The sequence below is a fragment of the Oryx dammah genome, unplaced genomic scaffold (assembly GCF_014754425.2).
Source record: "Oryx dammah isolate SB20612 unplaced genomic scaffold, SCBI_Odam_1.1 HiC_scaffold_25, whole genome shotgun sequence".
Classification (NCBI taxonomy): Eukaryota; Metazoa; Chordata; class Mammalia; order Artiodactyla; family Bovidae; genus Oryx; species Oryx dammah.
In genome coordinates, this window is record NW_024070209.1 from 28,914,890 (window position 1) to 29,059,068 (window position 144,179).

The 144,179-nt window shown below is 43.7% G+C and overlaps 3 protein-coding genes and 2 non-coding genes across 7 annotated transcripts in view; 2 read left to right on the forward strand and 3 right to left on the reverse strand.

The window, feature by feature from the left end:
* TTC7A (tetratricopeptide repeat domain 7A) overlaps nt 1-2,027 on the forward strand; it is a 116,330-nt gene extending 114,303 nt beyond the window's left edge. For all 3 annotated transcript variants that reach the window (XM_040224739.1, XM_040224742.1, XM_040224741.1), the window contains one exon: nt 1-2,027. This exon is cut by the window's left edge and continues 205 nt beyond it. In XM_040224739.1, the coding sequence (XP_040080673.1) occupies nt 1-17 (17 nt within the window). In that variant the 3' untranslated portion in view covers nt 18-2,027.
* A 5,641-nt stretch (nt 2,028-7,668) lies between these two features.
* Nucleotides 7,669-7,741, reverse strand: TRNAE-UUC. Its single transcript has one exon. It is a non-coding gene; the product is annotated as a tRNA-Glu (tRNA).
* An 8,128-nt stretch (nt 7,742-15,869) lies between these two features.
* On the reverse strand, nt 15,870-52,007 carry STPG4 (sperm-tail PG-rich repeat containing 4). Its single transcript, XM_040224909.1, is given in 8 exon segments — nt 15,870-15,889; nt 15,892-15,991; nt 19,799-19,903; nt 35,379-35,433; nt 35,647-35,711; nt 47,752-48,009; nt 49,102-49,161; nt 51,975-52,007. Coding segments are annotated over 8 exon segments (696 nt in total).
* A 3,720-nt stretch (nt 52,008-55,727) lies between these two features.
* On the reverse strand, nt 55,728-68,990 carry CALM2 (calmodulin 2). Its single transcript, XM_040224754.1, has 6 exons — nt 68,853-68,990; nt 63,218-63,248; nt 57,617-57,760; nt 57,395-57,501; nt 56,853-56,988; nt 55,728-56,379 (listed from the first exon to the last, which is right to left on the reverse strand). Exons 1-6 carry the CDS (start codon nt 68,853-68,855, stop codon nt 56,351-56,353), a joined length of 450 nt encoding a protein of 149 aa, XP_040080688.1. The 5' UTR covers nt 68,856-68,990; the 3' UTR covers nt 55,728-56,350.
* A 47,942-nt stretch (nt 68,991-116,932) lies between these two features.
* TRNAY-GUA lies at nt 116,933-117,004 on the forward strand. Its single transcript has one exon. It is a non-coding gene; the product is annotated as a tRNA-Tyr (tRNA).
* The last annotated feature ends 27,175 nt before the right edge of the window (nt 117,005-144,179 follow it).

The following is a 144,179-nucleotide window of genomic DNA, read 5'->3' on the forward strand; positions in this document are numbered from 1 at the left end:
TCCCCAGAGAGCTCTGACACTGCCCACAGCCACGGGGATGGAGGGAGCGGCCTGGTGGGTGGCAGGCAGGCGAAGGCGAGAAGTAGGGAGCATGGTCAGGGGAGGTCCAGGGCCTCAAGGAAATACATCTCTAGGGAACACGTCTGCCGGCTGCAACCCTGGTTCTCCTTGCCTCTCCCGCCTGACCCTGCTCTCCCTCCAGGGCCAGTGAGGACTGAGAGCTGCTTCTCTGGAGCAGGGTGGACCAGATTTGCATCAGAAACAAATCCCTTGTTTGTTGGGACTCGGACATCGTGGTGTCTGTGAGCAAGGAAGTAGCTGGCAGGCACATCAACGGGGCTGCTCCCCAGGGTACCTGTGTATTGTTTAGGCATACAGTCAGGATCTGAGGCTTGCATACCCCCTGTACCTGTCTGGAAGCCGCTGTACTGTACCTGCCTTCAACATCCCTAACCCTGGGTTTCCCAGCTTTGCACAAGCTCTAGTCTCAAACCTCAGCTCCCAAACACCAAAGATGAGCCCCACAAGTTGCCCTTTGGCTGGCCCAAGAGAGTTCTGGGGTCCTTCCTCAGCCCCTTGGGAGACCGTCTGCTTGAACCTAAGTGACAGAGGCGTGGTGACTGGGCCGGTTCCCTGAGAGCTAGTGGGGGAGCCTCCCAGCTGCACATCACCGCCCTGCAGGCCTCGGTGCCTGAGGGAGCTCCCCGGCCCTGGTCTCACACCCCACTCCCAGGTCACCTCCAGAGTGGTCGTGGCTGGAGGGTTTGCTGGCAAGTGGGAAGAGGATAGGCCTCTGGGGCCTTTCCCAGGTTTAAGTTAGTGGGCGCTGCCTGGCCTGGCCCTTTGATGAGGCTGTCGGGCCCTATTATGCTCGTCCCTCTCTGTTGCCAAGTGCCTTTAAGGCCTCTGGTGTCTGGCCAGGGGAACTGGCCCTAACTAACCTTCCATTTCTGCCCATCCCATCTCTCTGGAAGCATGCCTCGGCTGCCTCCTTAGGCCCTGGGCTGTAGCCCCAAAGATACACACATGGCTGCTGGACTCAGCCCTTCCTGAATACCTTGCATCAGCACCTCATTCCTTCATGCCTTACCTTTCTGGGCAGTGGGTACAACATAGATGCCTCTGGGGGTTATGATGTGGAGACTGGCCTTAACACCTTTCACTAATCACGGCCCATTCTTGGCTGACTCAAGCTTTGCCCTGGCCGTTTGGTTTCCCCTGCCTGGGGCCAAACAAGGAAGGTGACTAGAGACCCCAGGAGGAGCCAGCCCCTCCTCTCTAGTCGGACTGGCCTCTGTGTACTTGACACCCTTGTCCACAGGGGTCCTAGGGGTGGTGGTGGTGGGGGGTCTTCCCTGCTGGCTTCCCTAGCCCTGCTGCACAGTGCTCTTGGAATTCTCCCCAGGAAGTCAGCCTCCACAGGCCCATCAGGGAATTCCCTATGTGCACCTTGAGTTCAGTTTTTAAAGCTCCATCTGGTACGTTCCTCACTTGAAGGTGTGTGGAAAGGTTGGGCAAGGGCTGCCTGAGTTTGTCAGAGCCAGGGCTGTTAATTGGAGGGGAGGGGCTGTTGGAGGACACCCCCCTCCCCAACCTCCCGGCCTGGGCTCAGCATTGCACACCACCCCCAGGTGCTACCAGGGCCAGCCTGTACCTCCTTGCCTTCCCGTGCCGGGCCAGGGGACACTGTAACACCACCAGATCCTTCTCCCACCTGGGTGAAGGAGTTCTGTGTGTGTAAGTATGTGTATAAATATATATATATATGTATGAGATAGAGATCTATTTTTATTCTGAAATTCTGTTGGGAAAAAATTCAACAAGAAAAAGCAGATGCTATTGGTTCACATCGGGATGCCCAGAGAGGTGGGTAGTGAGTCCGTGGTAATGTGAAAGGCAAAGCAACACCTGCATTTTGACCTGAAGCATTCATTCCTGATGGGAGGCCTCGGAGGGCCAGGCAAGTTGCTGACAGCTCAAAGGTCTTAAATAAAGAGATCCATGAAGGGAAGGCTGGTTTGTGTGAAGCAGTGTGTTCATGTGCGTTTATCTACCAGTTACCCCCGGCCTTGAGTGAGCCCTGGAGAGGCGGCCAGGGCGGGGCTGCACAGGTGGGGAGGGGGGTAGAGGGAGGGGCCCACTGAGGAGGTGGTGGTGGGGGCCTGGGGGAGGCGCTAAGGACTGCGGTGGGCATGGGAAGGCAGAGGGGTCCTGGCAGGGCTGGCTGGAGTGGGCCTTGTTCTGGCCTGCCACCTGCCCCTCTGGTGGGCTGGGAGAAGCCAGGGCTGGACTTGCCACCTGAACAGGAGAGACTGCCCTGAGGGCACAGCCAGGAGCATCTTTAGCACCAGGGGGAGAACACAGGGGAGGCAGGGGTGTGTGGTTAGAGTCCAAGCCACACCCAGATCAGCCACCTGCTCTGAGAAGTCCAGACAGGTTCTCTAACATGTTATGCCACATGTGATACCTGATGCCTGTTATAAAATGGGCATCAAAGGATGACGACAGTTTACACAGAAGCCCTGCTTCCTTAGTGCGCCCCAAGGCATTATCTGATAAGACACCCAAGGCTGCACCCATCCACTCTCAGGCTTCCCCCTGGCTCTCGGGGCTGGCCTAGACAGAGCTGCCCACTCCGCACCCTGGCCTCCTCCACCCTGCCCCTCAGCCCTGTGGTCAGGTCATGGTTTTGCTATTCTGGTGAGGAAGGGCCCTTCCAGGAGCTGCTGGGTGCCCAGCTTCGATTTCCCTCTGGTACATTTTAGAAAACACCTTTAGTCTTTAGTGGTTTAACAATTAGTATCAAATTGCTAGTCTCACAGCCTCACCCCCAGCTCAGGCCCCCTGGGTGAGAACTACAAGCCTGCTACAGGCCACAGAGGGGGCTTCCCTGGTGGCTCAGACCGTAAAGAATCCACCGGCAATGTGGGCGACCCAGGTTCAATCCCTGGGTCGGGAAGATCTGGAGAAGGGAATGGCTGTCTACTCCACTATTCTTGCCCAGAGAATTCTATGGACAGAAGAGCCTAGTGGGCTACAGTCCATGGAGTCACAAAGAGTTGGACACGACTAAGCAACTAACACTTTCCCTTTTCATCTAGGCTATAGATGGTATCACTTGCCTGCCTGGCAGAAAGATCTAGAAAAGCTAGTCCTACCAGGAAGAGAATGGTAGGAATCTGGAGAGGGGTGGGGAGGGGAGGCTTTCCTGGCTCTGAGGAAGGCTTTGTTGGTCAGATGTTGGAAAGTCAGGCAGTGGTGGAAAGCCAGGCATTCCCTGACCTCCAGTTACAGGTCCACAGACCCTCATTCACACTTGAGCCATCCTTGTGTCCAACCCATCACGCCAGAACAATGGCTGGAGTTCTGGGACAAGACTCAAGGTCTCACCGTCACAGGCATGAACCTCTAGCCCACAGCCGTGTAGTGTTAACACTGTTTATCTGCAGGCACAAGTATGAATGGAATTTCAGCCACCACCACCCAGACTTCTTTCTGGTACCAAAGTGCTCATTGTTGTAGACACACCCCCTACCCTACTGGAGCTCTCAGATGTCACTGTGCAAATATTTCTTGCCCTTGCTTGGGAAGCATCCAGCTAGACAAATCTCCCCCAGCCCATGCTGCCAGCTTTTGATGACAACCCACAGTCAGAGAGTCTCAAGCATCAGTGATGTGTCAGACCAACCCACATGGTGCTGACTTGGGTTCTGGAAGTTAGGGAGGTCCTACTGGGAAAGTATCCCATGCCAGAAATTCCTTGGAGTTTTCATCAAGCTTTCAGTTGCAAAAAAAAAGCAGAGACGCACTGAAAGTAGCTCTAGGAAAAGAGGCAAGGGGGGTTTCCTGCAGCCCTAAAGCAGGGACTGCAGGGCACAGATCTGGGGCCAGAGCAGCTACGTATCTGTCTTTGGTGATGGAGTCAGTACCCAGAGTGAGCTTGAAGGCCCAGGGTACCCCTGGCTGGCCCCTTGCCCTTGAGAAGTTACCAACCCTTTTCTTTCTCTGTAAAGAATAATCCTGGAATAGTGTCTGTTTTGTGGACTGTCCTGGTGATTAAGTGAGAAAAACACAGAAAGAGCCTAGAACAGTGCCATGATAACCACTGGATACCATATGATGACTTTCCCTGCCCCCGCCTGCTCTCTCCTTCTCTCCCTGCTGGCTGCCTTTGCTCACTCAGAGATGCTCCCAAAGGACTGCATTCAATCCACATACCCTGGCTGCAGCCCCTCTGCACAGCTTAGCTTAGATTCTTGGGTGTGAGGATCCTGTTGGTCCCACTCATTTTTCCATGGGTTTCTAATGACAATCAGCTGTGACCAGAGGACATGGGCCTCCGGACAGGAAATCTGGCTGCTTGCACAGCTGGAGCTCTGGGTGAGCAGTAATGGGCCCCTTCTGAGACCCTGCATTAGCCCATTAACTCCCTCAAGCCCTCCTGGGCCCTGGGTGAGATGGCCCTGGGACCTGGGAGGTCCCGCTGGAGAAGACAGACAACAGAATTGGCACCCACCCTTGCCCGTCCCTATCATTGCCACTTTATGGTACACTCTGAGGCTCCTGTCCTGGCTCTTGATGACAATGACAATCCTAGCATTCTCCCTGCACTATACTGGTATAAGGCACTTTACTTATCTGTGAACTCTGACATTGCTCCTCTGGTAGTCAACAACCTAGGGAAGTAGGTTTTGTCCCCGTGAAAGGTGATGCGATTATGGTGCCTCCGCTCACAGCTTGGAACACAGCCAAGCAGAGCGTAATGTCCCTGCCCATGGAGCCCGCCCCAGCTCACCGGATGGGAGAGAGGCAGGCAGCGCCTGTCACCGAGGCAGCAGAATGACTCCTTCGGGATCCATGGAAACATGTATCACCAGGAATCCTCTGCTGAAGTGTCACAGGGGCAGATATACTGGTCCAGAACCCCACCCCCCACCCACCCCATTTCACCAGCAGCTGCAGCCCATGGCCCAAGACCCATACTTCTAGAGGAGAACAACCCATGCTGCCTGCCGCTCTCGCCCTTTCTGCAGCCAGGGAGGTGGTTTCTGAAATAGAGATCACTCAAGAAGCTGGAAAGTCACCCAAAAAGCAAGAGTATTCTCAAAACATCAGGCAAACCAGAAACAAGCAAAGGTCACCACAGGAGCTGTGCAGCAGGTGATGTGATCCCCCTGGCCTGCCCACCAGCTGATTGGGCCATGGGTGGTTTCCAACACCAAAGTTCCTCCTCCGTGCACCAGCCCAAGAGGTGGCAGGGGCCCCCGGTGGAGAGGCCCCCAGCCTGCCGTGACTCCCCCTCCTCCCTCACACTCTCACTGTCTTCCCCTCTTAACCGTCTCTTTGGAATTTGGCAAGAAGTCGGCCACTGTGGGCCTCTTTTAAAAACGTTTCTCCCCCCACCGTCCCAACCCGAACCGTTTGAGAATAGGCTGCATAAATCATGCCCCTTTACCCCTTAATAATTCAGTGTGTTTTTGTGAAGAACAAAGGCTCTTGTCTTATGTAACCACAGCACAGTTAACAAAGGCATTTACCCTGACCCAGTATTTTCTCTCCTCTCCCATTCATATGCCAGTTTGTCACCACTGTTCTTTGAAGCACTGTCTTCCCCCAACCCAAGATCCCATACTCCACTTAGCTGTCATGTCTCTAGTTTCCTTTCATCTGGAACAGCTCCTCTCCCTCTCTTGGCCCTTCTTGACATTGACAGTGCTGAAGGCTGCAGAGGGTCTGGCCTCTGAGGTGTCAATGTGGTCGGAGAAAGAAGCAGTTTGGGGGCTTCCCTGGCAGTCCAGTGGTTAAGATTCTGTGCTTCCATTACAGGGGGCATGGGTTTGATCCCTGGTTAAGGAACTAAGATTCCCACATGCTGCATGGTGTGGCAAAATAATAATAATAAATTATATTTTTTTAAATGATACAAAAACAAAGTTAATTTTAAAAGAAAAGGCAGTTCGTGGTTGGAGCAGAGGTTGAAAAGCAGTAGAAGCTGCAGGTCAGAAAGAAAGGCGAGGAGCTGGTTGGAGGCTTCCCAGGTGGCACTAGTGGTAAACAACCTGCCTGCCAATGCAGGAGGCATAAGAGACACGGATTCGATCCCTGGGTCGGAAGATCCCCTGGAGGAGAGCATGGCAACCCACTCCAGTATTCTGGCCTGGAGGATCCTAGTAGGCCAAAATCCATGGGTCACAAAGAGTCGGACACAACTGAAGTGACTTAGCACACACACACATGAGCCGGCTGGAAGAGTCAGGAAGATTAAAAAATGCAGAGCAGGTGAATCTCTGTAAAGACAGAGAGCTCCAAAGAGAAATGGATGCCCATTTTCAAGGGGGCAGAAAATGACGGAAGCCCAAGAGCTTCACTGACTCTGTCCCAGACAACCTTTCCAGCTCCTGCAGCCTGAGGTCAAGATTCCTATCTGAATCCTTTCCCTGGTCCTTGCAATGACCCCTCATGACTTAAGGGACCCTGGGTGTGTCTCTTCCTGGTGGTTCTGCCCATTCCCAGAGAGGCACACTCTCCTCTCAGTGTGCACCTGGAGACCAGCCTTTGGGGGGCACGTGCCAGGGTGCCCACCTTTAGGGGGAGGAGCTCTGACCAGAGCCAAAGGGGCACAGGTGGGTGCGGCAAAAACCCATCTTGCAGAAAGTCAGTGCAAGGTGAGGTGACTTGCCCAAAGACCCCCATGCTCCAGGGCAGTGGTCGACATGCAGGCAGTCTGCATGTGAGAACCTCATCTACTGCATTCTCCCTGGGACACCTGCCAACCAGAGGAGGAGCACATGTATGCTGAAACAGGGACCACAGCAGGCGTGGGGACACCACGACAAAGACCAGCTGGCCTCAGGTGTCGGCTCTGATGCCTGAGATGGATCCCTTCGCTGTGTACAGGTCACAGCATAGGTGTATTCCCCAGCTCCCTGTCCCCAGGTCCCAACAGCCCTCCTGAGTATATCATGGCTGTTCAAGGGCCTACAGTTCTTAATTCATTGTATTCTCTTAATAAAACTGTATGTATGCTTAATCTCATTTTATAAATTATTTTAGAGGGACTTCCCTGGTGGCCAGTGGTTAAGAATCTGCCTGCCAATGCAGGTGACTGGGGTTCGATGCCTGGTTGGGGAATTAGGATCCCACATGCCGTGGGGCAACCAAGCCCACATGTTGCAACTGTTGAGTCCTTGCAACACAACTACCAAAGCCTACACGCCTAGAGCCCATGCTCCACAATGAGAGATGCCATCACAATAAGAAGCCCACACAGCACAACAAGAAAGTAGACCCCACTCGCTGCAACTGGAGAAAGTCCATGTGCAGCAATGAAAAGCTCATGCACCATGATGAAGACCCAGCACAGCCAAAAACAAATACTCATATATCTTCACCAGTAGGATCTTCATCCACACTATAGATACATGTATCATTAAACACAACTTTCCAGAAGCTTCATTTTCATTTCCATATAAGATGGGGCATACTTAAATTTTTGGAATAATGTGGCCCCTGGAGCCACATATTAGAAGCCACATATTATTTACTTCTAAAAATATTAGGAACATTGTCGACCCACCCAACCCTATTCCCCATAATGTAACTTTTAAGGTGACTTTTTTTTACTTTTAAAAAATTTTTAGCCAGGCCTCACAGCTTGTGGGATCTTAGTTCCCCAACCAGGGATTGAACCTGGGCCCACGGCAGTGAAAGTGCCAAGTCCTAACCACTGGACTGCCAAGGAACTTCCAACATGACTGCTTTTTAAGTGATCTTACAGAGCTTGTTTATAACATCTAACATCTGCAGTCTTAAGGTCAACCTTCCAGGAATGATTTCTAAAATCAGTAATAAATTTTTTTACCTTCTTTTTCAAAAAACTTAATTCATTTCAGATGACTTTTGTCAGTACCAAACACCAAAAATGGCTGAGGTTATTTAGGCTAACCGTCCTTCCCCAGACAATTCTTTGCGGTTCAAAATAAAAAGAACTTCCATAATATAAAAGACGTTATGAAACAGGAAAGACGCCTAATAGCCAAAACAATCTTGAGAAAGAAGGACAAAACTGGAGGTATCATACTCCCTGACTTCAGACTATGCTGCTGCTGCTGCTGCTGCTGCTGCTAAGTCGCTTCAGTCGTGTCTGACTCTGTGCGACCCCATAGACGGCAGCCCACCAGGCTCCCCCGTCCCTGGGATTCTCCAGGCAAGAACACTGGAGTGGGTTGCCATTTTCTTCTCCAATGCATGAACTATGCTACAAAGTTTCAATAATCAAGATAGTATGCTAGCACAAAAATCAGACACACAGATCAGTGGAACAAAAAGAGAGCCCAGGGACTCCCCTAGTTGTCCAGTGGCTAACACTCCCAATGCAGGGGGCTGGGATCCAATCCCTAGTCAGGGAATTAGACTCCACATGCCATAGCTAAGAGTTCACATGCCATGCAACTAAGATCTGGCACAACCAAATAAATAAATAAAAATTAATATTTTAAAAAATAGCCCAGAAATAAATCCACAAACTTACGGGCAATTAATCTAAGACAAAGAAGAATATACAATGAGGGAAAGAGCATCTCTTCAGTAAGTGGTGCTGTGAAAACTAGACAGCTGCATGTAAAATAATAAAATCAGAACATTTTCCCCATATTATTTATAAAAATAAATTCAATATGAATTAAAGACCTAAATGTAATACCAGAAATCATAAAACTCCCAGAAGAAAATGTAGGCAGAACACTCTGACATAAATTGTACCAATATATTTTGGGTCTGTCTCCTAAGACAAAAGAATTAAAAGCATTCACCTGAAGCTACCACAACATCGTTAATCAACTATACCCCAATACAAAATGCTTTTGGTGTTAAAAAAGTTAAAATTAAAAAAATTAAAAACAGGACCTTAAGTAAAAGCTTTCATACAGCAAAGGAAACCATTGACAAAATGAAAAGATAGCCTACTGAACGAGAGAAAATATTTGCAAATGACATGACCAATAAGGGGTTAATATACAAAATATATAAACGGCTCATATAACTCAACATAAAAAAATAACCTGATTAAAAAATGGGCACAAACCTGAATAGACATTTCTCCAAAGAAGATACACAGATGGCCAATATGCACATGAAAAGATTCTCAATATCGTTAATCAGAGAAATGCAAATTAAAACTGAAATGAGATATCACCTCACACCTTTTAGAATGACTGCTATCAAGAATAACACACACACACAAAAAAAAGAATAACACAAATAACAAATGTTGGCAAGGATGTGGACAAAAGAGAACCCTCCTACACTGTTCGTGGCAATGTAAATCGGTGGAGCCACTGGAAAACAGTATGGGGACCTCTCAAAAAGCTAAAAATAGAACTACCACATGACCCAGCAATTCTCCTCTGCATATATATCCAAACTGAAATAAAAATTAATTCAAAAGGATACATGCACTCCAACAGCCAATTGTAAATAGCATTATTTACAATTGCTAAGATATGGTACTTCCCTGATGGTCTAGTGACTAAGATTCTGAGCTCCCATTGCAGAGGGCCCAGGTTCAGTCCCTGGTCAGGGAACTAGATCCCACATGCTGCAACCAAATAAATAAAATAAATAAATATATATATATATTTTTTTTTTTTTAATTGCTAAGATATGGAAGCAACCTAACTGTCCATAAACAAAAGAAAATGTTTACACAATAGAATACTATTCAGCCATAAAAAAGAGTGAAAATTTGGCATTTACAAAAACACAGATGGACCTGGAAGGTATTATGCTCAGTGAAATATGTCAGACAGAGAAAGACAAATACTGTATGACATCACTTATATGTGGAATCCAAAAACTAACACAAACTTGTGACTATAGCAAAAAAGAAACAGACTTACAGATATGGAGAGGCAACTAGTGGTTACCAGTGAGGAGAGGGAAGGGGTAGAGGATTAAGAGGCACAAACAATGATGTATAAAATAAATAAGCTATAAGGATATACAATATGACACAGGAACTTTAGCCAATATTTCATAATAATTATAAATGGAGCATAACCTTTAAAAATGGTAAATTATGATGGTGTACACCGGAAAACATCATATTGTATCAACTATACCTCAATAAAGTACAGTATTCAGTAAGCATCTGTGTGTTAACACTATAGTAGGCATTGGGAAATTCACCCATTTTTCAGTAGATCCCAGCTCTTACAATCCCAGAGCCCACAATCCAACACTGGCCTCAGGCAAGGATATGCAGATGACACCACCCTTATGGCAGAAAGCAAAGAGGAACTAAAGAGCCTCTTGATGAAGGGCAAAGAGGAGTGAAAAACTTGGCCTAAACCTCAACATTCAAAAAATGAAGATCGTGGCATCCTGTCCCATCACTTGATGGCAAATACATGGGGAAACAATGGAAACAGTGACAGACTTTTATTTTCTTGGGCTCCAAAATCACTGCAGATGGTGACTGCAGCCACAAAATTAAAAGACGCTTGCTCCTTGGAAGAAAATTTATGACAAACCTAGACAGTGTATTAAAAAGCAGAGACATTACTTTGCCAACAAAGGTCTGTATAGTCAAAGCTATGGTTTTTCCAGTAGTTGTGTATGGATGTGAGAGTTGGACCATAAAGAAGGCTGAGCGCCGAAAAATTGATGCTTTTGAACTATGGTGCTGAAGACTCTTGGGAGTCCTTTGGACTGCAAAGAAATCAAACCAGTCAATCCTGAAAGAAATCGATCCTGAATAGTTGTTGGAAGGACTGATGCTGTAGTTCCAATACTTTGGCCACCTGATGCGAAGAGCCGACTCATTAGAAAAGACCCTGATGCTGGGAAAGACTAAAGGCAGGAGAAGGGGATGACAGAGGATGAGATGGTTAGATGGCATCACTGACTCAATGGACATGAGCTTGAGCAAGCTCCAGGAGATGCTGATGGACAAGGAAGCCTGGCGTGCTGCAGTCCATGAGGTCGCAAAGAGTTGGACACGACTGAGTGTCTGAACAATAACACCACCCTGACTTTAGCCCAGTGAGACTGATTTGGGGACCCCTGACCTCCTGAACAGTAAGAGAATAAATGTGTTGATTTAAGCACCAACGTCTATGGCAATCGTAACAGCAGCCACTGGAAACTAACACACATGATTTCGTTAGCGAGCTCCCTGGGCATGGGAGTCCAGCACTCTGCAGTCCAGCTCCCATGCCCAGCCCAGGAGGGGCTGGTGATCAGAAGCCTGAATAGCTGTGACCGTGCCCCCTCCCAGGCTGCTCAGTTAAGTGGGGGGCACAGGTCCCTGCCTCCTTGCCTCCCACCAAGCCTGGAGATGTAATGTCACTGGGCCTGAGCCCTCCTTGCTGCCTACAGTTCTCAGGGACTAAGCTACACTCTGACCCAAAGCAGCCACACTGCCACCTCCCTCCGCTGCTGGATGGGCCTCTCTGAGCCCCTCTCTCTCCTCAGAAGGGTGATGTCCTGTTCTGCTGGGCTCTGATACGGCCAAGGGTGTCATCATTAAGGCAACGCGAAGACCTGCCAAGAGACATCCTTCACGTGTCCACCCCATGGGCCTCCCCTTCCTCTGGCTCCTCCTCTTTCTGTCCCTGACCCCTGTCGCTTACTTGCCACCCTCAACATCCAGACCTCTGTCAGCCTTGGCTCATCCTACCATCCAGTCACATCTTCACCAGGGAGATTGCAGACAAGCCGGGCCAGGATCTGGGTCTCTGGCAGTGGCCCCCACAAGCCTACCCAGCCCCTGTGGTTGTCAGTCCAGCACTCAAACCCCTCCGTTTGGGCCTGGCAGGTTCTGCATGCCTGCAGCCCTGCCCTTGGGCCAAAACCAAAGATCTGTAAGGGGCCCAGCCTAGAATCAGGCTGGCAAGAGTGACTGGGTTCAGGCCCTGCTCACCTCTCTATGCAGAATAGCCTCCACTAGAATGCTCCAGCAACCTGCTTCACTCAGTCCAGTCCAGCCCTGCCCTCTCCCCTCAGGACTCAGCCAGACACCACCATGGACCAATCTCTTCTTCTGAGCCGGAGTGTGACTTCTCAGGGCAACGGTGGCCCTGTCTTAAACCTTTGCAGGTTGGAGGACTACCTGCGGCCCCACCTAGCTGCTGCTGCTGCTAAGTAACTTCAGTCGTGTCCAAATCTGTGCAACCCCATAGACGGCAGCCCACTAGGCTCCTCTGTCCCTGGGGTTCTACTGGAGTGGGTTGCCATTTCTTTCTCCAATGCATGAAAGTGAAAAGTGAAAGTGAAATCGCTCAGTCATGCCCGACTCTTAGCGACCACATGGACTGCAGCCTACCAGGCTCCTCCGTCCATGGGATTTTCCAGGCAAGAGTACTGGAATGGGTTGCCTTCTCCGGCCCCACCTAGAGTTACTGGTGATTGGTGTTTTCACACTGTCCCAGCAGATATTCTCAATCTTGGCCAATCACTGCAGTCACCTGGGTGTGGGAATGGGACAGGGGAAAGATATACCGGGTCTGAATCCTACCAATGAGTTTGATGATGGCTGGCAATTGCCAGGCTGTGAGATTTTTAAAGTCTCCCCAGGGTATTCTAAAATGCAGCTTAGAACAACTGATATGGAACTTGTGGAATGTGTTTTCAAGATAACAGGGCTTCCAAAGTGATTCTAGGCTTGGGGACTGGAGCCCAGGCAGCTCGTGCTGTTTTGAGGCGGGTGGCACCGAGCAAGTGAGAGGTGGTGCTGGAGGCAGGGCCGGTCACCTGAGCAACCTGTGGCCCTTGGTCTCTGGGTCTGGAAGGTGTCCTCTGTGGGCCTAGAAAGCAGTGAGGGTGGGGGGGTTCACAGTGGGGATGAGGAGGAGGGAAAGAGGAGAAGAGAATGGAGGAGACAAGCTGTCCCCATCAGTGTGGTGACTTCTGACATGCTCTGACTCAGGGCGGAGGGAATTTCACAGGGCAACAGCAGATGATATTTGCAGCGAAGACGAGCCATTCCCTTCAATTAGGTTGAAGCCAAATTCCCAGGGCAACTGGGGCATGTGAGTGGGAGGGGAGAGACCAAGGGATGCTCAGGGAAGCCAGGGCAGGGACCTCGAGAAGCAAGCATCACAGTGGTCCATGCAGGAGGGCAGAGGGACCCTGGAGAGAAGGCCACTCGGGGATGTGGGATAAACACCACATTCCCTTCCATCTCTGGGCTTTTCTAACTCAGTTTGGACCTGTCACTGGATGCGCACAATGGCTGTAGCTGCTAGATGTTAATATCCCGTCTCGGAGCTCCAGCTCAAAGTCAACCCAGGTCTGTCCAGTCTCTCCATGTTGGAAAAGACAGGAAGAGGCCCTGCTTCTCAAACACTGTCCCGGTTTTAGGCTCGAGGTAGGAAAAAGCCAGAATCCCTCCGGGCTATTTGGGAAAGCCTCCCGCTACCTGTATGAAGTGCTATTTAAAAGGCCAGAAGATGTCAAAGAGGGGAAGCAAACCCTGCTCTCCTCACTGCCGGGTGCAGCCAGCCCTGCTGCTAGTACCTAGGGCACAGCTTCTGTCATATCACCCGAGTCACAGAGGAGGCAGAGAGCTGTGTTACGGACAGGGGGCAAGGCTGCTAGGGAGGACAGTGCTGGGATCCCCCCGGCTCCAGACAGACGATGGAAGCCACAGGAGCCGAGGGCGACGTTAGTGCAGACTCAAGACTCAAGGGTGTCCAGGTGGCCCTGCAGAATGTTCTCTCGCCGTTCCACCTCCAGCTGACGTCCGGGCAGGCCTCCCAAACCCCCTTCTTGCAGACCAGGCGAGACATGCCCCGCTTCTTATGCTGAAAGGGTCTTCATTCTCTTCTAGAACATAGGAGAGCTGCCCTCCCCCCCAACTACACACCTGATATGGCTGGGCCCTTGCAGCTGTGTCTGTCTGCCCCAGAGGCCGAGGCCCTCCTGGCCAGATCTGGAGGGGCCCGGGCGGACCCCTGACCCAAGCTGGCCAACTAGATTCTCTCTCCTGGGAACCCGGCAGGGGAATCAGGAGGGGCTGGTGACATTCTATAGGGGGTGACATGAACAGAAAGCTGTGTTAGACCCAAGGCAGCCAGCCTGAGGGAGAAACAGTGGGAAGCTGAGGAAGGGAGAGGACCCACTCCCGCTCACACCCCTGGCTCACACTGCTGTCTGGAGATACCCCCACAGACGTGCAGCACAGCCTCCCTCCTGCCCCTGCTAGCGTGAGGGCTCCCCTGACCTTCCACCTGCAAGCCCCCAAACAGATGTGATCACCGCTCACCTTGCTCCTTCTAGAGCCCTGACCACTGCCCTGAGCACCAGGCACAACCTGGCCACTGCTCCTGGAGAAAACGCCCTCCATCAGAACCACCAGCGCTACCTTCTGAGCCTGCATGGGCCTCTGACCCACTTGGAGAATAAAACTGCCCTGTGGCCATCTGCTGATCAAAGTGGGGCAAGAGCAGCCACCCGAGGTGTCCGCCTCATCCTCCAAGGGGCCATTTTCTGCTCTGAAGGAACTCAGTGCAGGGAGTTTCTTCCATAAAAGCAAAACGTGGATAAACCCAGATGGGAGATGCAGGCCTCCCCTCCCTTGTCGCCAACGCCTACTTTACAATGGTATTTATAAGACTAGAGAAGTGGGTTTTTCTCAATATAATAAAATATAAGGATTTATATTAGATTTTCTTTTTCTTTTAGTTTAAAAGATTCCTTCCTATTACTGATGAATGACTCTGTAGTCTCCCCATCCTTCCTTTCTCCTGACATCATTTCCCAAGCCCATGCCCTGGCTGGAGTCCCTGAGCGGGACTGACTGCTGGGCCTGTGATCTGCGCCTTGCCCAACCCCCTCCTGCTCCGCCTGCACCCTCCACTCTAGCGGGGCCTGTCTCCCTCTGTTCCCCTCCAGCAAATATCTCTTCCTACGTTTCACTCAAAAAAGGGTTCCTTGCCCTCCACCTTCTTCCTTCTCCTCTCTGCCTGTCTCAGGCTCCTGGTCCCAGGGGTGCCAGCCAAGCTGCCGGCTGCACGCAGCCACCCTTCTCCACTGGGGCGGTGCTGCCCTGTCTCTGCTCCGAGCGCCTGGGGCCTCAGTGTCAGGATCGCTGCTCCATGCACTGGCCGCAGTGATCTCGCAGTTTCCTGAGCCTAGGGTGTGTCTTCCCAGTGTGACTGCCGTCCACATGGCAGCCACCCCTGAGCCGTACACACAAGGTAACCAGGAAGAGGTTCTGGGCATGGTTCTCAAAGCCTTCCTTGAGCCAGAAACTATTCCAAACTACTTTTCTGGCCTTGTCTCCCCTTTAACCCACCCTAAATTCAGTCACATGCTTCATTCATCTTTGTCTTCACCCCCACTCCCCACCTCCAGCACAGCGCTTTGCCTGGAGCATATCATCAAAATATTTTTGTTAACTTGAAACCACAAATGCTCATCAGGCTGAAGCAATATTGTTCTTTTCAGGGAGATGAGGTAGAGAAAAAACTATTGGGTTCCTGTCAAGTTCAGGATGGCCCTTGTTGAAGCGTCCAGGAGTCCATGAGGAATGACAACCTCAGTGCAGGGGAGACTCAGCTAGAGAGCCCAAGGCGGCACAGAGCCCAGCGGACATCTCAGGGCCCGTCCAGGTGCTGTGAGAGCAGTCCAGGGACCCAGCCTCTGGGGACACAACCTCTGACAATACACAGAGGGAACATATAATTTACTGTTCAAACCGGGAGACTTCTGAGAGGGAACTGGACGTTATGCTGGAACTATTCCAGATAAGTGGGCTGGGCAGTCAGGCCAGGCAATCGAATATGGTCTGTGGTCAAACTCTCCTAAAGAGGAGACAAAATAGAACTTACTAAAACTCAAGAGTTGCTTAGGGCCAAGATGGGGTTTATTTATTTTAAAAGCCAATTGTGTTATTGAAGAAAAGGCTGTGTTCTCGGCCCATTTTGGCTATGGTGCGGGGCTGCTTGGGGAATTGCGCTGAAGCTGTATATGCTCCTGGGCCCGGGGTTTTCTGAAAACACAGCAGAGAACAGGAAGTGATGATATAGTGACACCAGAACCTAGAGCCTCCTGAGCTTGGCTGTGGACTCAGGCATGGCTGGCAAACTCCCACAGAGGGAGACGAGGGCTGCAGTGGTCTGGGCTGAGGCCTGTGCACCTGAGAACTGGAGCCTGTCCTCAGCTCCTGTCCCAGGAGGCCTGCTCCTGTCCTCGGCTCTCCCCAAGGCTGCAGAGGTGCTGAGAGAAGGGCAGACAAGCAAGCGACAGCCCAGGGAAGGTGGGCTCACTCTCCCCCCACACCTCAGGACATACTCTCTTTGGGGCACCCCGTCCCTGCGAATGCCAGCGCCCCCAGTGACTTCACGCTAGTGGTCATGGGTCGGAGAGGATGGATTCTGAACCTGAACAGTTGACCTCAGAAGCCCAGACTCCTGCGTTCCCATCATCTTCCCCAGCACAGTGACATGCAGCGCCACCAAGGCCCATGGACCTCAGGCTCAAGGGATGGATGAGTTCTGATTTTGAAAAGCCCTGTTTTCATTTTGATGAAATGCTTGAAAAATTCAGTTCAGTTATGTCTGATTCTTTGCGACCCCATGGACTGTAGCACACCAGGCTTCCCTGTCCATCACCAACACCCAGAGTTTGCTCAAACTCATGTCCATCAAGTCGGTGATGCCATCCAACCATCTCATCCCCTGTCATCCCCTTCTCCTCCTGCCTTCAGTCTTTCCCAGCATCAGGGTATTTTCCAGTGAGTCAGTTTTTCATATCAGGTGGCCAAAGTATTAGAATTTCAGCTTCAGCATCAGCCCTTCCAATGAATATTCAGGATTGATTTCCTGTAGGATTGACTGGTTTGATCTCCTTGCTGTCCAAGGGACTCACAAGAGTCTTCTCCAACACGACCGTTCAAAAGCATCAACTCTTCAGCACTCAGCTCTCTTTACAGTCCAACTCTCACACCCATACATGACTCTTGAAAAATTATTCAACAAATTATTTAAACAAAGCTCCTCTTGTATCGTGGTAAGATGCCAATGAATGTCATTCTCATTGATCTCTTAGGTCACTGTTGTCTATGCTGAGGTGCACGCAATATTCTTGAATACCCCCCAAATTTTATCTTAGAGAGAGAACGGTACCTCTATGTATGGTTAAGGAAAGGGTCTTAATGTCAGACAGGCCTGGATTCAAGTCCTAGTCCTATCATGAATGGCTTGATATGACACATGCTTCTTACTCCTCACCCATCAAATGAGGTTTTGAGGTTCACGGGGACCCCCAGGGACAGAGAGCACCTGCCAGGCTGGCAGCAAGTACCGCTCCACATACCGGTTACTACCACTATTATGAGTCCCTATTATCACCAGCTTGTCACTGCCATCCTTCCCTGCAGTTTGCTATCTCTGCAGGAAGCAGTGAGAGTACAAACAAGATTACCAGAGCGGTCAGCCCAGGGTGCACGAGATCAGCTGCCTGCAGAAGCTGCTTTAAATGACAGGATGTTTCCCTGGCCAAATGCAAAGGAGCAGCTTGGGAATCTAATCAAGTCCTGGCCAGACGTCAAAGGAAGCTGAAGCCCTTATTAGTGCTCTTAATGAGGAAGCTGCCTGTGTGTGGAGTCCAGGAAGGCCAGTGCCTGAACAGGAGGTTCGGGGGCCTGGACCCCGAAAGGCCATCCTTCAGGAAGCTGCTGGCCGCAGTCCTCAGACCTTGAGAACATCCGGCTCTGTCCCCCAGCCCTGATGTCACTGCTACCAAGCATACTCCGCTGTTTTTTGGCCTCCTTCTGAGTTTCCTACAAGGGGAGACGCTCCACGGAGCAGTGGCTCCAGACACCAGCCCCCTCCCTGGACACTTGTAAAGGAATACCACCACCTTCCGGCTTCTCCATCAGTCTCTTGGGATTTTGGTTAGCATGACTCCAACTTCCTGAAGAAGCTCAGCCGCGTGAGCCTGGATAAAAATCTGTTTGGATCATGATCATGCCACTAGGGTGTGAGGAGCTGCTGGAGGGAACCACTAGCCTCCAGCTGTCTGTCTGTTTTTAGTCTTTCTGGTGAAAAGTGAAGTCGCTCAGTCGTGTCCGACTCTTTGTGACCCCATGGACACCAGGCTCCTCCACCCATGGGATTTTCTAGGCAAGAGTACTGGAGTGTGTTGCCATTTCCTTCTCCAGGGAACTTCCCAACCCAGGGATTGAACCCAGGTCTCCGACATTGTAGACAGACGCTTTACCGTCTGAGCTACCAGGAAGTCTTTCCAGTGGGGCCTCCCCAATCTTCCTCCAGCTGCTGCTAAGTCGCTTCAGTCGTGTCCGACTCTGTGCGACCCTACAGATGGCAGCCCACCAGGTTCTGCTGTCCCTGGGATTCTCCAGGCAAGAACACTGGAGTGGGTTGCCATTTCGTTCTCCAATGCATGAAACTGAAAAGTGAAAGTGAAGTCGCTCAGTAGAGTACGACTCTTCGTGACCCCGTGGACTGCAGCCTACCAGGCTCCTCTGTCCGTGGGATTTTCCAGGCAACAGTACTGGAGTGGGGTGCCATTGCCTTCTCCTATCTTCCTCCAGAGAAAGACCCAATTAACATCCCAAATCAGGCTACAAACCAGTGAGTCTGGGGGACTTTCAGACTGAGGAACAACAAGGCCACAGGAATGAAAACTTTAAATAATTAAACAAACAATCCAAGCCACTTTCATAAGCTCCATGTTGTGCTTCCGCCATCTTTCTTGGTCTCCTCTAGGCCTCTGACGGAGAAGGCAATGGCACCCCACTCCAGCACTCTTGCCTGGAAAATCCCATGGACGGAAGGGCCTGGCAGGCTACAGTCCATGGGGTCACGAAGAGTCGGACTCTACTGAGCGACCGACTTCACTTTCACTTTCACTTTCATGCTTTGGACAAAGAAATGGCAACCCACTCCAGTGTTCTTGCCTGGAGAATCCCAGGGACAGGGGAGCCTGGTGGGCTGCCGTCTATGGGGTTGCACAGAGTTGGACACGATTGAAGTGACTTAGCAGCAGCAGCAGCAGACCTCCGAGGCTCTCACACCCTCCCAGAATCTACCTCCGTGTATATCTCCATGGACTCGAGCCTCTTCCCTGTCTGTCCTGAGTCCTTGGGGGCAGGATGATGGGTCAGGACTCAATGGTCTCCTTTGGTTCAAAGATAATGTTTCTGCTGTGACTTTCTGTTCCCAGAAGGCACACACACAGAGCAGGGCAGTTCTGTACAGGCCCACTGCTGGCCTCTATTCGTTAGAGGGGTTTCCCCACAAAGCAGCCAGGACATAACGTTGATGGCTAATCACCGTGCTGGCTGTTCTCAACTGGACTCATAATTCAGCCACGGTCTTTGGGCCTGGAGTCACTTTGAGTCTGAAGCTGGCTGAGGGCTTATCTAGTGAGCTCGATACTCTGCTGCCTTATCAAGGAATCTTAATGTATATACAATAGAATTGTGGGGCTTCCCAGGTGGTACCAGTGGTAAAGAACCTGCCTGCCAATGCAGGAGACATAAGAGACGCAGGTTCGATCCCTGGTTTGAGAAGATCCCCTGGAGGAGGGCATGGCAACCCACTCTAGTATTCACGCCTGGAGAATCCCATGGACAGACGAGCCTGGTGGACTATAGTCCATAGGGTCACAATGAGTAGGACACAACTAAGGCGACGTAGCACACCCACTGCACACTAGAATTGTATATAACTCTACTGCCCCCATCCCATTCCCAATGCTCACTCCACCTCCCACCCCACCCTCCACATCAGCCACAAAACCTACAACTGTGTCTGTTTTTTAGGACTCTTACTGAACAGGCAGGCAAGAATCGAGGTACTCTGGATTGAAAACAAGAAGTTACAGAACTTGCTGCAGGTATTTTCAAGTCATAATGACCTGGTCCTGGGCCTTCACGCTGTAGGAAAAAAAATGTTTTTGTTTCATAAATAGTGATAGCTGATATATTTTGATGCTTTACTTGTCTTTTATGAATAAACATATGAATCAGTGTGATATGGCAGAAAAATCCCTGGATTGGGACATGGAAGATCTTGTTAAGGTCTGCCCTGGCACTAGGCACGGTGGGAATAATACCTGCTTTTCCTGCTTTACCTGCCTTGTGGATGACTGTGAAGACTGCAGAGGAAATGACATGTGAAAGTCTCCCCTGTCCCTGCCTGGATACCCTCCCCTCTCCCAGGCCCCCTGCCCACACCAGCAGCTCTCACTCCATTCTTGTCCCTCTGCTGATGGTGACTTACTGCTCTGAGCTGTTAGTTTTATAAAACACACTTATTCCCTCACACAAATGCAGCATATGTTTTCTTAGTCCCCCAAAAAAGTATTCATAGCAATTCACTGCCCTACGTACAATGCCATGAGATTAACATAAGTAGATGGACACAATTTTAAAAAGACAAACAGCTCAGTAGAAAAGTTAGCAAAAGGCAATTCACAGAGAGGAAATACAGTGAGGAAACCGCAAGTGAGGGGGGCAGAGCTCTAAGGTCATTAATAAGAAACTCACTGGAAAAGACCCTGATGCTGGAAAAGACTGAGGGCAGGAGGAGAAGGGGACGACAGAGGATGAGATGGTTAGATGGCATCATCGACTCAATGGACATGGGTTTCGGTGGACTCCGGGAGTTGGTGATGGACAGGGAGGCCTGGCGTGCTGCAATTCAGGGGGTTGCAGAGTCAGACACGACTGAGCGACTGAACTGAACTGAAGTTCTAATTAAAAGAACAATGAGATATACTTTTGTGGGGGTCAGGAAAGAAAGAAAGAGATAAAGGAAGGAAAAAGGAAGAAGGGAGGGAGAAGCCAAAACCTTTTGCGGGGGTGAGGGGGAAGGGGGGTGGGGCTGGAGCCCAGGGCACGCACAGCTTAGCTTGCAGGATCTTGGTTCCCAGAGAAGGGACTGAACCTGCGCCACCGCACTGAAAGCCCTAAATCCTAACCTCCAGTTAATCCCCGATAAACTAAAACTTTATCCACAGTGCGGATACTCCTACATGACTCTGGCAGAACTGGTAATTTGATTAGCCTTTCTGAAGCATAATTTGGCAAGCTTGAAACAGCTTAAAAACACATATACCTATCCAAAGGGAGAGAAAGAAGAAAGGAGTCTGGTTACTCCTGATTGTTGCAGGAATCCAGAAGACAATGAGTCCTGAGCCCAGATATGGCAGGAAAATGAATACAGCCCAAACACCACAGTAGATAATGTAGACAAAATATTAACCTTTTTTTCCTTTCTAGCAATTCACTTCTTTTCCTCTCCCATTGTCAAATACCAGTGCTATTTGACAGGAAAAAAAAAAAAATCTTTCTGGCATGATGTTTTAGGTCTGACTCTGAATGACGCAGGAACTAGGGGAAGTAGGTGGGGGTGTAGACTGGCCAAAAGCTGGGCATTTTTGAATGGGTGATTAGATGCGAGTTCTGTCTATATGGTATATATATTTAAAGTTTTCACAATACAAAGTTAAAGACAATATATATTTGTTATTTTGACCCAGCAATTCCATTTTTGGGAATTCTTCCTAAGAAAACAATTGAGAATGTGTACAAATATTTGGTCACAAAGACATTCCCTACAACACTGTTTCTAAGAGCTGAAAAATCAGAAATGAAAGAAATGACTAATGACGTGTGCCTGGTTAAATAAACTGTGATTCTTCCATCTAGCCATACAAGCTGATGAATGTCTATGGACATAAAGTCTACTCCCAAATATTGTTAAGTGAATACTCCCAAATATTATTACGTGAACAATAGAAGCTTTAAAAAATGTGCATTAAAAAACTGGGAATGGAATGTTCACCGACAGCGGTTTTCTCCAGGTAGTGAGACGTTGAGTAAAAAGATTTTTTTTTTTTTTTTGCTTATTGGCTGCTTCTAATTTTTCTATGATGGACTTGAAAGTGTTCTCAAAATAAGAAAAAAAGTTATACTTAATGCATAGACAAATGAATATGGGAATTGGGTAAGTGAAAAAGGGGGTAGAGAAAAAAGATAAAATGAGCAGAGAGATTAGAATAGAAATGTATCCCGTAAGTTCCTTGTAACACATGAGACTGAGCCACAGGTTAGCCCAATGGATTTGGCTGAATAAGCACCCAAATGTGGCCCCTCTGCAGGATTTAAGAGCAAGGCTTTCAAAACCCTGTTTTCCTTCTGTGGCACAGCAGCACAATTAGGGGTGCCATTCTCAATTATCCACCACGAATGAAGTCTGTTATTATCAGCCAAGTACAAGTCTGATAATCAAGGGATGTGTCTCATCATTTTACAACTCATGGCAGAGAGATGAAACAGCAATGTCTTCAACCTGATGCATCTGTGGGACAGAGACCACTGTCAGGGCAAGGCTTCTTCACTAGAGAAGTCTGAGCCACCATAAGCATACACGATAGAAAGTCAGGGGAGTCTGGACAGGAATGGTTTGCCCAGAGTCCCCTTGGTTTGGCCATAATAAATGCAAGTTCTCAAGCTGGAGTGGCAGCTGGGGCAAAAGATACTGCTGAGGGTGTCACCACTGACTCCATGCCTTTGACAGCCCATCCATCCATCTGTGGGATGGCAAAGAAACGCTGTGAACACGACCCTTTCCCCACAAGCCTCACGTGGCCTTCACTTCCAAGCTTCTAAGTCGTGAGCTGCTTGAGAGTCCAGGTGCCAGGCCTGGCGAAGCCCTGATATGTGCCCATGCCATCCATCGGCCTTCCTGCATGTGCGTGGCCATCTGAATCAAAGGGCCTAAGACTCAGGACAGAAATTACTGAATGCCATTTGCCCCCATGTGTCACATGGGACCTCTTAAGTGAGGAACATTAAGGAAGTTGATGCAGGCCCAAGTTCTAATTCCAGAAGCCACAGGAATCCTGTTCTAAGTGAGAAGTAATGATCAGGCCAGGGTCATGCAATGGATGGGAAGCAGCTTCAACAGAGTTCCTGCTTCTGCCCCATCCGAGGATGGTGGGCAGAGTGGGAAGAGCTGGAAGGAGAGAAGAGAGCTTGGTCCAGGATGGCTCTGAATGTGAGGAGAAATGGACTCAAATCAACAGTGGGGTGGGGGTGGGTGGCTGGGGTGGGTCCAAAACAAAGAGGACAGGGAGAAGACACATGGTATGAAGACATACTATGGCCTTGATCTGGAACTTCTTGACTTATTTGGTTCCAATTGCATGCACCATAATGCTCAGTACCATTGTAGGCATCTGCTAAAGCCTTGCCACCACTACCTCCAGCCCTCCAGGGCTGAGAGGATGGGACTGGCTTATGTATACAACACTGCTCAGGAACCGAAAGGTGCCAGGTACCTCTGAAAGGTAGATATGTGAGGGTAGATGAAGTTATCCCAAGATGTGTACTGAATTAAGTTCTCCAAAAATCTATAAATCCTCTGAGTTTTAGGTGTGTTTCATTATGCTGAATGCTGAATGATGTTCCCTCAAAATTCTTAAGACCTGCAGATTTGGAGTTCACAGTATCTCACAGTGTGACCTTGTCTGGAAATAGGGTAACTCCTGACTGTAGCCACAAAATTACAAGACGCTTGCTCCTTAGAAGGAAAGTGATGACAAACCTATTCAGCTTATTAAAAAGCAGAGACATCACTTTGCTGACAAAGGTCCATATAGTCAAAGCTATAGTTTTTCCAGTAGTCATGTACTGATGTGAGAGTTGGACCATAAATAAGGTGAGTGCAGAAGAATTGATGCTTTTGAACTGGGGTGCTGAAGACTCTTGAGAGTCCCTTGGGCAGCAAGGAGATCAAACCAGTCAATCCTAAAGGAAATCAATCCTGAATATTCATTGGAAGGGACTGATGCTGAAGGTGAAGCTCCAATACTTGGGCCACCTGATTCAAAGAGCCGACTCACTGGAAAAGACCCTGATGCTGAGACAGATTGAAGGCAGGAGGAGAAGGGGGTGACAGAGGATGAAATGGTGGGACGTATCACTGATGCAATGGACATGAGTTTGAACAAACTCAGGGAGGTAGTGAAGGACAGGGAAGCCTGGTGTGCTGTAATCCATGGGGACGCAGAGTTGGACACAATTTAGTGACTGAACAACAACACCCAGATATAATAAGTTAAGATACGGTCATTACAATGGACCCTAATCCAATGCTTCTTGGTGCTGGGAGGTGTCAGTACTTAGTTTTAAGCTATTTTCCTTTTAAAATCATAAAGCTAAAGGGAACCTAGAAAGAGCACATGGTCTGTCTCTAGTGATCCTAGGCACAAACAATTTTCAATGAATCATACTTGAAAAGAGAAAAAGTCAGAGATAAAATAAAATGTATAGCCCCAAATGTCTCTATATATATATATATATATATACACACACACACATGCAAAACACAAGAAATACACAACATAAACTGAAATTACTAGACATGGTGGTAAAAATGATCTCACCCAAATTTGGTGGGGTGGATGGTGTGATAACTGGACCACACTGCCCAGAAGAAAAGAGGTGCCCCAGCAAGGAGGGGAGAGGGCACACAGAGGAGCTGGACAGGCCTCTGTGGGAATTCGGGAGGAGGCATGTGGCAGGAGACTCAGGAAACTCTAGAATTCTGTAAGAATACGTCTAAAGGTTCAGAGGAGAAAGGAGACAAGTATGCTGGTGGATAGGGTAGAAGTAAACTTGGCAGGGGCCAAAAGTTGTCCACATTTGTGAAATTAAGAACTGACAGTGCTGGGACTTCCCTGGTGGTCCAGTGGCCAGGACTCTGTACTCCCAAGGTAGAGGGCCCAGGTGCAAACCCCGATCTCACGTGCTGCAACTAAGACCCAGCACAGTCAAATAGACAAATAAAAGTAAATTTGAAGAATTGATGGTACCTCTGAAGCTCCATACTACTTAAAAAGCCCTAATACATCCGTAGTTATATTTGAAAGGTTATATTTTTCTGTATTCAGAAAGCAACAGTCAGGACTGGACATGGAACACAGACTGGTTCCAAATAGGAAAAGGAGTACGTCAAGGCTGTATATCGTCACCCTGCTGATCCTCTGGATAAGGAAGTGGCAACCCACTCCAGGACTCTTGCCTAGAAAATTCCATGGATGGAGGAGCCTGGTGGGCTACAGTCCATGGAGTCGCAAAGAGTCAGACACAACTGAGCAACTTCATTTTCACTTTATTTAACTTATATGCAGAATAGATCATGAGAAACGCTGGGCTGGATGAAGCACAAGCTGGAATCAAGATTGCCGGGAGAAATCTCAATAACCTCAGATATGCAGATGACACCACCCTTATGGCAAAAAGTGAAGAACTAAAGAACCTCTTGATGAAAGTGAAAGAGGAGAGTGAAAAAGTTGGATTAAAACTCAACATTCAGAAAACTAAGATCATGGCATCTGGCCCCATCACTTCATGGCAAGTAAATAGGGAAACAGAGGAAACAGTGGCTGACTTTATTTTGGGGGCTCCAAAATCACTGCAGATGGTGACTGCAGCCATGAAATTAAAAGATGCTTACTCCTTGGAAGGAAAGTTATGACCAATCTAGACAGCATATTAAAAAGCAGAGACATTACTCTGCCAACAAAGGTCTGTGTAGTCAAAGTTATGGTTTTTCCAGTAGTTGTGTATGGATGTGAGAGTTGGACCATAAAGAAGTCTGAGCGCTGAAGAATTGATGCTTTTGAACTGTGGTGTTGGAGAAGACTCTTGAGAGTCCCTTGGACTGCAAGGAGATCCAACCTAAAGGAGATCTCCATCCTAAAGGAGATTAATCCTGAGTGTTCACTGGAAGGACTGATGTTGAAGCTGAAACTCCAATACTTTGGCCACCCGATGCGAAGAGCTGACTCATTTGAAAAGACCCTGATTCTGGGAAAGACTGAAGCCAGGAGAAGAAGGGGACAACAGAGGATGAGATGGTTGGATGGCATCACCGACTCAATGGACATGAGTTTGGGTAAACTCCAGGAGTTGGTGATGCACAGGGTGGCCTGGCGTGTTGCGGTCCATGGGCCCGCAAAGAGTCGGACACAACTGAGCGACTGAACTGAACTGAACTGAACTAATTTTTCCAAAAATGTTACCTACAAGTGAACTCTTTGAGAAGATGGACACTGGGGCCTGTTTTAATCATCTTAACTTTCAGATTCCATTCAAACAGACATCTATTTGGCTTTTTTTCAATGTGACCATGTTTACTAATTATTTTTCTGTTCCTCATGGGGTTTTAAGCTGAGTTTTTAGTCAAATTAATTCCTTAATTGCAGAAATAACTGAAATGGTTCAGCATTCTTTCATAATGCTAGTATTTTTTAAAAAAGATTTCTTGATGGGGACCATTTTTAAGTCTTTATTGAGTCTGTAACAGTACTGTTTGTTTTATGTTTTAGTTTTTTGGCTGTGAAGCATGTGGGACTTTAGCTCCCCAACAAGGGATCAAACCCCCACCCCCTGTATTGGAAGGCGAAGTGCTAACCACTGGGCCACAAGGGAAGTCCCCATAATGTTAGTTTTAATGCAGAGAGTATGCCATGAATCTGCTCTCCCCTCTTCAAACTTCTGTCAAATGCGACTAAGGCAGATAAATCACATAACACTCATTTGTGTCTGGACAGACTCTTTCCTGTTTATCTGATCTTTTCCTATTCTTTATAGGCTTGTCAGGTTTTAAGAAATACAGAAACATCTTGAATACTTCTGACATCAAATAAAAGAAACCTACTTTTTTTCATTTGACATTGTAAGATTTTATTTCTACTGCCAGGAAAGATGCGTATCCCTCTCATTTTTCATTTTATATGCAACTGTGAGAAATAATTGAAAAGAATCTGCTCAGCAAATCACTGTTGGAAGTCCCAAATCATATGAATGACTGAGTCCTAATTAAGTAGTACTAATGGCATTATCTTTATTAAAGTAACAAAATATATTTATGTTGACCATTTCCATGGCTCCTTTCTTCAAACTGTTTTTCTGACTTTTAAAAATTGTATTTTGAAAGATTATAATAGCAATGCAAAAGAGAGAAAGGAAGCAAACACCCACCCTTAATCACATCTCAGCATAGCCACTAAAAGCATTTTGCTGCATTTCCTGTTTTTAATAACATAATTTTTCTTACATGACTTTCATCATGATAGATATACCAAACTGCAACCTGCATTTTTTCACTATGCATCAGATCAGGGATCTCCCCTGCTCGCCACCCATTCCTTGGAAAAACTGCCTTCCATGAAACTGGTCCCTGGTGCCAAAAAGGCTGGGGATTGCTAAGTTAGTGCATAAACATTTCTGGTGCTATTTCATAATTTTAACAGTAATTATTTTAATGGCTGTAAAATATTCCTCTGTGTAGATATGTAATATTCTTTTAAAATTATTTTCTTCTCCTAGATATGAAATTATTGCTATCTCATCATCTTACTATTATAAACAATCCCTTGATGATATTCTTTGCATAGATGAATATTATTGTAAATAAATTATTACTTTAGGAGAGTTTTCGAACAATGAAATTAATTGGCTGAAAGATATAAACAGTTTTGGTGGCTCAATACTTTGGTGGCTTTGCAAGGGGTTGTATTCTGTATACTTCCACCAGCAAGAGACTAGAAAAGCACTGATGCTATGGTTCATAGATACTGGGGAAAACAGACTTAGAAAAACAAAATCTTCCTTACTCCTCCTTACCTTAATGGGAGTATTAAATAAAGTCATCAGTATTCCCTATATGTTCAAAGAAGTTGTGCAGGATATCTGCCATCCTTAACGCCCAAACTGTGAAATGCATTCAGGAAGGAACAAAGTTCATGCAATTTTTCTGCAGGTCAAGAATTAAAGGGAAGGATGAGGGGAGAAGAAACTGCAAATGGCAAGTTCTACTTTGTCTGCTTTGCTTGGATAAGAATGACTATGATTTGTTGCAGTTTGTTTTCTACTCTTGGAAAAAATCCTGGGGACTTCTCTGGTAGTCCAATGGTTAAGACTTCATGCTTCCAATGCAAGGGGTGCAGATTCAGTCACTGGTTGGGGAAATAAAGATCTCACATGCCTGCCATGCAGCCAAGAAAAAAAAAAAAAACTTGCTATGAGGGAACTGTGTGTTTGCATTGGATCTCAGGATCTGCAGGACTTGGTCATTATTATTGTGGTGCTAAAAGGAAACAGTGACTGGTACAAGTTTCCAAATACAATTTTTTTCTGCGAGTACAAAAGGGCCCTTTTTACTTTTGGTAGAACATATCTTCTGGTGTCTATTGCAAAATGCTCACACAAACATTCCCCTCAGTCTTTCCTACACACAAAGCCATTCTACTGATCCAGGTGGCAAAGAGTCAGACATGACTGAGCATGCATGCATCCGCCCCAACCATAATCAATTATTATTTCATCAATAACTGAAGTATCCAATAAGTATACAACCTTATATTGGTAATCTAAAGATTAGAAACCATCTTCCAACAAAACAAATCCCTTTACAACCGCCTCTCCTCTGAGAGGCACCTACACCTTAGGGACAGCGTGTAAATTCATCTACGGACTTCCTGACGTAAACAAGAAGGCTGTGTGTTTCAACAAGTGATAATGGCTTGTCCACATGGAGGGGCTTTCAGGCACATAAGATCCTAAAGTATTTTAAAATTCAAAGTAACTGTACTTTTTACAGCTAAAAAATGGCGTAGTGATCTGCCACATTTTCACATGCTTCTTCATTCTTTTGAAAAGCTGCCCCTGGGGATTCTAGGTATAAATGATTGACACGTCTCAATGAGCTGGTTTTCACAGATGATGGAATGAAAGGAGGAGGAGATATACTTGTAAGTATCCACCTTTTATAATTTGCCTTATTCTCTAAAGGGTTTAAAGTGACTCAGTAAATGTCTGTATGTCGTCATGCTGTTTTGCACCTGATCTGCAGGTCAGATTTCTGGTGACTATAGGTTTCATGTGTACCAATGGTGAGGCAACCTGTCCTAAGTCAAGAGGGCTCAAGTGACACTGTGATCTTACACATAATACATTTTAAAAGAGTGATACATTTGTTTAAAAAAAAATGCCCCCCAAAACTGAAGAGAATTACAAGTGACATTATATCTCTGGAGGGCATTTTTTAAAGTTTTAAGGGAGAAACGGAAAAGGAAAGGATACAAAGATTTCATTCGTTGGTTCAGCACATTTTTGAAGCACTGTACTAGGGGCTGGAGGCATCAGGGAATAAGACAGCCCCTTCTTTCATGGAACTTACATTCCAGAAGGTAATTACAAACTCTCTGATCTGACGATATAAACATTCTACATTTTAAACTTGTGTAAATATGAAAACACAAAAGTAAAAGCTAAAATTCCTGAAAAACTTCAGCAAATGCAGGCATTACTATTTCTTCACTATAGAGTATATGCAAAGCAACAAAAAAAGAATGTTAGGAACTTCCCTGGTGGTCCAGTGATTAGGAATCCTCCTGCCAATTCAGGAGACACAGGTTCGGTCCCTGGTACAGGAAGATTCCACGTGCCACAAGGCAACTAATCCCTTTCACACAACTCCTGAGCCTATACTCTAGAGCCTATACACTCCAACAAGAGAAGCCACAGTGATGAGAAGCTCACATACACAACTAGAGAGTAGCTCCTGTTCCCCGCAACTAGAGAAAGCCCACGCACAGCAATGAAGATCCAGCACAGCCAAAAATAAATCAATAAAATTTTTTAAAAAGCCTTCCAGTGCAAGGGGTGCGATTCTGGGTCATGGATCCCACATGCCAAAAAAAAAAGGAGACATAAAACAGAAGCAATACTGTAACAAATTCAATAAAGACTTCAAAAATGGTCCACACCAAAAAAACCTTAAAAAAAAGTTATGACTCCACCCAGTAGATAACTAGGTGAAAATGTGACCAGAAAGTGTGCAAGAAAAGCCACAAGGAACTAGCTAACAGATAATTAGAATGTGTAGCCTCAGATCCTATGGATTAAAATAATGAGATATCATTCTTTTACTATCAAATTAACAATGCTAAACAAGATTTATACAGATTTCTTCAAATGGATACTCTTTTAACTGCTGGTAGAGATGTAAATTAATGTAATACTAAGGATCAAGGCATTGATTTCCAGAACGTCTGGGATGATATTCTCCTAGCAAGCATCATTTCTTGACACCGAGTGTGACAATCTCCCACCACTGGGATCAAAGCAGTTTGCTCTCCGCCGTTTACAAGTTTGTGGATCTAAACTAAACCCACAAGTCTGCTCTGGGAGTGCATGTTTAGGACAGACATGAATCACGGCCCTGGGCTAATTCTATATCTTGGAACCTTTTCCATGAAAGTATTCTTTTCACTTTGGTGAAGGACAGGATGTTCCAAGCTGTGAATCACTTTTATTTATAAAATGGGATGGATGAGGTGACATCAATGAAAATGGCAGAATAAGGATCTCCAAAAACCTTCTCTTCCATAGAAAGCAATGAGAACAAAGGCAAAAGCTGTCAAAATCAACAGCTTTGTGCTATTTCACATACCAGGCTGCTTACCCTTCAGGATGCCTAACTTGGACTAAAACTCATTTAATTTTAACTGTTTACTAATAGTAAACAAATCATTATTCAACTCATGGCATTCATTGAAAGCATGCATTGCAAAGGAAATAAAATATCACCCAGTGTGTGAGGGTAAGGGAACTGTCTTGACCGCTTACTGCCAAAGCCAATGCATTTATTATCACACGCATTTATTATCACTCCTCCCTTGTCAAACAAAAAGGCATAACTACCTCTTCCACCCAGACACACACACCTCTATACACACATATATACACACACATACAATCAAGAGAAGAGATAGCAGTCAACAGAGATCATGTATATTGAGAGAATGTTAAGCAGTCTGGAGGAATGGTGCTTGACATGGCAGGGTGGAGAAAGCTGAAGCCTGGTGCATGGAGAGGGCCTGCTGATGAGAAGTGGGCTGCTTTCCTCCACAGAATCCAATAAAAGCTCAGGAATTTCAGGCCTTAGGCATCAGTGACTTGCAGGAGGGTTGACTGAGCTCTTTTCTCTAGGTCCCTACCTACCTACTTTCAGCAGTCAGGCAGCTGCCCTTTCCTCATCCCTGTAGGAGATGAAAGGTTTCATTTCTAAAGAGATTGAGCCATAGATCTGGATCCAGGATCCCAGGTGATGGGAAGACAGGGACCATTACTGAAAACAGGAATTGAGAGAACCTCCAGACATACAGCCGGCCAACAGGCACATGAAAAGATGCTCGGCATCTCTAATTATTAGAGAAATCCAAATCAAAAGCACAAGGTATCACCTCACACTGGTCAGAAAGACCATCACCAAAAAGTCTACAAATAATAAATGCTAGAGAGGGTGTGGAGAAGAGAAGCCTCCTACAGTGCTGGGGGAATGTAAATTGGTACAGGCACTATGGAGAACAGTCTGGAGGTGCCTTCGGAAACTAAAAATACTCCACAGAAGACAGACAGATGTCTAATAAACACATGAAAAGATGTTCAACATCACTCATTACTCAGTGCAGTTCAGTCGCTCAGCCGTGCCCGACTCTTGACGACCCCGTAGACTGCAGCACGCCAGGCTTCCCTGTCCATCACCAACTCCTGGAGCTTGCTCAAACTCAAGTCCATTGACATGATGATGTCATCCCACATCACACGGATGACGTGGTGATGCCATCCAACCACCTCATTATTAGAGAAATGTAAATCGAAACCATAATGAGGTATCACCTCACACCAGTCAGAATGGCCATCATCAAAAAATCTATAAACAATTAAGACTGGAGAGGATATGGAGAAAAGGAAACACTCTTGCATTGTTGGTGGGAAAATAAATTGATACATTATGGAGAGTTCTTAAAAAACTAGGACTACAGCTACCGTATGACCCAACAATCCCACTACGAGGCATATACCCTCAAGAAACATAATTGAAAAAGACACACGTGTGCCAGTGCTCATCGCAGCACTGTTTACAATAACCAGGACATGGAAGCAACCTAGATGTCCACCGACAGATGAATGGATAAGGAAGCTGTGGTACGTATACACAATTACTCAGCCCTAAAAAGGAACACATTTGAGTCAGTTCTAACAAGGGAGATGAACCTAGAGGCTATTATACAGAGTGAAACACATACATATGGAATCTAGAAAGATGGTACCGCTGAACTCATCTGCAGGGCAGCAGTGGAGACGCAGACACAGAGAACAGACTTGTGGGCACAGCCTGGGAAGGAGAGGGGGGACGAATGGAGAGAGCAGCAATGAGGCACACATATTACCATGCGCAAACAGATGGCCAGCTGGGAGTTACCGCCCGGCGCAGGGAGCTCAAACCTGGCGCTCTGTGACCACCTAGAGCGGTGGGACAGCGTGGGAGGTGGGCGAGTGGCTCAAGAGGGAGAGGACATACACAACACCTATGGCTGACTCATGCTGATGTGCGGCAGAAACCCACACAGTATGGTAGAGCAACTATCCTCCAATTTAAAATAGAGAAATTTTTTTAAAAATGCCTAGCAGAATGCTTGGCAAACAGTAAATCAGCAAAGTTTTAGGATATATATTTTGAAAAAGGCATTTTCAATATTTAAGTAGACTCATGGGAAAACATGGGACAATGACTCTAATGTATACTTTGATAACAATTTGCAAATTCATTATATCTCATTCTTTAGTACTCTGTAGATAATCACTGAGCAATTATTTAGCAATAAAGTCACATCTTACTTAAAGGAAAAAAAACCTAAAACAGTGTTACCATATGATCTAGCAACCCCATTCCTTGGCATTTACCTGGAAAAGAGGAAAACTCTAATTTGAAAGGATACAGACACCCCAATTTTCATAGCAGGAGTATTGACAAGAGCCAAACATGGAACAACTCAAGTGCCCATCAACAGAAACTGGATAAAGTAGATGTGGTAGAGACACAGTGGGGTATTATTTAGTCATAAAAATGAAACCCTGCCATTTGCAGCAACATGGATGGACCTAGAGATCATCATACGAAGTGAAGTAAGTTAGAAAGAGAAAGACAAATACATACGATATGTATGTAGATTCTTACATGTAGAATCAAAAAAATAATACAAGTGAATCTGTATACAAAACAAAAACACAGGAAACAAACAGACGGTTATCAAAAGGGGAGAGAGGGAGGGTAAATTAAGACATACAGGATTACTAGATACACACTACTAATGCTACACATAAAACATATAAGCAACAGGATTTACTGTATAGCCAGGGACTATATTCAATATCTTATCATAACCCATAATGGAAAATAATCTGAAAAAATACATATATAAAATGCAATCACTTTGCTGTACACCTGAAACTAACACAATATTGTAAATCAAATAAAGTGAGAGTTGCATCTGACTCGTAGCAACTCCATGGACTGTGTAGCCTGCCAGGCTCCTTGTCCATGGAATTCTCCAGGCCAGAATACTGGAGTGGGTACCCGTTCCCTCCTCCAGGGGATCTTCTCAACCCAGGGATTAAACCCAGCTCTCCTACACTGCAGGCGGATTCTTTACCAGCTGAGCCACAAGGGAAGCCCAAGAATACTGGAGTGGGTACCCATTCCCTTCTCCAGGGGATCTTCCCAACCCAGGGATCGAACTGGGGTCTCCTGCATTACAGGCAGATTCTTCCCTGGTAGCTGAGCCACCAGGGAAGCCTGTAAATCAGCTATACTTCAATTTTAAAAGATTCTTTAACCACTAGACCACCAGGGAAGTCCCTCAGTCAGCTTTTCAGTTTCCCACACTTAAGTATTAGTGAAACCAAAATTTTTTCATCTTTATTGGATATCTGAATTTCTTATTTACAAATGGTCTATTCACTGTCTTTATCTGTTTTACTTTTCTATTTCCTATAAATTATTAACAGAATTTAAGATAAGCCATTAACTATTCATCTGCCGTGTATGTTGAAAATACTTTTCCTAATTTGCGTTTGCTTACTAACTTTGTTTACAGTTTGTTTCCTGGTGTACAAAAAATTCAAAATTTTATGTAACAAACCTGAGGCTTCTTTTCCTCTGCAATCCACCCATTTCTGTTGTCTCAGAAAATCTGCCTTATCCTAAAATTAAATATGTCTGTGTGTGTGTGTGTTAAGTCATTTTAGCCATGTCCAACTCTGTGACCCTGTGGACTGTAGCCCACCAGGCTCCTCTGTCCATAGGATTCTCCAGGCAAGAATACTGGAGTGGGTTGCCATGCCCTCCTCCGGAGGATCTTCCCGATCCAGGGATCAAACCCACATCTCTTATGCCTCCTGTATTGGCAAGCAGGTTCTTTACCACTAGCACCACCTGGAAGCCCAAAATTAAATATATGCTAATATATGTTCTTCTAGTTTTATAGTTCAAAAGTATTTAATTCTTTAATCAATATGGAATTTACTGTATGTGGTAGGAAGAGTCTAATATTTACAAATTAATTAATCATCTAGCATAAAATATCTCTCTTTCCTACTGACTTGTCATACCTTCTTTATCAAATATAGAGTTCTTATGTATTCTGGAGCCTGTTTTTGAGTTCAGTTCAGTTATCTCAGCTCCTCTTTCAGATGTTCACTGTATGTTTCTCCCCTCACACTGCTAAGTTTCTAGTTACAAATAAATAACTAAAGTCCATCAAAACACCCTGAAATAACTTCATAGTTTCTCATTCTTCCCTTTTTATTTTTTGGCATCCTACTGATTACTTATCTAAAATAGTTAATTTTTATCAAACACATGTACATGTATTTGAAAACTTTTAGAAACAGGAAAGAATTTTTACATTTTTGAAAAGAAAGAAACTAGGTATACTTTTCTTTCTTATTAATAATACAGTGATCTATTGAATATCTCTGATGGTTTTAATAATTAATTCAACAAATACTATGCACTCTGTGTGAGCCATTTTCCTAGATGCTCAGTATACAAGGCAAGAACAGACAAAAATCCCCTCCTTTGTGACGTTTGCGTTCTGTGGGGAGACAGATGAAAACATGGTAAGTAAACTTTTAGATGCAGTGTATCAGATGGCGATGAGCACTATGAAGAAAGATAAACCAAGAAAGGGGGATAGGGAATTCTGAACAAGTGACTAGGGATGACCTCAATAAGAAGTCATGTGGATCAAGAGCTAAAGAAAGTAAAAGAGCCTTTACTTTTCTTCTATAACTTTACAAATGTGTTGCATTGCCACCCCCGGTGTATCTTCAGATATATTTTAAGTATATCTTGAATCAACACATTAATCATTCATTGCCTTTCTACTATGATGAGTGAAATGTTAATCTTGACATCTCAAAAGGAATCACTGCCTATTTTAAATATCAAATTCATCATGAGTTTATGGTCTATCAATATACTTACAGGAGTGAAGCCGCCCGTTGGAAACCTTTGAACCGTAGAACGAAATACGAAGCTCCTATATTTAAAAAAAAAAAAAAAAGATACGATTTTCCAAACATATTTTTAAATGTAAGGATCTTTAATATATTCTTATTAAATATTTTAAAATGCTAATCTGAATATAATGGGCATAAATGAGGTTTAAAAGTCATTAGTGTTGGCTGTTAAGTATGTAAATAGAAAGGCATGAGTGAAATTAGTAAAAGCAACTTAATCAGTACTTAGTTACCTGGAAGCTTGCTTGGGAACTGGTGGAGGAAGCAGCTCGTACTGCCCTGGCGAAAGCTTAACTGACTACACAGAACAGACAAGGACACCAATAAAAGATTAACAGAGGTCCCAAACTCACTTTGTTATCTATCGTTCATATAATTTATTTTATTACCATAACAACATATATCATTTATTTTCTATTTCAAGAATGGAAAAGGTATATTTTCAAAGGCAGAGCTTCAAAACACTCAACAGATACTCGCTTTTCATGGTGAATTTTATGACAGTACATCTGCAGTGGTATGTAGAAAAATGTTGTACAATTAATCACATTTTAAGTATACTTGATTCAACAAATCCAATTGACCACAAAATAGTGAGCCTGCTCTGCTGGTAAAGAACTACAAGGAGTGGGGAAATACAGGCCATGTTCTCATAATACATAAACAATTCTAACATAAAACACTATAACCAATACTAAAAGTTAAAGACTGGACATCTGGGGGTAGAGAGAGATTAACCCAACTGGGTGACACACAGCTAACATCACATACTAGTGGTGAAAAGCTAAAAAGCTGTTTCTCTGAGTCCAGGAACAGAATAGGGGTGAAGTCTCCATTCCTATTCAACATAGTACTGGAAGTCCTAGGGAGTAATTCTGCAAGAAAAAGAAATAAAAGGTATCCAAATTGTAAAGGAAGTAGTAAAATTGTCCCTGTTTGCAGATGACATGATCTTACATATAAAATACCCTAAAGAACTCTGGGCTTCCCAGGTGACTCAGTGGTAAAGAATCTGCCTGCCAATACAGACATACAGGTTTGATCCCTGGGTTGGGAAGATCCCTTGGAGAAGGAAATGGCAACCCACTCCAGTATTCTTGCTCAGGAAATCACATGGACAGAGGAGACTGGTGAGCCACAGTCCATGGGTTCACAAAAGAGTCCATGGGTTCACAACTTAGCAACTAAACAACAAAGAACTCCACCAAAAAACTGTTTGAACTAATGACAAAATCAGTAAAGCTGCAGGATACAAAAACAACACAAAAATCAGTTGAGTTTATACACTAATAATGAACTATCTAAAAAAATTTAAGAAAACAAGCTCATTTACAATAGCATCAAAAATGTAATGTAGTTAGGAATAAATCTGACTAAGGAGATGTAAGATCTGTATACTGAAAAGTATAAGACACTGATGAAAGAAGTTGAAGACACAAATAAATGGAAAGATATACCATGGTTATGGATTCAAAGAATTAATACTGTTAAAATATCCAAATTATCCAAAGCAATCTACAGATTCAGTGCAATCCCTAGCATAAAACAGCATTTTTTCAAAGATATAGAAGAAACAACTCTAAAATCAATATAGAACCACAAAGGGCCCCAGATAATCAAAGCAATCTTGAGACAGAACAAAGCTGAAGATATCACACATTCTGATTTCAAACTATACTGCAGAGCTACAGTAATCAAAACAGTATGATACTAGCATAAAAACAGACACATAGACTAATGGAACAAAATATAGAGCCCAGAAATAAATCCAGACAGAAATGGCCAACTAATCTTTGACAAGGGCACCAAGAATACACAATAAGGAAGCTATAGTCTCTTCAATAAATGGTATCTGGGAGACTGGAGATCCATGTGCAAAAAACAAAATTAGACCCTTCAAAATTATTGAATGCTTAAGTGTAACATGCTGCTGCTGCTGCTGCTGCTGCTGCTAAGTCACTTCAGTCATGTCCGACTCTGTGCGACCCCAGAGACGGCAGCCCACCAGGCTCCCCTGTCCCTGGGATTCTCCAGGCAAGAACATTGGAGTGGGTTGCCATTTCCCTCTCCAATGCATGAAAGTGAAGTCGCCCCCTCAGTTCAGTTCAGTTCAGTTGCTCAGTCGTGTCCAACTCTTTGCGACCCCATGAATAGCAGCACGCCAGGCCTCCCTGTCCATCACCATCTCCCGGAGTTCACTCAGACTCACGTCCATCGAGTCAGTGATGCCATCCAGCCATCTCATCCCCTGTTGTCCCCTTCTCCTCCTGCCCCCAATCCCTCCCATCATCAGAGTCTTTTCCAATGAGTCAACTCTTCACATGAGGTGGCCAAAGTATTGGAGTTTCAGCTTTAGCATCATTCCTTCCAAAGAAATCCCAGGGCTGATCTCCTTCAGAATGGACTGGTTGGATCTCCTTGCAGTCCAAGGGACTCTCAAGAGTCTTCTCCAACACCACAGTTCAAAAGCATCAATTCTTTGGCGCTCAGCTTTCTTCACAGTCCAACTCTCACATCCATACATGACCACTAGACAGCATATTAAAAAGCAGAGACATTACTTTGCCAACAAAGGTCCATCTAGTCAATGCTATGGTTTTTCCAGTAGTCATGTATAGATGTGAGAGTTGGACTATAAAGAAAGCTGAGTGTCAAAGAATTGATGCTTTTGAACTATGGTGTTGGAGAAGACTCTTGAGAGTTCGTTGGACTGCAAGGATATCCAACCACTCCATCCTAAAGGAGATCAGTCCTGAGTATTCATTGGAAGGACTGATGCTGAAGCTGAAACTCCAATACTTTGGCCACCTGATGTGAAGAGCTGACTCATTTGAAAAGACCCTGATGCTTTTCAAGATTGAGAGTAAGAGGAGATGGGGATGACAGAGGATGAGATGGTTGGATGGCATCACCGACTCAATGGACATGAGTTTGGGTAGACTCTGGGAGTTGGTGATGGACAGGGAGGCCTGGCGTGCTGCAGTTCATGGGGTCGCAAAGAGTCGGACACGACTGAGTGACTGAACTGAACTGCACACTTTGGTGGAAACATAAAATGGTATGGCCATTATGGAAAACAGTATGGAGATTCCTCAAAAATCAAAAACAAAACTACCGTATCATCCAGCAGTCCCACTTCTGGGTATATATCCAAAGGAAACAAAATCAGTATTTGGAAGAGATATCTTCAGTTGGACATTCACTGCAGCATTATTCACAGCAACCGAGCTATGGAGACAAACTAGGTGTCCATCCATGGTTGAATGGATAATGCAAATGTGATATATAGTCCCTTACTGTATATATTATATTGTTCAGCCATTTAAAAAAAAAGGAAATCCTAGCATTTGCAACAACATGGATGAACCTGGAGAGCATTATTCTAAGTCGAATAAGCCAAACAGAGGAAGACGAATACCATTTTGTAACACTTACGTGTGGAATATGAAAGGGTTGTACTCATAGAAACAGAGGGTAAAATGGTGGTTCCAGGAGCTGACAGGTGGGGGAAATGGAGAAATGTTGGTCAAAATACAAACTTTATTATAAGATAAATAAGTTCTGGAGATATAATGCACAGCATAGTGACTATAGTTAATAATACTGTATTGTACACTTGAGAATTGCTAGGAGAGTAGATCTTATGTGTTTTTATCACACACACACACACACAATGGTAACTGTGTGAGGTGATCGATGTGTTAATTAACTTGACTGTGGTAATCATTTCACGATTTATACATATATCAAATCATGTTGTACACCTTAAATATGTTCAATTTTATTTGTCAGTTATACCTCAGTAAAGCTGGGTTGTGGGGAGAAATGAATAAATCTAACTGGGTGATATAAAGATGGTAAAGACAGCAAGATTGGAGTATGCTTTAAAGAAAGGTAAGACTTCCTTGAGCGGGGCAAGGGGGAGATTCTAAGAAGGAAGAACATTGTAGAACAGACTGTCTCTCTGCCCATTGTGAAACTTGTTACAAACTACCTGGATAGCTCCATTATTCCTGGGTCTGTGGATGTCAGCCCAGAGTAAGAGAAGTAAGGGAGAGTTAGGAACTGGTAAGCATAGAACTGGTAAACTGGCTCTGTGAAGGGAGGGATGGAGAAAAAGAAAGAGAATGAGAAGCCAGGGGAAGACAGATGGGAACTTCCTGTGTTCAAGGAGTTGGCAGGGAGGAGTTGAATCCTTCTTAAAACGGACACTCTTCTTCCACCCCTATTAATTTAAAATCAGATTTAAAAATACAATACTGCTCTTGTTGGAAACGAGACGTTCATATCCTGGTGTTATCTGCCTTATCTAAGTTCACCTATTGTATCTGATCCTACAGCTATCTTTCATATATTAATACAGAATTTTGACTGCAGAGGCATTTTCTGTGGATTCAGTGATAAGAACAGTAAATACAAATTTTATGATGAAATAGACACAATGTCCTAATGCATCTGTGCGTTCTTCATTGCTCACTTGACAGAATAAACACCTAGGGAACATAGGTATTTATTATTATTATTACTATTATTATTATATGCTGGAAGCATAGAAATGTATTTTAAGCAGGGGGCTTTCTTGGGGGGCACAGCATTCTACTTCTTGATTTTGATGACGATGACACAGATGTTTGCTTTCTATTTACTTTACACTGTGAATGCATGCTTCATGCTCTTTGCTCTCTGCTCCCTCTCTCTCCCACTCAGGCATCTTATATACACATACATAGGAGGAGAAGGAAGAAAGAGAACTGAAAGGTGAGGGGGAAAATAAAACTTTAAAGCCACTGTTTATTCATCTATACTCAGCAATTGCCTAAGATCTTTTTCAATGAAGCAATCATGGAAAAACTCTTAACCTTACTCTAGAAAGGAATACTGGTTATCCATAGCTTCTTTATTTGTCCTACTTTACTTGGCAATGGCCATTCTTTGCTATTTAATATAGCTGAGGGAGGACTAAGACTTTTCCAGGAAGTCTTAAATACTCAGCTGCCTTACATAAGAGATTGCTTCTCTGTACATCGCTGAACGTGTTGCAAGCTATCTGGAGGGCTCCCTTGTCCATATATGTAATGCGTGTTTGCATGCATGCATTTATATACAGTAAGTACATTTTACTCTAATTCCTACCTATGCTTCTTCATTCCTCACTTGTAATGTAAGGCTCAGAAAATCTAGACAATATGCCCATAAAAACAGCTGATCCTAGTTAATTAATGTTTCAATCCATGCTGATTAGGCACTCAGAAATCCTGCAGTAGCTTGGAGTCATAGAAAAAGACAGGAAGCTATTAGTGTGGATATGTATTTCAGTTGTCTTGTACCAACTCCAATGTCAGAAAATTGGGGTAAATTAAAAGATCCAACCCTACTCATTAGGATGACATAGGAAAATGCTCTAATTTCATTCTTTCACACGTAGTTGTCCAGTTTTCCCAGCATCAGTACTAAAGAGACAGTCTTTTTCCCACTGTATATTCTTGCATCCTTTGTTGTAACGTAATTAACCGTACAGGCATGGTTTTATTTCTGGGCTTTCTATTCTGTCCCATTTATCTATGCCATTACTATGCTGTTTTGATCACTGTAACTTTGTAGTATAGTTTGAAATCAGAGAGGGTGATAACTCTGGCTTTGTTTTGCCTCAAGAGTGCTTTCGCTATTCAGGGTCTTTTGTGGTTCCATATAAATTGTAGGATTATGTTCTAGTTATGTAAAAAAAAAAGTCATGGGTGTTTTGACAGGTATTATTTTAAATCTATAGATTGATTTGGGTAGTACAGACATTTTAACTATATTAACTCTTCTGAACAATGAACATGGGATATCTTTCCATTTCTTTGCATCATGATGCATGGAAAAGATTCAAAATATATTTTGAAGAAAAAAGAAAAGTTCTGGTTTCTGCTAATGGCAGGCTAGGTTATTTGGATGATGAACCTTCCCACTGTAGACAACTACTAGAAATGAGGGACAAAACATACAAAATAAACAAGAGCTTTTAATGAGATATGAAACTGATAATAAAGTCATAAGGAATATAAGATTCCTATACCAAGAGATGGCCTTCCTAGGTGGTGCTAATGGTAAAGAATCCACCTGCCAAGACAGGAGACATCAGACACTCAGGTTCTATCCCTGGGTCAGGAAGATCCCCTGGAGAAGGGCATGGCAACCCACTCCAGCTTTCTTGCCTGGAGAGTCCCAGGGACTGAGGAGCCTGGAGGGCTATAGTCCATGGGGTCGCACAAGAGTCAGACACAACTGAGCAACTGAACAACAAAACTGAGAGATAGCAAGAAACCAGAGATACAAATGGCCTAGTTTTGCTCAGAGGATTTAAGCTGGTCCAGACTAAACTCAGCAGAGGAACAGACCTGGATTTGAGTGAACTTTAGAGCCCTAGAAGAATCTAGAGGCCAAAGCTCAGATCATCAATGATGGTGATCTAGTGGGAGTCCTACCCACAGAAACTGGAGGCCCTAAAAGGGAGTTTCCTGAAAGCCACCCTCCCACCTCACCCCAATGCTAAGGGGAGTACAGAAAGAGATGTCTTGGTGCTAAGCAGAATTGAGACAACAGGGAGAAACCCATCCTTGAAAGAGTGTAACCGTGGGCTGGTTCCTTTCATGGATTCTGGTCCAAATTCCCATCACTAGAGTGACCCAAGAATATATAAGCAGTGTATCTAAAGTGGCACCACCCTAAATATTAGCAGAAACCAAAAACAAACTTCCTCTGAAGGAAAAACACTTTCATCTTAGGGAATCCATGGAAACAACTTTTCAGGGGCAATGAACAATGCACAGTCAAAGATAATCACACATCCAGGGAAACAAAATGATGAAGGCCCAGTCAGATTTCAGAAATACAAGCAATCAATTCATTCCATGCATTCAACAAATATTAACCAATCAGACACTATTCGAGAGGCAAAAATGTTAACAGTGAACAAAACTGATATGTATTCAGGCTGTCATAAAGCTCTACTCTCATGGGAGGAGGCAGACAACAAATAATAAATGCAAACTATAAATAAATTATATAGTATACTGATGGCTCTAGGTTCTAAGGAAACAAAAGAGGACGGCAGGAAAGGTCAGGGGTGTCAGATGGCCAATTTAATGAAGCTCATTGAGAAAGTGACCCTTGAACAAAGATTTGAAGATGGAGAGGGAATAAGTCACATGGATATCTGTGATAAGAGCATTCCAGATGAAGGAAGATCCGTTGCAAAGACATGAGGTTGGACTGGGAGTAGCAAATTCAAGAAGCAGCCCGGAAGAGGCCATTGGTCAGGACCAGAATGAGGGGAGACACAAGAGTTGAGGTCACAGATGAAGCCAGTTCACCATCAACCTGCTGGCCTTGAAAAGAGCCACTCAGAGATCACACCCCCTGTTACAAAGAGTAAACCTAGAGGTTCTCAATCAAATGTTTTGTTTTTTTTTTTTACTTCCCCCCTTCCCCAGGGGACATTTGAACAATGTCTGAAGACAGTTTTGGTTGTTGCAACTGGGAGGTATGCTTAGCCGCTCAATCGTGTCCAACTCTTTGCAACCCCATGGACTGTAGCCCACCAGCTTTCTCTACCCACGAGGATTCTCCAGGCAAGAACACTGGAGTGGGTTGCCATTCCCTCCTCCAGGGGATCTTTCCAACCCAGGGATTGAACCTAGGTCTCCTGCATTGTAGGGCAGATTCTTTACTGTCTAAGCCACCAGAGAAGAACAACTGGGAGTGGGGGAGGCTGCTAATTGGCATCTAATTATCCTGAAATGCTATTAAACATCCTACAAAGCATAGGACTTCCCCCTACCACAAAGAATTATCCTGTCCAAAAAGTCAACAGAGCCAAGGGTGAGAAACCCTGAATTTGACATAAAACAGAGAAGTCAAAACAACAACTGGATATACAAGCCTGGAGTTCAACAGAGAAGTCTAGGCAGGAGATATACATTTGGAAATCACAAACAAACAGCTGGTGTTCAAAGCCTAGAGACTAAATCAGATCAGCAGGGAGTGAGAGCAGATGGGGAAGAGGTATGCATGCCTGGGCCTCCAAATGGAAGAAGGCAGGAAGGAGGGGCTGAACAAGCCAAAAGGCTGAGAAGAGAAAAAAAGAATGAGGATTGAGGAGGAGGTGTTAGGATTTGGAAAGAAGAAAGATGTGAGAGAAACCTACCTCAGGAGAATGGGAGAGTAAACAGATTAGGGACTGAAAAACAACAATTCTGTACCCATGGGTAGTAAAGAATTGAAAATGAGACTAGTTATTCAGCTATACAAATGCAGGGTCCAAGTTCACAGAGAGATCTGACCAGGGTTGTGACTTTGCCAAACAAGTAAGATGAGCCATCAAGAGGTCAAGGAATTGAGGTTGTGTGCAGGGAGTAACTCTAATGAGTAACTATGGAACTTAAGCTTTGAAAGGAAGGAAAATATCAGCAAGTTGAGAGGCAATGAAAGGTGGTAGTGTAAGCAGATAGGGTCTTGGACAGACACATGCTGCACACACATGCACACACTTGCACAAGCTCGTCCAGAGCCTGTGGATGGTGGGGACACCCAAGGGATGACAGTGATTTGAGGCCTTGAGAGCAGCAGCAATAATTCTTCCTTCTCTGCTCTTTGGCTTGGTTGTATCTTTTGGTTCAACATCCACCAAGAGGCAAACCCATTTTTCCAGTAACAGCAGGACCAATGGATTGTAGACTGGGGGGAACAAAAAAGTTGTTGAGGCTGGGATGCCAGAGTGAGCAAGGCAGAAGATCTGGGGACAGTAATCATAGTGCAATGCATGCAACTGAAATTAAGGATGGCTGAAATGATTGGTGTTGAGAAAAATCTAAGGAGTGAGTGGCTGAAGTGGAGTTCAAAACACTGAGAAGCCAGATTGTTGGAAAATCATCATCATCTCTGAATGTACTGAAATTATGACAGGAGTAGTGGAAAGAGTGGCAGGGAGCAAAGGAGCTATAAGGTAGAGTAAGTAACCCAGGGGTTAGCAACACTGGGGGAAATCAGGTCATAAAACCACATACTGTAGAGAAACGGTCCTACTTTTGAATATTTGAATATACATTCTAAAATAAAAATATACTATTTCTCTGATAAGAAAAAAAATGATTGTAAAAATTTTAGGTCCATATCAAATACTCTTTGGAAAGAGCCAGATATAGATGAGTATATACACAGACATGGGGCTTCCCTAGTGACTCAGCAGTAAAGAACCCACTTGCAATGCAGAAGACTGCCTGCAATACAGGAGACGTGCGTTCGATTTCTGGGTTGGGAAGATTCCTTGGAGAAGGAAATGGCACCCCACTCCAGTATTCTTGCTGGGAAATCCCATGGACAGAGGAGCCTGGCGGGCTACAGTCCATGGGGTTGCAAAGAGTCAGACACGACTGAGTGACTGAACAACCACCGTGCACAGACACACATACATTAAAATATAAATATAAACACACAGATGATTCTTCGATACAGATTCTCTAGTTGAATCATATGCTTCAGAATAAAGGTGTTAAAAATAGTAAAAACTTTCTTACAAATAAAGAACAGCATTAATGAGGTATAATGGGACTATTCTATTAAGAATTATGAAGCTTGAGAATGCTGATCTTAGTAAATAACAATAATGTATACTGCATCTACCACCTTGAATTCAAATGACTGTTTTACTGAGTTCTTCCATTAAAAAATCAGAATTATGAATTTTATTGGCGAGTAAACAGGGTTACATCTGAATATCTCTCCTCTTGTGAATATGTTATCATATACCTTTGAAATAGAAAATTAGGAAAACATTTAATTCTAGTTTCTGGAGCTCAAGCCTTTCTGGGAGGTGAAAGAGAGAGGAGACAGAAAAAAAAGAAATAAGGAAAGTATTTTTAGAACATTTTATCCATCCCTCTGGGTAAGCCAAATTCTTTTGGTCTTTTAAAGCATTAAATTTTGCCTAATACCAACCATCTATTTTTTCTTCTCTCAGCAGTGGGCCTGTGTCTACCTTCAGAAACCAAAAAAGTCAGAAGAGAGGAAGCAGAAGTAAATGGTGGAGGAGGCTGAGGAAGAATGATTTTTGCATAGGAGGTGGCCAAGACGATTTCACATATCGCCTAGTTACCTGATACCAAGCCATAAAAGTCTATGTATAATTCAGTGCTTGTATTCATCCACTGAACCGAACAGGACAAGATTTACCCTGTGAACATTTATCATTCTGTCCTGTTTCAAAGCCATAATTCTCAAAGCCCTAGGAAGGGTTCATTGCTTGGACACAACATGGGTTCATTTTGCTGAAGATTTCTTGTCCATTCTAATAACCACAACCCCTTCCATTCAATTCAACCTCCACGTGGCAATGCATCGTCTCAGATTATGATCATACTATCCTGACAAGGTTGTAAAGACTGATACATATTATTAGCTCCTTTATAAATAGAAGATATTAAGGCCCAAAGTCCCAAATGACAAAGTCTATGTCTCAACTCCACCCTTCTTGTGAAATGCCTCCTTTGGGTTCCACCCACTGAAACCCTGCCCCTCATTCAAGGCCAGAGGCACAAGGTAGACGAAAGAGCACCAAATTGGGGCTCAGAAGCCCTTAGTTAAAAGTACAGCTTGCCTATACAAATAAACTTACTTATAAAACAGAAACAGACCCACAAACATGGAAAACAAACTTATGGTTACCAAAGGGGACAGCAAGGAAGGGAGGGGTAAATAAGGGGTTTGGGATTAACATATACACAATATTATATATAAAATAGATAACCAAACAAGGACCTATAGTACAGGGAACTATACTCAATATTTTGTAATAATTTATAAAAGAATCTGAAAAAGAAAAGATACATCTATAAATATATATAGATATATTTATATATATAGATATATATAAGCTGAATATATATCTGTATACTTATAATATATATATAAGCTGAAACTCCAATACTTTGGCTACCTGATGCGAAGAACTGACTCATTGGAAAAGACCCTGATGCTGGGAAAGACTGAAGGCAGGAGAAGGGGATGACAGAGGATGAGATGGCTGGATGGCATCACTGACTCGATGGACATGAGTTTGAGCAAGCTCCGGGAGTTGGTGATGGGCAGGGAAGCCTGGTGTGCTGCAGGCCATAGGACTGCAAAGAGTCAGACAGGACTGAGTGACTGAACTGAACTGAACTGAACTGATATATATATGTATAACTGAATCACTCTGCTGTCCACCTGAAACTAACACAACACTGTAAGCCAACTACGTTGTTCAGTCACTAAGTGACTGAACCCCATGGACTGAAGCACGCCAGGCTTCCTTGTCCTTCACTATCTCCTGGAGTTTGCTCAAATCCATTTCCTTGAGTCGGTGATGCTATCTAACGATACTTTAATAAAAAATAATAACAAAATAAAATTGGGTCAACCATAAAAAAGCACTGCCTTCTCTATAAGCTATGCACCTTGGAACCAGTTACTTCATCCCTATTCACCTCAGTTTTCTCATCTGTAAAATGGGGGTGACATCCATCTTGCCTATTTCAGAATGCCTGGGAAGAACTACTAACAGAATATACATGGAAGCTCACAGTAAATTATTAAGAGCCACAGGAATGTTATATATTATCCAAGGTCCAACTTCAGTCCTACTCAATCCAGGGAGCATTCTAGCCTTTCAATCCCACCTTCACTGAGCTCTCTCTAGGCCTTTCCTGCAACACCATTTATCTCAGCACTTGATCTATTTGCTCTTGTATTGTTACTTAAATATTTCTATGTCAGGAACATCTTCCCTTTATAGAACCTAGCCCAGTGCTATAAGCAGCCATGCTCAGTATCCTTAATGTGATGCATGAACTGGCAGAGCTTAGAGTACAACCTGACTCTACTGATATCACAATGCTCATTTCTGCAAGAAATTCTTGCAAAAGCTTTCCTATGGTGTATAGTCATATTCACTCTAATATGAGGACTAGTCACTGAAAGGCAGTTTTCTCTTTAAAAAAAAGAGGACATACCATATCAACTGCTTGAAGAGACCAGAAGCATGGCCCCATCATAGACAAGACTCCAAGTCAGGGGAATCCTACCAACAGTGCCCAGCAAGGGAAAAAAAATTTCCCATGTCCACGTTAGGCTGAGAAGGGAAGCATCTTGCTGGACATATTTGCAAGTGAAGCATGCTTTGTTTGATTTCTGGAAGAAATAAGGCATCCTATAGATTTTCAATTTCTCCTGGGGAAGATACAGTCTAAGTATAGAGAATATTATCCTCTGGGCCTCTTGATAGCTTTCCCACACAAAGCCAACTGCTACTAGCACTTTACCTGATCTCTGTAAACCAGCGTGCTGGGACTTGACCGCGGTTTGTCCTTAAATGAGTAAGTGGCCACTTGCTTCTTTAACAAGTCCAAGAAGTCAGGAGGCACGTACTGGGGAAGGTCATTTATCACCGGATCATTTCTTTGCAAAAGAGGTGGTTTTTTCCTTCCTTCATTTTTAAAATTGTAGGTTGCTATCACTGGATTTAACAGGGATTCTTCAATAAAGGTTTTCAAGTGATAAGTGCCAGGATTAGGAGTGTTCTGTGGAGAATTGATACCATTTTTCAAGTCAGTATGTAAATTGGTAACATCGCCTAAAGCATCATTCTTTCAAAGGTCACTCCTAAGTAGCATTTCTCTTTGTTTTACTTAGAGAAATGTTTTAATAAAATTCCATCAGGCAAACACTCCCCACAGAACAACATTTCAAGACAATCATCATGATTTCCTTTCTGCAACAATTGCTTAACTATAGCAAATGGGTTCCGGCCATAGATAAAGCTTTCACTTTTTAAAAAGTAGCCTCGAAGATACTTAAATTTGAGATTCTATTTGACTATCAATGTCAGGTCTCTCATGAGAACCCTCTGGATAAGTTTCGTGACTAGATAGAAGTTATCCTACTTCAGCTTAGTGGATAGATACCACGTGTTTCTTTCTAACCCTCAAGTGGGAAGCTATAGGATAATAACTCGAGATTGAGGATGAACTGGCAGAACATACTGTCTAATTAGTCCAATAAGAGGTTTGGGACTTTCAAATCACAACCACAGTATGGCTGAATGGCCAGGCCCGACAGTTTAGTCCCTGCTGCTTTTGTGGCCATCTTCCGACTGGGCACTCAGCTCAGTTATACCATTAAAATTAGTTCAATTCCAAAGAGGCTTTGGTCCCTAGGGCCCCTCTGTTATGGAAAGGTGTGAATAGAAAACATTTCTGCCACACAGAAATAATGTACCTTGGGAGAAGGATCCTTCTGGTCATCTTTCTTTCCTGTATCACCATCTTGCTTTCACACATTGACCATGTTAACACAGCTATCGTAGGCTCTTACTTTTTGAAGAAGTAAGATAAAAACTGAAGTCAAACACCTTTCCAGAATGTGTAAGCTAAGTTGGCTTTATCAAGATAACCTGTAGTATAAAACACCTAGACTCCTATAGTTGTTTTACTTCCAAGTTTTACTGCATTCAAAGTTTAGTTTCTCAGTCATGTGCTGATACTAAAATTATAAATATAAAACAAGCCCAGGTAGATTTGAACAACCATTGTTTCCTTAAAATTAAGTATTAGTGATTTAAAAGGTCAGACTCAAATACTGATTCAAATAAGAAAGGATGAAAATATACATACCGTTAATGCTATTCTCCACCATCCTTCTCTTTCAAAAGATGATGACTTCTGGGTTGGTTTCTATTAGTAAACATAAAAATGTGCTTATTCATTTGAGAAGTGATCACTAGAAGTTAAATATCACTTATAAAACATGTACTTGAAGAAACTGATACTGTATGAAACTGGTCACCCTGAATGAAAACAAGAGCTCCATAAGCAATTTTGCCTATAATATTTCCTTAAATTGCTATTTTAAGATCTTAAGTGCTTTTTAAGTATCTAAATTTCCTTTGGGTAAATTAGAGTAATAAACATCCCCATCAGAGGACAAGATGGTTAGATGGCATCACTGACTCAATGGCATCACACACTTGATGGAGTTTGAGGAAGCTTCAGGAGTTGGTGATGGACAGGGAAGCCTGGCATGCTGCAGTCCATGGGGTCACAGAGTCAAACACGACTGAGCAACTGAACTGAACTGAACTGAACTGATCCATCCTCATCTCACCAAGATGTCATAAGAATAATTAGGTGACAAAATTTGGTGCTCTTTGGAAGCAAAGCGGAGAAGGCAATGGCACCCCACTCCAGTTCTCTTGCCTGGAAAATCCCATGGACGGAGGAGCCTGGTAGGCTGCAGTCCATGGGGTCGCTAAGAGTCGGGCATGACTGAGCGACTTCACTTTCGATTTTCACTTTCATGCATTGGAGAAGGAAATGGCAACCCACTCCAGGGTTCTTGCCTGGAGAATCCCAGAGACAGAGGAGCATAGTAGGCTGCCATCTGTGGGGTCAAACAGAGTCGGACACGACTGACGTGACTTAGCAGCAGGAAGCAAAGCGGAGAAGGCAATGGCACCCCACTCCAGTACTCTTGCCTGGAAAATCCCATGGACAGAGGAGCCTGGTAGGCTGCAGTCCATGGGGTCGATAAGAGTAGGACACAACTGAGCAACTTCACTTTCACTTTTCACTTTCACACATTAGAGAAGGAAATGGCAACCCACTCCAATGTTCTTGCCTGGAGAATCCCAGGGACAGGGGAGCCTGGTGGGCTGCCGTCTATGGGGTCACAGAGTCAGACATGACTGAAGCAACTTAGCAGCAGCAGCGGGAAGCAAAGAGTTATGTAAACCCAAAATTGTATAATTGTTATTATGATTTATGGCTCAGGGAGCTCAAGGTAAAAATGTATAGATATCCAATTAATGTAATATCGGAGCTCAAATTCCTGGCCATATTGCAAATGTTGAAAGTGCCATTTTCTAGATTTCCATATGCTATGACTTGGGCTTGAACTCCAGCTCAGCGACTATCTAGGTGCACTAGGCAAGTTAACCCTCATGAACCTCAGCTTTCGTCTTAGGAGGACAAAAGGCACCAGAGCTGGCACGAAAATAAGGCATCATAAAGACCTGTACCCACAACCAGGACTCAGTAAGTGGTGGCTTTTATTTTTAATACCTTATCTGCCAAGTTAAGAAGAGCTTCACTGTCAACAGTGAAGACAACAGAATGCAGTTGCTTAGTTTTTTCCTTTTGTTATTTCCACTAGGCAAAATCATTAAAATACTGAGTTTTACTTTCATTTAGAATGCTTTTTTATTGCTATGAAATACAGGTCATCTCAAGCAACAAGGCATTAAAAATAATAATCTAATCAGTAAACTGATATAATTCATTCTTCCTAACATATATCCACGTATAAGGAACCCTGGGCTTCAGTTTTACTATGAAATATAGGCATTTCTCTGAAAAAGCATTGCTTCATATGCACTGCTAAGTCTGAATTTCTTCCTATACATTCCCTTTATTAGATTTATGCTGAATCTTCTCTGTTGCACATTTATAGTCACAGAAATTGAACTTTTTCAGGCAAGTTAAGACAGGTCTCCACCACTACCTCAGTTCAGTCACTCAGTCATGTCCAACTCTTTGCGACCCCGGGAATCGCAGCATGCCAGGCCTCCCTGTCCATCACCGACTCCCGGAGTTCACTCAGACTCATGTCCATTGAGTCGGTGATGCCATCCAGCCATCTCATCCTCTGTCGTCCCCTTTTCCTCCTGCCCCCAATCCCTCCCAGCATCAGGGTCTTTTCCAATGAGTCAACTCTCCGCATGAGGTGGCCAAAGTACTGGAGTTTCAACTTCGTCAGTCCTTCCAGTGAACACCCAGGACTGATCTCCCTTAGGATGGACTGGTTGGACCTCCTTGCACCACTATCTAGGGCAAGGGAAACAAAGTGGGAAGAAGGGAGACGTTAACAGACACATCTGAGGGAAGGTACCTGGCAGCTGCTGTTTTGTTTAGCCAAAGACAGGTGACCTCAACTTCCCCTATCTCCCACTTCATATTCACTTCAGGGGTGAATTACTTTACACAAGTTAGCTAAACATCCCTTGCACAAATTTATTTAAAAACTAAACAAGACAGTTATATTTTATAAATACTACAGTAGGAAGCAAGGCAAAAACGTGTCCAATAGCCCAAGGAAGGAAAACCCCACTCTCTTGGCAGATGGTGGGGGAGGGAGGGAAACGAAGGAATCTAATAACCCTGTTAAAGCAGTTGTCCAGCCCAAGTTAGCAGTAGGTTAAGACGGGGGTGGCAGGTGGGAAACAGGACAGGAAACAAAGGACGAAGGGGAAAGATAAGTGAGAGCTAGGCAACAGAAAAGCAAAAGGGCACTCAATGATCAGGAAGAAAGGACTGCAGGCGTAGGCATGGAGGTAGGAAGCGGAGGGGCACAAGGACCCAGGATTAGAGACAGTTCGTGTTTCTGGCGGAGCCCAGCAAGGGGAACAGTGTTTTGCGAATTGAAGGCAGGGAAGGCAGGCGGTACCGAGGCCAAGGCAGAAGCCCCATGCCTCAGGTCGGGTCTTCCTTACTGTGGTGGAGGTGATGGCGACAGACTGATCCATTGCTGCCTCTTCGCTCTAGGCCGAGGCTGGCGTCTGGTTGCCAGGAGGCGCCTCGGTCCGCCGGCTCTCGAGCATGCGCAGGAGACCCGCCAGTAGGTTTGGCTCTGCTGGTGGGGGAAGGGAGGCAGGCACGCACTTGGACGAGACCGTCACGCACGTGCATGGTAAGAAAATCTCGAGGGCTCAGGCGTCACCAAGAGCCTGCGCCAAGGAGGCTTGTAAAGGAGCTAGAGCATCCCATGATCTCCATCTGCCCTTTCCCAAATCACCTCCATGCTAGGAGATAGCATGCTTAAGGGAAAATCAACCTTAGCATCCACTTTCTAAGATTGTTTCTAAACTCCAGAAGGAAATTTCTGGGTGTCACTGCTTTGAGAAGTGCAGTGAGCTCTGGATACAATTCCGTGAAACCACGGACCACCCTTTACCCTCTGTATAGACCCTTTTCATTGTCAGCCTATCTTGGCTGTAGCTCCTCAACCTATACACATTTCCATCTTTAAAACCAAATGTCCCTTCAACCTTAATAGTTCGATTACCTGCTGTGTTCCAAATTCTTCACATGTATTTAATCCTCAAAATAACCCTGTGAATTAGGTATCAATCCCATTTTATGCAGGAGGGAAACAGGCTTCCTTGGACAGTTTAGCACAGCAGACTCTGCATCACACAACAGTGGCAGAACCGAGTTCAAATCCAGGCCTGACTCCAGTGCCCACAATGGTCCACTATACCATGGAGTTTCTGGTTCCTGTCACAAACTTTCAATAGTAGTGTAGATTCATTTCTTTCCTCACCTGCCCCATACTTCCCTGAAACTGTTATTCTGACATCATAGACCTTTAAGTTAAAAACTGCACTTAGTAAATAAACTAGCCAGTTATTCAGTTGCCAAAACCAATGGGGATTTCTCAAGCTCTTAGCAAGCTTGACTTCAGTTTATCACTGCATTGATTCCTTTTCCATCCTTCTTGAATCCCTCTTCTCCCTTACCAGGATTTATATTTGCTGATTTATTGTCTATAAAGAGGTGAAATACATTGACCCACATGGGGTAATCATGATTAGCTTCATTGAAACCTGAACAGTCTTGGCACAATGCATTCAATAATTATTGCCTTTAGAACAAAAGCAAAATTTACAATCTAGTCTCATCTTCCCATTAGAATCTCCTGATCTGATGTATACTTACAAATCCCAAACATGCCACCCACCATGTCTCCCCAAATGCTGACCCTTCTGCTTGAAGTGCTATTCCCTTCTTCATGGTCTGGCAACCCTCAAGGGCCAGCTCCTCTAAGTCTCCTGAAGGACCCTGTGCCTTCTTTACTGAAGACTCACTGTGACAAATCATGTCTCCCCTAATTTGAAACACATCCAAGACAGGTTTTTGTCCTAATTCTCAGCCCTTTCAACACAGTAAGTTTTTTTATGTTAAAACCAGAAAACGGACTATAGCAGCACTTTTCAAATGTGCACATGAACTATCTGGAAATATTATTAAAATACAGACTCTCTAACAAGTTCTCACAGGTAATCGTGTGGGTGACTTTTCTGGGTAGCAAGAGAGGACACCATTAAACTTCTCCTAAAATACTGGGGCTATTCAATAAATTCATTTAACAAAGACTTAAAAATAGGCAAAAGGGCAGGAGGAGCCAGGCACCAGGTTTGAAATAAAAAGCTGAAGTTATAAGACCAAGAGACAAGTAAAATACAGAACTTTCACCAAAAGTGATTAAGCCAGTCCATTACTGTGCCTCATTTTACTTTCTTATTTTGGCTGAGCCTGTAAAACTGGCTCAGCAGACTAGGGACTGGTACCCTAGAGACTGAATACAATGAAAGGTACAGAGAAGTCCAGAAACCCATAGAAGGTATGAAATATAAGGGAACACCTAGATGAGAAAATAGTTTTGGGTACTGCAAAAATAGAAACAGCATGGGTCAATGATTTCAAGGACTTTGCCAATAAAACAGACTAAGTATGTAGAATAAACAAAATGTCCCCTTAAGAAAACACCGTCTTGTACAGTCTACTGTTTGATTTTCAGGTTACCATAACAGCAGTTTTAAAGGGAGGAGGCCGTTCTCTTTGTGAATACAGGATTACACTATGTAGAGATCAACAGTGCCTATGCTATGCATCAGATTTTTAATAAAAATTCTAGATAAAATGCTTCATATTGCAGAATCATTTTTAACTGCACAGTGATAGTTTTGATTAACTATCTGAAAGCAAACATGCTACAGATTGTATTGAGAAAAAATTAACAATTACTATGATGCTTCTAATATAAAACACGTAATATGGTTAAGACTTAAAAGATAAGGTTTTTTATAGTTCTGATTTAAGATTACGTAATGCTTAACTGTGTGACTTTTGTGAAGACTACAAGAATATAAAATTAGCAGTGTGATGCATGCAAGTAACCAAAAAACATGTTTTCCCTTTCCACCTTACTTCAAACTATTCGAACTAGAAAAGTGCCAATATTAACTTTGCCTAATTCCCTCATTTTTTAAGGATCATAATTGATTAACAGCATAGATATAATACAATGCAAATAACTAAGAACTGTGCCAAGTGCTGTGTGTGTGTGCTCAGTCATGTCTGATGCTATGCTAAGTGCTTTACCTAAGATTACAAAAGCCAAGTTGGAAACCACCTGGGTAAATTACACCCATTTTTCATGCAAGGTAAGAGAGGCTCAGATAGTACTGACCTCTTCAAGGTTATATAGAATAGTGATCTGACTACTGCTTCAATAAAACTCCAAAGCCCAAGTTTAATATTCTGGAGATTACTGTGCCTCAATAGCACATGAAACTCGTATCTAATGAAGGTCTTCCTACTTAATCACCTGCCTAATATGTAATAATACCCTATTAGGATGTTCAATTCCTGTAACTTCCCTTGTCCTATTTAAATCATGTCTCTTTTCCTTCACGACCATCCAGTTTTCCGTTTTCTGGCAAGGTAACATTGGTATTAAACTAGTCAACAATGCACAGTAACCTGTCAAACAAACTGCCCTCTAGGAAATTAAATGCCTTGTGGCTATAACAATCAAGGAACGTACTTCAGTGTTTTCATCCTGGCTCTGGTTTGCTACAGATTTAAAACTAATTAGAAAAACAGAAACCTTGATAGCCACCTTTTGTACAAAGAAAGCAATAGTCTAGAAGCAAGGAAAACTTCTAAATAAAATAAAGTTTAGTTACTGTCAAGCCACTACCGAAGATATCTTATTTGTAAAACATATTGAAGATAGTTAGGCACAACAGAAAATTCTTTGTTTTATGTAGAATTAAAAAGCACTATGAGCAAAAAATTAGAAAACAGGTGAAACAACTACCCCCTGCCCCAATTTGGATTTTGAGGTTTTAAAGCCCAAATATTAAAAAAAAATCATTGCATGGCTGAAGTCAATATGGATAAACAAAGCCAAAGCTGAAAATTACAAAAGTAGGCAACACTGGATACCTACCTTATGTCAGTCCCCATGCTAGTACACTTACACAAGAGTTTTTAATCTTTCAGTTAAACCTTTTGAAAGAAGTATCACAATCTAAAAACTAAACACAATCCTAAATAGTAAAAATAAATAAATTAATTAAATATCTAATTATACGAAGTAGAACAAATTACACCCCCAATTTGACTGTCAAAATTGTTCAACATCAAATTAATTAAATGACTCAGATTCAGAGCAACAGTTGGGTAAATTGTAATTTTTTTATTGGAAAACAAATATACAACTTGGAATGGATTTGAGGCAAATTGTGCCATAAGCAGATTTTCTTTAAGTGGCTAAAACAAAGTTTAAAAAGCAAGTTAACAATAAAAGAAAATGTTTCTGGTATAGGACCAGCAGTACAAAAAAATAGTGTACGAGTACCTGGATAAAACACCCGTTTTGCAATAGTGCAACTTTTAAGTACATATTGTTGACTGTCCGTAGTCCACGCAGAGTTACAACTCCACACTTCAACAACAACATGCTGACAGTTCCTAAAGAAAACTACTCAAAAAAAAAAAGGCATAACCCAGATGTTCCCTCATTTGACCAACTCCATCTAAGTTTAGATGTGCAGAAGGGCTTAGATATATCCAGAGTAAGCCACATGCAACATGTTACTTGATCAATTTTCTAAAATAAGGTTTCAGGACAATGACAGTAAGATAAGGGAAGAAAACATGGAGGAATGAAGTCCTAATTACTATACATGCATATTTTTTTTTGACAGTAGGGGGAAACCTTTTACAGATAAGTTACAAACAAAGAAAAGGCAAATAAACAATTTTGTACAAGAAATTTAACACATTCTGTACAATGTCTTCACTTTGCTGTCATCATTTGTACAAACTCTGAAAAAGAAGAAGTATACAAAGATGTTGAGTCAATGGCAAAGTCTGAAAAAACCAATCACATTTACTCAACTACTGAGCAGTTCCCACTCCCATCTTTCCTCAAAATTATAAAGTACAAAGGAAAGCTAATTTACTGCTAAGGCTGGATTCTTCATAAATCAAAAATTACTTATGATTATTAACAAATAAACCAAATTATTGCTTTAGTTTATCATATGTAATACTTCTGAACAGAAGCATGTATAATTTCAGACTTAAAGCTAATTGGAGGAAGGAGAATCCAATGAAAGACATTAAAGTCACCTTAATTTTGAGGATCCTGAAATAAGTTTAAAGAAGCTTTTAAAACTGTTCTACAATGGTTACCAAAAATTGTTTTATCCTAGTTTCGAGTGCAGTGCTTCTTTTAAAAGGGTAGGATCTGATAGTAATGCACAGGATAAGGCTGTGACAGTGAAAAGGCTTATTACCTTCATAGTTTACTTGACCATCACCATCAATATCTGCTTCCCTGATCATTTCATCAACCTCTTCATCTGTTAACTTCTCTCCAAGGTTTGTCATCACATGGCGGAGCTCTGCTGCACTAATATAGCCATTACCATCCTACAAAAAATTTAGTAAAATGTCTGAGCAATATTATAGATGTAATGAGCTAAATAAGAAGTTTATTAAACTTCACATTCAGGAGCAAAATATACTTTAGAAATCCACACAAACCTTTATTTAACTATTTCTTAGTTTCAAAGTCAATACCTCTTCTGCCACAAAACTAATACTCTCTCTCTCTCTATATATATATATATATATATAAATAACTACTGGGCTTCCCTCATAGCTCAGTCGGTAAATAATGTTATTAGGAAATCTCCTTCTATTCTTAGAAAGTTCTGCTTGATATTAAAGTATATTGGCAAATAATCACAAAAACAAATCTTCAGAGATTAAGAGATCCTAATATATTTAAAAATCCTCAAATTAAAACGGAACAAATCCAGTTTCAAATACTTACCTTATCAAACACACGGAATGCTTCTCTAATTTCTTCTTCACTGTCTGTATCTTTCATTTTTCTTGCCATCATTGTCAGAAATTCTGGGAAGTCAATTGTGCCATTACCTGCAATGGTATTGGTTGAAATATTACAATATTTGAAATACTGAAATATTACAATAGAATTTAAATGCCACTTCTTCAACTCCCTCTTCTCAAACCCAGAATTAAGAAGATGTACCATCAGCATCTACTTCGTTAATCATGTCCTGTAACTCTGCTTCTGTGGGATTCTGCCCAAGAGACCGCATTACAGTTCCCAATTCCTTTGTTGTTATAGTTCCATCACCATCCTTGTCAAATAGTGAAAAAGCTTCTTTGAATTCTGTTTGAAAAAGAAAACACAATCCAAATGTACAGGTTAAAAATAAAGTAACCTAAGCGAAATGTATTAATCAACTCTCAAAGCAAAGATATTATATGGAGGTAGGACCTGAAACGGGATTTTTATTCCTGAAGGTGGAAAACCTTGTGGTATTTCAAACTTTTTAAGCTAATCATATGCTCATACTGATCTACCTGGGAGTTTTTTCCATCTAAAATCTCACAGGGAACTACAAAATCTAGACTAGATAAAAGTCAAATTATTGTTGAAAAAGCAGAACTGAAAAACCCCAAATGTCTGGCTTCTGTATTTTCTGTGGAACACAAATCTAAATTACAGATCTAACCTACACTTACAATAGAAAAGGACCAAATATGTTTATTTCTATACAGCAACTGTACTACTTACAGTAACCCTTGAAGTCAAAATTAAGTCCATTTAATCACTTACTAAATCAAAAACAAAAAACTTTAAACTTTAGAACAACATGCATTAAGCTAGTTTCCTTTTCTAGAGGACAGAAGAGACTATCACCAAATAATCTGTAATGATGTTAACAATGGGATGATAAAGGTATGTATGGCCAGTTTTAACTGTTATTATCATTGAAAACAAAAATAATTTAGACCTCTCTTCAGAATATAAATTCCAAGCTTGCAACAGAATGGAATATATTATTGTCTAAAATCTTAAGGTACTATTGTGAAATGATGTTTTTATCAATAGTTCACCACTAGATTACATGGAAAGCTACTAGAACAGTCTGCTGCTGCTAAGTCGCTTCAGTCGTGTCTGACTGTGCGATCCCATAGACGGCAGCCCACCAGGCTCCCCCGTCCCTGGGATTCTCCAGGCAAGAACACTAGAGTGGGTTGCCATTTCCTTCTCCAATGCATGAAAGTGAAAAGTGTAAGTGAAGTAACTCAGTCGTGTCCAACTCTTAGCGACCCCATGGACTGCAGCACACCAGGCTCCTCCATCCATGGGATTCTCCAGGCAAGAGTACTGGAGTCGGGTGCCATCGCCAGCTCTGCTACCAACTAGTAATTGAACCTTGGGCAAATTTTCCACCTCAGCTTCCTCATTTTTGTTACTTAAGGCTAACTATCTTCCCTTGTGGCTCAGCTGGTAAAGAATCCACCTACGATGCGAGACCTGGGTTGGGAAGATCCCCTGGACTCCAGTCTTTTGGCCTGGAGAATTCCATGGGGAATTCCTCTCATAGGCCAAGCGGTCACAAAGAATTGGACACGACTGAGCGACTTTCACATGTTCACTCGGTACCTACTTCCTAAGTTAAATAACTAATATAAGTAAAGCACATTGAACTATGCCTGGCAAGTACTTAAATATCAAGAAAGAGATGATGTCATTTTCCTGTAGCAAAACTACAGAGGAAAACCTCTCTTGACTTTCACAAGTCCTTTACTTTCTACCTTATACTGCCAAAGGGCCTCGCTATTTGTCTCTTGCATGTAGATCTGACCAAATTTCTTATTCTTTTCTCTCTCCTTGGCCATTTCATCTATGCCCACTAATGATGAAGACTTCAGTTAGTCCACTCATCTCTCTCAATGTAATACTTTTATTTCTGACATCCTACTGGACATCTCCCCTAGCTGACCTCAGGGAAAACTTAATGAATTCTGCTACTGAAATACTGCCTGATCCTTTTTTCATCCCTACATCCAACATTTTGGTTCATGACCTCATCATCTTTTATCCGGACTATCACAATAGCCTCCAAATGGGTTCTTTATTTAAAATTACCCACACAAGTACCTGAGTCCTATTACCATTTTGGATTATCACAATTATTTTCTTCTGCTTTGATTCTTTTAATTGTTTAGCTTTAGACTAGTATCACTGTAGTAAGTGCTACTTACTCTCAGTGCTAAACAGTCCACTCCATTTAAATGTTAAACTTGTTTTCAGAGAAACTGTCCCGATATTACAAGCTTAGAACCAAACTACTGACTGATCTTATGAATATATGCAATACTAACCTAGACCAATTCAATGACAAAAGTAAATCAGTAAGTCCTGCAAAGAGCAGAATTTGATAAATATTTCTACTTTACCAGAGTTTTTTTAAAAACAGGATGTACAAATACTGTCTGAAGTATATAAACTATTAAGAGTTTGAACACATTAGCATCTATCACCTAGTAACTTGGCCTCCAGGAAAATTACTTAAGAAATTTGTATTTAATTACATTCTCGGCTATAATATAGGCATCATTTAACACCATTATGTACGTACAAAAATCCCCAGATATAACTATCAGACATAATCATTTTACTAAATGACTTAATTTCAAAAAGTATTTCTGAACGATGCATGCTACACATTTACGTATGTTCTAAATTTCAAAAAGTTTAAGAGGCAGAAATACCTGTAAAATCCTGAAATAAAAATAAACTGAAAAATACAATTCACCTGCTTTTATAGCTCACCACCTGTGCTTCAGAACTTGTTTAATCTTCATATATAGAAGCATATCATTTTAAACAAGTAATTCCCAGGAATGACTTGAAATATAAACCTAGGAGTCAAAACTCCAATACACAGTAAAACAGTTCTCTTCAATATAACTGATGGAACCTCCCAAAATCTAGTTATGCCTAAGTGGAAACTTTCAGAAGTCATATTATTACTCATTTTAGATTTTCATTAGCAACCACAGGATACCTTTCTAATTATGTTTTACATAAATTCACATTATTATTAAAACAGGTTATCATAATTAAGAAAAATCTAATGTCTGTTTACCAATTTCTATTTATTTATAAAATTCTGAACTTAATGATCCTTTAAAGGCCATGTATTTAAATCCTTAAAGGCCTTTATTATTGAGTAAGATTAGTACTTTTTTAAAAATCAAGCCTGGACTGCAAGGAGATCCAACCAGTCCATTCTGAAGGAGATCAGCCCTGGGATTTCTTTGGAAGGAATGATGCTAAAGCTGAAACTCCAGTACTTTGGCCACCTCATGTGAAGAGTTGACTCATTGGAAAAGACTCTGATGCTGGGAGGGATTGGGGGCAGGAGGAGAAGGGGCCGACAGAGGATGAGATGGCTGGATGGCATCACTGACTCGATGGACGTGAGTCTGAGTGAATTCCGGGAGTTGGTGATGGATAGGGAGGCCTGGCGTGCTGCGATTCATGGGGTCACAAAGAGTCGGACACAACTGAGCAACCGAACTGAAGTGAACTGAAGTTTTAGCCCTACACTGAAATTTAAAAATTTAGGCATAAATTTCTTTAAAGAAAAAAACTGGTTTACATTTTTCCTTTAAACACCAACAACTAACAACATCATGGCAAGTCATCAACAAAATTAACCTGTTATTATTGATGTCACACTAGACTGTTCTGGATTGCTCTTTAAGACCAGGGTAACATAAACAATTATAGACACTTCACCTAAACTGTAAGCATACATTTTTCTAGGCCAAGTTACCTGCTAGAGGAATTTTAAATCGGTCAGCACATAAAGATAAAGCTAACTGAAAAAGTACCTTAGTATATTCAACTTTGCAACTCAAAAGTAAGGGACTCTAGGAGGAGGCAGAGTAATTGTTAGGATAGAGTAGGTACTGCTTTAGAACATATCTGTGTGGCACATATCTTTGAACATTTATATATTCAGGAAATATTCACTCAGTCCTTACTGTGTGGGAGGTAGTGGGGAAACAAGAGAAAATAAGGATTTTTATTTTAGTAGCATAAAAGCTTTATTTAGCTCCTCTACTTTAAAGGTTCACTAAAACTTGGGCTCCAAGAACAGCTTTATTAAAAGCCTAGGAAACGGCAGGGTAGGGAAAGAACCTAGAACAAATTTTCCTGCTACTCTCACTAGAATTTAATTGTATGACAGGAACCAATGAAAAGATAGAATTTATCATAAGGACAATGTTCCATGAACTGCATGTAGTCTTTACAAAAATGCTATCAAGTATTGAGGATTGATCCTCTTGAATTTACAGACACAAACTACTTTTTAAAAGAGTTGTATGTGTGTTTGGGAAAGGAGTAATGAGCACCAGCTATGTAACTGACACTTTGAATTCACTATCTACCCTAAAGTGAACAAGCTGTGCCATGCAGAACTACCCAACTGAGACTACGGAGAAACAAAAGCAAAGACGACAGGTCTATTAGAGAAGGTTAAGAACTTAAGATTGTAAATAATAGCCCGAGTCATACATAAAAAACTATTCCAGAATAACTTACATTTCATCAATATACCTAAAATACTATATATGAACAAAAGAAATCATTTCCAAAGCTCTGCCTGACTACTTCAACATACTCTATACATACAAATTTACCAACCCTAAAGAGCAAATTCCCAGCTTAAGTCAAATGCACATAGTAAGAAGTCCTCAGTGCTAATAGCTTTCTACTTTATACAGTCCAAGCAAATATTATCTGTGATGAGAATTTGAGATTATTGATTTCTGGCTCTGCCAAGTCTGTGTATGAAGTGTGGGGTAGTAAAGTAACACCTGAGTTCCAACTGGGTTTCTCAGTTTTCTCTAGCGTTATATAAAAAAAAAGCTTTAGTACTTTTGAGCATTTGAAACTCTTTGCCTATCAGGAAAACCATTGCAGTTAAAACTGCCTGATGCTTTCGTTACTAAGTCTCTCTTTAATCGAAGTCAAGGAATAGAGTTTGAAAAGCATTTCAACACTGAAATTAAAACAAAAACAAAAACAACCCTTTAGAAGTTTCCCCAACATTTTGATAACTAGCCACCCCAAAAATATTAGAATAAATCAAAAGTACTACTGGTTCAGCATAATGACTACATATCAGATTTTATGTAACAATTTCACATTTTCACAGCAAACTAAAGGATACAAGACAAACTTATTTCATTCAATAGCTGTCACCGCTTTTAAGATAAAACTCAAATTCACTGTGTCTGTAAAACAAAATACTAACTTTTGGATCTAAGTTTTTCACTAGAGAAATGGTTATTCCCTGATTGACCAACCGTATATGCAATTCTAAGGTTAAAATATTAGCTACTTTAAACCACAGTAAATTCAACATTCATTTTCTGATTTTACATTTCAAGTTAACTACTACTTGGCCTCTTTTCTTGTGGAGATTGAAGTTTCAGTGTTAAAAACTGCCCAGAATTAATCTTTAGACCAAAGTAACTTCAAGAAAAACAAAACAAAGAGCACCCCAACACCAGGCTCAAAAGTATATCTACATAACCTAAAAACATGTCTTTAATTACAGTTAGCTCCACACATCTTTCACAGACAAGCTTACCTTCTCACTTGCCAAAGTAGGTTCAATTACTCTCTTACATTACACTCATTCCCAATCTACTACACAGATCAAAGTAAATTCTTTCATACAAATATCTTTTTTTGAGAATGTCTTTTCAATTTATAATAAAATTCAACGAGTATAACCTAGCAATTATTTCTCACCTGCAATCTGCTCTTCAGTCAGCTGGTCAGCCTAAAAAGAAATCAAAGAAATAGTAAGTGGCTTGACAGTATGTAGTTTAACAGTTACAGAAACAAGTTTAAAAACATTTAGGGTTTATCTGGTTTCATAAACTTCTCAACTTCATTTAGTTCACTCCTTAGTACCAAACACAGGGGACAAATGGCAACCCACTCCAGTATTCTTGCCTGGAGAATCCCATGGACGGAGGAGCTTTGTGGGCTACAGTCCATGGGGTCGCAGAGTCGGACACGACTGAGCGACTTCTCTTTATCTCCAAAGCTAAGCTACCTTGCCCCCAAGTTTAAGACGTGAAAATATTTCAGAATATATTCGAAAGTCTAAATTTTACATAAATTTTAAAAAAGCAAATCTAGCACACTAACGCTACAAAGTTTAATTGGAATTGTATTCTTCTAAAGCAAGGATAGATGCAAAAGAAGCATTGTTTCCTTTCTCAAAGTTAGTATTTCTAAACTTAAGCTCATCTTCTCAGGTAGATAAAAACCATTAATACCAGAAATCTCCACTGAATCAAAAATAATAAACAAGAACTACATTTAAACTTTCCCTATAAGTGATTACATACTTCATTTGAACATGTGATGTTCCAAACCTCAAAAAACCCAAAGATTACTAAGCAAACTCTTTATCAAAAAGATAAAAATCCAAGGTGTACTGGTTAGGGCAACATGAAAGTTACCAGTTTTGCTCCTCCTCATCTGCCAAGCAACTGCAGAGAATCCAGGATTCTGAATATTTGAAGTACATTATTTACAAAATGTTAAGTCCAGTTATTCATTTTCTTTCGATGTTTAAAATTCCAAAGTGATAAGATTTGTGATGTTTTTAGCAAATGGAGAACAGTTACTTGTTTTTACTTAAAAAAAAAAAAGCATGTTCAGCCATTTGCTGAAACCCATTATATATGTTGCTTTTATTCAATCTTCACAACCCTAAATGGTAATACCACCATTAATACTCTATCTTACAGATGGGGAAAAAGGCTAAGGTTAAATTTTAGGGAGCAGGAGTACAAAATTACTAACTAACATGTAGGGTCAGGATTAAACACTTGTTGGACACAGCCAATACCTCAAGTTTTAAATTCAGAGCACACTATAAAGATACTTGCAAAATGCAAAATAACAAGGTTCCCTGTTCCTCACGTGGCCTTCATCCGTGGACATGCACTGCTTATTGGAACATATATCCAGAGGCACTGACAAGAAATAGCTTCCTAGCTAACATTCCTACCTACAGAAGTCAAGCATACTGTGATTAATCCATTCATTTATTGATATGAAAGAAAAATAAACACTGCATGGTTTCATTTTAAATGAACACACCCCTGGAAAGGATAATAACCTTAATACAGGATGGCATTCACATTTTCTCTAGGGGACAGCATAAGAACATTTGAGAAGAAACCCAGAAAAGCAGAAATTTCTTTCCCTGATCAATTTTGATTTGACCTTGAAGCAAACGCAAGGTCTTTAGAAAAAAAGCCAAGTCTAGCAATTTAAAATTGAAAAGCCAATAATCAAGCTCAAATGCACAAGTTTATAAAATAAAAATTATCTACTTTTACCCTGACAAATCCCAATTCTCCAAGTATTTGGTATAAAATCAGATTGTGTTCTCTACGAATAAGAATTAAAATCCAGTAAATCCACTGTTATTTTTTACTTTGTTAGAGGCTATAGATGATTTACCTCTGATCTAATTCCATCCTGCAGGATTTCTATCATTTCTAAAATAAGGATAACATGGCATGGTGCTTTGAGGCATCACTGGTTTAGTATCCCAGCTCTGCCACCATGTGACCTTGGACATGTTACTCAACCTCTCATTGTCAACTTCATCTGTAACACAGAATATTAATACCTACCTTGCAGTGTCATTGTGCATTTAGAAGCTATATAAAGGGCTAGCCCCAAAAGTTCAGTGAAAATTATTTTATGTAAGTTAATTAACCAAAGAACCTACAATGTTAATATTAAACACCAACCTGACTAGTTTAACTTTCACAATGAAGGTAGACAGGTGGGGCATTATCAAGCCCTTTACAGCAAGCTCTCCATATTTCTTTTTAACTTTTTTCTAAGATGAGAAAATCTATTTCCACAAACTGAAGCCACAAGCCCAGGAACAAATGGGGCAGAAGAAATCAGTTTAGGACTAAAAATGTTAACCCGTGTGGAAAACACAGTAACATATATGAAAGCTGAAAGAATGACTGCTATCTGCAGAAACTAAGACAGTGGGGTTTTTCCAACAAGTTGTGAGGGAGGAGATTTTGGGAAGACTCACATATGAAAGCTGAGAAGGTTTTAGGAAGAAAAAAAACTTTCTTTTGTATTTACTACTAACCCAGAGTCCAAGGCTTTAAAATAACCTTCATCAGTAACTTTCAGACTAAAAACTACTGAAAGTAAAAACTCAAAGCTCCCTAGCACTGTAATTTGTAAGCTTTTTCCAATGACATGCAAATAAATTTGGTTCTTATTTTTGTCTATGCAGAGTGTCATTTTCTTAGTAGAAGAACTAGAAGAATTATACTTTTGGGAAAACTCAAGCTCATTAAAATGTGTTTATCTCAGTGAAGAGTAATTCACTAGAGAGATGACTACTTCTTACTCCTTTATTTCTACAAATATTGCTTTCAACTGCTACTATCAACTCCAGAGAAAGCTCCCAAACATTAGTATATTGCTCAGGTTTCAGCTGAGACTTACTGGACTAGACTGCATTTTGAAGAACCACAGGTGATTTGTAAACACAGAGAAAAACAGAGTCCACTAATCTAGACTACATGTGCCTATAGGAATTATGTGCCTATTTAACATTTCCCAAATGGCACTCAGAATTAGGTATGGATAACCATGGAGCTTATCTAGTCAAAGGTGGTATAAAAATAATCCAAAATTCTTATCTCAATAAATATGAGTCCATCGGCTTGAAATGGAACAAACTTTCATTTTGTATTCATTCCTGTTTACTCCAAGTATTACTTAGATACAACAAATGCTTCCATGTGAAGCAAAAATTTTTTTACTTTCAGAAGTCAGGGCATTTGTTTTACCTATATCAAAAGCAGTCTCTTAAGTTATTTCAATAGAGTTTAAAAGATATCTTTAATTCTGATAGAACAGTATCTTGGCCCAAAAGGGAAACTAGAATAAACTACTTAAAAGTTAGGACCTTTTACTGAAGGCCTAATTTTGATCAGTCTATCTGAGCTTAGAACTTTCAATACTTTAATAGAGGCGTAATTAATTTCTTTAGTCTAACAGAAACAGATCTTCTTGCTGTTCGATGGGTATTTACTTGGATTCAAGTGACCAAAAGTTCCACGTTTTCACATCTTTTACTAATCTCATCACCCCTGCCTCAAATCTTCTTAATCAATTTCCCTTTCAATGACTATATATCAACTATATGTAAACCCAAGAGCCACGTGAGCAAACTTATTCCATATCAAATCAATGTTCATTCTTTGACTTTATGGAATCCTAATTTTAAACCTTCAGGTCTTGTAATTATAAAATTACCTATGCCAGCGGTAAAGAACCTGCCTGCCAATGCAGGAGGCATAAGACAGGAGGGTTCGATCCTTGGGTGGGGAAGATTCCCTGGAGTAGGAAAGGGCAACCCATTTCAGCATTTTTGCACAGAGAATCCCACAGACAGGAGCCTGACGGGCTACAGTCCATAGGTTCGCAAAGAGTCTGACACAACTGAAGTGACTTAGCAAGGATGATTCCCAATTTAGTTAACAATGACAGTCAAAAACACTCAAAACAGTAATGACGTGATCAGTAACTACAAAAGCTTACTTTTGGCAAAGGACCAGAAAGGGTAGATACAAACTGTGCCTCATCAAGAAAATCTGAGATCTTGATTTAATTATCAGGGATTAGAAACAAACTTATTTTTCATTTACATAATATAAAAAAATTCACCCCACAATTCAGAACCTTAATTACATGCTTATATTTTCACCTAAAAGAGTAAATTCAACCAGCATATTCAAATTTAGGATAAAATAATTAAAATATCAAAATGGAACGAGTACATCAAACAAATGTGAACTCCTCTCCCCACACCCATACAGGGTGGAGGTTTCAGTTGGCAAGGATTCCCAACTCCTGTTTAAGATGTCACCTTGCCTCCTGGACACACCCATCGCCTGTAACCACTTGGCAGAAGGAACCACAAAATAAGTATTGCAAATTACCGCTCTCATTAGACTTTTTTTAACAGGAAAGAACAAGAGTTCCGGTCTCAAGTGACAGGAAAATGCTTTAAAAAAATCCCGTCCCCCAATATACTTTTATCACCATAGTCTGTGACAATCATTAATGTACAAATGAATTACATTGCACCTAAAAGATGACCTGGCATTTTCGCTACGGAAATAGACTTATTTTCAAGGGTGTTGGTGCGGGGAAATACAGTGTTAACGGATCTTAAACATTTCAACGTGCACGTGAGCACTCAGAAGAGGACTGTGGCCCCTGTCAAAGGCATCCTTCCGATTGTTACTAGAGGGTAAGACAGACTTTGGCAACAGAACGGGAGTCACCTCGGAGCTGACTTTCGGTGAGTGAATAGAAAAACGCCTTTCAAACGCCAGCTGGAGTCTCTGGCTTTCTCTAACGAGATGCGCAGTGCGAGGCTGCGCCTAGCTTCAGATATAGTCATTTCCTTCAACGACAAAACCACTTAAATTTTTTTTAGAATTATTTAGCCTGGGAAGTGGAATTAGGCCTCAAGGCCCATATGTAGCAGAAAGATCAGAATTCACCGAGCTTCCTCCTAGCCGCCGGGGGTGGGGGGTGGGGGTGGGGGATGGGAATCGGACGAGGCTGCCCTCCCCAAACGTTGCCCGAGCGGACGACCCCGCTGCGCCGCGGGACGCCCAGACCTCCGCAGTCCTGCAGGTGCCAGCGCAGCAGCTGGGGCTCGAGCCGGGTCTGGCGAGCGACGGCCGCGGTCCCGAGCCCGCCCCGCCCCCGGCCGCTCCCCGCGGACTCGACCCACTCAGCTAGTCCGTCCGCCCGCCCGCTCGCGCGCCCCCAGCTCCCTCCCGGCCCAGCACGCGGGGGCTGCGGGCTAACGGCGGCGCCGGCGCTCGCCCCGGGCCTCGCGCGCTCCCGCCCGCCCCCTCGGCGTATGGCGGCCGCGCGCGGACAAAGGCGCTTCCTGGCGCCCGCACCAACCGTCCGTTGAGCTTTTGAATACGGCCCCTGGCTGACCTTTTGAGATGCCCGACCCAAGGCTTCGGCGCTCCCGCTCCTCCCGCCCTTCCACCCTCGCCTACCCCGGCTGCCCCCACCCCGGCTCCATCCCCATCCAGCCTCTGAGGACCTCCAAGGTCCCGGGGGCGGTGCGCCTGGCCCCCGGTACAACACGGGACACCTCCCTGAGGAGAGTGGGGGTGGGGGAGCACCTGCGACACAACCACCGTGGACGCCCCCAGCCTCTGGCGCGCCATCCCCCTGGCGAAGACCAATCCTAGAGAGTGTGAGAAAGGCTAGTTCCCTTTCGTCTATTCGCTTCAGCCTCTTACCCCCTACAGGCCGAGCGCCCGCAGCTTAGCGACGCACTCACCATGCTGCAAGCGTTACCGGTCTCCGGGACTCAATCACACAACTACTCAGCTCGCTCGCTCCACTCGGACTAATTCTCCCCCTCCGCCCCCAGCGCCTCATAAACACCTCCCTCCGCCAGATCCCTCCGCCACACTTCAGATAACGGAACATCATAAACGAGTCCCGGCCAACCCCCTCCCCTCCAACTTCTCTCGAGACCCTTTTATCCACAATTATGTGATAGACGATGCAAAAGATAAAGGGAAGGGGACGAACGGATGACGTAAGTGTGTTTCACTCCCTAGCGAGCCGTTGAAGAGCCGGTGGAGTGGCGCCTGAGAGGCGCTACTTTGCGGCGCGGAAGAGCATCGTAGTAACGACGCGCAGCACGATGATCGTTGAGGCCTCCTCTGATTGGCTAGTTCGTACCTGCAATGCGTCACTGGGGCTCGCAGCCGCTGCCGGGACGCGGTGCAGCTTCTGCCGTTGCGGCTCGGGCCGCGCTGTCCTGGCAACTGCGGTTGGCTGGAAAGCTTTCCTCCTCCACCCATCCTTCCTCGCTACATTTGCACGAAAGCTTTCCCGCCCCGCTGTAGGGGGTCTACGAAAATAGCGATTAAGAATGAAGCTGAAAGACCCAGTGAAACCCGTACCCCGGGCTCTTCATCTCAGCCTCGTTTATTCGCCTTATGGAGGCCACACGTTTACCATCTAACTCCCCCACAAAGCGAAAAGTGAAAATCACTCAGTCGTGTCCGACTCTTTGTGACCCCATGGAATTCTCCATGCCAGAATACTGGAGTTGGGTATCCTTTTCCTTCTCCAGGGGATCTTCCCGGCCCAGGGATCGAACCCACGTCTCCGGCATTGCAGGCAGATTCTTTACCAGCTGAGACCACAAAGCCCATGAAAATCTTGGTAAGGGCGAATGCAGCTGCTCACCTGACTAATCCTAAAGGAACTTCCGTTTATACTTCCCCTTTGCTAGCTGACAGTAAAGCGGCTGCCTACAATGCGGGAGACCCGGGTTCAATCCCTAGGTCGGGAAGATCTCCTGGAGAAGGAAATGGCAACCCCCTCCAGTCATGGACGGAGGAGCCTGGTGGGCTACAGTCCACGGGGTCACAGTCAGACACGACTGAGCAACTTCGCTTTGCCTTCATCATGGGGGTAATTTACCGGTGGGGGGTGGGGCGGGCGGTTTAAAAACGCAGTATACAAAATTCCAATAGCCCCTTGATACTGTGGAATAATAGGGTTCTGGCTTGGAGTGAGACCTGGGTATGAGTACTGGTTGGATCACTTTTGTTAGATGTATGACCTTGGATGAGTCGTTTAATCTTTAGCCTCATTTGTAAAATGAAGGTTACAATAACTATCTTGAAACGTTATAAGAATTAGAATCATATAAAGATTATCATCTCGGAGAAGGCAGTGGCACCCCACTCGAGCACTTGCCTGGAAAATCCCATGGACGAGGAGCCTGGTGGGCCACAGTCCATGGGGTCGCTAAGAGTCGGACACGACTGAGCGACTTCACTTTCACTTTTCACTTTCATGCATTGGAGAAGGAAATGGCAACCCACTCCAGTGTTCTTGCCTGGAGAATCCCAGGGATGGGGGAGCCTGGTGGGCTGCCCTCTATGGGGTCGCACAGAGTCGGACACGACTGAAGCGATTTAGCAGCAGTAGCAGCAGCAACAAAGATTACCATCTAGGTAAAGTGTTGAAGTACCCGGTACAGGGTAGGCACACAGTGGTTACCATAATAAAACCATAGTATTGTATATATGTGATCATACTGAGTTTCCTAATGAATTTGCCCTTTTGAGTCTTTAATCTCTCAGGTTTAAATGAACATTTTTGAAGCCACATAGAAATTAGCTCTGAAATTGGCAACCTTGTGCACTGTTGGTGGGAATGTAAAACAGTACAGCCGCTTTGGAAAATAACATGGCAGTTCCTTAAAAAATTAAAAATAGAATTACCATATGATCCAGCAATTGTGCTTCTTGGTATATACTCAAAAGAACTGAAAGCGGGATCTTAGAGATATTGTTACACCCATGTTCATGGCACCATTCAAGACAGCTAAAATGTAAAAGGGATCCAAGTGTTCATCAGCGGATGAAATGGATAAGCAAAATGTGGTATACATCTGTTGTACATAAATGGCATACTATTTGGCCTTAAAAATGCTGCAATATGCACAACATGGATAAACTTCAAGGACATTATGCTAGGTGAGATAAGTCACAAAAAGTCACATACTGTATGATTCCATTTATTTGAGGTATTTGGAATACTCAAAAATCCCAGAAACAGAAAGTAGAATGATGGTTGTCAGGGAAAGAGGGAATGAGGAGTTATTGTTTAATGGGTATAGATAAGAGTTTCGATTCTACAAGATGAAAATAGTTGTGGGGATGGACGGTGATGGTAGCACAACATTACATATTTAGTACCGCTGAACTCTACACTTTAAAATGGTTATGATGGTAAATTTTACGTGCGTTTTGTCACACATGAAAATTTTTTTTTTAATTTTTGAGCTTTTAATTTGGAAAACTTTAGATATAAACTATATACAAGTGGACTGTAGCCTACCAGGCTCCTCTGTCAGTGGAATTCTCCAGGCAAGAATACTGGAGTGGGCAGCCATTCCCTTCTCCAGGGATATACAAATGAGAAAAGTATAACAAAAAAAGTACCAATCACTCAGGTTTACAGCATTCTGTCATTCTTGTTTCATATATTCCCCATACCCCATTTAAAAACAATTACCTTCTTGGTCCCACCCAAAATAAGCAAGGGTGTGCATAACCTGCAATATTTAACAAGTGAATAGCAATAATTTACATACCGTATAAACTCATTTGAAAATAATGTAATTGTTACCTTAGAGGGGGCTTAGAGGATTTGGCCCACCACAGAGGTTCCAAAGAGGGTTCCCAGAGAACATGACTCCTCCGTTGAGTCTGACATGATAATGGGCCAGGAAAAAGCAAAAAGGCAGGGAGGAATAGAGCAGCAAGTTTAGATGAAAGAAAGAACAAAGGCAGGCAATTACATGGCACAGTGGAGGAGTGTCAGTGGTTAGGCATTACCAGGATGAGCCCACTTCAGGAGATAGTGCTGGGAAGTTAGGAAGAAACTAGGGATTCATGCTCAAACTGCAGTCCCTCAAGAATGTTGGTAGAATCACTGCCCAGAAAAAATCCTCTTAGGCCACAGTAAGACTTCATAATTTTCTGATTAAAAAGCACAACCTTGTAAAACCTAATGAATAGCATTTTCAGCAAACCAAAGTAAGATCTGCTTATTGAGAAGAAGGATCCCTCCAGAATACCTCCAGAATGCCCAGCAAGACCAAAATACTTTCTTAACAGCTTATCTGAACCAACTTGGAAAGCCTCAGTGGAATTTAACCTGCTTTAAACAACTTAGACTGGAGAAATCCCATGAATGGAGGAGCCTGATAGGCTGCAGTCCATGGGGTCACTAAGAGTTGGACACGACTGAGCAATTTCACTTTCACTTTTCACTTTCACGCATTGGAGCAGGAAATGGCAACCCACTCCAGTGTTCTTGCCTGGAGAATCTCAGAGACGGGGGAGCCTGGTGGGCTGCCGTCTATGGGGTCGCAGAGTCGGACACGACTGAAGCAACTTAGCAGCAAACAACTGAGGCTTCCCTGGTGGCTCAGATGGTAAAGAACCTGCCCGCAATGCAGGAGACCCAGGTTTGATCTCTGGGTCAGGAAGATCCCCTGGAGAAGGGAATGGCTACACACTCGAGTATTCTTGTCTAGAGAATTCCATGGACAGAGGACCCTGACAGGCTACAGTCCATGGGGTCACAATAGTCAGACACTGAGAGACGAGCATTTTCAAACTTAGACGTCTTTCTCAAGCCATCCAAAGTATTTCTTTCACTAGACCAGAGGTGGATTCTCTTTCTTTCAGTCTGGTAAATCAGACACAAAGAATCCAAAGTATTTCTTTCACTAGACCAGAGGTGGATTCTCTTTCTTTCAGTCTGGTAAATCAGACACAAAGAAAGAGCTCTTTCAATTAGTATTGGCAACCCTGTGACCTTCCTGTCAGATGAATGACTACTCAATAAAAACTCTGGACCCCCCAGTGTGCTTCTATTGTCCTTACTAATATGGTGATGCATTGATGCCACAGGGGAGGGCTTAATTAACTTACCCCACCAATGAAACCAGGGTTTCCCTGTTGGCTCAGACAGTAAAGAATCTGCCTGCAGTGTAGGAGACCCAGGTTCCTTCCCTGGGTTGGGAAGATCCCCTGGAGAAGGAAATGGCAACCCACTCCAGTATTCTTGCCTGGAGAATTCCATAGACAGAGGAGCCTGGCATGCTATAGTCCATGGGGTTACAAAAAGTCGGACACAGCTGAACTACTTTCACTCACAAATGAAACACACTGTATCACTGAGAATGTTACATAAAAGTGGGTAACTGCATCAGAATTGAGCTGAAATCAGAGCCCTAAGGTCACTCTCCCATTACCCTTCATTCTGATATCACCCAAGTCTAAGTTTTCCTCAGACATTTGTCTCTGATTCTCCCTCAGATGGAAGAGCCATCAACAGTTTTTTCCTTCAGGCTAATCATTAAGAACATTCTCTCTTTATACAATACCCCACTAGTATGTAGTGCTTTCACACATGACATTTTTAATGATCAGAAATTAAATGACAAAATGAATAATCAGTTCTTCTAGAAAACGAGTTTTTAAAGGGATTGATGTATAATGTATAACTAGCTTGAGTATAATATACAGGTGCATGCTTACAGACAGATGTATTGAATCAAAGAGCTTTTAAACAAATATTTGATAATGAAATATGTCTGTTTAAAGACAATACAGAAAAGATCTTCCTGGTTTCTTACGTTGAATTTTATTAAGGCCTCTCTTGCAAAATCTTCCTTGCTGACCTCTCTAATAAGAGAAAGAAAATAAGAAAAAAAAAAGTCAAGACATACATTTAAACACATTGTGGTTTTTGTGTATTTGAGACTGTTCCAAATCAATTTATTTATAGAGCATTTGTTTTCCACAAGATGACATACAGTGCAGCTTGACTTTGGCAACTGCCAGCTGAGAAGCAAAGTTGGTGACTAACCATTGCATCAAGGCCTGGGAGGTTGGTTGTCTACTTTCCTCTCCTGACTGGTGAGATCTTACGGCTTTCTACCTTTGTCTATCCTGGGAAAATAATAATTCACTTCCTCTCCAGGCCTCAGTTCCTCAATTTGCAGAATAGAGATAACACAAGCCTCATCCTTTGACACTTCTTTTCTGTAGCTTCTCTCTTCCAGCTAGCTCTGCTATGAACAAAGGCAGAGGACAATCTCAGTGGCATTTTTTTTTGACTATGCAGGGTCTTCGTTGCTTTGTGCAGGCTTTCTCTAGTTGCAGAGAAGGGGCTACTCTTCATTGTGGTGTTCAGGCTTAGTTGCTCTGCAGCATGTGAAATCTTCCTGGATCAGGGATCAAACCCACGCCCCCTGCATTGGCAGGTGGATTCTTATCCACTGTACCACCAAGGAAGTCCCCCAGTGGCATTCTGGATTGCAGGTCCTGTGTGATTCTCAACAGGTGAAAGAATTAAGCCCTAAATGCCCTAAGGCACTGACAATGTGCATCAACTTCTCTCCTATGCATCTAGAATAGAACTTGTTTTTACACCAACCTGGAGAGAGATGACAAAATAGTACTTAGATGATTTTCTTCTGTGGTTCAGATAAGGAGCCCTGGTTGAGAAAAGGAAGCTATCCCCTTCCAGGACTACAGGGCAAAACAGAGCTGGGACCAGAATACAACCAGGTCATGAGAATGTCTCGTCCACAGCATCATCAGTTTGATGAGTGAAGAGTATAGGGAAAACAGTGAATCCTCCAGACTTACTGAATAGGCTTATGCTCATATACACATGGGAAAAGCTGAGGGTCATTAACTTTGATATTGACATTCTGCCACTCATTCATTTATTCATTCAAAAAAAAGATATCAATCTAGGGTGACTAACCATATAGGTTTGCCTAGAATTGAGTGGTTTCCTGGGACACAGGACTTATATTGCTGAAACCAGGCAGTTACAGTTAAATTAGGGTGGTTGGTCACCATAGAAACCATGATCACTCATTTAATAAATACCAGCAGTCTATTATGTGCTATAAATGTGCAGTGAGAAGAATGAGTTATGATAAGAATGACCCCAGGGGCACATAGGAAGACAGCCCAATGGGCAAGAGGAAGACTTCCTAGAGAATGTAATCCACAGGAATTTGGGTTCAGGTGGAGAAAGAGGGAAAGGAGTTTGAAGCAGAGAGAAGAAGCAGTAAAGAACAGAGACATCGTCATCACCATCATCACTTCTACCATCCTCATGACACTTGCAGCCACTGGTGATTGGTTGCTCACCTCCGGCCACGCCCTGTGCTGATCATTTTATATACACTGTCCATTGTATTGACCGTTCTATTCCTCTTGAAACCCTCTTCTTGCTTGGCTTTTGGAACTTAGCTCTGCTAGTATTTCTCCTACCTCTCTGGCAGTGTCTCTGCAGGCTCATTGGCTGGTTCCTTCATCTATTGCTTAAAAGATGGCATGTCTCCAAGTTTAAACCATGGCTCTCTTTTCTTGTGACTTTGGATACCCACTGTAACACCTTCCCCCACTTGCACAGCAGTGGCTCTGTGCTGATCACCTCCAAATACAGATGACCAGAGGTCAAGTCTCTCCTCAATTCCTGATTAGTATTTTCAGCTGCTCAGGATCACCTTAACATTTGTAGACTCAGTCAAGAGTACAAACGGAGGTTTACACAGCATATGTTAAATGTGTTAATGTCATAAGTCAATCTAATGAACAAATAAAATATATTCTATCCTCCTACCTTTATGGATAAACTTTCATAATAACCTGGAAGGCTGTGGTCAATTGTAGAAGTTCAGATTTCCACACCAGACCATGAAATGTGAGGAAGCCATCCTCCAACCCACAGCGCACAGTTCTCCTCTCACCCTCAGTCCATCACATACTATAACGGGGCTGGCATCAACATGTACACTCACTCTGGTCCTTGTGACCAAGTCCATCATCAGCCCCACAAATAGCTGCTTCTCAACCATCCCTCAGAGCCTAGAAGCAGGATCTCTGAGCAAGGAATTCTGTGATCCTGGAGACCTAGAGGAGTCTTGAGTAGGAGAGAGTGTGGGCTCTGGGTAGGGAGGTCCCTGTGGCCCTGTGTGGAGGTGTGCATCTGGAGGAGGGCCAGAACGGGGCCCGAAGACAGGGTCCTCTCTTGCAATCCTAAATGTGTCTACTGACAACTCCTCTTACAGGCCTTCAGGCCCTGAAACATCACATCAAACACTGAACCCAGCATTATTTCATCTGGATCTGCTTTCCAGTATTCCGGTCTCATTGCAAAGTGCTTCCCTCCATCCCATCATCCAAGCCACACTACTTGCGGATACCTATGTCCGCTCCTGCTGCTTCCTCTGCCTGGAACATCCTTCTTTGTGTTCCTACTAGCTGCTGCACATCCATTCATATTTGCCCCAAGCATCATATTCCCTGTGATGTCTTCCTAAGCCCACAAGCCCTCTCTCCTTTGTCCAAAGAGAAAGAATCACTCTCTCTCAAAATATCGTTATAGATTAGCTGCCCCAGTGAGACTGAGTTCCTTCAGGGACTTTAACTGTTTGCACCCTTACTATCTTGCATGGTGCTAGGACATAGCTGATGTTCAGTAAATTTGTTGACTGAATAAGTGGATGAACAGACAAAGATATTATTGTTTTGTACATGCCTTTTCCACGTGACTTTAATAGCCCTCAGAAGATTTTTACAAAGCATGAGTTGTCTTATGAATACCAAAATCTTTTTTATCAGAGAGAGTAGCCAGAGGATAATTCTCATCTTCTTATGCAAGTTTTAGTTAAATCAATTTGAAAATGCTAAATATGTACTTAGTCAAATATAATTTCCATCTTCCTTGGAATTTTTTGGATGTCATTATACAATAATTGTTTATACAATTTTTAGATTGTAATTTTTTCTCATCTTATTTTGAGAATTTATGATTCAGACTATATTAGTTTGATGAAATTAAGAATTAAAGCAATTAATCATCACATAATTAAGCTAAAAAAATTGTGCTTTCAACTTTGAATGGTTTCACAGAAAAGAAGTAATTGATGTTGTGGTTCACATTGTGTTGGTAGTGTGGGGGCCTCCATGGAGGTGTGAATTCTCTGCAATGGTACCTCAAATTTTAACTTCATTTTCTTCATACTAGCTTTATCAGGTAAAAATCAGGATTCCCATTCTCAAGACTGGGAAGTTATCATTATTGGGGGTCCTCTCTTTCTTATTGTTTTCCATTCCCTATCTGATTATCTGGCCAATATTTCTAGGTTCTGTTCAGAGAACTTAGAGTAAATCTTTATTTTTAATGTCTTAAACTAAAAGTAGTGAGATGTTTTCCTCAAGTGACTTCCCTCTGCCTGAGGAAAGAGGTGTCAGTGAAAACATCTCCTTTCTGTTACTGCCATATTCTCATGTTCACTGGCTTCAGAGTGGAGCAGGCAGAGCCCCTGCCATTCATGTGGGGGCTGGGGGGCAGAGAGGTGCCCCTATTACAACAATAGGGTTGATTAGGATGTTCTAGATATAAGCTTTTTCTCTGACTGCCAATTTCCTCAGAAATTCAGTTCTCAATTCATCTTTAAAACTTTGGACAGGAAAGTTGAAGGAAGAGTGCAGTAAACCACCCATGTACCATCCACTCAGGTCCAGCAGTGGCTGACATGTGCTGTATGTGCTTTCTTTTTCACAGTCTCTGTCTCTCTAAGCAGACACGTGTGTGTGCACACACACATACACAAATGTGGAATTTTTTTGGATGAACCATTTGACAGTAAGTTGCAGACATTACACTTTAGCCCTATGTTTCAGCATATTTCTCCTAAGGATAAAGATATTTTCCTAAAAGGCACAACACCATCACCACATTTTTTTAAATTCCTTAATTTTATCTTTGATCCAATCTGTACTTAAGTTTCCGTAATTGTCCCCTAAATGTGTTTTATGGCTGTTTCGTTTTTCCTAACTAGATCTGACAAGGGTTACGCTTTGCAAGGTTGTGCCTCCTTAGACTCTTTTAATTGTTTTGATCTGGATCGGTTTCCCCACCTTCATTGTTTGCTCAGGATGTTGATATTTTGAAGAATCCTGTACAGTATTCTTTCACAATGTCCATACTCTAGATTTGTCTAATTGTTTCCTTCTAGTGTCATTTAACTTGTTCCTCTATCCCTCTGTTTCCTATACAGTAGAATTTAGGTCTTAAGCCTTCACAGATTCAGGATGAAGACTCGTGGCAAAAATACTTCACAGGTAATATTGTGTCTTTCACACTGCATCATCTCAAGAGCATGTAACAGCCATTGTTCCACTCTTAGTGATGACAAATTTGATCACGTAGTTAAGATGGCGTTTATGAGACCTCATCGTTGTAAGGGTATATTTTCCATTTTTAATTAATAAATAATCTGTGGGACAATAGTCACTCTGTGAATATCCTGTTTCCTAATAACTTTTCACCTAGTGATTTTATGATCCACTGATGATCCTTGCTTAATAATATAAATACATTGCAGGTTGCAAAAAAATTTTTTTTAATTCTATGATCCCTTTGATATATATTAGCTGGCATTCTTTTTGTAAAGAAGTACATTCCTCTCCTCTTCTTTCATTTTCTGAGTATTCCTATTAACTGGTATGTTTTTTAAAAATTGAATGTACTATCAATTACATTCATTTTAGTTTTTCATGCTCAAGTTGTTCCAAATTTGGCCAGTATGCACTGTTCATGCCAGCTCTAGTGTACTTTTGACACATCTCCATCAGTTTTTGAGTAGTTTCTTGCTTTCTGGCACAAAATGTTCCAGGCTCACCTTATACTTACTCTGCTCAGAACTGGAATCAGCTCTTTAACTCAAGGATCCTCAGAGATACTAAATGCACCCTTTTCCTTTTGGTTTTTCATTCCAAACTTTTAAAAACTCATCGTTCTGTATTTATTGCACTCAGCCAACCAGTAAACATTTCAATGGCTCTCCCTGGGTCCTCAGATGTTTTTCTTCTCAGTGCGGCTTTTATCCTTGCTCTCAGTGCTATCTCTATACAGCTCTTAATGTCTCCTTCAGTCCTTTCCCAAGGTGTCATATTGGCAGGTGTAAAAAGTGAGCACTGAGTCAAACTGGAAAATGGATAACCTCACAAAGCCCACTGGGAAGCTGAAGGTGAAAGCTTAAACAGGAAGGGCCTGGGCAAGAGAGAAGCACAGACCCTCCACAGGCATGAGGCAGCAGTGACTGCCCTTGGCAGAGGCCACATCTTCCTCCAGCCCCTGCTCTCATCCTCACACCTGTTTGCTTTCTAGAAACCAGAGAGAACTGGAGGCTGGCAGGAGCATATCTATAATCTCAGAGTTCAATGCTTGGGATCAGTTCAGTTCAGTTGCTCAGTCATGTCCGACTTTTTGTGACCCCATGAATCGCAGCACGCCAGGTCTCCCTGTCCATCACCAACTCCCGGAGTGCACTCAAACTTACGTCCATCAAGTCAGTGATGCCATCCAGCCATCTCATCCTCTGTCGGCCCCTTCTCCTCCTGCCCCCAATCCCTCCCAGCATCAGAGTCTTTTCCAATGAGTCAACTCTTCGCATGAGGTGGCCAAAGTACTGGACTTTCAGCTTTAGCATCATTCCTTCCAAAGAAATCCCAGGGTTGATCTCCTTCAGAATGGACTGGTTGGATCTCCTTGCAGTCCAAGGGACTCTCAAGAGTCTTCTCCCCTCAGCCTTCTTCACAGTCCAACTCTCACATCGCTACATGACCACAGGAAAAACCATAGCCTTGACTAGACAGACCTTAGTCTGCAAAGTAATGTCTCTGCTTTTGAATATACTATCTAGGTTGGTCATAACTTTCCTTCCAAGGAGTAAGCGTCTTTTAATTTCATGGCTGCAAACTCCATCTGCAGTGATTTTGGAGCCCCCCAAAATAAAGTCTGACAGTGTTTCCACTGTTTCTCCATCTATTTCCCATGGAGTGATGGGACCAGATGCCATGATCTTCGTTTTCTGAATGTTGAACTTTAAGCCAACTTTTTCACTCTCCTCTTTTACTTTCATCAAGAGGCTTTTTAGTTCCTCCTCACTTTCTGCCGTAAGGGTGGTGTCATCTGCATAACTGAGGTTATTGATATTTCTCCCAGCAATCTTGATTCCAGCTTGTGTTTCTTCCAGTCCAGCGTTTCTCATGATATACTCTGCATAGAAGTTAAATAAGCAGGGTGACAATATACAGCCTTGACGTACTCCTTTTGCTATTATGCAGCCAGTCTGTTGTTCCATGTCCAGTTCTAACTGTTGCTTCCTGGCCTGCATACAGATTTCTCAAGAGGCAGGTCAGGTGGTCTGGTATTCCCATCTCTTTCAGAATTTTCCACAGTTTATTATGATCCACACAGTCAAAGGCTTTGGCATAGTTAATAAAGCAGAAATAGATGTTTTTCTGGAACTCTCTTGCTTTTTCCATGATCCAGTGGATGTTGGCAATTTGATCTCTGGTTCCTCTGCCTTTTCTAAAACCAGCTTGAACATCTGGAAATTCACGGTTCACATATTGCTGAAGCCTGCCTTGGAGAATTTTGAGCATTACTTTACTAGCATGTGAGATGAGTGCAATTGTGCGGTAGTTTGAGCATTCTTTGGCATTGCCTTTCTTAGGGATGGGAATGAAAACTGACCTTTTCCAGTCCTGTGGCCACTGCTGAGTTTTCCAAACTTGCTGGCATATTGAGAGCAGCACTTTCACAGCATCATCTTTCAGGATTTGAAATAGCTCAACTGGAATTCTATCACCTCCACTAGCTTTGTTCGTAGCGATGCTGTCTAAGGTGCACTTGACTTCACTTTCCAGGATGTCTGGCTCTAGATGAGTGATCACACCATCGTGATTATCCAGGTCGTGAAGATCTTTTTTGTACAGTTCTTCTGTGTATTCTTTCCATCTCTTCTTAATATCTTCTGCTTTTTTTAGGTCCATACCATTTCTGTCCTTTATCGAGCCCATCTTTGCATGAAATGTTCCCTTGGTATCTCTAATTTTCTTGAAGAGATCTCTAGTCTTTCCCATTCTATTGTTTTCCTCTCTTTCTTTGCATTGATCGCTGAAGAAAGCTTTATCTCTCCTTGCTATTCTTTGGAACTCTGCATTCAGATGCTTATATCTTTCCTTTTCTCCTTTGCTTTTCGCCTCTCTTCTTTTCACAGCTATTTGTAAGGCCTCCCCAGACAGCCATTTTGCTTTTTTGCATTTCTTTTCCATGGGGATGGTCTTGATCCCTGTCTTCTGTACAATGTCACGAACCTCATTCCATAGTTCATCAGGCACTCTATCTATCAGATCTAGGCCCTTAAATCTATTTCTCACTTCCACTGTATAATTGTAAGGGATTTGATTTAGGTGATACCTGAATGGTCTAGCAGTTTTCCCTATTTTCTTCAATTTGAGTCTGAATTTGGTAATAAGGAGTTCATGATCTGAGCCACAGTCAGCTCCTGGTCTTGTTTTTGTTGACTGTATAGAGCTTCTCCATCTTAGGCTGCAAAGAATATAATCAATCTGATTTCGGTGCTGACCATCTGGTGATGTCCATGTGTAGAGTCTTCTCTTGTGTTGTTGGAAGAGGGTGTTTGCTATGACCAGTGCATTTTCTTGGCAAAACTCTATTAGTCTTTGCCCTGCTTCATTCCACATTCCAAGGCCAAATTTGCCTGTTACTCCAGATGTTTCTTGACTTCCTACTTTTGCATTCAGTCCCCTATAATGAAAAGGACATCTTTTTTGGGTGTTAGTTCTAAAATGTCTTGTAGATCTTCATAAAACCGTTCAACTTCAGTTTCTTCAGCGTTACTGGTTGGGGCATAGACTTGGATTACCGTGATATTGAATGGTTTGCCTTGGAGATGAACAGAGATCATTCTGTTGTTTTTGAGATTGCATCCAAGTACTGCATTTCGGACTCTTCTGTTGACCATGATGGCTACTCCATTTCTTCTGAGGGATTCCTGCCTGCAGTAGTAGATATAATGGTCATCTGAGTTAAATTCACCCATTCCAGTCCATTTTAGTTCGCGGATTCCTAGAATGTCAACGTTCACCCTTGCCATCTCTTGTGTGACCACTTCCAATTTGCCTTGATTCACGGACCTGACATTCCAGGTTCCTATGCAATATTGCTCTTTACAGCATGGGACCTTGCTTCTATCACCAGTCACATCCACAGCTGGGTTACCTTAAGACCAGGAAAGAAAGAGAGGTAGCTACTGTTCTAGGTCCCCAAAAGTCATTCCCATATTCATCTGAACCCACAAGACTATCATTTTGGCTATTTGTACAGAAAACTCCTTTGCTAATTTTTCTTCTGTGTTCATGTTTGTTACTACATTTGAATATCTTCTCTCCAGACTGCCTATATTTTTAACAGTAAATGAAGTGGAAATATCATTAGGTACCTTGATTCCTAGCTATCTACATCTTATTAAAGCTCTTAGCTGTGGATCAAAGTTCTCCTTCATCTATGCCTTTCTATATCTAGTGGCATTATCTCACAGCAAGCCTTGCATTATGCTTTCCTTGCCCCAGAAAGTGCCTCCTGAGCTATGCCCTTTTCTGCCTTTGAGTCCTCTGACATCATATAGAGGGCCCACCACTACCCAGGGACTCGGGAGTTAGGGATTTGTATCCAAGTCACCACCAATCAGCTCTGTAATCTTGGGGTAAGCTTCATAACCTCTCTGGACCTCAGATTGCAAATAGTCATGTAATCTCTTATTTGAAGGGTTTGCTCTGGTTTTTGTTTTGTTTTTTTGTTTGTTTTTTTTTTTTTTTAGTAAGGAGAGCGAGAGAGACATCATAGAAATCTTTTCCCTAAAAGTATATATTGTTTGGGTGGGAAGAGATTCCAGAGGTCATTTAATGTAACCTTCTACCAAAGAAATTAAGGCCCTAAAGATGAGATGATTTGCCCAAGGTCCTGCATCCAGGTGAACGGAGAGCCAGGTCTAGAAGCCAGTGTCCCCAACTCCTTTCTACACCATACACCGCTGGCTCCCACCTCCATCCTCTTTAAAATTCTGCTAACCCTCTAATCCAGCCATGATAACTCCAGTAATCCCTGTCTCCCACCCTCCTTACCTTTCTTTCCCTGTTTTTATCACTTCTGATTATAACAGTAGCTAATATTTTTCAAACACTATATTCTAGGTTCTGTGCTAAGCATTTTACAGTTAGTATCCCATTTAATCCTCACAGCAAACTTGTAGGGTCAGTTCTACAACCATCCAAGTTTATAGATGGAATAGCTGAAGCTTAAAGGATTTACATAATTTTCCCAGTCACACAAGCTGGTAGAGTTCAGAATTAGATTTATAACTCAACTCTATCTGACCTCCAAACCTATCCACTTCACTTTTCTGTCTGTGAATACAGTACTTAGTCATCCATCCATTCATTATCTGGGTTCTTACTAGCACCTACTAGTGCTAAGCACTGTTCTGGGCACTATATGAAATAAAAAGAAATAGAAGACCCTATTCTAACAGGAGATACAGAATCTATAAATGTAAAACAACTAGAACACATTTCTAGGCAATACATATGCCATAGGAATTCAAAGTAGTTCTTTTTTTATGTCAATAAACTAAAAACTTTTCAAAGGCAGGGTTTCAACCTACAGTTTCTAGAATACAGTGGGCTCTAGATGGACAGTGGAAATAATCTTTTTTGTCAGACAGAAAATAAATGTTGGCATTGAAAAAGCAGGTTTACTGCTGAGAGTCTAACTTAAGTTCTCTATTCATACAGAACTTTCAGATCCCACTAAAATGGTGTCAACAAACTACCAGCAACAAGAAAAGTTGAGTATCTACTATATGCTAGGTACAATGATGGGTGCCTAGAAGATAGAAAGACAAGAAGACAGTGGGAACATTCAGACCAATCAGAGGTAAAGCTGAACTGAGGTGTGCATAGTGCCTTATTGCTGATGTCATCAGAAGGGGCTAGGCTTTAGGATTATCTAAAGCATCTTGGGGAAAGAGAATTATCTTTCAATGGGAAGTGGAAAATGACAAACTTGGTATTTGGAGGGTTTCAAAAGAGGAGAGGAAGTTTGGGGTTTGAAGTGAGGACTCAGTGAGCCAGGCAGCCCTCCAGGCTTCTCACCAACCTCTCCATTTAGGGGCAGGCTCCCTTAAGATGGGAATTTGATTTGTTTTCATTGCACTAGTGTGCACTGACTCACTCCTAGATCTCAACACCTTTATGAGACAATAGTTTAACTATTTTATTCCTTTGTTAGACTTTGGAGTTATTCAGTCAATTTAAAATCTTAAAGTCAATACATTTAAAACCAGTTTGGTCTGTGGCCCAATTTAGTTTGACCTGAGACGCCCAAGTCTCCTCACAGGAGACCACTTTAAAGCTGTTGAATCATGGAATGATCATGTTACTGTCATCAACCAGTGGAATCATTTCTTCCAAAACTGACGTTGGGTGATGACTTCCTTTCCACTGGAACTTTATATCCTTCAATCTGGAGTTTTATGATGTAGGAAGATAACAATGACAGCAACAAATGGAGTTTCCTGGAGAGAAGTAGAATCTTCCTTCTTTAGGCATTTCGCTTTCTCAACGCTTTAGACAATAGCTTTAAAACATTAAAATATGCCAACTGGCCTCCAGAAAATGAAAATAAATGGCCTCCCAAGGTCCTCCCCAGTCTCAGCATTCAGAGATGCTTCATATATGTACTAATTAATTTTCCCATCAGTGTTTTCATTAGCCAGTAGGGCTGTAAAGTTACAACCCCTTTGTGAAAGGCCTGAAATTGAACTGGTTTTTACAACATGGAGGGCTTCTAGAGGGCCCTTTTACCATCTTCCTAGAAGCTCCAGCTCTCCTGACAGGCTGCCTCTTCTCTACAAGTGTCTGCTCCATGGAGCTTTCTGAACTGCAAATGCAGAAATTTCCCCTGACTTTGTGGGCAATGTGTTGGTAATTCTGTGGTATGCAGTGATCTCTGTTACCATGAGACCAAAGCTGAGGTCAATTATGGTTTCCCATCAGTGACCCACAGCAGTTTTCATGCCTTTCACTGCAGTCAGTCTATTTTGAAGCGCAGACACTTTAACATTTTTAAAGGGAACCAGAATTATCATTCAGCTGATGAACTGCCACACAGACAGACATTTTCTTATGATTCATTGAAGTGCAGGTCCTAAGAGGTTATGCATTCCATCTCAGTGTATTAAAGAGAGTGAAGACAAATAGATCAGAGAACAAATCAAACGTTGCACATCAGAGATGCCAAGCTCAAGAGAATAACCTTCTAATATTAATATATGGGCTATATAACCCACTGGGCAAAAACATGTTTTATTCAGGAAACCAACAAATCAAGTAATCTCTCAATAGAAAGCCATTTATAGGTCATTTGAAAATTGAATCCATAGTCTTTAATAAAGCTTATTTATACCATGATGAAGCAATCTCAAATAAATAAAACTGAAAGCAGTGATAAATTAGCTCCCTAGCCTTTATATGTTTATTACATTGTAATCATTCAAACCCACTGAGGTCAAATTTGTCTTACCAATTTCCTAAATTCAATCCAGTGAGCTCCTGGTCCTTACACAAAGTCAATTCATATTGTCAAGTGACAGCAAGAAAAATCAATATTATGCTGGGTTTTTTACCATCCAGAGGGACATTACTAAGTGTAAGTAATAATACAAGCTTTTACCATCCAGAAATCTATTATTTATATGTAAATTCTAGCCACATGCTCTGATACCCTTAAAATGGCAATGAAATAAAAAGCTGACCCTGGGGAATATGTCATACCCAACATGGTAGAAAAGATCCCTAGGGCCTTAGCAAATAAAGAGCTGTGCTAGAATTTTATTGAAAAATCGTGATGACAAAGCCCTTTCCATTTAAAAATCATAGTCCATCAACGTCATCAAATCAATGGCTGAAAATGAATGGAGAGGGTCTCATTTTGCTTTCTGCTTGGCACCCAGCATTGGGTAACGCACTCACATCACCAGCTACAAATCAGATCAGGAGACGGCTCAGAAAATTCCCTAGAATGATGACAGGGTTCCTGTTCAGCAGAAGCCCAGGCCTGGCTGGAGGGAGCGTGCCTGAGGCTGCCGGCTGTAGACCTGCTTCTCGCTGATCCACTGTCTGTGAGATGCAGGCTTATCCTGGTAAATGCAACCTGCCTCCTCTCTAGGAGCTCAAACACACGCAGTCTTCCTCCGCGCTGGGGTTGCAAAGGCCTCAAAACATTTTTTCCTCCTAAGTCGGCCTTGTTAAATGCGGTGAGGTATTTTTTTCTTAACTAGGATTTTCAGGTAGAGGTTGCGACTTGAAAGAAGACGAATGAGACGTGGGGCGGTCCCAGGCAGGTCTGAGACCTGCTCTCTGGGACCCAGGCACCGCCCTCCAGTCCACTCCTCCTGGTCTGCGGCGGAGGGAAGCGAGGCAGGAGGATTCCTCGCGGGGGAATGTGGTAGGACAGGTAAACAGCGCGCGTGAACTGCCCAGAGCTGCCGAGAGCCAAGAAAGAGGCATTCTCCCCTTCCCGATCCCAGGGCAAATATTTACCGAGCCGGACTCCGGGCTTGCGCAGCGCTCTAGGCAGCTGGCAAGGGCCTGGCCGGCCTCGGGTTAGGGCTACGGACGCCTCCTGCTTCACCTAGCTAACCGGGCGAAGGAATGGGGGCAAAGCGTTTCAGAGGCAGGAAAACGTGCTCCACGGAACAGCGATGGCCCTTGATTGAGTCACCGACACTGAGCTTCCTCGTTTCCTCGCTGCACCGTGAAGGGTAACAGGGTCTATGCTGGAGGGGGACTGTGAGAGCTAGAGTCAGTGCTCGTCGACCACCTGGCACCGCAGAAACCTGTTTTCCAGCGTCCTGCCCTCACTGTTCCCACCCTTCCCGGACTCTACTGGACAGGACGTTCTGCATCCAGCAATGCAGCCCTTGGTCATCCCCCTTCCTGGGGCTTGTCTTATTTCCACGTCAAAGCTGCAAGGTCCTTGGGAGCAGCAGCTACGGCCTGCCCAGCTCTGCAGGTCCCCCAAGAACAGCCCCAGCGTCACTGTGGCCTCCTGAATCGCACGCAGCTGCCTGCTCAGAACAGAGGAGAAAGAAGCCATCGCTCTCTCCCCCTCTTCTCTCTCTCTCTTCTGCAGCAGTCAGGCCGGCAGCCAGAAAAAGCCCAGTATGTCCGTCCAACGTTTCCTGCAGCCTCCACGCACCCGAGCAGAGGCGGAGAGGATGAGGGGAGGAGCGACTTGAGACCACTGGCTCCTGAGCTGCATCCCTTCTACGTTCCCTGAGGGGAGTCCTCTGAGGGTGGAGGAGGGGAGTCCTCTGAGGGTGGAGGAGGGGAGTCCTCTGAGGGTGGAGGAGAGGAGAGGCACCCTATAGGCAAGGGTTCAGAGAGAGAGCTCCCGGCCATTGCTCAGTCTGTCCCCTCCCCCAGCATTAAATCAAGAAGATGTTCCCAAACTCACAGCACCGTTCTACATTGTGGGTGGAATGAGGGGTACGAGCTCCCTTTCCCGAGCGCTGGTGGCCCAGGCCCTGTACATGATGAGGTTTATGGAGGTGGTTTACTCAGAACATGAAGAAGCAGGGTGAATCTGATTGGGATTGTAAAAAATCCCATTTTACAAATGAGGAAACTGAGGCTAAGAAAGGTTAAGTGGTTCCCCCAAATCACAGCCAGAAAATGCATGAACTGGGATTTGGGAGCTCCACTCGGTGACTCTGGAGCTCACCCCCTCAGCTCCAGAAGGCTTCCTGCTAGCAGTTGGCGGGGAGGGAGCTGACTCACAGCTTTTGATTCGTTCAGTTCTTTTCTGCATTAGTGCTGTTACTTCAGCCTGATAAACCGATACTGCAGTTCCCATCTCTCACTTTGCAAAAACCAGCCACAGGAGGCTGCTTGCCTGCAAGCCCAGGAGTCACAGCATTTCCAGGTAACACACTGACACAACAGCCTGTGGGTAAGTTAAAAGAGAATGTTCGAGTCCCTAGAGATCTTCTAAATCAAGGATTCTTAACCTGGAGTTCAAGGTAGACCTCAGGGGAATCTGTAAAGCCCCAAATTTGTATATACAAACATTTTCCTAGGGCAGGGGTACAGACCTTTCATCAGATTTGCAAAGAGGCTTTAAGCCCCAAAAGGCTAAGGACTGTGCAGGGTCTGGCCAACCAGGCTTCACACTCCCAGGCTCCTTTTGATTCATGAGGCAGCACAATCTGTGATGGAGAAAATCCAGAGCTAAACACCAGAAGCAGAATCTGAGCTCTGAATCTTCTGGCAAACATTTTAAAGGCTCATGAATTATTAAAATAGCTAATTAAGTCAACCTTCACCAGAGAATATTTGCTTTCTCCCCTCATCGTTGAGCTCCCTGTGAAATTTGAGTTCATTTCATCTTAAGCACAAGGTCATTTCCCTTTATTCTCTCTTAGCTGGTCTAGGAAGAACTTGGAGTGGCCTACTGTGTTGAATAGTAGCAGCCTGCTATATGCACCTCCGTGTACACAGCTGGGAGGCTCTTAACCCATTTTCTCTCCTTTACCTGATACAATTCAGTTCCATGCAGTGAACCTCTCTCCTTCATCACAATCCTTCTGTTCTGTCAGGCCTCTCACTAAGTGATCCACATCAGCCATGCCTGCTCCCACATCTTCCCTTCTTACCAGGACAGTACTGCCCTTCGAATGCTGTGAGTGAATGGCCTTGAACCAGAAATATACAACAGTCATCGAATCAGCTTAAGTTCTTAGGGTGCACTGGCTTCCCTACAATGTGGAGCACTTCCTCCCTCTCCTCTATACCTAAATCATACTTTCAGGACAGTGGTCCTCTAATTCTGCATCCTTGATGAAGTCTTGTTATTTCATCTTTGTCAATTTCATCTATTTCCAACTAGATTGTAAATCCCTTGAGAGCAGGACCTTTTTTTTTCTTCTTCTAATGTATTTACTAACAAGTTTTATATCAAGCTTGTTGTTGTTGTTTAGTCGCTAAGTCGTGTCTGACTCTTTGTGGCCCCATGGACTGTAGCCCACCAGGCTCCTCTGGCCATGGGATTTCTCAGGAAAGAATACCAGAGTGGGTTGCTATTTCCTTCTCCAGGGGATCTTCCCAACCCAGAGATCAAACCCCAGTCTCCTGCTTGGCAGTTGGATTCTTTACCACTGAGCCACCAGGGAAGCTTTTATATCAAGCTAGATGCCATGTTAAAAACTCTATGTATCAAGAAGTTCTCCCCACTTCCACAGTCTTTGAAGTTGACCCCTTGCCAACAGGGTCCATTGCAAAAATGAAAATGTAGGGCCCTGGCCAGGAGTGAGGAAATCAACTTCCCCCTTCCCGTAGGCCTGCTGCCCCAACCCGTGGTCAACAAGTGCTTCCCTGGGAGATTGCAGCCTCCATACTGGCCGCGCTTGGTACCCAGATCTGAGACCGCCCTCTGCGGCATTGTGAGCCCAGAGCAGAGACTCCTGCCCCCTCACCCTACCATGAGATGCCATGAGCATACACCCAACTTGGACCCTCCCCACACCTGTGTCCAGGTCCCTGCCAGGCACAGAAGGTGACAGTGGCATGAAGAGACAGTCAAGATCTGTCAGGGAGGCAGGAAGTCTAGAAGACAGGACTGCAGGAAAGTAAAGGCTGCAGTCCCTGGACTCATGCTCCATTGTCCGATAGACTTCACTTCCAGAAACGAAATTGAAGATAAAATTACCAACAATTTCAAGATGGTGAATGGTGAGCATTAAAACTCAAGTGTAGGGCACTTCTGAGTGGGAAGCTCTAGGTAACAGCGCTGGAGGCACACCCATGAGGCCTGCCTGCAGTTTCCTGAAATCTTTGCCATGACTCTACCTGTAAAAACACAAAGGAACAATGGGTGATTCACTTAGGGATGCACAGACTTACCCTAACAGCTATGGATACCACCACTTACCTCATCTACTATCTTGTATTTATATATAAGATTCATGACTTGGAAATACATCTGTAGGGATGAGTAAAACTGGCCAATAAGGCACTCGTTTAATATTTAGCAATCAGATACAAGGATTTGGTGGGAAATTCTGAGGGCTTTTTAATTTAAAAAAGATTGATTTAGCCATGACCTACGTTCCCTTTCCCCACTGAACCCATTCTCCTTTTCACCTTCCGCAAAATTCAATAATCTTTAATGATTACCAATCATAAACGAAATGGTGAAAACAAATGTTAGTCAATGTCTATTAGGCCTCAACAAGATTAATATAGTGTCACACTTTGGTTTTAAATCCAGTGTTAACCACTATAAGCTGTGTACTATTTTTCTCTTCCTCACATTTTTAATTCATGACTGTAGCTGAATCTTTATCCTAAAAAGATTTTTAAAAGTTTGATTGATCCAACTGGCACTGGCCTGGATTGGGTCCCATGATAGATAATGCTTTTTTTTTTTTTTTTTTTGTAAACACAAGCAAACAGTCCCTCTCCTCAATAACTGAAGTCTTGATAGAGTGAGGCTGCCATCAAGAACTGAGTTTCTGAGCTGGGCTGGGACAGGGCCTGCTGCCAGTTTGCACGGATGGCGTCTGGGGAAGAAAACTGGGTGCATCAGCTGACTCTGAATTTCTCTTTTTCCTTTCAAGCATCCTGAGATTTTGGCTGGCTGTGTGCGCCTCACCCAGCACCCAGCTGCTGGGTTGACATCTGTGAGCTGCTAATTGGTTGGGGAGTTTTGTAGCCCACAGGAGTGAACTAAGCTGCCCAAGAACTGTAACAGAACAAGGTCTCAAAATGGAAATGAGCTGCTAGGATGCAGGACAGTTTTGCATATTGGTGTCTGAAATCCGGGGAACAAGTTCCTCTGTGGTTGCTAGTTCCTACTCATCTGCAAGTATTTCCAGGGACAGAGAAGGTTTTATTTACCTCTTGGTGCCTACTACTGAGTTGGCCAAAAAATTCATTTGGGTTTTTTCCATATGATCTTATGGGAAAGCTCGAACTTTTTGACCAACCCAATACACAGTTAGCATCCAGTAAGTGCTTATTGAATTGACACAGCCCCAGTCCTCTTTCCTTTTCTTCACTGTGCCTCCAAACCCTTCCCCTGGGAACTAACATGAGTACCGCTGGCCGCATCCTTGCTAGAGATTTTCTAAGAAAATCTTTCCCTTTACTTCACAGGTCAGGTCTGGTAATGAAGCATTGACACTTAAAATTTTTTTTTGTTTAATTTTATTTATTTATTTATTTTTGGCTGTGCTGGGTCTTTGTTGCTGCGAGGGCCTTTCTCTAGTTCCAGAGCGCAGGGGTCGTTCTCTAGTTGTGCTGAGGTTTCTCGCTGTGGTGGCTTCCTCTGTTGCAGAGCATGGGCTCCAGGCACAAGGCCTCAGTGGCTGCGGAGCACGGGCTTAGTCGCTCCTCAGCCCTGGGATCTTCCCAGATCAGGGATCAACCCATGTCTCCTGCCTTGCCAGTCGGATTCTTTACCACTGAGCCACCAGGGAAGTCTCGCCCTGTCCCTTTTAACATGCTTTCCATGCCAATAAGAGTCCAGTAGATTTCTTCCTTTCTAGGTATCCATACTATAGAGGTAACCTCTAATTGTAGGGGTCCCTAGAGAAATGGGGTGATTCCTTTCCTCACTGGCTCAGGAGATCACAAGTAGGATCTATGGACCTTTTGTTTGTGGGTTGTTTCTCTAAGCTGAGACAGAGAATTAAATTATAGGCCCAAATTCCCATTAAGCCAATATTTATTTTCCCTGTGCTTTCATGGAAAGCAGCAATAAATCTTGCTTTGTGGGGTCTTTACCTCCTTATTCAGTTCCCTCAGCTAATAAAATCAAGACTATTCCTGAAATTAGATTAAATAATTTGACTCTGCTTCTAGAAGTTTCAGAGCTCTCATTGACCTTTCTTGAAGAAGCAGAAGCTATCTTGTTTTCTTTTCTCTCCCAGTGGCCTATGAATATCCTGTCATTTAAAGAGCAGAAATAAAAAGGATTGAGATAGAAAAGGCAGGAAAACTGGTTGTTAGCTTCCACTAATTAGTTATTAATATATGGTCCCAAATTCTCTCCAGGCCTCAGTTCCCTTTCTGTAAAATTTAGGACTCAGAAGAAAAAGTTATCTGTAATGGTCCCTTTTGACTTCCAAAATCTAGGTATCTCAGAGGATTAAAGCCTTCATGCATAGACTGTAATTCTCCAGACCTAACAAAAATGTTTTCTTTGTGACGAGAACATTTTTTTTCTCTTCTTTATTAAAAAAAATAGAACAGAACAAAATGAGCTCAGATCATAAATTCAGCTGATTTCTTTCTAAACCACAGGATTCATTTTCTGAAATTGCTGTCTTTTCCTTCAAAAGCCTCAGCAGTCCTCAGCCTCGTCAGCCAGTTCCATCACTTTTATATGAGGTCGATGCAATGAGGAAGCCTTAGAGCAGGGCTGGAATGAGCAGTGACAGGGCACAGATATGGCTAAAGAACCCCCAGGAGGCCAAATTGCCCTCCTTCCAACATCTCCTAACATCTAGAACCCAGTCCAGAATCTGAGTGAACAAAATGATGTTGCCAATCAACCCATTGATAATGATTTTTCCAGTGACTATTATGTTCATTAAACTATTGATCCCTCATATTCACAACCCCAACAATCATTCTGGCCTTAGTTTTTAAAGTTGTAGAAATATATATTACTGGGATTTAAGGATAAAATTTCCATAAAAGGAGATCATCTCAGAAGACTCTAGAGATTAGGAACATGAACACTGTAGCAGTCAGGATAAGTTCAAGTTCTGATCCCACCATTTACTATGAATAGCTGTATGAGCTTTAAATTCCCTAAGTTTCTACATCCTCATATGTAAAATGAGGATAATAAATAATATCTACTTCATAGGGTGGGGCAAGAGGTAATTGAAATAAATTATGGAAAGAGCTTAGTAAAGTATCTGGTGCATAGTAAATGCTCAATAGATTCTGTTATTATTAGTAGTGATACTGCATGAATAATACGTAAGTGAAATGTCCCATTTTTGTCCTAATCTAGAGAAATTACGTGGCCTTGGGCATCACATACCTTTCTGGACTTCTCTTGGGTCCCTGAAGCAAAGGTAAAGTGGGAAAAAAATGTCTTTACAGTTTAATCAATGAAAGTAATAATAAATTTCTTTAAAATATCTAAAATGATAGTTTAATGTAACAATAGCTTACTTCAAAGAGACAGAGAACAAAATAATTTAAATGACTAAAAAAATTAAGGTCTTAAACCTAAAAGGGAGATAATGATTTTGGCCCTCTGTTGATTACCTGGGTGAGTTTCAACTCTTATCCTTGCTTGGGATTGATGCCCTAGCTCTAGCCAATCAGAGAAGCAGTGAACCACAGAAGAAGGGAGAGGATAAGGACTGTCACCGGCTATGGCGCCACATGGCCTAAAATAACCCAGGACTCAGTAATGCCTGTTTGACTGAAAGCACTTAATCTTCTATCACCCCTACTCCCTGGAAATCAGATGGTGTTATAAACCCAGAGGGCTAAGGTAGATGAAACACAGCGACTCATGCTAAGTGGGGACAATGCTCTGATGAAACAGCAGTCTTAGTGTGCACTTTAGAATTCAGATCCACAGTGAGATGCTGTTCATAAACTCCCAGGGGTCAGGGGGTGGCCCAAAAGACCCCAGAGAATTTGTGTTCAGGTTTGTATCTGCATTAGCTCCTAATGAAAGCCAATACGGTATTGGCTATAACTACCAGAGGGTTCCTAATGGGATTTACTTATGTTACAGAATCAACAGTAGGTTCAATCTGCCCCCAGTCAGACAGGAATAGATAAACGCAGAAGTGCAGAATTGCTTCATCCAAGTCTGGCTCCAAATTGTGAAATGTCTCAGTCTGAGCTGTTGCCCAAGCAACTCTTGAAACAAGCTTGCCAAGCTGGCTGGCTAGATCCAGAAAATGGAGATGACATTCGTGGAAAGGGAAATTTTGTCCACCCAGAAGTGAAGACAGCAGGTAGACAGACCCAGAGTCAGCCACTCAGGTACAGTGAGAAACCATTTGAATTGAAAAAAAAAAGAGATATGCAAATCATAACTAAATTACTGGAGGGAGGACACAGCAGAACAGGAAATGTGCATGCAGATAAGTGAAGCCTCCATTAATGGTTTCCCTGCACTTATCAGAAGGGGTTTCAATTAACCTGATGAGACCAAGGCAATCACAGTAGGAAGAAGGATGGATTTAGGATTAATCTCCTGTTGTTTCCTACAGTAATTTATGAGGGAAATGCTTCTGATGAGCCAAGCTGGGATGAACCCCAAGTTGATTAGATTTTTTTTAAAAAAAGAACCTTAAAAACATTGATTCCCAAACCTAGCCACACATTAGAATCATTTAGGGATCTTTATAAATTTCCAAAGCCCAAACCATACCACAGCTCAGTGACATCATGATATCTAGGGGGTGGGACACAGGCATTAGTATTTTCCGAAGCTCCTCTTGAGTCTACGGTGCAGACAAGCTTGCAAACCAGTCTGATGGACATATACGTACACTGTGGAGATTTGTTAGGAAATGGCCTGTTGGGTTAAAGGGAAATAAATACAGTCCTTAAGAAACGACAAGAAATTAGCCTGCCTTAAGACAGAACAGGAGGCATGTCTCTCACTTTCTTTATTTGTAATTTTAAAAAATGTGTGTTAGCGTCCAAGAGGAATGGATGAAGAGACAGAGCCACATTCAAAACAGAGAAATGGGCCCAAGATGGCGATGGAAGAGAGTCCTGAACGCACCTCCTCCCACGAACACACTGAACGTACGGCTACATATGGAAGAACTTCCTCTGAAAAAAAAAAAAAAAGCCTCAAAATGGGCTGAGTGACTCCTACGCAGCTGGGAAATGAGAGGAGGTGCACATCGGATGAAGCTGCTGTCACTGCAGCAGGAAAATGCCTAGAGTGTTTCACCTCTAAAGATGAGCAGGAATTTTCCTGGTTACAACAACACTGTGGACCAAGAAAGGGAGCTGTGTGGATCCAACATGGACACTGTCTTGCCTAGATATAATCTTTCCAAGTTCAACATCATCCAGCTTTTAAAAACGGGAAATGAACCTGTTTGCTCCATTTTAATTCTGTCAGTGGCATCTTGGGGTTAAAAGCACAAACTCTGGACTGAGGGATGTGGTCTCAGGTAAGGAGACCACACATCACAGACACTCTCCCCATCCCCACACCACAAATAATATGTCACAGAATCAACCTAAGTCTAATGATCCCTTCAGAAGAAACAGGGCAAGATTTTTGAATTGATAAATTCTCTTTCTGAGGTTCAAGTTGTAAAAACCATATAATCTTCGCGCTTCTGAGAAACACATTTTCTACCATGTGTAGAGGTCAAAGCAGTAAATCAACACAAAGAAAGGCATGGAGATTACAGCCTTAATTTCACTGCCTTTCCCATAACACATGATCCATGAGGCAATGAATCTCAGCCAAAAATTATACCCAGAGGCAGAAACTGTTACCTGGTAAAACAAACTAAGATAAAGATGTGTTTTTAGTGTGGATTCATCTTATCTTGGCTCTTATTTGCATATAATAGCATTCCTCAACATATTCTTCTTCTTCAAGAAAAAGTGAAAAACGTATGCTTAACACATAGAAGTGGCTGCTGATCTTCTACCAACTTGGAAAGTTGGAAAGTTTTTCAGAATGCAAGTCTCAGCTCCTGCACTCAGCCAGTTGTGAGGACCACAGCATTTCCCCTTATGTCAACACTGGATATGTTGAGAGTAGTTGAAGAATTGGTGAATGTTACATGTGGAAATCTGGGAAGTGTTCAGCCTCTCAGGACAGTATCTGAAGGGAGAGGTTCAGCCTGCAGGCTTTGTTACCTAGCCTTCTGCCATTGCTCGCAGGGAAGGAAGATGGCGGTGGATTCTGAGGAAGCTTCCCTCATGGAGCCGACGCAGGAGAAGCAGTGCAGTTGCTGTGGTTGGGACACAGAACTTGGGCCATTTTCCCCATCTCCTAGATGGAAGCGGAGTCTTAATCTGGGAAGGAAGGGTGATAGAGAGTATCACTCTTGAGGTACTGGGGAAGGGGAGCACACACACGCGCACACACACACACACACACACACACACAAACACACTTCTATTCCCAGGGGAGAGGCAGAAACATGGACAAGAGTAACTACAGCGACAGGCAAGGCTGGAACACAACATGCCACACCGTGACACCAGCAACACAGGGCCTTCCCAAGCCTGAATATTAACCAGATCCTCAGAAACACTCCCCTGCTCCCCACCACTGGGTCACTGAGCATCAGTTATAAGCAGCAGGGGGTCGCTGCCAGGAGAGCTGGAAGAGAGACTCATTAAACTGAAGCACAGCATGGGGCCAAGAGCTGAAACAAATTCAAAGACACACGAATTAAAACCTTTTGGAAAACCAGCCTCTCCCTAAACATAAGACATCTCTCTGTGTCTTGAGGTCTGTGGTATGCTCAGGGTAACCATAGCAATAACAAACCTCCAAGGCAGCCTAACTCATGAGGCATTAACAACAAACCAATACTGAAGTCCTAGCAGAAGAAAAGGCATAACCCTTTCCAAACGACTTTCCTCAGTCCCCACCTACCAACACCATCTGTCTAACATGCAAGCCAAAAACTGCCAGGTAGAGCCCCAGGGTTGCCTTCCCCGTCATGCAGCCATGGTGAGGGGGAGGACCGCTCACCATGCCTGGAAGAGCCCAGCCCTTTCTTGCATGTTCACCCAGGCTTCCACCTTACATTTAGTTGTCCTGTCTCCTTACAGAGCTGGAACTGTGGTGAATTTTCCAAGGCATCAGTCCTATCCCAGCATACCCTCTGAGACACCCCAAGCCACAGAGGAATCTGCAGAGGGCCCCAGCTCTCAGGGGCTCTCTAGGTTTTTAATACAATCATAATATATCTTAAAAGAAAAAAAAAAAAAACAACCTAGAGTTAAATCCAAGTAATATTAAGTGAGGACCTTGAACTTGATGTCTGAGAGTGGGATAGAAATCAAGAGAGTTCACTGTCATTTTAGATACAGCAATTTCTATATTTTTGCCTCATAGAATGTTCACATCCATGACCTAATTTTAGCTGGTGTCTCTGTGAAGTAGGCAGAGAAAGTATTATTTTTCTCTCCCACTTCCACAGATGGGAAAACAGATCAAGAGCATCTCATGATTTAGTCAGCATTGCAGAGCGAAGTGAGTACAGGAATAGGACCAGAATTTGGTTCCACAAAACTCCCTGTTGAGTGTCCTTTTTGCCACGCCATGTTACCTTGCTGCCCTTGAAAAGCTCTGTGAGAGTGGGAAAGGTTACAGTGATCACCAAATCAAGAAAACATGACACTTGGAGAGCTGAACGAAAGAGTTCTGCTATTGGGGGGAAAAATCTAGAACAGATGCCAAGAGACACATCAAAGTGGTAGCAAAGTGCTGGACACCCCGCCCTTGAGGATGTTTCATGAATATCAGATGAAGTTAATATATTCGATTTGCCTCCAAGTGTACATTGGGTTGGTGGGCAAAGGCAATGTCAGTGAGGACACAAGAACAGATTTTTAGGAGAAAAAAAAATGGAAGGGGTCTTATAGATATTTTCTTCTGGCCTACAGTGTGCAAGTCCCTCTTCAGTCAAGTAGGTGGTGAGAGTAGCCATGAATTGTTGCTGCCCTGGATTCTATTATGTGCAAGAAATAGAAATTCACCAGAGTTGGCTCACCCGTGTTAGGATAGATGGAAGGTGATTTACAGACCCTAGGGGCAAAAATGCCTCAGGCCCAAGGAAAGCTCAGAACTGGGAACTTGTAACTGTCAGAAACTCAGGGGATATGTGTTCTCCCCAGCTTTTATTTCTGTTTCTCTGAGTATTTGTGTCCATTCTTTTTCCCTAGACTCTGCTACTCTGTCCATATGTAGGATCAAAGACAGGCCCCCACAGCTCCTAAAGTTCATATCTCACCCATATGAACCCAGTCTCTCTCCCCTCCATCCCTCTTTCTCAAACAAAGCTCCCATGAAAGGAACTCTTTTGGGCCAGTTTGGCTCAGGAATTCCTGACCCAATCAACTGTGACCAGGAGTCAAGGTCCCATTAGACATAAACAGCTGTTGGGAGTCACTCTCTACAGCTGACAATAAGGCATTTGTAGATAGGAATCATTTAAGCTGAGCATGTACTTTGAAATATATCTAACACTCATCCCCACTAGGATGGCTATGCTAAAAAAAAAAAAAAAGGAAAATATAAAATGTTAGCAAGAATGTAGAGAAATTGGAATCCTCATATAATGTAAATGCTATATGAATATAAATGTAAAATGATGCAATTGCTAAGGAAAACAGTTTGATGGTTCCTCACTAGACTGAACGTAGAGAAGGAAATGGCAACCCACTCTTGTATTCTTGCCTGGAAAATCCCATGGACAGAGGATCCTGGAAGGCTACAGTCCATGGGGTTGCAAGAGTCAGACACGACTAAGTGACTAAATAACAACAACCACAGCAATAAATTAGACATTAGAACTATTATATGACTTAACAATTCAACTTCTAGGTATATACCCCAAAAAATTCAAAACAAACTGTTCAAACAAAAAGTCATTCACAAATTTTCATAGCAGCACAATTCACAAGAGCTAAAGGTGAAAACAACCCACATGTCCATTAGCTGATGAGCAGCTAGACAATGTAGTATAGCTGTTTAGTCATACAATGGAATACTATTTGCCCATAAAAAAAAAAGAAATGAAGTAGTACATGTTACACCAGGAATGAACGTGCAAGCCATTATGCTAAGTGAAATAAACCAGATATAAAAGACCACATATTGTATGATTTCTATTATATGAAATATCCATACCAGGCAAATCCACAGAGACAAAGCAAATTAGCAGTGCCCAGAAGCTGGGGGAGACAGGAATAAAGAATGACTGCTTCAATCTTCATTGGGTATAGCGTCTCCTTTTGAAGGTGATAAAAATGTTCTGAAGCTAGAAAGTGGAGAAGGCTGCACAGCATTGTGAAGGCACTAAATGTCATTGAGTTGTACACTTTAATTCATTTTATATGTGTTTTACCACAATTAAAATATTCTTATATAAATGTACACACACACACATATAACTTCCCTGGTGGCTCAGACGGTAAAGCGTCTGCCTACAGTGCAGGAGACCTGAGTTTGATCCCTGGGTCAGGAAGATTCTCTGGAGAAGGCAATGGCAACCCACTCCAGTACTCTTGCCTGGAAAATCCCATGGATGGAGGAGCCTAGTAGGCTCCAGTCCCTGGAGTCACAAAGAGTCAGACACAACTGGGCGACTTCACTTCACTTCACTTCATATATATACAATCACCTATGCTCTGAGAAGACCAATCACATCTACTACCCTGGAGTAGTCTAGCTGAGACTAGTAACAAATATATTAACTCATTTGCTCATTCAGTAAACATGAATGAATTGAGCAAGCTGTGCCAGGCATATGGGAGCTAAGAGGCCCAGTCCCCAACATCAAGGGGCTGACAGGCAGATACAAAGAGATAGATAATTTCAATAAAGTGTGATAAGTGCTAAGACTAAGACATCCTCACAGTATTTTGAGAATCCAGATGAGGTATGATCATGCAAGACTGACTTACAGATGAGGCCACACCTGAGTTGATCCCCAAGAGATGAACAGGAACTGTCCTGATGAGATTGCGAGGAAGGAGAATGGGCATCCCAGACTTAGGACAGAAATGCACGAAGGTGCATGACAAGACAGAAAGCGGCCCGCGGAGGAGGGGGTAAGCCCGTGGCAGGAGAGCACCAGGGAGAAGCAGAGTATAAGAAGGTGGGAACGGGAAGGGGCGGGGGGGGGGGAGGGACAGGAGAACCACGTGTTCACAGAGGTGACAATTGAGGGAGAGAAGAGAAAGGAGTCAAAAGTGTCTCAACTCCAGCACAGTCCGGAATCGGCCTGAAAGTGGCCATGGAGCTGACAATGAGTCCCCTGCACGCTTTTTTGGTCATGGTGGGTACGGCCTCACCAGCATATCATGAGGTTTGGCTTGGGAAGGAGGTCTAACATTAATGGAGAGGGAACATATTTACGTGCTCAGGAGAAAGCCAAGATGAGCGAGAGAAAAGGAATCTAGAAGAGAGAGAGAACCCATGACGCCAAGGAGGGGCCAAGGCTGAGGAGCTCTCAGAAGGAGTTCCCTTTAGCCAGGAAAGAGTCCCACAGCCTCTCAGATGCAGGCGAAGCAGGATGGGGGAGGAGCAGACATAAGGATGAAGGAATTCCTACCTAACGGCCTCTATTTTTTCAGCAAAGCTCAAGGAGTGGGAAATACTAAGAAGAACCACTATGGAGAAAGGACAAGTTTGCTGGCAGGGACTTTAAGCGGGTTTCCAGGCTGCTTGGTGGCCCCATGGTGACTGCAGATGACTCTGTAGTAGTGCCAGTCTGCGTGGGCTGCGGATTTTCTCCAGCACAGCTCTGGAGCCTAGGAGCCCAGATGTCACAGAGAAGAGCTGGCCTGAGCAGGCTAGGGGACAGCCAGACAGGGGCAGCAGGACCCGCAGAGGAGAGGGAGGGTTCAGGCAAAGGAGCACGATGACATGGCTCCTGAAGCTTAGGTTAAACACAGGAGATGAGGAAGTCGAGGGTAGGGTTCTGATTCAATGACAGAACATGGCAAGGGAAAGAGACTGTAAGTTTTATGGAGATTGAAAACCCAGCATACTGGGAGGTAGGAGTGGGCAGGCTGAAAGGTGGGAGGCTCTGATACGAGTGGCCTGGAGAACAATTCAAGGCAATATATGATCAAGGGCTAAGTAGGATGATATGAAACCTAAGTGGGCTTAAGTGCTGAGGAGGAGGGTGGAGAGATTTCAAATGCAGTGCTCAGTGTGGATGGGGGAAGAAATCCAGTGCAATTTGCTGTGTTAACATTTAGAGCCTGCAAGGCACCCCTAGTAGGGAACTCAACAGTATCCTGAAGCCTAGAAGGCACTGGGTGGATCAAACCTGAGATCCAGTTCCTTTCATCTCAATCAGAGGTGGAAAATGAACAATAGGAGAGACTATGAAAATATTCTCAATTCTCCCTAGGAAATGCTGCTGTGGTGCCCTGAAAAGGACCTTGCCTGTTCGATTCACTCCCTGCTTCAAGCCCCCTTTAACACCATGTCCACACTCCCCCTCCTCAGCTGGTCTGGAATTGTCAAGAAGCCTAATGCACATTGCACACTTCCACAAGATAAGGCCGTAAAGTAACGTGAAAGGTTTGGGGGAAGGGAGAGGGGAAAAATCATCAAGGTTGTCTTTGATGAAGACAAGGTTTCTGGCAATCACTGTAGTCCACAAGAGCCTGGAGCCAGACAGGTGAAGTCCTGGCCTGAAGTAGCACAGCCAGTGAGCAGCAGAGGCCAGACCCGGCCATACTCTTTCCTCAAATTAACCCAGAAGGAGCCAGCTGACTTCCTTCCCTGCCCACTCCCTGGTCAGTCAAAACCAGAGCCTCTGTTTCCTTCACCTCTTAAACTCTATGCTGGAATTGAGTATAGTATCTGTGGGTTTTTTTTTTTTTTTCCCAGTACCCATTTCCCCTTCTTTCTTTTGATCTCAACACCTAATTTGACTCTTGTGAAGTACCTTTCCCTACTCTGTCCCCACCCACCCCTCCATCTGGTGGCTCTATCTAGCATTAACCACGTGGCCCAGAGTAGTCCTACTTGCTCTTCCACTGAAATCTGAAACTTGAATCAAGACTGCTAGAGCTACTCATATCATGAACAGGGCCTTACCTGAAGGTTATCCTGGTTCTAAGATCCCAGACTCATTCTTTCAGAACCCAGTTCTAAAGTTTTTCCTTGTGGTCTGCATAGTCTTCCAGAAAAATCCCTATTTGTAACTTTGTGTGAGTGGGATTTGATGCTTGCTGTCCCAAGACCCTGCAGGTCCAGTATCTGGATTAAATGAAAACAGAGTTTAGACCAAGTTAGGACCAGGCAGTGTCATAAGAGTCCATCTGTCAGCAAATCCTCCCAGCACTGCCTTCGAAGCACATTTGTAACTGGAACAATGCCTCTAACCACCATCATTGCCACCTCTGGTCCAGCCATCAAGGTCTTTGGCCCAGACTGTGGCAGCAGCCTCTTTTTGGGGGGCACCACTTCCACTTGCGCCCCTAGAGTCTGCTCTCCAAGCAGCAGCCAGGGGGATGCTGTGATAGGGTAGGCTGGACCACATCACTCCTCTGCTCATGTCCTCCCAACAGCTCCCTCACTGCCACTCAGAGTAAAGTGAAAGCATTACCCATGACCTTCACATGGTCTGGCCCCATCCCTCCCCCACCTTTCCTTCTCCTGCCCATTCTGACTCCTTGGTCCCTGCTACACAGACATCCTCGCTGTTGCTCCAGTACCCAAGGCACACCACTCTCACTTCAGGGCCCCTGCCCATGCCATCTCCCACATGGAGATGTAAGAAAGCTAGAAAGTAAGCTCCATGAGGGGAAGGACTTTTGTCTATTCTTTGCTCTATCAACACCTGGCAGAGTGTATAGCACAAAATAGATGTGAACTGGGCAGCCTAGTGCTTCAACCTCCTTTCTCTTCACTGCCACTTTCAATCTGGAGGTTTGTCAGATTAACCGTAGAACTTTGGGCGGATGGGTTTTTTTTCTCCTGACTGCAGCTATGAGAACCAGAATCACTTAAAAAAAAAAATAGACTATTTTTCACAGCAGTTTTAGTCTCATAGAAAGATTGAGAGGATACATCTATTGTTGTACAGAGGGAAATATCCCATATACCTCACACATGCAGAGCCTTCCCCATCATCAACATCCACCACCAGAATGGAACAGCTGTCACAACTGGTGATTATATATTGATACATCATTATCACCCAAAGTGGATAGCTAACATTTGAGATCATTCTTGGTGTTGTACATTCTATGGGTTGAGACAAATGTATTATACGATGGCATGTCTCTACTATTATGGTATCATACAGAAATAGCTTCATTGCCCTAAAATTTTTCTGTGCTCCACCTAATCATCCCTCCCTCCTTAAACCCTGGCAACTATTGATCTTTTTTATTTTCTCCATAGCTGTGCCTTTTGCAGAATGCCATATAGCTGGAATCATACAGTATACAGCCTTTTCAAATGGGCTTCTTTCACTTAGTAACATGCATTTAAGGCTCCTCTATATCTCTTCATGGCCTGCAAGCCCATTTCTCTTTAGTACTGAAAAATATTTCATTGTGGGCTTCCCAGGTGGCTCAGAGGTAAAGAATCCACCTGCCAAGCAGGAGACATGGGATGGATCTTGGATAGGGAAGATCCCTTGGAGGAGGAAATGGCAACCCACTCCAGTATTCTTGCCTGGGAAATCTCATGGACAGAGGAGCCTGGCAGGCTAGTCTGTGGAGTCACAAACTGTTGGACCCAACTTAGTGACTTAACAACAATATTCCATTGTATGATGTACTAGCTTATCTATTCACCTACTGGAGGACATCTTGGTTGCTTCCAAATTTGGGCAATTATGAATAAAGTTGATGTAAACATCAAGTACAGGCTTTTGCATAAACATAAGCTTTCAAATCCTTTGAGCAAATACCAAGGCATGCGATTGCTAGATCATATGGTAACAGTATGTTTACTTTCATAAGAAATTGTCAAACTGTCTTCCAAAGTGGTTATAACATTTTGCATCATCAGCAGCAATGAGTGAGAGTTCCTGTTGTCTCATAGCCTCACCAGCATTTCATGTTGCTACTGTTTTGAATTTTGGCCATTTAATAGATGGGTAAACAATCACTTTTTATATTTGTTTCTAGAAGTAAAACTCAAAGGCTACTGAAATATATACACCAAAAAACAGTACTTTTAAAATCAAAGAGAAACAAACAGAAATAAAAGTGCGTAAACGTATAAATATATCTTTCTAAACCAATAAAGCCCAAAAGTGTGGACTTTGTGGGATCAGGGTTCTTAGGGGAGCAGGGCTGGTAGGGAGAGATTGCCTTACACAAATTCCCCAGAACCCTTTCTTGGAAACGTTTCACTTTGCTTCAATACTGCCTAGCACTGGAGAAACCTACAAGCGTTCTAATTGCCCTTGAAGATGGTTGCTTCCTGGAACCACTTTATAAGTTATGAAAACAGACAACCAGGATATTTTTATCTATCCCATGGCAGGCACCTGAGAGACAGCTGCCCCAGCTGCAAACCCATTGGAAGACCTTCAGGTCCCTACTACCAAAGAATTCTGGCAATTTTCAGGGTCCCTAAGGGACAACATACATCTTTAGCTTGTCCAGCTTGTGGTCCACTCTGACCCCAGGTTAATAGCTGTCCTTGACCTGTACTTGCCAGCCTTGCCCACATAGTTTAAAATGGTCTCTATGCACAGTGTCAGTATTTGAATCAAATCAAACCCACAAGGCTTCAATGTACCACTTTATTACATGGCCAACAATATTTTGCTTGTGTAATCAAAACAGTGATTATGAAAGAAAAGAAGAATTACTGATTCTATTAAATATGACAGCATATAATACAATAATATGCAGTATTAATATTTATACACTGAGGTCCCCAATGTTGAAGGATGTGAGTCTGGAGTGAAATGGCCAGAAACTTCTCTGAGATGGGTTTTGCTCTTGCCCCAGCAACTACCACAGTGGTTCCCCTAAACTCAGAGACTGCCTTCTCCCTCATTCAAGGTGCTTCTCAAAAACAAAAATGAAAACACAGAATTCTTGAGGGCTCTTTATGTCATCCTCTTTCATGTCCACTCAACCAGATTTTTTTTTAAGTCAGAAAGTTCCCAATTGGCTTATGAAAGCTCCCTTTGAAACTCCTTAATTCTACTGCTGATGGGTGATTTAAGCAGGGCCTGCAAAGTTTATCTTCAGTGACAACCCAATGAGTTGTGTATTATTTCACTTAACAGATTACAGCAAAGGTAAATGACCTCCCAAACCCACTCAGATGATAGATGTGGGGTGAGGATTTAAATCCAGACGTATCTGACTCCAAAGATGTGTTTTTCTTATAACATCATTTGGATTTCAAACCAAAAGCCTCAGTTTAATCCGCCTACCAGTGAGTCTGGTCAGAAACTTGGGCACACAGAGAAGTGTGTCCTAAAATGCTTCTTTTTTAATACTTTTGTTTATTTTATTGTAGTATAGTTGATTTACAATTATTATATAGGTTTCAGATGTACAACATAGTGATTCAGCATTTTTAGAGATTATAATCCATTTATAGTCACTATAAACTATTAGCTATATGCATTGTGCTGTGCAATATATTCTGGTAGCTTATTTCTTTTATACATAGTTTGTACTTCTTAGTCTCCTTCCCTTGTCTTGTTCCTCGTCTCCTCTCTCTGCACTGATAACCGCTAGTTTGTTCTCTGTATCTGTGAATATGTTTTTTTTTTTTTTGTCTTTTTGTTACTAGTTTTATTTTTTAGATTCCACATGTGATATTATATAGTATTTGTCTTTCTCTGCCTGACTAAGCACACTTTCCTCCAAGTCTATCCCTATTGTTGCCAATGGCAAATTTTCATTCTTTTTAATGGTTGAGTAGTAGTCCATTGTGTGTATGTGTGTGTGTGTGTGTGTGTGTGTGTGTGTGTGTGTACCACATCCTCCTTATCCATTCATCTATTGATGGACACTTAGATTGCTTCCATATCTTGGCACTTGTAAATAAACACTGGGAAGCATATATCTTTTCAACACTGGGATGCATATATCTTTTGAATTCATGTTTTCATTTTCTTTGGATATATATCCAGGAATGGAATTTCTGGATCATACAATAGTTCTATTTTTAGTTTTTTGATGAACTGTTTTCCACCGTGGCCATACCAACTGACATTCCCACCAACAGTGTACAAGTTCCCTTTAATCCATGCATGTCTGCTCCAACATTTGTTATTTGTGGTCTTTTGGAAGATAGTTACTCTGATGGGTGCGAGGTGATATATCATTGTGCTTTTGATTTGCATTTTTGTGGTGATTACTGATGCTGAGCATTTTTTCATGTGTCTGCTGGCCATCTGTATATTTTCTTTGGGGAAATGTCTGTTCAGGTCTTCTACCCATTTTTAAAATTAGATTGTTTGCAGGTTTTTTTTTTTTTGATGTTGAGTTGTATAAGCTGTTTATGCTCATACATAAACAGCTTTGGATATTAACCCCCTAATGATCATATTGTTTATAAAATGCTTCATTTTTAATTAGATTTTACTTATCGTGAAAAACTTTTCTATCAGTTTCCTCACCCTTACCACTTCCCAGAGCAGTGAAGGTTACCTCTCCCAGCTGGTACTCACAGCACTTATTGTTGGGGAAGTGATAGCCTGAGAAGAGATGAAAGTCCCTAACATCCCAGAATGTCAGAGTCAACCTCCAGCATAAGCCTCTTTGATCTGCCTCTGCTCACAAGCAAGCTGGAAAAGAGCACTGGTCTAGTTTTTCCAGGACAAGACCCACGGCCAGGCGGCAAATGAGTACATGGTGATGCTAATTCATGCCTACTTCCTTCCTTCATTCTATGACCTCAATCACATCCAGTCACACTCTGTCCACAAGCAAAGCAGGCTGTGTGCATCTCCAGGGAAGTGGACCGTGTGATTTCCTGCCAGAAGTGGTCCCCACCCCTGGGTTGGGACTTGGTGTCAATGGGGTCATCCCTGAATGAACCAGGTAGGGCAACACTGAAATAAAACTCTTCACATCTGACCACTTCCCAGACTAGAGCTGTGGGCTCACAAAGGCAAGAGCCTAAGTGTGGCTAATGGCTGGAGAAACGACTCAGCCCAGCACCCACGCAAGACACGTTCATTCATGGCGTCTGCCTTTCCAGCCTGTTAGGAATGGAGGGATATTTGTGCTAAGATACAGCCTCCTTCAAATGCTCCTCTGAACATATGCTGATGACAGGGATTCTTTATTCCTTGTGGAAAATGTTTTTGCCACATGATAAAGCCTTACCTTTGATTTGGATGTTCTGTGCAGTGTCTCCTTTTAACTGAATTCAAAGCAAAATCCTTCCAGAAGTCCCTCTTGCAGACTCTTCCATGAACAGTCTGGGAGGCAAGCTGCACAGTCACTGCTGAGATCATCATCCCCTGGGTCCACCCTGAGGGATACAGAGTAATGTCCCTCCACAAACTTGAGCCACTCTCCTCGTCTTCCAGGTTAGTAAAGAAGCACAAACAATGTAGGGAATTCATCCCCAAGGTTTTCCCCAGTTTTGTTCATCAGGCATGATGGCTGATTAGACAAAAATCACCACTGTGGTCCTTCTGCCTCTAAATCACATAAGGTCAGAAGGGCTCCATAGTGCTATCCTTGAATAGATAGGTTTAATAAGGTTTTCTTTCCTTGTGGGAGAAAGGCTCTGCATTCCCCTTGTTCAGTTTTATCCATCAATATTTTTTTTTTTTGCAATATCTTGTTTTTGGTTTTAATGGGCCCTCAATGACCATTGGGAGCTTCCCAGGTGGCACTAGTGGTAAAGAACCTGCCTACAATTGCAGGAGATGTAAGAGATGCTGGTTCAATGCCTGGGTCTGGAAGATGCCCTGGAAAAGGGCATTGCAACCCACTTCAGTACTCTTGCCTGGAGAATCCCATGGACAGAGGAGTCTGGTGGCCTACAGTTCATGGGATTGTGAAGAGTTGGACACAATTGAAGTGCCTTAGCAAGCATGCATGCAATGACCAGGGAAGTCTTGAGAAGACCTGGTAGTTGTGTTATTGCTACGAGGGTTGGATCTCTAGGCTCCCATATCAGGGTTTCCAGATAACTGGCTGGGAATGCCTGCTGTGGTACCACTCTCTGGGCCCTGAGCTGGGCCCATCTGCAGCCCTCACCCTCCAGGACTCTGATGATGCCAGGACTGTGGGCAACAATAGCAGGACCCAGGTGCTGGGCACTAAGCCCAGACAACAGAGGCTGCAGCAAGGCTGACTGCAGTTTAGGGGATAGGCAAGAATGAGGTCATATCTGGAAAATACCACTAGAAATCTATCAAGCAGTGAGGAGGGAAGGTCAGAGTCAGATCAGTGTGGAGTGACAAGTGAGGGAGTCTATACAGGAAGATAGTATGTGAAAATCAGAAGGCACCTTGTCCAGAATTAGAGTGAAGAACAAACCAGGAAAACAGTCAGAAACAACCGATTGATTTTTGACAAAAGTGTCAATGTAATCCAATGAAAAAAGGATTGCTTTTTCAACAAATGGTGCAGGAAAAAGTGTTTAACCCTATACAAAAATGAACCTTGACCATTTTCATACATACAATTTAACCTCAGATTGATCTATAAGGACTAAAGCTGCGAAATCTTTCAGAAAAAACACAGGAGGAAGTCTTAGTGACCTTGAACTTGCCAAAAATTCTTTAAAAGGATTGGAAAAAACACAAACTATAACAGTGTTATCTACTTAATGCCACTGAACTGTATGCTTAAAATTAGTTAAAATGGGAACTTTTGTGGATAATAACAAAAGAAATAGCTTCTCTTCAGATGATTGCCAGAGGAAAAAAAACCCCACAAAGTGTGAAAGAAAATTCAAAACTTTTGTTTTTTGAAAGGGAACCCTCCAACACGCTGATGGGAATGTAAATTGGTACAGTCACTACTGAGGTTCCTTAAGAAACTAAAAATAGAGCTACCATATGGTTCAATAATCCCGCTCCTGGACATACATCCCGAGAAAATCATAACTCAAAAAGATATATACGCACCCCAATGTTCACTGCAGTACGATTAGCAATAGCCAAGACATAGAAGCATCCTAAATGTACATCCCCAGATGAATGGATAAGGAAGATATGGCATATATGTACAATGGAATATCAGTCATAAAAAATAAGTAAGTAATGCTGTTTGCAGCAACATGGATGGATCTAGAGGTTATCACACTAAGTGAAGTAAGCCAGACAGAGAAAGACAAACATCATATCATATCATTTACATGTGGAATATAAGATATAATGCAAATGAACTTATTTACAAAGCAGAAACAGACTCACAGACATAGAAAACAAATTTACGATTACCAAGGGGAAATGGGGTGGGAGAGGGATAAATTAGGAGTTTGGGATTAGCAGATACAATCTACTACATATAAAATAGATGAACAACAAGATCCTACTGTATAACACAGGGAACTATATTCAATATCTCAGAATAAACTATAATGGAAAAGAATATGAAAAAGAATGGATATATGTATATGTATAACTGAATCACTTTGCTATACACCAGAAATTAACAACATTATTAATCAACTATGTATGTGTTAGTCACTCAGCTGTGTCCAACTCTTTGTGACCCCACAAACTCGTAGCCCACCAGGCTTCTCTGCCCTTGGAATTCTCCAGGCAAGAATACTGGAGTGGATTGCCATTCCCTCTCCAGTTAATCAACTATACTTCAATGAAAAATAAAAAATAAAACTTTCATTCTTTAAATGAGACTGTTATAAAAATGAAAAGGTTGCATATGAAAAGTAGCAAAACCTTATCTGACAAAGGACATGTTCTAGAATATATAAAGAACATTTACAACTCAATAAGATGACAAACAATCCAATTGTTTTTAAAATGAGCAAAACTTCTGAAAGGACATATCACTAAAACAGATAAACAGATGGCAAATAAGACCTGAAAAGATGCCTAACATAACTAGTCATCAGGAAAATGTAAATTAAAACCACAGTGAGAAACTATATACCTACTAGAATGGCTAACATTTAAAAAACAAACTATACCAAATGTTGACAAGGAAGCAGAGCAACTAGAACTCCTCATGCACTGCTGGGAGGAAAGCAGCAGAAGCACTTTGGAAAATAATTTGGCCGTGTGTTATCATATTAAATATGTATCTTACTATGAGATCTAGCCATTCAACCTCTAGGTATTTACCCTGGGGAAATAAAAGCATATGTCCACAAAGGACTTGTACCTGAGTTTTCTTAGCAGTTTTATTTCTAATCATCAAAAATTCGAAGCAATTCAAATGTACGAACAAATATAGTATATATGAACAAATATAGTTCATAGAGTATGAACAAATACAGTATACATGTAGAGGGGAACACTGTTCAGCAATAAGAAGGAACTGACATGTGCAATAACATGGATGAACCTCAAGATAATTATGCTGAAAGAAGTCAGACCAAAAAAAAAAGAAAAAAACAACATGCTGTCTGTTTCCATATATAAAATTCTAGAAAATGCAAATTAATCTATAGATATGGAAAGCAGACAATTGGTTGCCTAGGAACGAGGTTGGGGGGAGTGAAGGATGGATTACAAAGGAGCATAGGATGCTTTGGGAAGTGATAGACATATTCATTATCTTGATTATAGCAATGGTTTCATGGCTGTATACATATGTCAGGACTCATCAGTTTGTATTATTAAATATGTATAGTTAATTGTATGTCAATTATAATTTAATAAACACTTCATAAAGTAGATGGAAGAAAGAAAAGCCCACCTCTGTCATCAATAGGCAATACAGGGTCATGGTTAGATGTGGGCCCTGGAGGCTTCTCTAGGCTTGGATTCAGGATCTATGTAAGACTTACTAGTGTATGAAGTGAAATGAAGTGAAAGTCACTCAGTCGTGTCCAACTCTTTGCGACCCTATGGACTGTACAGTCCATGGAATTCTCTAGCCAGGATACTGGAGTGGGTAGCCTTTCCCTTCTTCAGGAGATCTTCCCAACCCAGAGATTGAACCCAGGTCTCCCACATTGCAGGTGGATTCTTTACCAGCTGAGCTACAAGGTAAGCCCAAGAATACTGGAGTGGGTAGCCTATTCTTTCTCCAGCATATCTTTCTGACCAGAAATCAAACCAGGGTCTCCTGCACTGCAGGCAGATTCTTTACCAACTGAGCTATGATCTTGACCAAATCATGTGATCTTGCTAAAGCCTGCTATCCTCACCTGGGAATGGGGATAATAACAGTGCTATGAAATTTATAAAGTACTTGGAACAGCAGCTCAAGTGTAGGAAATGCTGAGATCATCACTGTCATAATCATCCTTTTTAAAGCTGATGATTGAAATGCAAGAGAGACAGACAGACAGTGGAGATCAGCATCCAGGTGGGTGTGTGGAAGGGAGTCTGTGAGAAGTCAAGAATTCAGGTCTGCCAGGGATATCCAGAAGTCCCACTGCCTCAAGGAATGGTGTTTTGGGACAAACATCTGACCAGCCAGGTTTAGCAGGTCTCGAAACTGCAAGAAAAAGAGAGACACCTTGTTGGTATCACAGTAGACACAGTAGAAGACAAACCTTTCTCCGTCCCTCTTGCCCTGACAACAGTGGCTTTCTTACATATCAGAGGGATTACCTTTCAATGTTCCAGTGATTTCCAGCCAACCACCCCTTGTGTTTGACAGCCCTCATGTCTTGCACTAGATCCTGTGGTACCACCCAAGACAGTCAGCACTACTTCAGCTTCTCTCTGGTCTGGGCGCTGAGAGCACTCGCCTAGCTTTAGTCCCTGCCCAGAAGAACAGCAACAGGGCAGTGGTAATGCTGTCGGCTGACCACTCATAGTAAAGGCAGTAAAATCCAGAGAAATGCAAGAATTCGGTGGAAATACTGAACTGGTGCAGGTGGAGGGTGAGAAGGGAAGATGGCCGGTTAAAAATTGGAGGCTATTCTCCAGGATCCATCACCAAGCCGTGTAAGCATAAATCCAAAAAAACAAGTAAACAAAAACAAAAAAAAAAACCCATGAAATCAGCAGTCAGGGCTGTGGTGGGATCCAGCTGGCCAGAAGCCTGGGCCCAGGCAATTTCATTCTCTGGGAGAGGTTCCTACAGGAGGAAGGAGGAAGGGAAAAGTGGGAGAAGAATCATTCTAATTAATACAGAGGCGAGTCAGGCCAGTGCATCCATCTGCTACTGCACAGTGGAGGGGCATCTTGAAAGAACCGCAACAAAAGACAAGGGCTCTTAAGGGCTCAGGGCTCAAAATTCAGCTGCACTGCTCTGCTGGTTGCACTCCATTGCACACACGCACACACATGTCCCCTCCTCCTTCATCCTGCTCTGTGCCTGGATGACTGACCCCTTTAGGCTGCATCATCTGGGTTCTGGATGGGTTTGGCCAATGGGAGCCTCCAGGTGGATGGGAGCTCAGGAGAAATGCAAGTCAGGATATTTCTTCCCTGTTCCTTCCTTGCTTTGAATCCTGGTCCTGGCCGTGGCTGGGTCCCTCTGTGATTCTAGGTCGACCTCCATGGGTCCAGTTCTCACCTGTCTCTGGTCCCACTCTTTCCACTCCTTGATCTTTCAGGCTTGTAGGTGTTCAGAACATCTTGTGGTTGCTCCTGTCTAGGTGCCTTATCAGTCTTAACCTCGCGCTCGCCTTGTGAAGTGAAATCTGTTTGAACCATCTTCAGTGGATCCACTTGTTAGCTGTATAATAACTGGAGACAGTCACTCCCCGGGCTCCACTTTCTCATTTGTGGTGGGGACACCGGAGGATGTGAGGACTTGAGGTTAATGCACATGGTTAGCCACTTCTGATCTCCCGGGAAACACTCTAGTGGAGGACCCTCAGGATGTGACTTCTGTATTCTGTAGGCCTCCTAGTCCTTTCTCCTGCCCCCTCTCCAGTCTTTTAGCCCGTTGGATAAACCCTGCCCACTCAGAACGAAGGAGAGAAGAAGAACATCCCCCTGGTGCCTCATCACACATGGGAATACAGGAGGGGCACTCTGCCAGGCCCCACATCAACCTTGCCCTGACAAAAGTCAGCCTGCCCGGAATAAGAAAGTAACCGCAGCCGAGAAAGGTAAAGCCAAACCTGAAAACACAGGAACTGAGTGTTTCAACCAACACAGGCCTGCAGCGTCCTTGCAGAGTGCTGTTTATGAGGCAGTAAACTATTTAAATGCTGTATTTTGGAACCCGCAAGGTCTCCTTGAATGGCTTATGAGAAGGTACTGCTAATAAGAGCTCCAGGAGGACTGGAGGGGGAGATTAGAGCACCTTTGCCTCGAAGCTGCAAGTTTCTGGGGGAGGACGGAGGCTCTGTGGGGAGCAGCAGAGTCTGGAGAGAAGAGGATGGCAAAACAGAGGGTGCCCCTGGGGAAGTCTCCAGGGTTCAGGCAGGGCAGCCAGAATCACAGGTGCAAAAGGCCGATTTTGTGTGTTCTGCAGAGTTGTGAGGAAGATACTTTTTGCAGCAGGCAAGAGGGCTATGGTGTGGAGTTCAAAAGCATGGCACAGGGTCTGAGCTTAAATCCTGGCTTGGCCATTTGTTTGTTGAATGACCTTGGCAAAGGTACTTACCCCCTTTGTGACTCAGTTTGGTCACCTGAAACATGGGGATGATAATAGTAATAAGTGAGCTTCCCTGGTGGCTCAGACGGCAAAGAATCTGCCTGCAATGTAGGAGACCTGAGTTTGATCCCTGGGTTGATTCCCAACCCAGGGAGAATCCCCTGGTTCCATGCCTGGAGAATCCCTATGGACAGAGGAGCCTGATGGGCTACAGTCCATGGGGTCACAGAGAGTCAGACACGACTGAGCAACTAAGCACACACATGCCTGTGTTATCGAGTTTCTGATGATTACACTAGATAATATTTTCTATGTAATCAGCATGGGACTTAGCACATGTTAAATGCTCAAAAAATTAGCTATTATCAGTGTTACCACCACACCCATCTGTTTCCATCTACCTTTTCCCAGCTCCAAAGACAGAAAGAGTTGCTAGGAGATTAGCACATAATATCTAGAACACCTATTTCTGGGAAGGTGATATAACAACACAAATTCCAGGTCCAAATCAACTCTCACAGCCCAGCAGAGCCCAGAGGCTGCTGGAGTGAAAGGGCAGAAACTGGGGAGAGGGCTTCCCGGGTGGCTTAGTGGTAAAGAATTCGCCTGCCAATGCAGGAGACACCGGTTTGATCCCTGATCCGGGAAGATCCCACATGCCCTGGGGCAACTGAGCCCATGAACCATAACTACTGAACTACTGCAACTACTGGGCATATATGCTGCACCTACTGAAGCCTGTCGCCTTAGAGCCCGTGCACTGCAGCGAGAGAAGCCACCGCAGTGAGAAGCCTGTGCAGCATGGAGAGCAGCCCCCACCAGCTGCAACCAGAGAAAGTTTACACAGCAGTGAAGACCCAGCAGAGCCATAATAAATAAATAATTTTTTTAAAGAAAAGAAACTAGGGAAAGTAAAATGGCCAGTGCCAAGTGGGCCACACACAAACAAACCCACCCCAGTGCCGGTGGTCCTTTTGGAGCAGGCCCTTAGGAACTCTTGGACACAGGACTGGCCAAACTGGACATAACTGTGTACTCCTTTGTGGAAGGCAAAATAGTTGGGAGAGGGTCTCAGTTTTGAAAACCCATCATCATCCATAAGAAATACAATCTGCTGATGATAGAAAGAAGCTGTATAACAAGAAAGAGGATGGTGCCAAGGAAGAGGCCAGCTGGTACCCAGGAGGGTTTCCAAGGCCACAGCAAACCTTAATGAATTTCCCAAGGTCTGAGACTCTCCCTCATCAGGCTCCAAAACTTGGTGTTGTCAACAGGCTGAGGGTGGATTCTCTTTTAGGGGTAGATTTACTTCAACCAGCGTAATACAACAAAGATACACAGGCCAAAATGCTAATTCATTCTTCTTTCTCCCTTATTGATAATATTTAATGAAGGTGAAGTCGTTCAGTCGTGTCCGACTCTTTGCGACCCCATGGACTGTAACATACTAGGCTTCTCTGTCCATGGGATTCTCCAGGCAAGAATACTGGAGTGGATTGCCATTTCCTTCTCCAGGGGATCTTCCCGACCCAGGGATCGAACCCGGGTCTCCCGCATTGGAGGCAGGCGCTTTAACCTCTGAGCCACCAGGGAAGCCCCAATATTTAATGAATACCTATAAATAAACGTCTCTAATCTAATAGAACATATAGTTTAGTTGGGGAGAAAAAAATAAATATCTATCCAGAGAATCAGAAAATAAGCCACAGACTGGGAGAAAATATTTACAAAAGATGTATCTGAAAAGGAATGTTAACTAAAATGTTTAAAAAGGACTCTTAAAATTCAGTAATAAGAAAATGAACACAATTAAAAATTGGAGGAAAAATCTGAACAAATGGATACCTCACCACAGAAAATGCAGATGGAAAATAAGTATATGAAAAGAGGCCCAACATCACATGTCATTAGGGAACTGTGAGTTAAAACAGCAATGAGATACCTCTATACTGCTATTACGAATGGACAAAATCAGAAATAATAACAACACTAGGTGCTGGGGAGGACCTGGAGCAACAGGAACTCACATTCATTGCTGGTGGGGATTATAAAATGGAACAGCCACTCTGGAAGACAGTTTGCCAGTTTCTTACAAAACTAAACATGCTCTTACCACATGATCCAGCAGTCAAGCTCCTTGATATTTACCCAAAGGAGTGGAAAACTTAGGTCCACACAAAAGCCTGCACCCAAAATTTACAGCAGCTTTATTCATAACTGCCCAAACTTGGAAGCAACCAAGATGTTCTTCTGAAGGGGAATGGATAAATAAACTGTGGTACGTCCAGACAACGGAGTATTATTCAGCAATAAAAAGAAATGAGTTAATAAGCCATGCAAAGACATGGAAAAAACTTAAATGCATATTACTAAGTGAAAGAAGCCCATCTGAAAAGGCTACATATTGTATGATTCCAACTACATGACATTCTGGAAGAGGCAAAACTATGGCTGCAGTAAAAAGATCAAAGGTTGCCAGGAGTTTTGGGGAAGCAGGGATAAATAAGCAGAGGACAGAGAATTTTTAGGGCTATAAAACTACTCTGAATGATCCAACACTGTTGGCTATATGCCATTACAAATTTGTCAAAACCCATAAAATGTACAACAAAAAGTGTCTGCTTATGTAAATTATGGACTTTGGTCGATACTGAGGAAATGAGTGTGTCACACTGGTGCGTATGGCAGGTGGAGGGGGGAGGGCTTGCGTGGGAGCGTCGCACGCCTTCAGCTCCACTTAGCGTTGAACTCAAAACTGCTGCAAACAAGAGTCTGTTCATTTTTTCTGGTGGGGTGCTGCTCCGTGTGGTACAGGGATCCTAGTTCCCTGACCAAGGGTTGAACCCATGCTCCATGCAGTGGAAGCACAGTCTTAACCATCGGACAACCAGGAAAGTCCTTGCTAATTTTTTTTAATCTATAAATAGCTAACAGAGAATGATAAACACCAGGGTTAGGTGTGGGGAATATGAGGAAGAAGGGCCACTTAGCTAAGGTAAGGCCACTTTCTTAGAGCCAAGATCAGAGGCATTTCATGCAAAGGGAATGGCAAGTATTCCAGTCCTGAGTAAAGTGCCCAGCAGGAGATGAAGGCCGCTCCCCAGAGGCAGTTCTGGGGGCTCTGTCCCCTCGCCCTTGCCTTCCACACACCCTTTCTCCAGGTTGGTTAATGCAAATTAGTCTGTTACCACTAAATCTTGCCTGGGCAAATTATCCAAATAATTTGATCTCTCTGCATCTGCTTTTTGTCTACAAAATGTGGAGAGTAAGAGCTACTTTGCAGGGCTCTGGGGTGGAAAGGGAGTCCGTGAGGTAAAGAATCTTTGGAAAGCCCCTTGTGCTGGAAGTAGCCATTCAATAGTCAGTTTAATTGCTGTTATCCACATTATTTTGACTATTCTGGCCCAATCTGTTAGCCTTGTCAGCAATTTAAGAAATGACAGTAGATAAAGTACAGACTTTGTTCAAATTTCACAAAATTTTATGCTAGGGGGCTTCCCTGGTGGCTCAGAGGATAAAGTGTCTGCCTGTAATGCAGGAGACCCAGGTTCGATCCCTGGGTTGGGAAGATCCCCTGGAGAAGGAAATGTCAACCCACTCCAGTATTCTTGCCTGGAGAATCCTATGGACAGAGGAGCCTGGAGGGCTACAGTGTCCATCATTTGTTTTCATACCTTATTCAGGACTCCATATTGTATTTCACTGCATTGAGCACCTTCAGCGGCATGCAACAAATTCTGGTAAATTCTCTTTTCATTTTTATTCTGTTAAAAATGTTTTCTAGTTTTCCTTGTTATGGCTTCTTAGATACACTCATCATTTAAAAGTGGACATTTAATTTCCAAGTACGTGAAATTTTGTTTAAAGCATCTTTAATATTAATTTCTCATTTTGATACTAATTTCTCATTTAAATGCTTTCTTTGCCAACGCTCTCCATGTTTTTTTCAGTCTAACTTTATTGAGCCTTTCGATGACTAAGTTGAAGATCTCTGTTGATAAGTGTCACACTGCACTTTAAAATATGTGGGTTATTTTCAAATATCTTTAGATATTGATTTCTAACGTAATTCCACAGTGATAAGAGAACAGGTTCTGTATGATTTCAATGCTTTTAGATGATGAAATTTTTGTACCTTGTTTCATGTCCCTGAGTATGTTCTGGTATCTCCTAGTTTACAGTCTACGGGAACTTGAATAGAATTTGTATCCTATTGTTGTGTGAAAATTATATAAATCTTAATTATATTGAATCGGTTCACAGTGCTTTTCAAGTCTACTATATCCTTCTACATCTCTGTATATTTATTCTATTAATTTTTGAGAGTTTGATATTGAAGCTCCAACTAAAAAGCTTAATTTAATTTACTTAAAAAAATAATTGTAGTATATAGTGAAACTATATGTAATCTTGTTCTGTATTTTCCAAGTCTCCTCTAAGTGTGTTAGAATCATTTTTAAATGACTTTTACAATTAAAAAAAAAAAATTTGTTGATGTTTGACTGAAAACAACAAAATTCTATAAAGCAATTATCCTTCAATTAAAAAATAAATAAATCTTTAAAAAAATAAAAATTAACAAAAATAGCAGTGGAGCACAGGAATGACCCATAGGCATGGCTCTGGGCACATGAATGATTTGCACAACCCCAGGCAAGTTATTAATATTTAAACTCTCTGCCTCAGTTTGCCCACCTGCATAATGGAGCTGCTGATAGACCCTACTTAGTGGAGTTGCTGTGAAGATGGAATGAGTTAATCCCCATAAAGCTGTTAGAACAGTGCCTGGTAACTGGTGGGGGTCCAGATGCCCACTGCTGTCCTATGCCATATTTTTTACTTCCATTTTTTACTTCCAGGAAACAGTTTCCATGGAAAGAAATCTGAGCAAACCTGTTGGGGAGGTCATACAGAGAGAAAGAGACCCTGGAGGATAAGAAGGCACATAGGAAAGAACCAAGGCACCCCAGTGGACAACCAGCACCCAGACATGTGAGTGAGGCCATCTGGGTTCTTAAGATACCATGGTTGACACCAGATAAAGCAAAGATGAGTGTCCCAGCCAAGCCCTGCCCAAATTCCTGCCTGCCTAAAATCCTGAACAATCAAATGATCATTCTTCTATGCCATTGGGTTTGGGGTGGTTTGCAATATGTATATATTTATATATAATATATATGTATATGTAAGTCAAGGCTACAGTTTTTCCACTGGTCATGTATGGATGTGAGAGTTGGACTGTGAAGACGGCTGAGCGCCGAAGAATTGATGCTTTTGAACCGTGGTGTTGGAGAAGACTCTTGAGAGTCCCTTGGACTGCAAGGAGATCCAACCAGTCCATTCTAAAGGAGATCAGCCCTGGGTGTTCTTTGGAAGGAATGATGCTAAAGCTGAAACTCCAGTACTTTGGCCACCTCATGTGAAGAGTTGACTCATTGGAAAAGACTCTGATGCTGGGAGGGATTGGGGGCAGGAGGAGAAGGGGACGACAGAGGATGAGATGGCTGGATGGTATCACGGACGCGATGGACGTGAGTCTGAGTGAACTCTGGGAGATGGTGATGGACAGGGAGGCCTGGCGTGCTATGATTCATGGGATCGCAAAGAGTCGGACACAACTGAGTGACTGAACTGAACTGAACTGATACATATATAAATAACTAAAAATAGCTCAGTGGTAAAAACATCCACCTGCCAAGCAGGAGACAACTGCCAAGTAAAAGACAAGGGTTTTGATACCTGAGTCAGGAAGATACCCTGGAGAAGGAAATGGCAACCCACTCCAGTATTCTTGCCTGGGAAAATCCCATGGACAGAGGAGCCTGGCGGGCTACAGCCCATTGGGTCACAAAGAATTGGACATGACTGAGCAACTAAGCAGCATAATAACTAAATACATACAACACACCCACGACTGCATCCATTATGTGTTGATTTTCTAGTCTCATTCTCACAGGCCAATCTTACGTCTCCTTTATATCTCATCTATACAATCTGTGTGACCCCATAGACAGCAGCCCACCAGGCTCCCTCGTCCCTGGGATTCTCCAGGCAAGAACACTGGAGTGGGTTGTCATTTCCTTCTCCAATACAATCAATAAGGGAGCTCATATTTTCTGGCAATAAATCAAAGAGTGAAATAATCCAGCAAAATTAAGAAGGTGTGGTCTCCGCTCTTGGGAAACTTGAAGCTAAAATGGCCTTAAGGGGGAAAAAAAGTACCATGGAATACAGAATAAAAAGACCAATCCCTCACATTTGCATAATGTTTTGGACTTTCTTGGAGGCATCAGAAATCACATGATTTTCCTTCAGCACACCTAACAGCAAACAGTTAACACTGGCTGACCATTTCCCATTTGCCCAGCACTTACCCAAGCCCTGGGATTTCTTTGTAAGGAATGATGTTAAAGCTGAAACTCCAGTACTTTGGCCACCTCATGTGAAGAGCTGACTCATTGGAAAAGACTCTGGTGCTGGGAGGGATTGGGGGCAGGAGGAGAAGGGGACGACCCAGGATGAGATGGCTGGATGGCATCACGGACTCGATGGACGTGAGTCTGAGTGAACTCCGGGAGTTGGTGAAGGACAGGGAGGCCTGGCGTGCTGTGATTCATGGGGTCGCAAAGAGTTGGACACAACTGAGCAACTGAACTGAACTGAACTGAACTACCTGAGCATTTACATGTTATCATAATGGACCAAGTTGTACTTTCCAAAAACGGCTGTCATGGGACTTCCCTGGTGGTCCAGTGGTTAATACTCTGTGCTTACATTGCATGGGGTACAGGTTCAATCCCTGGCCAGGAAATTAAGATCCCACATGCTGCATGGTATGACCAAATAAAAAAAATAATAACCAAAACAAATGGCTGCAAGAATACATCCCATCCTACATGCTCTTCTTGTGACATGATGTCACCATTCTTCTCATCCCACAGCAAGAGAAGCCACCGCAATGAGAAACTCTTGCACTGCAACAAAGTATAGCTCCCATTCACCGCAACTAAGAGTAGCCCTCACTTCCCACAACTAGAGAAAGCCTGCACGCACCACTGAAGATCCAGCACAGCTAAAAATAAATAATAAATAAAATAAATTTTTAAAAAAAAGAAAGAGAGAACTGAGCTCCTCTTATCCACAGCTGTATCCACAGGATTTAGCAGATGATACCTGCTCAATAAGAATTTATTCAATGAATGAACATGTCAACCCTCTTGAATCTCACAAACTACTGGAAGAGGTCAGTAAGGGAGGCACTTACATTTGTAGATAAGAAAGACTGAGCCTAGCAATGTCAAGTGACTGGCCTAAAGCACTTCCAGTGCCTGTAAGAGTAAGATTAGATCCCTAGTCCGCTGTCTCCTCCAACTGGTGCCCTTTCCCTGTGCCATGCTGATGTTAAATAGATCCCACATGCATAGCTCTTTGTAATTGTCCTGAACTGGGGTGGCACCCTGGAATGAGGGCATCCAGATGAATCCAAGCCTGGCATCTTTCCTGAAATAAGTAGTCTTTACGTGAGATGTTGGAGCAAGCATGGAATATGGCCTGACTCTGAGAGCTGAAGAGGGAATTCCAGGAGGAGAAGAAGCTTTCTGAGTGACTTCTCGTCTAAGTGAACTGGACATATGTGTAGTTGACAGTGGCCTTGCTAGTTAAAGAGAACAAGCAAGAGAAGCCTGGGATGAGCCAAGGTAAGGAATCAAGGGCTCTAGAGGGGCAGCGGGGCTCCTTTGTTGAGCTTGACATCTGCGGAAATGCTGAATTTTCCACCTTCTAGCCCAAAGTAACTGGCTATCCAAAGGGAATGCTGGCCACAGGAAGAGATCTCTGTTCCCAGAGCAGCAAGATCCAGATGAGGAAGATGAGATGATTCCATGTGTCCTGAAAAGAGAGATGACAGAACAAGGGAGGGGAGAAGTGCTTGGCATTCTCCCCTTTATACTCTTTCTTCTAGCTTTCCTGAATTTGACAGTCTCCATTTTCTTACCAATGGAGGGTAAAATGACCGCTAAGATTTCTTTTGAATCTTGGCAACAGAGCTCAGGCTTTTATTAGCATGCAGTAAAAATGGCATATGCCTCAGTAACAAAAAAATTAAATCCTGGTTGACTTGGAGTTTAATACCTTGGCCTTTCGAAGTTCACTTACTGAGTGATTTACTTCCTTAGCTCCTTTAACCCAATATACTCAGCAGCTGACTTTCCAGTGGATGCCATTTATCTTACTTCAACAATACAGATCACGGACCATCCTGAACATGGGTCTCAGAAATGATTCATAAAGATTAAATGTGCTTTAGTCATGCATACCATGGAGCAGTGAAAGGCAGAGTGGGTGGTAAGAGTGCTGAGGTGGTCTCAGGAGTCTGGGAGGCCATCCTGATCGTGACTGTGTACTAAACTTCTTGAATCCTCAATTTTCCCATCTGTCAAAATGGGAATCATATCATGTTAGCATAGAAGACTACTCCCTAAAAGTGAAATTCCATATTAAAGTATTCAACTTGACTCCTTAAGAACTTACTATTTTCCATGAACAGATTGAGATCCTCAGTGGAATGTGCAATGGAGTCCCTATTTTCAAGACTCCCCATCTACTATGGGAGATAAGACATAGAACAGCCGCCAGTACAGGCTGGCAAGAGTGGCAGGGTGCATTGCAGAGGCATAAACTCTATGATCAGTAAAGAAGGCTGCATGGAGAAGGCAAGACAATGTGGGAACTGAAGGTTAGCCAAAACATGGGTAGACAGACAAAAGTCATATGGATTTAATGTACAGCAAAATCTATAATACATAGTTTATTATTACATAAACGTTAGTATATGTAAAGCTATGTGTGCGCTAGTCGTTCAGTCATGTCCAATTCTGGGACCCATAGACTGTAACCTGCCAGGCTCTTCTGTCCTTAGGATTTTCCCAGGCAAGAATACTGGAGTGCGTAGCCATTCCCTTCTCCAAGGAATCTTCCCACTCAGGGATTGACCTTGGTTCTCCCGCAATTCAGAGAGTTCACTTCAGTTCAGTCACTCAGTCATGTCCGACGTTTTGTGACCCCATGAACTGCAGCACACCAGGTCTCCCTGTCCATCACCAACTCCTGGAGTTTACTCAAACTCATGTCCATCAAGTAGGTGATGCCATCCAGCCATCTCATCCTCTGTCGTCCCCTTCTCCTCCTGCCTTCAATCTTTCCCAGCATCAGGGTCTTTTCATTGAGTTAGACAAGGCTGTGGTCCTCAAGGCTGTGTGATTAGATTGACTAGTTTTCAGTGAGTATGTTTTCAGTATGTCTGCCCTCTGATGCCCTCTTGCAACACCTACCATCTTACTGGGTTTCTCTTACCTTGGGCGTGGGGTATCTCTTCACGGCTGCTCCAGCAAAGCACAGCCGCTGCTCCTTACCTTGGACGAGGGGTATCTCCTTACTGCCACCGTTCCTGACCTTCATCATGGGATAGTTCCTCTAGGCCCTCCTGTGCCTGCTCAGGCAAACCAAGCCATGCCTGCAGGGCAACCCAAGATGGGTGGGTCATGGCGGAGAGATCTGACAGAATGTGGTCCACTGGAGAAGGGAATGGCAAGCCACTTCAGTATTCTTGCCTTGAGAACCCCATAGACAGTAGGAAAAGGCAAAATGATAGGATACCGAAAGAGGAACTCCCCAGGTCATTAGGTGCCCAATATGCTACTGGAGATCAGTGGAGAAATAACTCCAGAAAGAATGAAGGGATGGAGCCAAAGTAAAAACAATACCCAGTTGTGGATGTGACTGGTGATAGAAGCAAGATCCAATGCTGTAAAGAGCAATATTGCATAGGAACCTGGAATGTCAGGTCCGTGAATCAAGGCAAATTGGAAGTGGGCAAACAAGAGATGGCAAGGGTGAACGTCGACATTCTAGGAATCTGCGAACTAAAATGGACTGGAATGGGTGAATTTAACTCAGATGACCATTATATCTACTACTGCGGGCAGGAATCCCTCAGAAGAAATGGAGTAGCCATCATGGTCAACAGAAGAGTCCAAAATGCAGTACTTGGATGCAATCTCAAAAACAACAGAATGATCTCTGTTCGTCTCCAAGGCAAACCATTCAATATCATGGTAATCCAAGTCTATGCCCCAACCAGTAACGCTGAAGAAACTGAAGTTGAACGGTTTTATGAAGACCTACAAGACCTTTTAGAACTAACACCCAAAAAAGATGTCCTTTTCATTATAGGGGACTGAATGCAAAAGTAGGAAGTCAAGAAACACCTGGAGTAACAGGCAAATTTGGCCTTGGAATGTGGAATGAAGCAGGGCAAAGACTAATAGAGTTTTGCCAAGAAAATGCACTGGTCATAGCAAACACCCTCTTCCAACAACACAAGAGAAGACTCTACACATGGACATCACCAGATGGTCAGCACCGAAATCAGATTGATTATATTCTTTGCAGCCTAAGATGGAGAAGCTCTATACAGTCAACAAAAACAAGACCAGGAGCTGACTGTGGCTCAGATCATGAACTCCTTATTACCAAATTCAGACTCAAATTGAAGAAAATAGGGAAATCCGCTAGACCATTCAGGTATCACCTAAATCAAATCCCTACGATTATACAGTGGAAGTGAGAAATAGGTTTAACGGCCTAGATCTGATAGAGTGCCTGATGAACTATGGAATGAGGTTTGTGACATTGTACAGGAGACAGGAATCAAGACCATCCCCATGGAAAAGAAATGCAAAAAAGCAAAATGGCTGTCTGGGGAGGCCTTACAAATAGCTGTGAAAAGAAGAGAGGCGAAAAGCAAAGGAGAAAAGGAAAGATATAAGCATCTGAATGCAGAGTTCCAAAGAATAGCAAGAAGAGATAAGAAAGCCTTCTTCGGCGATCAATGCAAAGAAATAGAGGAAAAGAACAGAATGGGAAAGACCAGAGATCTCTTTAAGAAAATTAGAGATACCAAGGGAACATTTCATGCAAAGATGGGCTCGATAAAGGACAGAAATGGTATGGACCTAACAGAAGCAGAAGATATTAAGAAGAGGTGGCAAGAATACATGGAAGAACTGTACAAAAAAGATCTTCACGACCCAGATAATCATGATGATGTGATCACTAATCTAGAGCCAGACATCCTGTAATGTGAAGTCAAGTGGGCCTTAGAAAGCATCACTAGGAACAAAGCTAGTGGAGGTGATGAAATTCCAGTTGAGCTGTTTCAAATCCTGAAAGATGATGCTGTGAAAATGCTGCACTCAATATGCCAGCAAATTTAGAAAACTCAGCAGTAGCCACAGGACTGGAAAAGGTTAGTTTTCATTCCAATTCCAAAGAAAGGCGATGTCAAAGAATGCTCAAACTACCGCACAATTGCACTCATCTCACACGCTGGTAAAGTAATGCTCAAAATTCTCCAAGCCAGGCTTCAGCAATACGTGAACCTTGAACTCCTTGATGTTCAAGCTGGTTTTAGAAAAGGCAGAGGAACCAGAGATCAAATTGCCAACATCCACTGGATCATGGAAAAAGCAAGAGAGTTCCAGAAAAACATCTATTTCTGCTTTATTGACTATGCCAACGCCTTTGACTGTGTGGATCACAAGAAACTGTGGAAAATTCTGAAAGAGATGGGAATACCAGACCACCTGACCTGCCTCTTGAGAAACCTATATGCAGGTCAGGAAGCAACAGTTAGAACTGGACATGGAACAACAGACTGGTTCCAAATAGGAAAAGGAGTACGTCAAGGCTGTATATTGTCACCTTGCTTATTTAACTTATATGCAGAGTACATCATGAGAAATGCTGGGCTGGAAGAAGCACAAGCTGGAATCAAGATTGCTGGGAGAAACATCAATAATCTGCAGATGACACCACCCTTATGGCAGAAAGTGAAGAGGAACTAAAAAGCCTCTTGATGAAAGTGAAAGAGGAGAGTGAAAAAGTTGGCTTAAAGCTCAACATTCAGAAAACAAAGATCATGGCATCCGGTCCCATCACTTCATGGCAAATGGATGTGGAAACAGTGGAAACAGTGTCAGACTTTATTTTTTGGGGGGCTCCAAAATCACTGCAGATGGTGACTGCAGCCATGAAATTAAAAGACGCTTACTCCTTGGAAGAAAAGTTATGACCAACCTAGATAGCATATTCAAAAGCAGAGACATTACTTTGCCAACTAAGGTCTGTCTAGTCAAGGCTATGGTTTTTCCTGTGGTCATGTATGGATGTGAGAGTTGGACTGTGAAGAAGGCTGAGAGCCGAAGAATTGATGCTTTTGAACTGTGGTGTTGGAGAAGACTCTTGAGAGTCCCTTGGACTGCAAGGAAATCCAACCAGTCCGTTCTGAAGGAGATCAACCCTGGGATTTCTTTGGAAGGAATGATGCTGAAGCTGAAGCTCCAGTACTCTGGCCACCTCATGCAAAGAGTTGACTCATTGGAAGAGACTCTGATGCTGGGAGGGATTAGGGGCAGGAGAAGAAGGGGACGACCGAGGATGAGACGGCGGGATGGCATCACTGACTCGATGGACATGAGTCTGAGTGCACTCCGGGAGATGGTGATGGATGGGGAGGCCTGGCGTGCTGCGATTCATGGGGCTGCAAAGAGTCGGACACGACTGAGCGACTGAACTGAACTGAACTGGGTCTTTTCAAATGAGTCAGCTCTTCGCATCAGGTGGCCAAAGTATTGGAGTTTCAGCTTCAACTTCAGTCCTTCCAATGAACACTCAGGACTGATCTCCTTTAGGATGGACTGGTTGGATCTTCTTGCAGTCCATGGGACTCTCAAGAGTCTTCTCCAACACCACAGTTCAAAAGCATCAATTCTTCGGTGTTCAGCTTTCATTATAGTCCAACTCTCACATCCATACATGACCACTGCAAAAACCATAACCTTGACTAGACAAACCTTTGTTGGCAAAGTAATATCTGTGCTTTTTAATATGCTATCTAGGTTGGTCATAACTTTTCTTCCAAGGAGTAAGCGTCTTTTAATTTCATGGCTGCAATCACCATCTGCAGTGATTTTGGAGCCCCAAAAAATAAAGTCTGACACTGTTTCCATTGTTTCCCCATCTATTTCCCATGAAGTGATGGGACCAGATGCCATAATCTTAGTTTTGTGAATGTTGAACTTTAAGCCAACTTTCCAGTCTCCTCTTTCACTTTCATCAAGAGGCTTTTTAGCTCCTCTTCACTTTCTGCCGTAAGAGTGGTGTCATCTGCATATCTGAGGTTATTGATATTTCTCCCGGCAATCTTGATTCCAGCTTGTGCTTCTTCCAGCCCAGCATTTCTCATGATGTACTCTGTATATAAGTTAAATGAGCAGGGTGACAATATACAGCCTTGACGTACTCCTTTTCCTATTTGGAACCAGTCTGTTGTTCCATGTCCAGTTCTAACTGTTGCTTCCTGACCTGCATATAGGTTTCTCAAGAGGCAGGTCAGGTGGTCTGGTATTCCTATCCCCTTCAGAATGTTCCACAGTTTATTGTGATCCACACAGTCAATAAAGCAGAAATAGATGTTTTTTTGGAACTCTCTTGCTTTTTCGATGATCCAGCAGATGTTGGCAATTTGATCTCTGATTCCTCTGCCTTTTCAAAAACCAGTTTGAACATCTGAATTTCATGGTTCACGTATTGCTGAAGCCTGGCTTGGAGAATTTTGAGCATTACTTTACCAGCGTGTGAGATGAGTGCAATTGTGCGGTAGTTTGAGCATTCTTTCGCATTGCCTTTCTTTGGGATTCTTTACCATCTGAGATGTCAGGGAAGGCATTTAAAGCTATAGCATATTCAAAATATGAAGCTGCTTCACAGGTAGATTATTAGTTGTTTAAGGATATTTGCTGCCACTCCTATACTGCCCTTCCCTGATGGTCTTCCCTGTAGGAAGAGTATACTTCCTACTCCACCGATGTTAGAGTTGAACATGACTTCATTTCCCAATGAGAAGTGATGTACATCATATCCAAAAGGTGTGAAAGCCATTGAGTAGTTCCTCACTGTTCTTTTCCTCTCCCAGAAGGTAAACATGCCCCAGAGAGGTCCTACCTCCACAGCCCAAGTCCAAGAATGAAGAAGACATGGAGCAGAGTTGAATAATGAACAAGTAACATGAGTGAGAAGTAACCCTGTATGACTAAGATTGCCTGTTACACAGCATAATTTAGTCTAAGCTGACTGATGCAAGCTTCATATAGAAAAAACTGACATCATTAGTGTAAAATAAAACATGCATTCCTCCCGCATGTCTCCTATACTCTCAATACTCCACTACAACACCGTTACACTTTGACACCAGACGTGTGGGTTTTTCACACATCAAACAATTCTGGAGGAGGGGAGAAGGATAAATTATGAGTTTAGGATTAACATACACACACTATTGTATATAAAATAGAACCAATAAGGACCTACTGCATAGCATAGGGAAGTATACTCCTATAAAGGACAAGAATCTGAAAAAGAATATTTACATATATATATACATATACAAAAAATACCGAATTACTGTGTCATATACCTGAAACTAACACAACTTTATAAATTAACTATGCTTCAAAATATATATATATATATACACATACACATATAAGATTAAAAAAACAATTCTGTGACCAGGAGGATGTCCTAAAATGTAATTGAATTCTGAAACTGTTTTCCTGGACAAAGCATCAGATCCCATAGGTTAAGGGCTCAGTCCAACAGGATTCCCCCCATCCCCTCTTCAGACACCAGCAGCAAGTCCAGGGTGTCACTGTGATTCTGAATGACCAGCTATGTAGATCATGGATTCCCACATCCCCATCCTCAGGCTTGATTCATTTGCTAGAGATGCTCACAGAACTCAGGAAAACATTTTACTTACTAGATCATTGGTTTTCATAAAAGGATGTAACTCAGGAACAGACAGATGGAAAAGATACACAGGGCAAGAGATGGAGAAGGGGTACTGAGCCTCTGTGCCATTCTCTTGAATATTCACGTGTTCACCAACCTGAATGGTCTCTGGATCCTGTATTTTTGGGTCTCATAGAGTCTTCATTATACAGGCACAATTGATTAAATCATTGATCATTGACTTTAATCTTCCCTAGAGTTGGAGGGGGAGAAGGCAATGGCACCCCACTCCAGTACTCTTGCCTGGAAAATGCTATGGACGGAGGAGCCTGGTAGGCTGCAGTCCATGGGGTCGCTAAGAGTCAGACACGACTGAGCAACTTCACTTTCACTTTTCACTTTCATGCACTGGAGAAGGAAATGGCAACCCACTCCAGTGTTCTTGCCTGGAGAATCCCAGGGACAAGGGAGCCTGGTGGGCTGTGGTCTATGGGGTCGCACAGAGTCAGACTCAACTGAAGTGACTTAGCAGCAGCAGCAGAGGTGGAGGGGAAGCTGAAAACCTTCTAATCATGACTGGTTCCCCTGGCAACTAGTCCCCATCCTTAGGTCACCTACCAGTTTTCTGAAAGTCACCACGCTAGCATAAACTCAAAAGTGGTTGAAAGAGGCTTGTTATGAATAACAAAAGACACCTTTATCACGCTAATAACTCAGGACATTTCAAGGATTTTAGGAGTTTTTAGTCCAAAAAAAGGAAGAATACAAAATCTATATTTTTTATTATAAATCACATCACAGTTACAGTTACTTATTGAGCACCTATGCACTGTATGAAGTGCCTCAAGAGGAGCTGAAAAAGATAATGATGATTTCTTTTAATCATTGAAAGTATTCATAACTACCCTCAGTATTGAACTTCACAGTTCGCAAAACACTGGCATACATTATCTCAGCCAGAGCCAGGAGGTGGGTATTTTCCCCATTTTACAAATGAGGACACTGAAGTTCAAAGTGGCTAAGGCTCACCTCAGTTCACACAGCCAAGCTGGATCTTTGGACTCCCTTGAAAAGCACCTGCAATCCGCCCCTCCCCATCCCCCCAACACTGGCCTGAGAGAGCTTTAGAGCAAAGGTCAGAGTTGAGACCTGCCTCACAGGTGCTCCAGCACCACCAGAGCTGGGGCTAAAAGCTAGCTTAGCTAGCTTTCTGGTCTGTCTACAGGGGCTCTAGAGCTCAGCCAACAGCCCTGGGCTTCAGGCTTCCTTGGCAGATCTCCTTCTTTTCCAGTCCACTTTGCACACTAATTCCGAAGGATTTACTCACCTTGGTGAAGGGGTCAAACCAGGTTTGGCCCCCACCCCAGGGTGTGAGGGGATCTCCTCAACTGGCACCCTCACTTCAGCCTGACTCATTTTCTGTGGTGAGCTCTACAGTTGGGAGGCGAGGAGTGAAGGACTTAATATTAGAGGAAGGCAGAGAATGAAGGAAAGGAGAGGAAGAGGACAGAGAATACAGGAAAAAATAAGCAAGATGAGTTCCCTGCATGTAGCCTGGAGCTTCCCACTGCTCTGAGGAAATGGAGGTCCTCTGCCCTCTTCCATTTCCACACTAAACCTTTACCTCTCGGGGGTCCTGCGCACTGACTAAGGCTCCCCAGTTAGGAAACACAGGACAGAAGTTGCAGAACTGAACCTGGTAAGTGAGCCTAGAGCTCAAGGGGGCCTGATAGGGAAGTGCTAAGCGCATCATCCTCTGCTCGCTCGCTCGCTCGCTCGCTCTCTCTCTCTCTCTCTCTCTCTCTCTCTCTCTCTCTCTCTCGCCTCCTGCATCCGCAGCCTTGGGGCTGGGCTTCCCTGTGGGTTGGTTGACCAGAGCAGATGACTGGGAGCTATTAGGGTCTCGCTGTTCCTCTTCTAGGACCACCGATTGATTGATGAGCGCTGGGCTCAGAGCACTGTCCCCACTTAAATTTGACTCTCATTGGATTCCAGCCACCTTCAGGCACAGCCTTTCATACATAATGAAGTGAATTGAGCTCACATACACCCTCTTTTTGAGCACTTATTATGTACCCCACACTGTTCTGAGTTCTTTACATGGGATTAACTCAATTAATGATCAACGTTCTTATTATCTCCATGTTACAGGTAAGAAGACTGAAAAATGCAGGTACTATCTGTAGCGAAATGATCAAAGGAGGTGTCCTTAAGACTCTTGAAGGAGCGTTGGAGATTGGAAGGACAACACAAGTGTTTGGTGATCTGGTCAATAAAGAGCCAGCTGGCTGGATGTTTGGAGCCCACCCGCTTTTCTCCAGTGAGAAATAAATTCACATGAGGAATGAGATATCTAGAAAAAGCATTGAATTAGGGGTTGGGGGACCTGGGACCCAAACCATGAACCTGTCCCTGACAATAGAGTAACCTTGAACAAGTCATGTTATCTCTCCGAGCCCAGGTTCCCTACCACCAGTGAAGTTGGGGCAGCTCACCTCTTTTGATCATTTCACTGTAGATAGTGATGGCCCCAGAATTGGTCAGTTTCCTCATCTGCAGTAGGGGTGGAAGTTATGACCTACGGTTCTGTGACACCTCTAGTTGCTGGCTCTGAGCTCTGCAGAGCAGCTGGCAGTGGCGTTCCTGGGAAATGAGCTGGAGGTTGCTACAGTTTGGTAATTTCCCTGAACAGCTGGTGTGGAGAGCAGGGAGGGCAGGACAACCTCTGAGACTCTAGCCAACTGCAGTATATATTAAGGGCAGCCCAGATGGCCACTAGCCAACAACCCGTGCCGGGTAATTTGCAAGCTGTACTTTCTCCTTTTGAAGGTCTCTCTCTCCAGGATACGGGGAAGGAGGTCTGTCCCTCCCCACTTCTGCACCTGCCACCTGAGCAAGGCCTCCACCTGAGCCTCTATTGTCCCCTAGATCCTATGAGTCTACAGCTTCCTCAGGGCCAATCTGAGGCCCCTGATGTGGGCTCTGGGACCACCGGGCCTTCTTGAACAGCCTTTAAGGAGGGGATCAAAAGGAAAATCACACTCTCTTGCCACACCTTTGTGACAAATGTAGACACAGGCTCTTCTGTTATTTTTCTTAAGGTTGTAAAGTTAAGAAAACTGCTGAAGGCTTGAGGTTGACAAAAGAGAGTTAAAATTACAGAAGAAAAACAATGAAGTTGAAGATTGTCTACAGACTCTCCTGGAGTCCGCTGACCCATGACCTGGGGTGCCCTGCATGTCCCCACCCGCCACCACCACCTCTTACCACCACCATCCCTGGCCCCGACTGCCTTAGGCCACCATCAACCTGCAGGGTTAACTCAGTTCTCGCAGGCAGGAGGGCCCTTGGCCAGATCCCCTCTGCCTGGAGTTCAGGCCCCTACTCTGTTTTCCCTCAAAGAAGAGGAAAGCCTCTCCTCTACCACGTGACCCCTGGAATAAATTCCGCCCTGAGGGGTGGCTCTGTCTGCCCACTGGGAAGACAGCCTTGTATATTAGTATGCGCAGCCATTGCTCTCCTCTTGTCTCAACCTGTCCACTCTAGAAAATCACCCAGCCTTCCTCCGCGTGATCAAAAAGTTCAGTGTTTTTTCCAAAATAAAAAGCAGTCTTTTCCCTCATGTGGATTTCCCTTTGTCCTCTTGCTAAACAGAAAACACCTAAGGCTTTTAAATTACAGTATTCCCTGCCTCAAGCCTTCTAGATTGCAGGGTCTGATACGAGAGTACCCCTTCCCGTAAGTCATAACCAGACATGAGCAACCATATTTGGACCAGTCATGGTTGAAGGTAAAAGGTGCCTGGTAGTCTTCAGAAGAAGGTCCTTCTAAGAGTCAAGGTTTTAAACTAAGCACAGAATTAGAATGGTTTCATCAGCCAGCAGGACCAAATTACCCCTGTGTTTATTATTTTTTAAAGGCATTGACCTATGAATAAACAGCACTTGACATTGAAAATTGCCACATTAAATATCCAGCTCCTCTGCCCGATTACAGCAGCCTACAGAGCTCTTCCAAATTGTCACCTAGGATGAATATGACAGCAAACAATGCTTTAAAAGTAAGTAATCTGCTCTATAATTATTTTAGCTGCTGCAACTGCCAACCAGCAGGATCACTTATGAAAAAGGATGCAGCCATCCCTTATTAAAAATGCATGAATACACAGTCTCTTGATTGTGGAAATAATCAGCAGACTATCTAATGTAACAAGACTGAGCCACAGAAGGAATTAATTAGGGTGAAACTGATTAAGGAGAAGAGGGTACAAATCTATCTGTGATGATTCAGGCTCCGATTAAACTCAAGCATTAATTCTCACATTCTTTCAAATTAAGAGCCTCATCGAAATGCTCCGTATTAATATTCCAACATACCGCACCCTCCCTCAACCAAAGAGAAACATACATATCAAAGGAAAACTGAAGATCCTGTTCTTGTTGCCCATCAAGCCTCTGTCATCAAGATGTCAGGAGCTCAGAGTTTTTATTATTTTAAATAAAAGACGGCTGGGGGGAAGGGTAGTGAAATCCCCAAATTCACGGTGGTTTTGAGCACTTTAGGACTTTCATGGGAGATTTTCTTAAACACCAAAGGAAGCATACAACAGGACTAATTATATGACAGCTGCCTGAATTCTCTTTGTCCTGCAGTAACCTGCTTTGGTATAGATAAGGGGACCTTGAAGGGGTCATATATTCAATCCCCATCCTGGAGACGGAGCTGTATCAAACCAGAGACCCATCCGTAATTATCTGCCATCTCCCAAGAGGCCTCAGGGCACCTGGGCTCCACAGCTCCCTTGGTAACGCGATCTGGCAGCTCATACATTCCCAGCTCCGCTCGCCCTCCCCCACTTCCCCCTGCAGCCTTTTGAAGGATGTGAGGAAAGCTTCCTGCACCATTGATTTTTCTCTTTTCACTTTTCCTCCATTAGCACCACTTCCTGGCTCTCTCCATCCAAACCTCCAAACCTCGCTTCGGTTTCACAGGGTCACTGACCTTGCTGTCCTCCAACGACTGCTCTCTTTGCAGCTCTGCTTCCATCGGCCTCCAGGCCTTGGGTGCCTTGGCCGCGAGACTGAGTACATCCTTTGTCAGAGCCAGAAATTGAGGCTGAGGAGCATCCCAAATGGCATAGAGCCGTCCCTCTGCTGGGGTTACATCTGCTCAGCACCGTCAGCAGGGGAACGGCTGGTTGAGGTGCTCCCAGAACAGGGGCTTGGGGGTTGCCAGCCTTACAGACGAAGTGTGGGGAAACAGAAGTAAAGAAGCAATTTCAAGCCCTTTGTTTGGCTGGAATATGCTCTGGGTTTCCTCTTGCACAACCCTGGGAGATAGTCATGGTGACCATTTTACTCAGGAGACAGAGCTTCTCTCAGGGGCCTTCAAGTAGATCACTCCCCAGGCCTCCTCATGGGGAGTCCAACCAGGTCTCCCCAGGGAGTGTACCAAGCTTGGCCCAGGGGAGAGGGCAGTCCACACAGAGGGAACAGTGGAAGGGGGTCTGGGAACAGTGTGAATGTGGCAGGTTTCCCCTTTCTGGGCCAACAAAGGAAGTCCCATTTACATTTACAGAAAGTATCCAAGGTCACCCCTGCCCACATAGCCCTCCTCCCTGCTCTCAACTAAGTCGCTTCAGTCGTGTCCGACTCTGTGCGACCCCATAGACGGCAGCCCACCAGGCTTCCCCATCCCTGGGATTCTCCAGGCAGGAACACTGGAGTGGGTTGCCATTTCCTTCTCCAATGCATGAAAGTAAAAAGTGAAAGTGAAGTTGCTCAGTCGTGTCTGACTCTTAGCGACACCATGGACTGCACCCTACCAGGCTCCTCCGTTTTTCCAGGCAAGAGGACTGGGGGGAAAAAAAAAAGCGTACTGGAGTGGGGTGCCATTGCCTTCTCTGCACCTAGGAGCTAGGGGACTGCTATTACTGTGAGCCCCAGGGAGAAGTCTAGATAGAGTCAGGGGCGCTAGATACTCAAGCCATACTGTTCTGCAGCCTGGCTCCACTGCCTACACTTCCAGGCCAGGGTCCACCACGGGTGACTCTGAACAACAAAGGAGGAATACAGCAAGGTGGCCAGGCCTTGCCTCCTCTCAGAAAGCTCTGTCCCTTAATGTCTATGTAAATTTGTGGATGCAAATTGTTACAAGGGGGCAGAGACCCCCAAAACAACCCAGCCCCAAATGCAAATAGTTATAGGGGAGGGGATGGATGATCACCCTAACAATACCTATCCACAGAGCCTGGAATCCCAGACTCAACAGAAGTGTTCCATGCCCTTCGCAGCAGCTACTGCGGCCAGAGCCCATCGTCTCCCTCCTCTCTCTCCACTACAGCCTCTCTTTATACCATTCTTCTCCCAAATTTCCCTCACTTTGATTATTAGCAACCTGGTTCTGAGGAGCTACCTGGGACTTTAACCTTGTCCCACGAACTGAGAAGGATGCAAAACATAAAGATGACATCCCTGCCCTTGACAATTTCATAGGTTGGCAGAGGGATGACATTAACCAAAGCAAGTCAAAACCACAGCAAAGAGTGTTGCATAAAGTATTAGATTCAGCATCAATGTGAAATTAGACCAATTTCACATTGAATGAAATCAGAGACAGGGAACAAGCAACCCTCTGGCCATGCATGGGCTGAGGTGATCAGGAAGGCTCCTGGGAATAGGCAGAACTTGACTCTGAATCGGCATCCTAGGAACCTGGATTGAGGGGAGAGTAGAAGGATTCCAGGGAACTGAGGGTACACCAAAGCCCAGACTAGAGGGCAGGTTAGGGAACCCTTTAGCCTGGCTGGCGGGGAGGCTAATACTTGGGAGTAAAAGTCACCAACTTTTTTATGTCTTGAATGCTAGCTTTAGAGGTTTTGGTTTTAGTCTAGGTTATTGGATCTCCAACTTCAGTGCACTGAAGAATTACATGGGGTGCTGGTTAAACTGAGGGTTCCCAGGCCCTAGTCCTATAGGTATGGGGCTTATTTTGTTTTTCAGGGTTTTTTTTTTCCACACTGGAATGCATGATCTTAGTTCCCTGACCAGGGATCAAACCCATACCTGCTTCAGTAGAAGCACAGATTCTTAACCACTGGACCATCAGGGAAGTCCCAGGTATGGGGCATTTTAAACAAATATCCTAGATGACTCTGATAGTGGCTCCCAGGAGAGGTAGCTGATGGTCCTCTTCCGGCTGTTTTGTCCCTCCTGTGCTTAAGGCTGGGCTTTGTTAGCACCATGGAAACCACAGGGCTACGGAGGATTCCCGGGTTCTGTGAGGGTGCTGAGCCTTGTCTCCTAGGAACCTGAAGGCTGGGGCAGGAAACTATTTTGACTACATAGTGGCCAAAGGAAAAGCAGCCCCACTGAACAAAACAGAAGAGTTACCCTGTAGAAGAGTGGAGACGCTGCCTTAGACCCTGCGGCCACGTGGACCCCTGCCTAAGCTTCCCCGTCATTTAAAATGTGGAGCCAACAAAGAAATAAGCTTGATGGAGATATTTTTCATATGATAAAGGTGTTCAGCTCTAGGTTTCTTTATATAGCTATTTCCACTTGGCACTATAATAGGCTTTAGGCCCCAGATGTGCCCTTTAATTCATAGGTTTTATGCAAGTTACTAGCCCTCACTATTAAACCTATTTGCTCAACTTCTCAATCTTTACTGAGAAATTTTCAAACCTAGAGAAAAGATGAAAGGATAGTGCAGGAAAACCTATAAATCTTTCATCCAGATTTACCAAACTGAATATATATATGCAGGCATCCCTGGTGGCTCAGATGGTAAAGAATCTTGCCTGCAGTGCAAGAGATATACATATTGTGTGTATTTATATATAGATATATATATATACGTATATTGTGTGTGTATATATATATATACATATATATACACTTTCTTCTTGCAAAAGCATTTAAAAATCACAAACATTCCTGACACCTTATCCCAAGCACTAAGAACCAGGACATTCTTAACAATAATTCCTCATACAAGCACCATATCATCACACCTAAGAAATTTAACATTGATACAATAATATTAGCTTATAGAACATATTTAAATTTATTCAATTAACCCAATATATTCTTTATGCCTTTAAAAAAAATCCAGGATTCAATCAAGATTTACACAGTATACTTAATTATTGTGTCTGTTTAGTTTCCCTTCATCTAGAACAGTCTCCCTGTCTTTGTTTGTTGTTATTGTTGTTTCATGACATTGGCATCATTGAAGAATCCAAGCAAACTGTCTTAAAAATGTCCCACAATCTGGGTTTTTCTAATTTGATCCAGGCTAAATGTTTTGGGGCAAGGATATACTACAAATTTGTGGCACACCTTCCTGTGCGTGCCAAGGTGTCAGGAGGCATGCACACCATGTCTGTTTGTCCCATTAGTGATGAGAGGTTGGGTCACTTAAAGAAGATGTGCACTGGACAACTTGACAACCTGTTTTCATCTGAGCAAACACTGTGCAGATCTTATGGATCAGCTCAGCCAGATTATAAAATGCTTGAGAGCAAGAACTGAGTCTTCTCCTATGGAAAATAATGCTTTACAGTTTATAAGATTCTTTGATATAGATTATCCTATTTCCTGTTCAGACACCACTGATAGATTTTTACTCCCACTTACAGAGACGCAAAATTTCACAGTGCTCAGGAACCCTGATGTAGCATCCCAGACTTGCCCTTTAATTAGTGGCTTTTATGGCAAGTTACTTAACCTCTCTCTTAATTCTCTGTTTGCTCAACTCTAAGATGGGGATAGTAATAATATCTTCCTCCCAGAGTTGTTGTGAGGACAAGAGGGTACTGAAAATAAAATGTCTGATGCAGGGCTTAGCACATAAAGAATGCTCCAAAAAAAAAAAAAAAATGAAAGTGTCGTGTGGATAGAGCTAAACATCAATATGCATGTCCACAGTGATGCTCAGAAAGGTCAAGGTCTGCCCTGTGGTCACTCAGCTGAGCAAAAGGCAGAGTCTAGACTCAAGTCCCAGCTCCCAGCTCCAAATCCACATTGTATACCCATTCTCCACACTCCATCCTTGGACAATGGGCTCACTGGCATCGCCATGTAGAAACTATAGGGTCAAAATCATATGAATAAAAAAAAAAAATCATATGAATAGTGATTCACACCTGATTCACAGCTAATTTCAAGATGTGTACAGCCAGGCCTGACTGTTCTGATTGGACAGAGTTGGCCAAGGGGCCCACGCTGGGTCCCTTTCCTCTGTCATGTTCTGCCTTCAGCTCATTGCTGTGTCACTTGGCAATCTCACAACATGCCCAAACTCACCATGTTGAACAGCAGTCACTGTGTACTCAGAGGCAGCACACTGTGGCTGGAGATCATTGTGGCTACATGTTTGACCCCAAAGGTCCCCCTGCCCTGCTTGTGTAGAGTACTTGTCTAGAGTAGGGGCAAGGCTGGAGAACTGTCCTTGATTAAAGTGGGGAAGCATTAGGGTGCCAAGTCCGGCAGAGGCCCCTGAAAATCCCCTGTTGTTTTCATTGAAATTCCCATTCCTACTTTCTTCTAAGCACTCCCGTCCCAATGCCAAACTCCAGGCGGGAAAGCCACAGCAGCAGTAAACCATTGTTCTGAGCCAAAATTCATATCTCATATGAACTATGATGGATCCAGTTAAGAACTAACTCCACTTGGCTAGGGTGGTGAAATATAGGTTTGGGGTCCAGGGAAGGGAAAGATCACTTCTAATGAAGATTTCGTGGAGATGGTGGGCCTCAGGGAAGGCTGAGTTGGAGTTGGATAGTCAGGGAAGCAGAAGAAGGGCAGTCCTGATTTGGGGCATGGGGGGAACGCTCGGCATACAGAGCATTAGTAAGGCACAGAGGTAGGATAACAAAGGGGCTGGCCTGGAGATTGAGGGTGGGTGTATGCAGAGGAGGAGCGGGAGACAGGCCCTGAGCAGGTGGGAGCCCCTCCCTTCCGGATACAGAGCAGACCGTGGCTGTGGAGCCACTGAATATTTCATTGATGGAAAATTGGATGTGGCCATGGTGCTTGGGATGCAGATTCTGATTTCATGAACAGTGTACCCAGGTGACTGATAGGCCCCAGGAGGGAGGCACTACCTTCCTCCTCCCCTCCTAGTTTCCCCCAGCCCAGGAGGGCACAGATACTGACTTTCCTTCCCAACACCCTCCAGACCAATCTTGTTTCCGATTATCCAGCAGGCATTATTCAGCACCTACTGTGTGCCAAGCACCATGTTAAGCACAAAGGAGACACAGATGCCTCTGCCCTAGGTGGCAGCTTGGGGACACAGACCCTGAAACAAGTCACTAACTATGGGAAGAACAAAGCACTGTGGAGTCCTGGGGTGATCAGCTGGGCTGGAGGCTTCACACAGTTCCAGCCCCCTGTGCTGGTAGGTCCCGCTAACTCCATCTACACTGATGGCCTCACTGGTCCTGGCCTCCTCTCCAAATCCAGCCCTAGATGGAGAGGAAGGGAAGGATGCTAACCAGCATTTATTGAGGATTTCATTTTGGCAAAGCACTGAGGTAGGAGCTTGTTCTATACTGCAACCTTCAATCCTCACAGTCATCATAAAAAGCGATATTATATTGGATGCGCCAAACATTTCATTCCAGTTTTCCCATACCATCTTATGGAGAAACCCAAACAAACTTTTGGGCCAACCCAATAATTCCTAATTGCATAGACAAAAGGCATTTAAGGTGCAAACATGCACACATGAAAGAACTTGGGAACGTGGGGACCATTTAGCAATTTGGAGAGGCTGAGGTACTGGAGTCTTAAAAGGAGATTGGCAAGAAATGAACCTAGAAAGACAGACTGAGGTTTTGCATGTCAGGATAATGAATATGAACTTTATCCACTTGGCCACGGAAAGCCTCAGAGGGTAATGGAAAGGATGGTGCCAAATGTCCCGCTAACTCCATCTACACTGATGGCCTCCCTGGTCCTGGCCTCCTCTCCAAATCCTAACCACCTTCCCTCATATTAACAGATACTGACTGTACCCTTCCGTGGTGGACCAGGCACTGTGCTGGGTACTGGGCATGTGGCAATGAACAAGAAAAGGGCCCAACGGAGGAGTGGGTGGTTGAGGGAGACAGGCACTACCTAGTAAACAAACACAAAAATAAATAAAAGATCACGATAGGTGATGTGACAAAACCAAAACACACAAATGAGAGAGTTGGGGGCGGGGAGGCGAGGCTGCTTCCGTGAGTTGTTTCCTCTTCTGGTTGATATGGGGAACAGGAGCCTTAGGACAGGGAACTGGGTGGGTAGGGAATCAATTTTCCCCATTTCAACTTCTTTTCTGAATTAAATGCTTGGAGAATCATGCTTCCAGCATTCCTGGGACACTGATGCTACCTCTCCTAACTTTGTAAACCAGTGGGTAGGCACGGGCTGAAGCAGCTGGAGGGAGCAGTCCCTGAAGCCCAGAGCTGGGAAGGAGAAATTGCAGAGGCCGCAGAGGCCACACAGGACAGATGGAAGATGTTTGAAGGACCTTTCCAGGGAGGGGTTCCTTTCCCATCACCCATGAGCTGCTGCAGAATTTCATCTTCTTGGTGGCCAACAGGGTTCTTCTTCCTCTGAACCAGCCCTCTGCTTCAGGGCCCAGTGTTGGCCATTTCCCACGGGCAGGGAGAAGACAGACATAAGCCCAGGCCCACGGTCCTCAGAGAGACTGAATCAGCCTGAGTCATCTCTTCCCCAGCTCACAAAATCCTGAGCCCTTTCAATGTCTCTAATCTCCCCTCAGTAACCAGACTGATATCAGTTCATCCTGAAAGTGAAGAAGGAGCATGTGGGATGCTGGCAAGAGGAGCTTGTCCTGCCACAGTTTCTGGAACATGGGGCTGAAAACACCAGGAGGGCTGCGATGTGGACCTAGAAAGCCCAAGGAGTGGCCCACAGAAATGAGTGTCAGAAGTGGAGCGGACCTGCTGGGACGAGACTACATGCCTGAAAGGGATGGCGAGCAGGTCCGACCGGTGGGGCTGGATCCCAAGAGAGGCCATCCTGGAAGGAGATTGGGAAACCAGGCAGATACTAGGCTAGAGCTGGAGCAAGAGCCTAGCTCATGACTGCTTCAACCCGGAAGGAGGCGAACCAGGGAGGGAGGGGTAAGGATGGGCCCTGGACAGGCTGTGGCCCTGAGGCTGTATCAGGATCTGGGCTAAAGTCAACATATTCTCCTCAATACAGAGAAGGAGGCGGTCCCAGTTGGTTATCAGGGTCTTCCATCCCTCAAAAGAATCCCGCTGGGTCTGGTCTTATCAGCAGCTTTACCCTCCTGCTTCCCTCAGGAAGTCAAACCACTGGGGCCCTGGAGCATAATTTGGTAGCCCCCTCACATGCTAGAGGACCTCTTCCCACCTTTCTGCTCTTCTTGGGGGATTTTCTAAAGCCCAGCCTTCTGAGAGCTGCCAAGAAAGCAGAGTGTTTTCTTGATTTCACAGAGCAGAGCATTCCGCCAACCAAAACTCAAGATAAGGCAGAATTTGAGGCTGTGTGTGTGAAAGAGTGCAAATTCATCCTCACAATTTTTCTGAGATTTCATCTCAAGTATCCTTTAGTCGAACAATGAGGAATTCGGTGCTCTTCCCCACCCACTTTTCTTCACACGCGCACGCGCGCACACACCCTCCCCCGCACCCATTTCAGAATCTTCTCTTTTTCTCTGCTGCAGTCTCTGCTTTCCCCCCCCCCCCCCCCCCCCCCCCCCCCCACCTCCTTTCTCAGCAGGAACACACCAGGACCAGGGGCCTCCCAGCCACAGGAACTGGTTTCTCAGAAGGAGCAGTTAATGCAGACCCGACCACAAAGTCAGTGCGGCCCTGAACCCATGTCTCAGTCTGGCCATGTCTACTGTAACCCAAGGAATGATGCAACTGTGTCTTGCACCCTTCACCCAAACAGGGCCGGTGTTGCCCCAGGGAGCTGGCTCTGCTGCTGTTTTAGAAGCTGACCTCGCTTCTAGTGGCAGGGGCTGCTTGGGCCCTTCGCAGGGATCAGCTGTTCCCATGGGCTTGGGAAGGGCACTTATAAAACAGGGATTCATAAACTGACTGCAGAGCATTCCCAAACTGAAGACACATGTGTGAGTATATTCATTTCTCCTGGGAATGAAGATCTATTTGTTCTCTCAGATTCTCAAAGGAATCGGACACCCTCTGAATGGTTTTACAGTTTGGGGCACTAGGTACAACAAGAAATCAAAATCTGCCTTCTCTCATTTTGCTCCCCGATGCATGTGAGTTTTAAGCAATTCCTTGTCTAAGCCTGGGCCGGTGGAAGTCGGGTTGGGTATCCTGAATATGCAGTTCTTTGGATAGTCACCAAGAGATGATCCGAGCAGGAGATGTGATGTCACCTTCAGGGAGGAGACTCTCAAGCTGTGTGGAGGGAGGGGAGGAGAAATGAGGAGGATCAGTGGCCTTGAATCCCCCCTCCCTCCCTCCCCCCACCTTCCACCCCGCCAAGGAGAGGCCGGAGCACCTTTCTGGGATGCAGTCCAGGCTCTGCCTTGAACTTGCAGCTCCTAAAGAGCTGCTGTGCAGATTCTAAGCTGCCAAATCCCAGAGGCTCTATTGGACAACCCAACCTCTATCAACCCAGATGGTATGTGGGTGTCCTGGGCCCTACCCCACTGCAGAGTCAGACCTGAGAAGCTCAACACCAAGCCCCAGATTTCCCTGACCTCCCACGGGAGAGGGAAAAGAGAATGGGGGCCTCCACCCATCCACCTACCAGCCTCTGAGTCCCTTTAGCCCTTGGCATGGTAATTAACAGCTGGGAAATTCTGCATCAGCCTCAGCAAGCTAATGTGGCAGGAGCTCCCTCCTGACAGCAGAGCTAATAAGAAATTTGCTAATGCAATTGATCACTTTTAAAAAGCCTCATGTTGGTGAGGATGAGCGCTTCTCTGCAGCAGCTCAGTCTAATTGTCAGAGCCGAGCAACAGCCGCTCTCAAGTGGGTGAGGATGATGTCTTCACTGAATCAGTGGTGCAATGCAGCAGGCGGGGGCTGGGAGGAGGGGTGTGGTGCTGAGCCCGAGGCCCCCAGCTCTTCCGGCTCCTAGGAAGCCAGTCTCTGCAGGCCTGTTCTAAGGGCCGATTAAGGGCCCTGAGCTGCAGCCCCTGTTGGAAGCTGCATTCAGAGCCTCTCCATTTATGCCACAGGAGGAAAATAAGAAACAAGTCTGTCTGCAGTGATGGCTGATCTCGGCCTCAGCCAGCGAGTGTCAGCACAGCAGACCCCACTCAGGCTTCTGCTGGGGGGAGGGCTGACATCTCCAGCAAATTTGCTTTTTCTCTCCCAGACCCCTGCAGTGACTCCAGTAACTCCGCCCACCAATCCTCAGGCAGGTACAGGGCAAGAAGATTAGAAATCCACCCCAGGCCCACCAAAGCCCACTCCCCGCTGAGATAAAAGGCAACTTGTTTTGAATGCCCAGCATTTGGCAAAAACAAAGAATGGTTTCTGGAAAAAGGAGAAACTGCTGCGGTGACAGTTGGCTTCCAGTACTCACTCTGAACCATTTTTCCCCAAAGCAAATCCACGGAGAAGCAAGAGAAGCAAGTGACCTCTGTGGGAATGGAGCCCAGGGCTACCTGGAACGCTGATGGAGGGACTAAGGATGTCCATGTGTCTGGACCCCCACTACTTTCTGGAATAGTCCTCACTCTCAGTTATCCATGAGAACTAGGGGTGGGGGGGGTGGCTGAGGGAGGATCAGCCCCCAACACGCAGAGAAATGTCACATCCATCTCAGTCAACTCAGCTTCCCTCTGAACCACATGTTGATCGTGACTGTTCCCCCATCCTTTAAGTTAATGCTTTGAATTTTGGGTGGAGACACTCAAAGATGACAAAGCAGGAGGACCCGGGTCATAGCCAGTGCGTGTACCATACTCAGTAACCCACAGGGGCCTGACAGCAGGCTGCCTTCCTACCCAAGACCGTCCCCTGATGACTCTCCTAGCCTCTGGGGTGAAGGCAAGGCCAGGCACCAGAAACTGCTGCAGATTTCCTTAAGAGTCTCCCCTGCAGGATAGGAGGTTCTGCAAGAAGGTCCCCACCTGTGAAGCCACAGGTGGAAGCCACCTGTGTCTCTGGGAGCAACCCAAGGGCAGTGGGCAATGCCTCTGGCTTCCCAGAATGCCCTGTGTAGCACCTGGGCAGAGCAGCCTGGGGTCTAAACAGCACAACCTCCAAGTCTTGGTCCAGGGGCTCAGCAGCCAAGGCTACAGGAGCAAAGAAGACCATCCTCTGGACCTGCTCGAGATGAAGAGGCTCCCAGAGGCATCTTTATGTGCTCTTGAAAATGTACTTTAATATCTAAAGTCCTATCCTCTAAATAAATTTAAAAACTGTTTTCCTTGTTCTCCCAAGTTTATTTTTCCCAAATCAATTATAATATTAGTTTTGCCAAATTTAAAACACTGATTGCAAGGAAACAGAACTGGATTCATTTAGGGAAAATTTTTTCACTTTTACAAAAGTGAGTCTTTTCTATTCAAATTACAGTATGTTTTGCCATTTAAACAAAGCTTTGCTATCCAAGGACTTTTTAAAACACCACATTGTCTCTGAATTACCTCCCTTGAAAGCTCACTGACAAAGATCCTACAGACCCGTCCTCACCCAGGGGGTGATGTGTTACTTCGTCCTTGGTACTGAGGTGAATTACACTCTAAACGGTGCGTCCTAGCTGCCTTAACTTAAACCAAAAGGCCTTGGGACAAATGGCCATCTTAATGTGTCTTGGCCCTGTGACCTCCGACATGGATTCGTTCATTTTGGATCCGCTCCACACACAGGAAGCTGGTCTCTACTTCAAGGCCAACAAAACTAAAACTCCCCTCATTTT

Coding starts and splice junctions, on each gene's coding strand:
- CALM2 (XM_040224754.1), bottom strand. Junction 57,502..57,616: donor TAACGAAGTAGATGCTGATG/GTACATCTTCTT, acceptor ATACCATTGCAG/GTAATGGCACAATTGACTTC. Junction 56,989..57,394: donor CATTCCGTGTGTTTGATAAG/GTAAGTATTTGA, acceptor AATTTTTTGTAG/GATGGTAATGGCTATATTAG.